This window comes from Petromyzon marinus, chromosome 21 (genome assembly GCF_048934315.1).
Source record: "Petromyzon marinus isolate PM22_M1 ecotype Great Lakes invasive population chromosome 21, UKy_Petmar_22M1.pri1.0, whole genome shotgun sequence".
In the NCBI taxonomy this organism is placed as follows: Eukaryota; Metazoa; Chordata; class Hyperoartia; order Petromyzontiformes; family Petromyzontidae; genus Petromyzon; species Petromyzon marinus.
Genome location: NC_133687.1, coordinates 9,558,790 through 9,702,968, shown reverse-complemented (window position 1 = coordinate 9,702,968; position 144,179 = coordinate 9,558,790). Strand labels below are relative to the sequence as shown.

Genomic DNA, 144,179 nt, shown 5'->3' with positions numbered 1-144,179 from the left:
TGTCCTTCCCTGCTTACACCGATCATCCCTAAGTGCTCTCAATCCAGGCTCAAGTGCTCTGTGGTGAGAGTCCCCTGTAGAAACCTCACGCACAGTTAAAGCGCACCGCGCGTGCCCTGTCAAAAGTCTGCCAGCAGTCGACTCAAAATATCCTGAGACCATCGGCTGATCAGCGTGAGACCAAGTCACGAGGGGAGCGTGGTACAATCGCGCGCCACCATTTACGATCGCACGACTGTTGTTGACGATTTGCAAAATTGAAATGACGCGCAGTGGCAGAGCGGGGTGGGAAAGTGCTGGCCCGCCCCTCCCCCCCGCCCCCCCCGCTTAACGTGTGGACCAGACGTCACTTGAAGCGATCTCAGAGGTAGCTCTGCGATATCCACTTCCGTGGGCCCATTCTCTTAACACCACGGGCTGCACTGCTCTGCGTGAGATCTATTACGCCAATAGCACAAAACCAGTATAAAACTAGGCGAAAACATTAAGTTAGAAAAACTTCCTTAAATAACGATTTTTTTAACGTGTTACGTCAACACCTGCGTGAAATATTAAAACTCTGTTACAACTGGTGGCTAGAAGGGGTCTTCCGCATACAATATTCCCTTTTATGCCAAGTTCAAAGATATGAGGACAAATATCTCGCCATGAAGAGTTTCATCGCCACCATCATCAGCTATGATCAGTCCGCTGCTAGATGAACGAAGGCCCGCCAGAAGCTTCCGCCATTACCTCTCACTCTTCACAACTTCGAATGAAGGGTTTAAAACTACATTAAAAAAATCTGCATGACGTTATTACATCTTGCGGTGACGAGATGTTAACTACCTCGCGTGGTATACAGAATGTCGTGGGTTCGATCCCAACCCTGATGACCAGCCACTTCGTTGAGATATCATTTGTGGCCAGGCCGCTCGTGAAAAAGAGAGCTATATAGCTCAGTGGGTTATACCTGGTAAAATTAAAATAGTTTTTAGTTTAGTTTATTATATTTTAAGAGATCATAAAAATTAGAGTCTATCCAGTTGCCACCACGGCCAAAGCCACCGATGCCACCCGAACCTCGCGAAACGCCATCAACCCTCTCCGCAAGATGCCACCGCTGCCACACAGGAGACACACAGTGACCTCTAAGGCCTGGCTTCAGCAGACTTAGGGCAGCCAAAGAGAGACGATAATGACTACTTATTCGACAATGTAAAGCTAGTGTATATAAGATATAAAAATAGATGGAATTTTTAAGTTGTAAAGATAATTTTGGACTGCTTACTGGTACTTTTGATGGAACCTTTTGGTACATGGTGGCGTCTTCGCATGTCGGCAGGGCAGGGACTATTAGGGAGAGGCCACAGCTTTGCCTCGAGGTGTCGTTACTAGTACAGCACACCGGTGTGTTAGAGAGTAAACTAAAAACCATTTACAATTCGAGTACGAAGTTTCGCCAGTAATTACAACCAGCATCATCAGGCGACAGCCAGAGTTGTGGAGAAATCCTCCTGTCTTGGTCTTAAAAAAAAAACTCTTTTTATGGACAATATTTGTCGCAAAAGCCTACGTGCTGAACTATTCCATATTGGCCAGATGTTTTGGAAGAGGTGAGAGTACCCACACTTCATCCCACCACATGCAAGCTATTGATCAACTAACTACGGTGCAACATTTATTTATACCGCTTGGTGGAGAGATGCCGGGGGATTTATGAGGTTGGATGATCAAAGCGGCGACCTCTGGATTGCAATTCCAGTGTGCCGATCGTTACACCGCTGTGGCCAGCTCTCTACGTTTCCCAGCGCAAAAGCTAAACACGTTATTTTTTATTTCTCGGGACAGCTCTGCATGTGCGGCAAACCAGTATGCGGTGTTTACTGGGTTTTTATCATTCGGTTTTTTACCGGAAACAGAAATACACCGATTGTTACCAACTCTGGGCTGGGTCGCTCACCCTGCTCGCGTGTTCAGCTTCAACACCACACGTCAGCAGATGGTACAGATGACCACAAGACACTCGCTCACCTCTCTCTGATAGCGCTAACAGTTCGGGACGAGCGTCATATTCAAGAAGTTGTAATTTTGTAAGGATAATTTCACATTTCATTATTTTCTTCAGACATTCGGATCATTCACATGACGCGATAATTTAACACTCATAGCTCAGTGGGCTTTACCTGGTAAATAAAATAGTAAATATAAAACCGCGACTTTGTGCTATTAAAGTGATGTCACTCGATGCCGCGTGGTGCCACCCTTGGCAGGGAGAGAGCCGCAAGCGGCGTCATTAAATGCGACGTCACTCCCCGCGACGTCTCGTATTTGTATCGATCCGAATATATTTTACTAGTCGGACCGGAAATTTGGTCTCGAGGTCAAATTTTTTGTATTTCTGGGACAGATCCAAAATGTGAACATTTCCAGAATTACATGCATTGCAAGAGTCGGACAATACCGTATTCTTCGGATAATAAGACACGCTTTTCAATCCCTGCATATTAAAGAAAAAGTTGGGGGTGCGTCACATCATCCGATAGATGTGTGTGTTGTGTTTGTTTAACTTTAGTGACACTGGGCGCAAGTTTTTGGGGGATACGTCTTATTTTCCAGAGCAGTCTTATATTCCCTAAAAAACGGTATAGCCGGTTGTTGTAACAGAGTCGCCTGTAACAGTAACGATATAACAAAATAACAAAACAACACTGAATGCACGCCCCCGCCCCCCCCCCCCCATGCTCCATGAACGAAGGTGGCGTGCTGGGCTAGGCCGGGGGTGGGCGAGACAAAATAAAATATTACATAACTTAACAAGAAGAGGCATTCTCCACGACGCATAGTTCCAAAGAAAGGAACCAAAAATATTCCAGGATACGATACAAACGGCTTAGGGAGAGGGGCAGGTGGCGGCCGTGGTGGCAGTGGTGGCGACTACGGCGCCGCGAGGATCCGGCGACGCGGAGGCCCCCTTGGGGGCCTTGCCCTGGTCCTCGATGCGTTTGATGGCGGCGGCGATCTCGGCCGTGTCGCCCAGGTAGCGGCGCTCGCCCACCGGCGCCAGCTCGTCGTCGAGCTGCAGCACGACAGGGACGCCCGTGGGGATGGTCAGGTGCAGGATGTCCGCGTCGCTGATGCCTGCGTCCGAGCAGCAACGGCAAGCGGCGATGGTGCGCCCGTTTTTTGTGACGCGCGCACAACTCACGACGGAGGGGGCGGGGTTCAGATGGCGGTGATGACGAGGTGAAGACTCGCGACGAGAGGCTCGTGACACGGTGGAGTGGACTTGTGACGAGGTGGAAACTGGGGCTCGCGATCACGTGGGAGTCATCCCAATTTGCATGCAGTCCCCCCTATTGTTCTGGTTCGCGTCCTGCAACCTTTGGGCAACGCTTTTTATCGATGTGGCCGGTCGTCCATTGGGCAACTCACTTAACAGCAACGTGACTCTGCACTAAAACTCCATGAACATCAGATCGACTCCGCAAAAGTTATGGTACCCCTCCCCCCACCACCCCTTCGGTGTTATTCACGAAGGGAATTGACGGCCAGAGCTCGTGCATGAACGCTCTCAGCTTTCGCTGCGAAGCGCTAAAACCCGAACACACGTAAGTGGGTCACATGGACACGGATGAAATTGCAGACGGCGATGAGCCAATGATTTACTCGAGGTCATGCGTGTTTTCACGGGAGGCAGCTGCCTGGCGCGAGCTTGAAATCGAATGCAAACAAATTTTGCCCGCACAATAGCCGCACATCTGCCAGGTTTCCAGTCAGTGCAGCTTGTCGACAGAAAAATCAGGGAAATGTGTGTCGCGGTAGGGAGCGGGAATTCTTCCCTAAGAGGGGAGATGGACAAGCGGTTAGGCTCATGGACAAGCGGTTAGGCACTTGTCCATGAGGGGAGGGAGGCAGGGAGGGGAGAAACGCGAGTGGAGAATGGTGGAAGTTAGGAAAATACAATTACTGTATTTTCCGGATTCTAATACGAAGGATATGGAAATACCTATTGGTGAGAAAAGCATGGAAGTGATGTCAAATCAGTGACTGCTAGTTTTCGGATCAATCTGAAGCAAAACATTTTTTCGGATCATCCAAAATGTCCGATCTAGGCCCGATATGCAGATTAATTTTGAAAAGTTGGGAGCAACCCCAAACGGCAGCCTACAGAGGGGTCCCCGGAAGCTCGAGGCAGAATCCCACGTGCGCGCCCCCCCCCCGACTCATCGAGCCAACAAAAACAACAGCCGCCATTCGCCACTAAGTGACGGTGATGTTTCCACGGCGCCTGTGCCAGGCCAGGCGCACTTTCACAAAAGCACGCACGCACAGGCCCATTGCGGGGCCCCTTTATCAGCGCGAGAACCGGAACAAACTGACGCACTACCAACCCCCCCAAAAAGCCGCCCATCGCCCCCCCCCCCGCCCCCCCCCCCCCCCCCACCTTCCAGGTGCTTGATGATGGCGCGGACGCTGTTGCCGTGCGCGGACACCAGCACGTTCTTGCCGGCGCGCAGCTCGGGCACGATGCTGCCCTCCCAGTAGGGCAGCAGGCGCTCGAGCACGTCGCGGAGCGACTCGCCGCGCGGGATCTTCCCCCGCGGCACGTCGCAGCTCGCGTAGCGCCGGTCGCCGTGGATCTCGTCGAAGTAGGGGTGCGCCTCGTCGATGGGCGGGGGCCGCACGTCGTAGGCGCGCCGCCACGCCTTCACCTGCTCCTCGCCGTGGTTCAGCGCCAGCTGCGCGCGGTTCAGGCCGACGAGGGCGCCGTAGTGGCGCTCGTTGAGGCGCCAGCTGTGCGCCAGCGGCACCCAGGCCTGGCCGACGCCCTCCAGGATGAGCCAGGCGGTCTTGATGGCGCGCGTCAGCAGCGAGGAGAAGGCGGCGTCGAAGCGGATCCCGGCGGCCGCGAGGAGGCGCGAACAGCGGCGCGCCTCCGCCTCGCCGTCGGCGCTCAGCGGCTGGTCGACCCAGCTGCAGAAGCGGTTCTCGCGCGTCCACGAGCCCTCGCCGTGGCGCACCAGCACGAGCGTGCGCGTCGCCATAGCGTCGCACGCCGCAGTCGCCGCCGCAGTCGCCGCAGTCGCCGCCGCAGTCGCCGCGGGAGCGTTCACGCCGTCACTCCGCGCTCCGCTCCCGTCGCCGCGGAATCGGACAGATGACGAGCTCGCGCCTCCTGCAACACGCACGCGACGGGACGATGAATCGATTACGTGCGTATGCATGTCGAACTTGAATAGTTTAGTTGTCTTTGTTTATTTTAAGCGATTTATCATTCCTATACTTTGCACTCATATCGTGCTTTTATATTGTTTGGTGTTATTCAGTTTGACCTGCCCCTACTGGACATCCTCCGGTATAAACGAATATTCCGATTCTGACTTCTGCGCCCGCCTGCACGGCGCAGCTTGATGTAGTATGGTCACAAGTAACCCCCCCTCCCTCCGCACGCCCACAAGATCAGTACGGTGCGGGGAGATAGTGAAATAAAAATAAATTAGTTTTCAATTAAAATACATTTTGCCGCTCGCGCATTACAAAAAATAGCCCCCAACAAAATGTAGCGTGCGGCTGCCATTGGCCAAAAAATGTCAACGCTGGAAATTGAACAGTGCCACGGCGTGACTCTACCGTGACGATGGCAACGTCGTCCCCTATAATGTGAGAAACGAGGCGAGGTGCAGACATCGTTTGCCTGTAAGTGACCTATTTCGTCTTCCTGTGCCTTGTCCGCACTACTCTTTTTTTTTGTAACGATGCTGTTTTTTACATCATTGGACAGCCTTTGCCAGTACCAAAATGTAAAAATAGGGTTTTCCGCTTTTTTCTGGCAACAAAACTGAAACCGTTTTACTAGGATTCATGTCTGCATTAACCACAATACCTGCAGTCAAAATGCGAACAAAAAAACATACTATGATAATATATGCATTGTCCTTGAAACTGATTGGTCCACACCAAGGGACGGCTTTCTTTTGAGCCTCGACCCAATTGTAAATCTTGTGGATTCACTCTTCAACACACCGGTGGGCTAAAGTAGTGAACTATTTGTCTTTTATCAACGTGACACTTTTTTGCTGATTGGCCGTGTCGGGTGGTGGAGGGTTACGACACATTTATAAATAACGTAATTTAAACCAAAAACCTTTATTATGAATAATATTGGTCGCGAAAGCCTACGTGTTAAACTGCATTTATATTTTTAAAAACATTATTGGAGATTTAAATGTATTGTTTCTTGGGAAGCGGTGTGTTTTACCACTGGCACTTATATGCCTAATCTTGCACTTTTTTCATTCCTTACTAAGCTCAAAACTTTTAAAAGATACATTTTATATTTAAAATTATATGCTTTCTTACTTTTTTACATTTATTAATTTAACTGTCACGGAAATGGTGTGATTTTATTGATGACACCAGACTTAAGAGCTTCTTAGCTCACAGGGTACTTCAAAATAAGCTGAAGCTGATAGGACCTTCCCAATACGAGTCTTGAGACTCAATGGAAGACTGTCTTGGATAAACAAATAATAACATCGACTGTAGACGTCAATGCAATAACGTAATCTGTGACAAGAATCGATTATTAACGATTTTTTTTTAACAAAAAACTTCACACGGTTGCCACAACGGGCCAGCGGGCCAGCAACAAACAGCACCGTGAGAAGTTGCAACAGATCGAGTGCAACGAGTTGCTTGAATTGAGCGAGGTCACGATGAGATTTTGGGGAAAAGAGACGATGGGGAGCAGTGGGAGCTACTTAACTAGACGAGCCGGTACAAATGACACACAACGGACAACAGACTGCACAAATGAAGTAAAAAAAATTATGATGGGTTCATCAAATTATGGCGCGGAGGGGAGAGGAGGGAATTACCGCATTCTACAGAATACAAGACGCTCCTGAAAGTAAGACCTCAACGCAAGCTTGTGCTCGGGTCAAATAAAGCATCACGAATTTGGTCTCGGCCACAGACACACACGCACGCGCATCTACTGGATCAAAAGACGCACCGTCAACTATTGCTTTAAATCACATGTGGTGAGGAAAGGGCATCTCATAATCCAAAGAATACGGTAAAATACAATTACCTTTGCATTGGATATTAACACAAAGACAGACTTTACTCACCGCCGTCAACCATAACGACCAGGTAAAACGACACCACGGCCCCTTAGAAACCACGTTGACGGGTGGCTAAGAGACCGCGACCAAGTCCGAACCAACACGCGCGCACGCAAAACGATCCTCCCCTGGGCGTTATAATTTTCCGAGTTAAAATTTTGTGTTTTTATCCTCCTCAGGACTTTGTATTCCTCTCGCTTTAACTACCGCCGCCGTCATCATCCACGTGCCTTCGCTCAGGCTTTTATCGGGGGGCAGGAGGGGGGTAACGGTGCAATGAACGTTCTAGCATGACGTGCTCTTCCGCCTGTTTTTTCCTCCTCCCTGAAATAAACGTACCCGCCGGGAGCGACGGTGACAGATGTCCCGCTGCAAATGCCGCGCGGAGACACGCAGACGCAAAGACGCACGCGCAACCACCCCCATGCGTTTTCCTCCCAATCGTCGTGAACTCCGCTCCCCCGTTCCTTGTTCCGGGTTTTTTTTTTTGGGGGGGGGTGGGGGGGGGCAGAAATGTTTTGTTGTTGAAATATATATTTTTTCTCTGCCCGGCTCTATTATTTTTGTTTGGAATTGGGCGTTTCGCGCGAACGCTATTAATCTCCCAACGTCTGGCACACGCGTTTGGATTTTTTTTGGCGCATCAGTTCACGTTTTTATTTATTTATTGTCGATTATAAACCACGGCAGCGCAGTGGTTGGTCGGTTGGCACGCCGCGCTAGGGAGCCTGGCAACCCGAGTTTGATGCCAGGCCACCAGCGAGCGGTTAACATCAGTGGCGAGTGATATCAAAACCGGTCCTTACCCTACCTGCCCCAACCTTCACCATCAATCCGGACTGACCAGCGTGGTGAAGTTCGGTAAAAAAAAAACTCATACGGCGACACGGCATGGAGAGGCCCTCATCCATTGGTGGATTGAGAAATGGCTTAATTTATATTTTAGACCTGATCACCTCTTTACTTCGGCTTTTTTAACACACATGACCCACTTACTAATTGGCTGTGTCGGGTGGTGGAGGGTTACAACACATACTTACGCGATCTAACCCAAAAACCTTTATTATGAATATTGGTCGCGAAAGCCTACATGTTAAACATGACCACGACTCATCGTGCAACCATTTAAGCTGCACAGTGTCGAAATGACACACACACACATCGTACAGACCGATGAAGTCATTCTAGGCATAAGATTAAGTATAATATGCTCGCACTTACTCAGCAGCCAGGTATGCCTCACGCAGTTGGGCTGAGTCAGAACAGCACTCCCAACGCGACACACCTAGAGGGCTTGGCCAGCTCACCAAGTTTTACGAAACTTGGGCAAAGGCGCAGCCCTGCAAATGCCCGCTCACGCCACTGCTGGCGTTAGGGCCTCCCACGAGAGGGAACTCCACACACGTCGATCTAGATGAGCGTATTTTGGGCCTGCTCTTACACGCCAGCCAGACGTCTTGGAAGAGCTTGGAGCACCGCACGCATTTTTCCCCACCACACGGCTGCCTTGCCGATCGACTAACTGTGGCCTATGGACGTCTTATACTGCTGGGTGGACAGAGGCGTTGGGCGACGATTTTTGAAACTCGCACCGTTGCTTCAACTGCCGCCGCTGGGAGATTGAATCGAACCGGCGGGTTTGCACACCCAGTGTGCCAAACCATTAAACCACCGCGGCATCATTAAACCCGCGGGGACGATGCCAATTTGCTTAATAAACGTCTCCTTTCTGACCTTTCTGTAACTACAAATTCGGTGCATCGGGAAATACGACCGTCAATTTGCTGCGATATATTGAAGAAAGAAAAACACACACTGAACCTCGATGGGTTCTGAATGTTTGTATTTTGGTCACGGGAACTTTCTGATGTGTCACCGAGTCGGCCAAAGGTATCTTGTATTACACTGCAGCGTGTCGGTCAAGAAGACGCGGCTTGGCTTGCGAGTCCTACCGCATGCAAGAGCCCCTGTGTCACTCCACTGCTAGATGGCAACGTGGGCCTCCTCCCCACACCTGTGTAGGCCGTGAAGGGTTATTGAACCATATTTCACCACCCTCCATGGGTTCGTGCGGGGAGCATATACATGTGTAAGCATAGAAGTATAACAATTGCACTGCCATCTGCAGCTCACCACCAACCCCACGGCACTCCCAGCACCACGCCCGACCGCCTTTATCTCCCAATTTCTGATGTTTACACACCACACCAGGTACTCAGTTGAGGCTGAGCCGACATAGGGGAGACCCAGCACCGGTTCAGATAAGCGTCACTGGCGTTGGTCATGAGCGGGAACCAAACTCGGGTCGCCGGGTTAGTAGGGCGGCGCGCCAAACCGCAGTGCCACCGCTCCATTGTGCTCGGGACATGGGGTGACATCATCCTAGGAAGAGCATAATGTGTTGTGTTGACTCATCTCCCGTGTCAGACAATGCTCTGTTGACTCTGGGGCCTGGACACAAGGCCAAGGGCCAACTCCATCACAACCGCGATTCAAAAGTCACAGTGATTTCTGCTCAAACGAGCATAGAGGCGGTGCTCATCTCCCATTGACAGCCCTGAGCTAGTGGTGGTAATTCCACATTCCTATGGCATAAGACAACAATTGTCGACGTCCCCCACGAAGTGGTACCAATTGCATCGACCCCCGGAGGGAGGATGGATGATGGAGAGACTCCCTCCCAAACAGGATTCAAATTCGCAACCTTCCGATCGTGAGCCGCTCGCTCTACTGCTCCGTTATTATTCTTGACCATCGCCCCTTTAGATTTGAGGCAGTGCTCACGAGGCAGGCGCCGCGGTGGCAAGATGTTAACTACTGCGTCCGGTATACAAGAGGCCATGGGTTCGATCCCGACACCGATGCCTGCTGTATATGTGGAGTTTGCGTCTCTCTCTCTCTCTCTGCTCGTGGTCGTATTGATTTTCCTTCGGGTCCTACGGTTTTCCCCTCCACGTTTAGAAACATGCGTTTAGAGTATTTGGCTGCTATCAATTTCCACATGATAAGCCACTTCATTGGGCTATCATCTGTGGCCCAGGTCGCTTCTGAATAAGAGCTATATAGCTAAGTGGCCCTGACGTGGAAAAATAATAATAGTTTACCTTAGTTTTGGTTTATATTTCTTAATAGATGATGTCATTAACCGGTGTATACTCAATCCATGTGTTCCTCTTTCTGTCTCCCAAAGTAATTCCCAGCATGCCTCACTCAACGCCTGTTTGCATACTCTTCTTCTATATTATTTATTATATATGTTTCATTCATGACCATGTTTCTGAGCCACAGGCCATAGGAGGTAGTAAGTACTACTTAAAACCCATTATCCTGTAGGCACACGGCCTCGTGACCATACCAATGCACGCAAAGACAAGTCTAGGAAATTCCCTTGGGATGGAACACATCAGTTGGACACCCTTGCAGATGAAACGTTCCATCTCGCAGTATAAGATATTTTCAGAAATAACAAAAACCATTCGGGTCTATTTGCTGTGACACCACAGCAAATACCTCCAGTGGCATGTACACAAGCGCGTTTGAGTCTACAACACACACACACACTGTATACGATTATACAACGTCAAATGCTTTATGTTTACGTATACACAGATGAGACCAGGCACAAGAGAGCCAAGGCAGAGCGCATGGACATCACCCCGCAGACTAACACACATGAACAACACACGGTTCACACGGCCGCTTGGCACAGAATGTTCTCGAAGCCGTGAAAAGTTGCAAATGTTGTGCAGGTGCGCTGCTCAAAATGATTCCCTGCGCAATCGAGCAAAGGGGCACCTCGCTACTCATCGCCCTGAGCCAGTGGCGGAAATTCCACGTTTCCGTGGCGGGGGCGAAGTGTCCTGTTGGCGAGCGCCCTATCAAAGGAGGGTCAAGTACCGGGAACGGCGTTCGTTTCGATGGAGAACTGCACCCCCAGCCACCATCAGCTGGGATGTTTGGTGTGCGACTGGACATCCATACTCTTTGGTTCTTTCGGTAAAGTCACGTAGGTAGAAAAATAAAACAAAATAAAAAAATAATATATCACGACGTTTCGATCGCAACACAAGCGGTCGTCCTCAGGCGGAAAAAAATTATCCAGCAGTGGAGCTGGGGTTTAGCAGCAGTGGAACTGCTTGTGTTGCGATCGAAACGTCGTGATATATTATTTTTATTTTGTTTTATTTTTCTACCTACATGACTCTTACCGAAAGAACCAAGGAGTATGGATTCCTGGAGTCACGAAAGCTTCAAATCAATACTGGACATATGTGAAAAAAAACAGCTTCATAGCTCATCGGATTCCTCCAGTATGAACAAATATTGTGATTCTTGCTACATACGGTGCGAAATCCTGAACTACGAGTCACTGCGGAGCAACAACAATAACAAGTGGACACTTAGCGATCATTTAAATCAACAGAGGAGCTGCTGAAACCTGCAGTTTTATTTTCTCTCGGAAACATTCGAAAAAAGATGCATCACCGTAGCAGGAACAAGAGCGATGCCAACAGTATACTGTACACACAAGACGGGAGTTGAGGGCGTAACAATGTGTTTAGGTTTTCCATATTTTGTTAACTTGAAAGGTCACCACGCTGACACGTACAACCTTGTCTGTGTTTACATAGGAGGGCAATAATGACCCCGAAATACAATTCGATGTTTCTGTAACTCAATTTTAACAACTATGAATGTGTTTTTTTTACGACAATTTAACATGGGCGGTGAGCGATACGCAAACCGGTCCCGGGCTTCTCACACTAACCAGGCTGGTGAAGTACGGTCAAACAACCCCCATGGTCAACACAGCACAGTTGTCAATCAGTTAGATAATCAGATAGTCCAGCTGTAAAACAACTCTCCTTTCTGAAGAACCATTGCCTGAAACTAGGGACCGAGCAATTAACTTCCCAAAGCTCACCACGATTTGATTGTCACAATTTAAATACAAACGTTTCGTCTCATCTGTGCTGTCTCGCTGTGCCCGTTTCATCTGTACTGCCTCGTTGGTACCAATGTCACATTTGTGCTGCGTTTCCTCACTCGATTCAAATTTCATTCAATTCAAGAACCGATTCTGTTCATTGCATCTTAACATAGTTCTGACTTCCTCATTCACATGGTTACTTGTTTTGAAAAATCTCTTCGTTTTTACAGTTGCATTCACTGCATGACGGAGATGTGCCGTGAGTGACTCACGTGCCAGCACTGTCAGTAAATGATTCATACACACACACATACACAATGCATTGGCATGTATTGTGAGCGAAAACATTGTATTCGAATAATAATGATTTAAACTTGGCGCACAGTATTCGCTCGCTCTCGAAGGGTGATAATGACTCGGAGGCGCGAGGAACCACAAAGTGGTAAGGCAGCAGCCAGCCGGCGAGTCAGCACCAATTTTCCACCAAGCTCTGAAATCCTCTATACAGAGACTCATCTGCTTACGAACATTCGACTTACAAACTTTCAGAGCTATGAACAAATCTGCCCGTATGTCCAGTTGCCTGTTCGGGCCGAGTTTTCAAGAGTAGAGAGGAAACACGAGCACCAAAGGGAATTAGCATCTACATCTGCAGAACGTGAAGAACCAGTGGCATCTACATCTGCAGAACATGAAGAACTAGTGGCATCTACATCTGCAGAACATGAAGAACTAGTGGCATCTACATCTGCAGAACATGAAGAACCAGTGGCATCTACACCTGCAGAACATGAAGAGCGAGTGACATCTACATCTGCAGAACATGAAGAACCAGTGGCATCTACATCTACAGGAGATTATAAAACTTTTAAAGCCATTCCTCGTGATTAGTGTACACGCCAAGGTTGGAATCGACAGGAGTAAAGTTAGACTTATGAACATATCTACTTAAGAACAGGCCTTTGGAACCTAACTCGTTCGTAAGTAGAGGAGTCCCTGTACATTAAAGAGCTATTGGCCAATTAATGAGAGTTCCCATGTCGGGGGGGGGGGGTTACCGGAGCACCTGAAGAAAACCCACGCGTGTGAGGGGGCAACGCGATATCCCACAGATGGAATAGGTGGAGTCCACAATTGCTCTTCTGCGTTCTCCTGACGAGCCAGGGTATGGCTTCTCATCGACGCCCACAGGAGGAGGGGAGTTTCACAACATTTGTGCAGCAATCCACCAACCCCCGCTGCCTCCACAGTGCTGGATTAGAGGCGTGCTCCACCAATGAACGCGTCGTCACATTCCCTGTCACCGCGCTTCTCTGAAGAGACGCGTTACCACGAACAGCCCGGGCAAAACCATGCCACAATGAAGACAGATGTATTACCATATTCCTCGGATTACAAAACACACCTTTTCTCCCTCCTCTGCATTGAAAAGAAAGCTCTTCGGGGGGTGCGTCTTATAAGCCGGTAGCTGTGTGTGTTTGTTTAAACCGGTCCTGGGCCTCCCCTAGGTTGACTCGACCTCAAATGAGTACCTGGTGTAAACATCGCCACTGGGGAGACAAAGGTGGTCGGGCGAGGTGCTGGCCAGCCACCCCCTTCGTGTGCCGTGCCAGCCTTCATGGGTGCTCACTAACAGCACTTGCCCCAGCAGTGTGTTAAGGCTACACGGGGGATCTTTGTCTTTCATGAAATTTTGTACGACTTCATTGCCACTGGGCACAACTTTGGGGTGTGTCTTACTTTCGAAGAATATAGTATCGTTCGATACGGCGCAAAAGTAAGGCAACCTACTAAGGATTCGAAGAGTGTCGGGAGAAGTGTTCCAAGCATGGCTGGGTGGCTGCCTTGTTATGTGTACAGTGCTTACAGGACATAATTTGTGCAGCACAAACACAGGATATTTCCATCAAACAAGCGGTTACATTCCATAAGTGGACGTTTAGGTTGATTTTAATGATTGATGAGCATGAAAGCACACGAGCATGTTCAGGTTAATAGGCAGTCAAACCAGGGTTCACGTTAACATGCAGTAACACCTGCGTGATTTTACGCTACTTTAATTAAAAAAAGGTGCAGCCCTGATATGTATTTCTCACACCACTGCTGGCAGAAGAGCCTTCACTGCAGCAAACTACAGTGCCCCTCTAGACAGCACTTTAGCCTACTCTTCCACAATGGCCAGACGTCTTGTATTCGGTGGGTGTATCCACATTTTACCCAACCACGCGCGACCTGCCGATTGACTAACCGCGGTGTTCCCCCTTTATACGGTGGTCGTAGACCTGGCACTTGAGAAACTCTCAGCAGCGCGACCACGAGGGAAAGCGGCGGCCTTGCGGAGGCCTTCGTCCAGCGGTGGATAGATTCTGGCTGACAATGAACGAGTCCGGAGAGGACGTCACATCGAGGAGACGGAGCTATGAAATTAGCTCGTGCGTTTCACGAGTGCCAGGTGGCGGCTTTTTTGGGTGGGCTTTCATCCGGCAGTGCATTGATCGTGGATGATAACCATTTCATCTCCGTGCCATCGCTCTTCATTAAAATTATATAACCAGAGTAAAAGAGACATAAAAAATTCCACCAGCCTGGGGAGAGACAGTTGGCTGCTAGGGAGGGACACCAGATGCATTTGCTTATGTTCATTTCCTCCCGAAAGGAGGCGATCAGATGTTCTGGAGCTGCGAGTCTGTGCACGTTATAAAACCAAACATTAAACTTTGCACGGGCTTATTTTGCTGTGAAGCACTGCGGATGAAAAAGGCAAACGTACGCAGAACTCTGTTCAGTCTGCACACAAATTATGTTTAGTCCGTAGGCCGACTGGCATTCCAGACTGACATTATCCAGCCAGTATTTGTTCAAGCAAGTCAACGCTGGGCCAGTTACAACTTTCTGGGTCTCAATCATTTTGGTAATTGCAGCCCCACAATTAAGACCAATGGTAATCATGTCACCCCCTGCTCTCCTCCCCCCTGGGCAATAACCAGGGCTGCCACGGGGTTCGAACCACCATCCTCTGTAAAAAGCGGCAGAGGTGCTACCGCTCAGCCATGCCACCATCCCAGCGACATCGCTGGGCCCTTTTTCCCCACAATCCGCAATGAATGAGGCTGTGTGCCCTGCCACTCTACTCCCTCCATACCCTCTTGAGAAAGAAATCCTGAAAAAAATATATTCAGAGCTCCATTCTGTCTTCACATTTAAATAAATAAAAAATATGCTTAGTCCATCAGCCTATTGGCTTTCCAGTCCAATATTGTCAAGGAAAATGTGTTTGATTGAGTAAATTTTGCACCGGTTTTGGCCTTCTGGGTCTCATCAGCAGTCAGGCTTGTTAAACAAATGCTGACTATATGATATTGGTAAGGGCAATCCATATAAACTATGTGACATCGTTCAAAGAAAAAAAGACAAGACCGTACACAAACTCATTATGCGTTTCCATGGAGCATTGTGGGTGTAGAAGCAAATACAGTTGAAGTTGTATATTTGTTTTTATTTTTAATAGGTGGCGGTTCAGAAAATGACTATTCTTTTCTGCTCATAGGCCAATTTCCTGTAACATTGCCGATTGAAAATGTATTTTTTTTTACTAGGGCAGTGTTGACGAACACGTTGGAGTTATCCGTGTTTGTTTACCAATGCCAGTGCAGTATTACCAAATCTCTTCTCCGTCAGACTAGCCGTTTTTCATGTTGTGAAATAAAAGTTCACGCGACTCTCCCAGAAGCTAATTTAAGCCCCGATGACCTTTGAGAGGTCATCAGATACGGACTGCTACTTGCCAAAAAAATGTATTGGGGGAGTTGTGGGGGGGTCGCTGTTACAGTTGCTGAGTGGGCCAAGCTCAACAGCATTGCTCCGTGCAGACACACGCGTACCAGGCACATGCAAGCAACCCTCACAGACACACAGGCATGCATGTGCTGACACCGGGAAGTCATGCGGATGTAAGTCCCTGTAAACGGAATGGGGGAAGTGAAGTTAATTTACATGAAGGTTCGAGGAGGAAAAAAAAAGACTAAAAATTAAAGATACAGCCCCGCAATGACTTTCTCGGGCCAGTGCTGGTGGAAGGGTCCCCCCACTAGAAGGTGGGGGCCCCTAAAGAGGGTATTTGGCCTACTCTTCCACGCTGGCCAGACGTCTTGGAAAAGGGCGTGAATATACACACTTTACACCACCAGAAGCGATCTGCCGATTTACTCACTGTGGTTGTAACCAGTTATACTGCTGGGTGGGCAGAGGCGGAGGAATTCTACGAATGGTATTAAACAATATTGACAATATCACGTTGGCTTTTACAAACTGCAAAATGCTCATGTAAATGCAGGCGTGAAGATTTCACAAAAACAAGGGGGTGGTTTATATTTTATTATTTAGCCTCACAACAGAACTAGGTGTCTACAAGCAACATTGCACTGCATACATGTAACCGAGTTTAGAAGCATCTTCCACGTGGGAGAAACTATAATAAGATGTCCCACAGACACACCCTTACTTACTGCCCTGACATACACACCATCAAGCTGTACACACACAAACACAGAGTTCAAATATATTTGTTTATAAATTAGCCGATCCCTTTAAAAAAACATTTAAACTGAACGTGCGCTACCCGCAGTTTATTATTTCAACGTGTATGTAATGTGCTGCACAGTATTAGGTCACCCTCGAATGGCGAACATCTTCACCACCCTTCAATGACCTGGGTGGTGAAGTACGAACCATATGACCCACACGGCATGGGGAGGCCCTCGTCCAGCAGTGGATGGACAAAGGGCCTGAATATGCGCATGTATAGAGACGGGTGACATACTACAGCACAGCATGCAGTCTTAGTACAGTATGCGGAACTAGTTTACACACAGGATCAGTATCTGTACGAACCAAAATTGGTGATGCTCATCTCCAGTCGTGGAAACTCCTATGGATGGGGGGGGGGGCAGTTTATCCTAATAAGTACGAGTGACTTGCAGTTTTTTTTATTGTAGTACTTGGGAGAAATGATGGGCTGAGTCAAGCCCCAAACGAGTCAAGAGCTGTTACCACACATCCAACCGGCTATTATTAGCCAGGGGGCGGTCCATTACAAATTAGGCAACCTCAGTTTGGGAGACAACGACCAAATCACCAAAATGTTCCTAATCTTCTCAAGAACTCAGAAGCCAAGCAGGGTTGACGTCGGACAGTGCTTGAGTAGGAGAACACCACGGTTAAAAACAGGTGTTATAGGTTGCTGCCGTGGGCCTACGCGGTCAGCAAAGGGCAGTGCAGCAAAATTAATTATTGTACTCTGCAACGAACTTAGATATAGAGAGCCTCGGTAACATGGAAGGTAGCACACGGGTGGCGCACGTTCAGTTTAAATGAAACGAAATGCAGCTTAATACAGGAAAATCGGGAGGTTCTACTGGTTGGCACTCGGGCTCAGGTGTAAAAATGTGTGGATTAGGTATGACGATCGTCGACTCCAGGATTCAGTTTTCAACTCAAGTCAAGAGTCTCGGCACCATTCTTGACCATAATGTCGTTTGATCACGTGCAAAATAAAGTCAGGTACTGCAATTTTCAGATCAGGGCTCTACGACACATTCGGCCACTATTGAGTCATGACATAGCCAACACGGTGGCGTGTAGCGCAGTATCGACAAGGCTCGATTATTGCAACTCACTACTCTACGGGACGTCTGGCAAAAACATTAGCAAGCTGCAGCGTGTACAAAATTATTAGGTACGTGTTGTGACGGGTACTGTAAGATCTGCCCATGTCTGTCAGGTGCTCACCGAGTTGTATTGACTTCCGGTTGCTGAACGTATATATTATAGGGTCGTGCTGATTACACACAATGTGCTTGCCACAAAGGAACCACAATACCTTGCTGATCTCGGCAAGGAGCATAAACAGTCACGCAAAATCCGGTCATCCTCAAAGTGGCTTTTGGCTAACCATCGAAAAATTATGGTCACCACATCGCGCGTTTTCCAATGCTCTTCCTTCCAATATTAGGAAGCCACTGGAGCTATGCTCTTTTAAATCTAAAATTAAAACTCATTTCTTGAAAACAGATTTGTGTTTAGTTTGTTGTCCATCTGCGATGAGCACGGTTGGCTACGTCCGGTGCGAAAGAAGTTCAGCATACATAACATACAATTACGACGATCCATCGCCTCCTCCACCAACCCATACGGACCACACTACACGTAGAGCAGCACCCTTTGTCAATCCACTGTAGCTCCCCGCACCGTACGGATTGTGTGGCTGTGTGGAGGGAGGGGGTCATTTGACCATATACTTCATTAAGCTGAGCAGTGGGGCCGAGTGTGACGGTGGGAAAGCACGGAAATCAGAATCTGAATATTTATTTATACTTGAGGAATCCAATGAGCTAGAAAGCTCTTTTTCACAGATGTCCAGTCGGGGCAGGTCAGAACGTTACAACATCGAACAATACAAAAACACGATCGGAATGCAACGTATAGGAATGGTAAACTACTCACTTAAAATATACAACTAAACTTATGTTTTATCTTACCAGGTAAACCCCACTGAGCTATATACAGTAGCTCTTTTTCAGAAACGACCTGGCCACATATGATAAGCTTAAAGAAGCGGCTTATCATGTGGACATTTATGGCACCAACAAAAATCTAAATGCTGGGGGGGAGGGGGGTAAAGCACAGCACCAAAAATGGAGTTCATACCCACTAACTTACGGCCGTTCCCCACCACGCCAAATTGCGCGGCATTATCATAAAACAAACACGCTTGGCAAAGCGTGCTCGATGATCCATCCAGGGGTGGGGGAACCTTTTTTTCTGCCAAGGGCCATTCGGATATTTATAACATCATTCGCGGCGCCATACAAAATTAGCCCGTTACATTCGGTCAAACATTTAATTAACTCACCCCTAATGCGATGGCGGGAACTGCTTCTCTTTGATGGAGGCGTGTGTTTCTGATCTTAGCCGGTATTGACGATGTTAGCTGGTGTTGATGATGCTAGCCGGTGTTGATTTTTAGCTGGTATTGATTATGTTAGCCGGTGTTGACGATGTTGTTGCTACTCGCAACTACTTTTCCAGGTTTGCTCTCCTAGAGTCATTGAATTTCGAGTCCCGCCTGCGGTTTGCCTTGGCAGGGCCAGCAGACCAAAATGATTTCGCGGGCCTCATACGGCCCGCGGGCCGGACGTTCCCCCACCCCTGACCCATCATCCCAACACAAGGCGCACTCTGCTTCTTGGACTTCAGAGAGATCTGACGAAACCGGGGGGAGAAGGGGGGCATTCGGGGTGACGACTTTGGTAGCAGGCAGTCGTCAGATAATGAATATAAAATTCTCGACAATAGTCTATAGAGAAACACCAACGCGGTAGCCTACAACTAACCACGACTGCAGTGTCTTCGTACTGTGAACACACCCGGCATTCAACAGCAGCGTCACGTTACAAACAGGTGCACTCACTGCGGTATGTAATACTTTTAAGAGGCGTACCGTCAAGTTAAGGTTCTTTCAAGACGCCTTGTCGGCGTGGAGGAGTAGGCCAAAGTACAAACGCTGTCCTTAAGCTCCGTGTGGTATCAAGGGCCCCCCCCCCCTCTTCGTGAGACAGTGGCTCGAGCCAAGCTATTGCAGTGCTGCGCCTTTACCCAACCACAGATTCACGCAATGTACACAGAATTTCCCCCAACGCCTCAAACATTTCCATGTTCATTAAAACTCAACGCGACGTTTTATAAATCAACCCTCTTTTTTATATATATCGCGAATACCCAACAAAGAAACTCTAACGCATTCGTCGTCCGCTATATAATGGACCCTCGCTAGAGTTATATTATTTAATACTTGGCCACCTTTTAGGCGAGCTACGGGCCCCCTTGCAAATGGCAGAGCGATGCATCTCTCTCTTTCGTCCGTGCGTGCGTGCACCACGGCCAAACGAACGCATCGTCGCGAACGAATGCACAGTCGTATGCACATTTCGTCGCGTAAATGTAAGGCGCACAAGAACAATAACAACGATCATCTTTTTTTTAAACCAAAAAAAAACACGCGCGGCGAGATTCTTAGGTTTCGCGGCAGTTGTCGGCGGTGATATTGTCCAACTTGTTAATTTCTCTCTCCCGCTTAAAACATTCGCGAATCATATCCTTGACAGTACTTTAGTCTTTGCGGCTCGCGGCTTGCCGGGTTACGATGTGTGGTTCACGTGTATTTTTGTTAGATATATCTAAAAACAAATGTGTTTAAATGTTATTCCGCGCGCCACGTACCTCTCGTTGCGTTAGAATTTAGATGCAGAGCGTGCGCAGTGACGTCATTACGCACGGTGTAACCCGTCTGACAATGCGTGCGTGATGACGTCGCTACGAGCGGCGCAGCGCCGTGCTTACATTTGTACGCACGGCGTAACCCGTCTGACAATGCGTGCGTGATGACGTCGATACGAGCGGCGCAGCGCCGTGCTTACATTTGTACGCACGGCGTAACCCGTCTGACAATGCGTGCGTGATGACGTCGCTACGAGCGGCGCAGCGCCGTGCTTGCATTTGTACGCACGGCGCGATGGCGTCATTACGAAAGGCGTTACCCGTCGTGTAATGCGCGCGTAAATACGTCATTACGCACGGCGTAAACAACGATGACGTCGCGCGCAACGGCGTACCCCGTCGTCATCAGGCGTACGCGATGACCTGCCGACGCGCCGCGAACCCCGTCACGTAAGCGTGCGTGATGACGCAATCACGCACGGAGACGGCTCCGGCGTGCGTGGTGATGTCATTACGCACTGCGCCAGCCTCTGTTGGCGGTGCCAGGGATATGTTCAATCTCGATTTGAAGCTTTCGTGGACTGCAGAGATCCATCCACTTTGGTTCTTTCGGTAAAGTCACGTCGGCAGAAATAAAAGAAAATAAAACAAATCACGACGTTTCGATCACAACACAAGCGATCTTCATCAGGTGGAACAACCACAGCAGGAAAATTCTGAAGTCGGCGAGAGAGCCTCCGCTGTCTCTCTCTCCACCTCCTTTTCTTTACCTATGTAGCGCCGTTGCCAGGGCGCTGTATGTGATTTTACTTGCCACCACACTCATTGACCGATAGGGGGCAGCCGGGAGGTTTAACGGGATGTGTTCAGTTCAGTTTATTTTGGTATAGCCATGTGAGCCATTCGGCTCTTGAGTCGGGTGCAACCACAACTAACAAAAAAAACACGAACAAGAAAACATCTTAAAGTGACTATGTGACTGTGCAAACAGAAAATCCATGGAAAAAACAGCAAAAAATATTCCTGAAAAAAAGCACCGTACACCAACGCTGTGTGCAAAAAATCCCAGTGGGATGCAAGTCAAACAACAACAACCACAAGAAAACTTAGATTGAGGCCATCAGTCTAACTCCGTACTACAACAAAACAAACATGTCCAAACCAAAAAACGTTTTCCAAATCACCAAAAAATAAAGCCATAATTGCAACGTAACAGTGATCACAAGGACTGTGACCGAATGTTTACAATAAACTACATAAATAACATGTAACACCAAATCCTAGAGCCATAGCTGGCTGCATGAGTTACTCCACAACAATAGAAGCATCGGTCGGAGTATCAAATTTTTCAATGCACCTTTAAGATCAGCACGCTAAATCAAAATACAGATAATACTTTGCAGCGTCATCCGGAGCAAAACATTTTATTTTATTTTACGCCAATGAATAGCAGTGGCAGCTAGGGGTGTACAACTCCTCTAGAGCAGTTTTGAGAGAAGATCTCATTGGTAGCGATTCAAGTTGCAGTTTATTGGCAATAGCATTCCAGACCCTGGGGGCATCAATAGCAAAGGCCCTTCCTCCAGTTTTTGTACGGCAATAGGGAATGTGAAGCTGGTAAATGAGCGAAGACCTGAGGTCAAATTTGTTCTTTGAAACAGAGAGGAGATCCAGCAGGTGGTCTGCGGATTTTTTTGTAAGTACATCGTGAATAAATAAGATCTGGTGCACAAGCCGTCGAACATTAAGAGATGTTAAGTTTGACCCAATGTAGAGATCACAGTGGTGAGTCCTATATGGGCAGTTCAATGAAAATCTTAAGGCCGAGTCATAGATGGAATCAAGCTTTTTCAGTACAGTACTTGGGGCTGATTTATACACGATGTCACAGTAGTCAAGTAGAGGCAGTATGGTAGCTTCTATCAATTCCAAACGGAACATTTGGGAGAAGCAGTGCTTGTGTCGATACAGAAAAACAATTTTTATGTTTGTCTTTTAACCAATATAATCAATGTGATCTGCAAAATTCAGTTTTGAATCCAGGATGACCCCAAGATACTTATAGATCTTGACTTGCTCTATTTGACAATTATTTAAGGAATGTAATTGGGGAAAAATAACTTCCTGCTTTAGTCCTGGTGAGAAGCATAGCACCTTGGTTTTGGAGGTATTCAGGACTAGTTTAAGAGCAACTAGCTGATGTAGTTTGTTGAAATCACCCTGTAGCTTAGCAATCACGTCATCCGGAGAGCGGCCAGCAGTAATCAGTATCGTGTCATCTGCGTGGCGGTTAACCGAAAGTAACCCCCCTGGGTATCTCGTGACCGGAGGTGGAGACCCCAGACCCCCAAGGGGTGGGGGCTGGGGGCTAACGGTTAATTCCGGACCCTTCCAGAACCATCTGGAAGGTTCGAGAGGGGAGGAGTGGCTAGGGGCGGGGTAAGCCCAAACTTGTGTATTAAAGCCGGTCCCCTCAACGGGACCGGCGGTGTTCGTCCACTCAAGACCCGAAGACACCTGAAGACTAGACCAGCAGCTATCTATACTAACACGAACCACCGGTCATGATCAATCCACTGCTGGTGGACGAATGTCTCCCCGAGATGCTCACCTGGCAGTGGGGAATGCGCGACTCACATTCAGATGACACCAACCACTTCAGATTTAGCCAGGCACACGGTTCACACTGCCAAGCACAGTTTACTTATATGTACGGTCGCAATATATGTCTATATAATGGTTAATGTATGTCCTCCAGACAGTCTCGTCCCTTCACCTGATGAAGGCCGCTTGTATTGTGGCCAAAACGTCGTGAGAATATTATTGTGTTATTTTATTTTATCAATTTATTATTTTATTCTCATTCTACGTGACTTTACCGAAAGAACCAAAGAAGATGAATCCTTGCAGTCACGAAAGCTTTAAATCGAAATTTAAATATAAAAACTGTTAATATTTTTTTCTGTTACTAAAGGTAACCGATTAAGATAAAGGTGTAGCGCTGCAATCTCGTGCTCACGCCACTGAGAGCTCAAGAGCCTCCACTAGAGGGCTCTAGAGGGGTCTCTGGGGGCGATTTCAAGTTCTGATACACACGTATACAACTAGATTTGAAGCTTTCGTGACTGCAAGGATTCCTACTCTTTGGGGTTTTTTCCGGTAAAGTCACGTGCTTTCGCTACGTTGTTTCCCACCTGAAGGACGCTTGTGTTGCGCACGAAACGTCGTGATTTAATTTAGTTTTCTAGTTTTCATTTATCTTATACCTATGTAAAAAAACCACAAAGAGTACGTATACAACTGCGTGGAACTACACGTCTCTGCCAGCTTTATATTTACAAATACACGCAAGTCACTCGAGACACGCATTGATGGATGGATAATTTATTCAACCAATTTACCAATCAGTAACCCAATAACATGAACAACACCAAGCACCATTTAGTTGGTTTCTTGTCAAATGTAGATTGAAAACGTCCCATGTTATAACTTTCAGACTAAAACATTTTGATTAATTGCATGCGTTTGAAATTTCGCGTTTTACATTTTACCCTTTCGCACCTAAAGAGAAGCGAAAACATCATTGTTGTATCCATAGTACCGCAAATGTCATTCTGGTGCTTTCATGCATAACGGTAATAGTTTTGTTCATGAACTAAATGCTAAAACTTTGGCACAGAGGTCAGGGAGGTCATGGAAACCACGAGTAAAGTCTGAACTAAAATAATGGAAATGGCCCGAAACACAATTGTTACAGCGCTTCCTTTATATGCAACACCAATGTCGTATTTGCATTTCCAGCACACGAAACGGAGCGGTACCAGCCAGCACCGCAGTGGCCGTGGTCGGGGCAAAGTGGAGGGGGTAGGAAGAGGACATGAGGTGCATCATAGGCTTTACCTATGCACGCCGGGTACCCCATATTGTATTAGTTTTTTTATCAATTTAAAATACCACAACTTATACTACTTGTATTATGCACCAAGTGTATGCTTTCAAAATGATTAACGGGTTGTTTTAGCAGGTTTTTTAAAATTTATGGGTTACTCCCCCCCCCCCCCACCTTTTTTCCCATGACATATCAGCGAGTTATTATTGGAATCGCTATTTGTATTCCTACACCTCTGCTTTTTTTTGTTTAAGTAGCAAAATCGTAGCCTTAACTATGTTCCAAACCCTGAATAATAATTTAATGTTATATACGGCCACATGCTAATATATAAGTACCAAATCCTATATGCCACTTACCAAGCAATAAACCCTCAGAAGATTAAAAACGGATAAACAATAAAGAAATGGCACAGCGTAGGTGCGCAAATTAAACATTTCTTTCTAAAAACTAAACATGCATCGGTTACACAGCACAGCAGCACTCTTCGTTTGAGGTTAGGTGGGAAGTGTTAACAGGAGGATCAATCATGTTATTTTAGATATTGTGGAATGGTGGTGGTTGTGGTAAAGTTGATTCTGAAAAAAGGGGAAATGTAAAGTACGAGAGTAAAGGGGAATCAAAACGGAGCAGTTAATGGGATTTGAGCAATAAGGCGGAACTACATGACAGAAGCTTAAAGATCGCCAATGATGAAAAGGGTCTGTCAGTTATGAAATTGAAAATGAGTATGAAACTACCTAGATAGTAACCATGTTGCGATGTTTCAGGCATTGTGTTTAAGGATAGATAGATATATATATTTCACAACGGTTATTTAAAAGTAAATATTTCTTGGTCAAAAGCGCATCTCACAAATTAGGCCAGCGTTCACCAAATTACAGCATCATTGCGCATCAGATATTGGAATGCCGTACTGTGCTCATACTTGGTCAGTCATGCAATAGCGCCTGAATAAGATATATTTATGCTGCAGTCTGTACTGCAGTTGTTTTCTTACCAAAGCAATCTGAAGTCTAGTAGTTAATAAAAAAATATGGATAATTAATCACCGTTGTAGCGATGGGTTATATGCTGTTGTATATGAAGGTTCAGTAGTAGCTGTTGCAGGTACGCTGTGTTCAACAACTCATGCTTAAGCAGCTGAATTGATCATTTTCAGTGTTTGAGAAACATCGCCGAAGGTCTGACCTTCACACACATTGCTCACAAACATCTCCACAAACGAGTATGTGACGTTTCCCAGTGATTTGATTCGATTCCAAATGGCACTCGCGATGCTTTTCAATGCACTGCCCAACAACACCACGGGGGTAGCGACCACCAAAAACAATGCGGAAATCCCGAGAGCTATAACGAAAGAGATGACATTGTACACAAAATAGAAGAACATGCGGCTCGTGAAATCAGCAAGGGTCATGAGAACCGAGAGCCCTTTTCCATGATAAATATCTTTAATAGCTTGGGAAATCAAAATGCCAACGGCTTTGAAGCTGCGTATTCCATTATTTTTCACGGATTCTGCGATGTTTCTTGCAACGTCTTTGACTTCAGCTTGAACTGCAAAGACAGGGGTGGGGGGGGGGGGATATTTTGGACAAAAGCACAAGTGCTGTGTTACGGTATCTTACAGCAGCAAAGACTCTACAACTTTAGCTATGTTTTACTGGTAGGAACCTCCTGGTTACACCAGCCCACAGGGGATTGTGTCCGTTCGTCTGTCGTGCACCCAAAAATGGGAGGGGTGGGGCTGGGTGGGGAGGGAGGGGCTGGGTGGGGAGGGAGGGGCTGGTCACCCCGTGGTGCCCTTATAAAACTCAACGTTTAACCTACTCACGCCGGCTTGTGCCCGCCCACAGTCGGGAATATTTGCGGAATACACCACGCCGCCGTTGACCCTGGCCATTGACCGAGCAACCCAACGTTCCTACCAGCTCCCACCACAGGAATGTGTTAGTTCAGTTAATATATGCGTTTATTGAAATACCCAATACACGTACGATACATTTTCATTAAAAAATAAGTGATGCTGTACAATATCGATGCTTACTTTCGTTGAACAATTTTCCCACTTGAATTTTTTTTATTTTTTCAATTTCACTTTCCAATTCTTGGTTTTTTTTCTGCATCTGAAAGCAAAACCAAAACAAATGCAAATAACGATTAATAGCTGTTAAGTGTCGAGATGCCGAGATGTTTTTTACGATACAATGCAATACAGGACTCAAAATAATCCACGACCCTACAATTCGCTAATCCCTGTAATTTGCCACTTACATACTATTTCACTTCAATTTCTATCACAATCAGTTCCCCACGACGTAATTGTATTTATCAATGTCATTGTCTTGTTTTTTTGTGCTGTTGCAATGACCCATGTGGGATGAGAAACTTACCTCGCGCGTTATATACATCAAAACATTTTTAAAACAAAACTCTACAAAGTCAGTCTCAACACACCGTGTAGTGTGGCTATTTCTTCAATTACAACTCTTTCACTGCAGAAATAATGTTAACAACAACCATTCTACGTGACTTTACCGAAAGAACCAAAGAAGATGAATCATTGCAGTCATGAAAGCTTTAAATCGAAGTGTGCCAACACTACACTCACACAAATGCAACCGTTCAAACGGCTATACACATACACACCAACCACAATGAAGACAAACACAACTAATGCTCAACACAACGACAACCACGGAGATATTTCCTTGTGTGCAGCCTTGTTAAAGTAATGGCCGACTTAAGACTTCTCAGGTACCACTCGTACATTCTTGAGGAAATTTACGCATTCCTCTTACGTAAATTCCGTGGGGAATTGGAAATTCGAAAAGTCGTGGCCGACGCAAAAAAATAATGACTGTGTAAAGCCATTCGTTACTCGGGAGACGTGGATTTCTGATCGATAATAACTTCTGATGTTGCCGCTGCCTATTTCCAGGCACCGTCTGACTCATGTAAGGTTACTGTATTATTTTTTGGTGCAAGGATGGCTCTTTAACACAGCCAGTTTAGCCAGTTATGATAGGTGGGATCCTAGAATTGATCGAGTATGTTGGAAAATAAACTTTAAGAAAAAGCTCTGCATAGGTCTTAACGACAGTGCCCCAATTGGCTGGAATTGTCACCGGTTTACTTTGAATTGGGTGATTTCCATTGCCAATTCGCAGCAAGCGGTCTGATAATTTTCCTGCATGAACATCTCCCTGCAGCCTCACACATTGGTTTGTGGTCAGACTCAATTTATGGACACTAGAACAGAGATACGATGTATTTGAACAGGCCTTTATATTTCATCTCCAGGGGTTACCCTTGGAACAATTGGCAGTATTTGCCTAAAATCTCCAGAGGACCAATGTGACTCCCCCCCGTACATCTGTTATTGTCCCTCAGATCCTGCAAGGTGAGATGCAGTGCTTCAAGAGCCGCTTTAATGGACATCTCGTCCATGCGTCCCAAACAATTAGTTTGCTGCTCTGCAGGATCCGAGCTAAACCTGTGCCCTTGATGATGCGACACACCAAATTCTTTTATCGTTGCAAATCTAAGGGCAACTTCAAAGCCGAGTGGGCTGTTCTTTCACCAGTCAGAAGAGTTGCAGCAATTCATGAAGGAGGCAAAAGCAATGGCGATGTGCTTTTCAGATCTAATCTTGGCAGTAAATTGATCAGAAATGTTTAGCAAATTCCGCCTGGAGCATCCAGGAAGATAATTCCACCAGTGTCTCTGTCAACCATGTTCACAATTATGTTGTAGGCCACCGTCTGATCCTGTGACAACAGAAGTACAGTTTTGGAAATCTCCTGTGCCAACTGGGTGGCAATGTAGAATGGTTCCTGAAAAAAATCGTTGCTGAGCCTGTTGGCATCACCTCTTTGTGGCAGAGGAAGTCCAAGCTGCAAATGCTGCAAATATTTCCCGACCATAGATATGACCTTGTCCTCAATCAAAATTAGTGTGTGATTGAGCATGTCATTATTGTACTGCAAATTTACATTAGAGCTGTCCTGTCTAACCCTTTGCAGAATGTCCTCAGCTATATAGTGTTTGTGAGTTTCCCACAACAGCCTGGAATTGGAGAGAGAGCAGGTTATGAAAGGAACAGCAATCAGATTTCTCAATTTGAAGGCAGATCTGGTAGCGTTCCAGTGGTCATCATTTTCAAGAAGCCCCCTTCTCTGGAATGTCTCATGAAATGTTCCACGCCTTAGTGCTGCATCAGAGAAGATTCCAGGATCAGGAACCGTTATACCACGTTTTCGTCTCTACCATGTTTTGTTTGGCTGCCAGTGTCCCGGCAAAGTAGACTTGTAGAGGAAGGATTTTGTGCTCTTTCTTGGGCATTGCCACCATTGAAGAAGACATGTTGACCTTTTTCCAAGTGGACACATAAGTGTGTAACTGCAGGGTACTGCTCGTGAATTGGAAACTCCAGAATACTCTGCAATTCTTTGCAAAGAATATTCACCTGCAGGAGTTCTCATATGCAATACATCCCAATTCTGGAATTCATTGCCAACTTTGAGAATTTCAACCTCATTTGCAGTCGGGACATTAAAGCGAGGCTCATGCACACCAGCAGGTGTCCTGTCTGCTCCGATGACAACTTTCTGCTCATCTGTGGTCATGTTTTCAATGGCTGTTTTGAACAGCTTGACGTAGGGATTCTTTTTCATGCAACATGTCCTGCAGAGCCATGCCCACATCAAAAATTTGATCTGGAATGTTGCTGTCGCTGTGTTTCCTATTCCTGTGTGCCTCCCATGCAAGTACATTTTCAGGCACTTGTGCTGCTCATTGGGAAGAGGCAGCAGGCAGGAAGACAATGTTGTGGTAGACCTGAACTTGAACCTTGAATTTGCCATACATATGTTTCAATGCCAATGTGATCTGCTCCACAGGATGTCATTTGGAAAGCAGAGTTGTATTTTCTGGAGGTGTCTAAGAAACCGTTTTGAGAATTGGAGTGAGTGCCCAACACCGATGACTTGGCCCCACATGTTACCTCGCCGTCTCTGCAGCGCGCGCCTTTCGTCTCCCCCGTTCCACTTTTTGGCCCCACATGTTATGCAGAATATTGCCGTTCCACCAATACTAACCAAGACACGTATTGAACGTCTGGGTCAGAGGAATGCTGCTTCCTTTACTTCTGCCAAATCATTGATCACATCGTAAAACACTCCGCTGCTGTTGCTGCTGCTGAACCATCGAACACATTGTAAAACACTCCCCGCGCTGGCTGCGGCCACGTCAAACCGGTCCTGAAAGGCCATCCAATCGCCGCCCACCGCGATGAATGGGCGTACGGGAGGTAGCCGACGGAGCTTCTGGCCACCGGACTCAATTACGGGCAAGGGGCGCACCCACCGGACTCGCGCATGGAGACGCCGGGTTGCCAATTCGCGTCGGTAATGACGGCCGGATAAGGAGTCCCAGATTTTGACATGGCGGCGAAAGCCGGACGCACTTCTGGCACCAGTTGTTGTGTGGTGCACGACGGCTCGGGGGCAGATTTCTAGCCAAGGGCTTACGCCCTTTATTTAAACACAAGGGATAACACTGTACACCAGAGGTAGGTAGGCGTCCCTTACACTCGGTCCTTCACGCGGGCCTCCGGCTCTGTCTGTCCCTAGCCTCGGCTATCATCTTGGGCTCTCTCACTCGAGCCGGTACGGGGGTTCAGCCAACACCGCCCGACCGAGGAGAGCAGCACGCCACGTAACGTAGCCGGCTCTTGCAGACTTCCTTGAGCCCTACCCCTGGCTATCTCTTCGGCTCTCCTACTCGTAGAACCCGGACGGGGGATCAGCCAGCACCGTCTGGTCGCGAGCAGGAGAGAGACCTTGTTCAGACGCTCACCATCCCGGGCTACCCCCCCCCCCCCCCCCCCTTAAGTAGCTGCCGTGACATGACGTCACGTCGTCACACTGCTCTACATATGTCAATAACGCAATTGCTCAATCAATCGTTCATTTTGCGTGTTAATATCGCCCTCAATGAAGTCGGCATCAGTGCACATTGCAACAGAACGGGAGTGGTAACGGAGCATTGAACAAGAAGACTAAAAACACCCGTCACGACCTCAGCGGCTAACACCGACTGAGCAAAATAGATTGCAACCGCACGCAACGAATATACAGCATAAAATATGTACGTGGTGAATAAACTTAATCAGTAAATAAACCGGTTTTTAAAACTTTTATGGTGTCAATTAGCCGTCATATTTTTCAACTGTCTTGCTTTTATCTCAGTCCAACTAAATGGGATACGCGACATTGTACTATAAAATATTGAGTAAAATCCCAAAACCCATATGTTTACAAAAAAAATCCAAAATCAGGCGTGACAGTCAGAAATTCAAAAACATGAACCGAGATCGGGCGCTTACCTCCATGTATTTTTTTTCATTCTCAGAACCGTCTGGAAATAAAACAAATGTCGATGGCTCAGGTCATTTTCTTTTGGGATGTATGCCGAACTTCTTTCACACCGTACCTTATACAAGGTAATGTTGGAGGTACCGCACCGTACCTTATACAAGGTACGGTGCGGTACCTCCAACATTGGAATCCAGTGTTCGGATAAAGGACTTCCCATGCTGTGTTAGTCATGGGGGCTTGTTTGAGCATACTTCACAATGTTGATCAGTGCGGGTTGGTATAAAGGAGGCTGCCATGACCGGTTCAGATATCATTTACCACCAATTTTTATACGTGGCCCAATAATCGAACTTAGGCCTTTGGCTTGTGCCACCGTTTTCCTTAAATCCGTGTCCTCTATACCTAAAATATTCGTGCCGAGAGGTCATTTTTTGGACACCGCATCGCGCGCTTTCAGATGCCCTTCTGCGGCCGTTCAGACAGCTCTTCCAAGATTAGGAAGCCACTGGGCCTAAGCACTTTGAAATCATCAAGATTGAAAACTCATTTCTTTCCAACTGCTCTTTGTGTTTAGTTTATTGTCCTTCCCCAGCCCCCTCTGATTAGCGCAGTTGGCTACGCATGGCGTGAAAGAAGTTCAACATACATACAGCAACATCAGCTATACTAAAAATAAGAATTCCATCTTGACCTTAGATCACAATAGAATTGTTTTACCGGGCGTTTACATTTTTTTGTATATCCAGCGTTGAGGTCAGCGTGTGTCTTTAAGCCAGGTTCATGACGTCCAATGCGGATATCTAATCGGCCGGTGGACCCGCAACAAGCGTTTACGAAATGTCCGTGAAGACGGCATGGAGTGCTGCCTTACATCTCTGCCTTTTACATCCCACGGGCGCTGCCGTCGCTACATACAAGTAAAGGCTATCTCATACATTATTCTTGCAAGACGTCTAGCCAGTGTAAAATAGTAAAATGCTCCCTTGGGCGGCTCTCTAGAGCTCCCGCTCGTGAGGACCTTCCAACAGCATGGGCACATGAGAGGTAAATGTTCTGCATCTTTCTCTCATGAATTTAAAGTTAAAGCAATGTCAGGGGCCAGCTTTTAAAAGAAATTAAACTTTAAAAAAAACGATAGCAGCAGAAAGAAAAATGCGGCCTTTTCCACAGTAACATATCTCTACGTAGAAGTAAGAATGCATATTGGGCTGGAAATATAACAAACCTGGAGATGCCCTCTTCCGACCATTGTTGGGAAACATCTGAAAAGTAAAATGAATTGCATCTTGGTTACACCTTTCATCAATACAAGGAATATAATTATTGTGTAATAAGGTAAACGTGGTGCAGCCCCTGCATTTACTTTCGAATGTTACTGCTTGGGGAAGGGTGGAGCCACAGGAGGGGCTGTGGGGGGCTCAGCCCCCCTTGAAATTTTGGGAAAGTCGGTAATCGGGATAACCGGATATCTGGCTGCTGCAAAATGCTGCAGGCTGCCACCTTGTGCTGCCCTGCAGGCTGCTTGAGCGGCAGCCTTTCGAACTTATCAAACTTATTAGCCACATCAGCGGCTCCGACCTATTCATAAACTCCGCGTTCAAATCCAATAAAATTTGTTTCATACATTTGTGGCGCCAATTGGAAAACACAAACACTGGATATCTCAGAATATTGAAGTCAGCCCCCCCAAAGTCAAAATCCTGGCTCCGCCCCTGCCTATACAGGCTGGGAGCACAAACTGGGATCTGTAGATTTAAATTCCATTATACTAAACAACATTATAGTAAACGACATTATATACTAAACAACAACAACTCTCCTGAAGCCCTCTCGGGGCTAGCAGATCGACGTTGGCATTTAGCTCCTGAAAATATTTCCACATGCAAGAATAGAATTATAATATAAAGACAACGTGCCCTCTTCTAAACGGTGTAGGGTGGAATTTATATCTTGAGTCATTGGTTGAATTTCCAAACATCTCTGGTGGAAATGTAATTTCTTAAATATTTACTCAGCCTTGAATGCTATTCAGTAAAATCGGCAGGTACACTTTTCATTAACAAAGGCTCAGAAACAAACCCACACATTTTTATTGCTATTGATACATTCCAATAATAATGCTAGAAACGGGGAAACTCAAGTAATAACTAAGTGGGTAAGTTGAAACTTAATTTTAACCTATATTTTGTTGTAATAAAAGTTATAAAATGTGAAGATAAATGTAGGTGGAAGTATTTTACCTTGTTGTGAAATTGTCGAGAAGCTTGGAAGATGAACAAATGCGGCTGTGATCTGGACCGTCCGTGTAAGCTCGAAGGCTATTTATACTCCCGGCATGGAAATTCCCCTGTAAGCGGAAACGTGCCATAGCCTCTATGATACTACCAACACTAAAGTCACCCACACCACTACTAAACTCGCCACACAAAACACCACTACTGCACTCACCTACACCAACACTAAACTAACCACAGCTCACCTACACCAACACTGCAAACCAACCGGCTACCATGAGAGATTCGTTCATGAGGCCATTCACATATACAAGCACAGACAATTTCAACCGAGAAGATGGATTCTGGCTTAGTAACCATTGGAAAGATGTTATAAACCATTTCGGTTCTTAATCGATTGTATTTTACGGTGACCTTCAGACCGCAGTCCATTCGCTGGCCTTGACTCTTAATACCTCTCACCACGGTTAATGGTATGGTTTACAATATGGAGTATAACAGCGCCTCGCAGCTGTCTCTCTCCCCCTCCTCCGTTCCGACCATGGATGAACTCGTCCGTCTGAACGGGGCTCGTAGCTATCCGTGGGCTAAAGTCGAGGGTAAGAATCCACCCATTTTTCGCCATATAGCATTGTGATATATAACGCCTTATTGTTGGTAGCTTAGCTGATTGGAGAATATATAGAGTTTATTGATAACATTGAGGTAATTTATATTTTAGTTTTTTTATTGGTTTACTATATAGTATTCATTATATAGTGTAGTGTATACTCAGTTACTGTGAATAGCTCAGATGTGTAGGCTTTGACTTTAACATAGCCATTTCTGTGACCAGTCACAAGCTAATCACTCAGCTATTTCAATGCTAAATTCTATGCCAATTCCTTTGTCAAGGCGCTTTGTTTCTTCTCACACAGCTTAAAGGTCGCGATCTGAGCGTGGCTTTGTTCGCTCCAGCGCTGTCCTCCAGACAGTCTCGTCCCTTCACCTGATGAAGGCCGCTTGTGTTGTCGCCAAAACGTCGTGAGAATTTTATTGTGTCATTTTAGTTGATCAATTTATTATTTTATTCTCATTCTACGCGACTTTACCGAAAGAACCAAAGAAAGTGTATTATATTTAACTTCTTGGTGAATATAATTATTTTTTTGTGGGAGGAGGCAGCTCTTTCTCATCTCAGAAATAATATCCAGAGAATCAATGCAACGGAAAGTAATTTAACATCACGGACACGGACAACACCCAGCTGGTGCTGTAAGGTGGTTTCCCCTAACAAAAGGGGAAGTTTCGAGGTTACTACATTAGGTTCGTTTTAAGACGTGGCAATATACATGGTGTCAATGACCTCTGTACCATGGCCAGGGGCGGAGCCAGGATTTTGACTTTTGGGGGGGGAGGGGGGCTGACTTCAATATTCTGAGATATCTAGTGCATGTTTTCCAATGGGCGTCACATGTATAAAACACATTTTATTGGATTTTAACGCAGAGTTTTTTAATAGGTTGGAGCTGCTGATGTGGCTAATAAGTTCGATAAGTTCTAAAGGCTGCCGCTCAAGCAGCCTGCAGGGCAGCACAAGGTGGCAGCCTGCAGCATTTTGCAGCTACTTATTTCTACCACGGGTCTTTTTTTGTTAGATCGCGTAAATGGCGTTAAACCTGCCACCACCCGACAAAGCCAATTAGCAAGGTTTGTCACGTCAACAGAACATTGTGGATTTGCTCTCCAACACACCGGTGTGCTGTACTAGAAACGAATTGGCATGTTCTGTTTACTTGACCAACCCTTACTAATTGGCTGTATCGGGTGGTGGTGGGTTTAATGACACATTTATATATTTATTAGCGATCTAACCTAAAAGAAACCCTGTATTACTGTTTTTTTCGGTGAAGTCACGTAGAAATAACAAAAGAATAAAATTATATAATAGCATACGACTTTTCGATCGCAACAAGCAATCATCATCAGGTAGAGGAAACACATAACCGCAGATATATATACAGACCTTAAGTAGGGGGAATTAACAGATATACCAGGGGATACAGAGAGAGGGAACATCACACCAAATCAAACAGGGTTTAGCAAATTTTGGAAACTATATAAAGCAACACAAACGGTCGGTTAAAACACAATTGACGCATGGTTTGGTTGAATACGCCGTTTCAAAGATTGTTAAATTGTAAGTTAAGTGTGAAATTTAAGATAGTGATAGAATACTTACCGTAGAGCGACCTTTGGTGGAGAGACACGCGCACAGTTAAGGAGTAAAGTAAATCTGTCCCGAGGCTTTAAGAAGGCCAGTGATGTAGGAGGGCTAAGGCTCATAGACAATGGGACACAAATTTGCATGATATAAGTTGTCAGGCACACAGTTGTCAGGCACACCCAGAGATCGGGTGCAGCAGCGCACACTTAGAGGTCCCCAGGCACACAACCATAGATAGAGACAACACAGCGACACAAATCTAACTCAAGACACAAAGGTAGACACACCAGCAGAGAAACAAAGACAACAGAATTCATACCTTCCCGTAGAGGCGGTTCGAACTTGATTAGGAGCTTTCGTGACTGCAGGAATTACTGTTTTTTTCGGTAAAGTCACGTAGAAATAATCAAAAAATAAAATTATATAATACCCTGTATTATGGATGATATTGGTCGCGCAAGCCTACGTGTTAAACTATTTGTTATTTATTGTCAAGTATGCTCGGGCGGCTTTACACCTCCGAGTGAGTTCCCCCCGCACACATTTTTCAAACATGTGTCCAACAAACATGTGTCCAACAAACGTGTCCAACAAACACGTGTGCACCTCACCGGGCACATGATACTGCTACTGCACAGCTTCGCATGTTATCACCGCCGCAGTTCGAGGCTGCGCGTTCCTTAGCTGGGCAAGATCTCCCCAGTGGGATGCCTTTGGCTCACCTACAGCCCTACTAAACTCACCACGTAGCTCACCACTACTAAACGCCCTACACAGAACACCAATATTAAAGTCACCCACACAGCGCATCACTACTACACTCACCAACACAGATAAACTCACCACTCAGCTCTCCAACAAATACTAAACTCGCCACACCGCTCTCCAACACCAATACTAAATTCACCACACAGCTCACCTAAACAACTTCGTATGCATATATTTATATTCATAGTATTGTTGTTACTTCCACAAACTTTGTAATTTCACTAAGTATAATAAGCACCTTTGGGATGTTTCACGTGAAATTTGCTTTAGAAAGAAATAGTTTATCATGGGCATTATTATTTTGTATTCACCGCTCAAGAACATCAATGGGAATAGAATCCAGACATTATGAACATCGCATTTTACGAGCAAATACGTTAAAGGTTAAAAACGTCGATAAGCGTATTGCATTACATTTTTAAAATATAATTGTTAGCTTGGGAGGAGGCAGATCGTTCCGAACTAAGAAATAATATACAGTCAGTGGAACGGAAAGTAATTTGAGATCGCCGACACAGACAACACCCAGCATGCGCTGTTAGGTGCTTTCCCTGAAACATGAGAAGTTTCATCGAGGTCAATGCATGAGATTCGTTTTGAGAAGTGAAAAACGTACCCATGGTGATAACTGCATACAATGGCTGGACTCTACATTCAAGTGTCATTCATAAAGGCAGGTCCTTATTAGTTGTCACGTATGCTATGGTGGGTTTACACCTCGGAATGGGCAGTCCTGGACACATTTTTTCAAAAACGTGTCCAGCAAAACACGTGTCCACCTCGCTCGGCACATGATAGGAGTTGTAAATAATTAGCTATTACCCATAAAAAAAACTGTGTACGATAGTGGTTTTCCTAAAGAGGAGCCCCCCCCCCCCCCCCTGTAGTCGAACGATCAAATCTTACAACCCGACGAAATTACCAATCAGAGATTTGCCCCCTCATATGCGATCGTTGTGGATCAGGAATCGCGGCTAATTGGGTATCGATTCCACTTAGTCGATCCGGCAGCACCCAAGCTCAAGTCGATCGGACAAGTCATATTGTATTTTTTTTATCTTCAATTAAAATCCACGATTCAGAGCATACAAAACGGTATGTCCGATTTTTATGAAACTTGTTATAGTAGTGTATCGGCGAGTCCTTTTGGGACATGTTTTAGCGGGTTTCGGTTTATACCCGCAACCCTAGCTAGCATCACGGTTATTTAAATTATGGTGGGGGCCCTCATTTCACGTGACGCCCCAAATGACCGTGTGCTGAATATAACCAAGATCACTGCCGGTATATTCAACATGTATAGGGTTTGCTAAGAATTCAATCTCTACACAAATCTTACATTGTCAAAAGGGCAACAGGCTCACTGCTTCCCCGGAGGAATGCACGCATCACAAGCCACTATACCAACCCAAATGACCTTCGCAACAACACAACAACCAACACCATCATACAACAACCCGATGACCACGGCTTAACAGACTTCCTCCACCACGAACGCTGCGAGGGGAAAAAACTGCCGAGCAAAACCCCGAAGGCACGCCCGAAGCATCACCCGGCTCTGAAACAGAACACTCTCAGTGGATCAGTGCCGGCCACCCCGGGCAGGATCGGTCCCGGCCACCCCGAGCAAGATCGGTCCCGGCCACCCCGTGCCGGATCGGTTCCGGCCACCCCAGGCAGGATCAGTCCCGGCCACCCCGGGCAGGATCGGTCCCGGCCGTCCCGAGCAAGATCGGTCCCGGCCGTCCCGAGCAAGATCGGTCCCGGCCGTACCGAGCAAGATCGGTCCCGGCCGTCCCGAGCAAGATCGGTCCCGGCCGTCCCGAGCAAGATCGGTCCCGGCCGTCCCGAGCAAGATCGGTCCCGGCCGTCCCGAGCAAGATCGGTCCCGGCCGTCCCGAGCAAGATCGGTCCCGGCCGTCCCGAGCAAGATCGGTCCCGGCCGTCCCGAGCAAGATTGGTCCCGGCCGTCCCGAGCAAGATCGGTCCCGGCCGTCCCGAGCAAGATCGGTCCCGGCCGTCCCGAGCAGGATCAGTCTCGGCCACCCCAAGCAAGATCAGTTCCGGCCACCCCGGGCAGGATCAGTGCCGGCCACCCCGGGCAGGATCAGTGCCAGCCACCCCGAGCAGACTCAGCAGGCTCAGCAGGCCACTTTGAGCAGGATCAGTAGTGGAATCAAATCCCGCCCAGCTCAGTCTCCAGCACAGCAGCCGCCTCGAACAAGCCGAGGGGCGAAATGAAATCCCCCCCCCCCCACTCCCTTCCCTTGGTTCCCCTCGACGGGGTCTTTTATTAAATCACACAATTTGGCCCTTCCCCCATTTGATTAGCACGGCGTGCCCACGGCGAGTCCAAACCCCCGTGCCCACGAGCTAATCCAATCCCACACACCTGCAACCAATTTCACACAAAGCCACCCCCCGCAAGTCACTCGCTTTTCCCCAGTCAAAAAAACACCCTGCCACCCATAGCTATCACTCTGACTGCCACAAGTAGCCTGTTCGTTTAGTCGATCAAAGTACTGTGTTAAATCGCTGTTTAAAAAATATGTTTTTATTCTTAGAAATCAATGTTATGCCAATGTAAGATTTTATCATAGCTGCGATTCAGTGTATTCCGGTGTCCTATTCCATCTTTAACTTGACTGTGTCAATACTTAAGAATTTACCCCAGGCCAATAGAAATGGGCTAACATACATGACGCCATGCACTTAATCCCCATGTGACATGCCATGACAGAGTCTGACGCCACTGTGATCACTTGGTCTCTGAGCTGTGGACCTGTCAGTTGTTTCGTTTCGCACTCTCCTCCACATTTGGATATTTAAATTCCTGGTACAAGTGGCCCTTATGGATTACTATTCTGGCTGTTGTACCTTTGCCGGATATCCATGAGTTTTCCTTTTTGACATCCCAACGCTATTTTAAACTAGGGTTATTCCTTTGCATGGTGGCGAGATGTTAACTACCTCGCCTGGTATGGAGGTCGTGGAATCCATACCGCCTGTATATTTGGAGTTTCCATGTTCTCCACATTTAGAAACGTACGTTTAGAGTATTTGGCTGCTATAAATCTCCACGTGATAAGCCACTTCGTTGAGCTATCATTTGTGGCCAGGTCTCGTCTGAAAAAGAGCCACAGTAGATCATCAATTATCCGGTGATTTCGGGGGGGGGGGAGGGGGCGCCGGGATTTTTGAAAACGGCGGATAAGCACGCCATTATTTAAAATAGCTTATTTTTGCACATTCTTGCAAAGAATATGAATAGAATCTTGTAGGTGTTGTATATATTTGTTTGAAAATTTGTTTACAAGGTGAAATTAGCATAAAAGTGCAAATAGACGTAAATAAATATCCTGTAAAATATACTGTTTACTGTACCGTACTTACCACTGCAATCTTGCAGACTGCATGGACTGATGTACATACGCTCTTGTTTCAACAACATGTTTTTTTTCATACATATGGTGCTGATCTTCGGATTGGTACAGCTTTTGGAGCGGTTTTCTGTCCCGGCGACTATTTTCGCCAGAGAATGTTGGAAGCCAGATAATCGTGCCGCTTCCATGTTTTGAGATTCCAGGGACGCACGGGACCCACCATGCAATTGTAGACATATCGGAAGGGGAAAGGGTTAACCTCTGCGCGTGTAGTTACTGCTTGTGCAATGTCTACATTACTCCAGCCATCCTGTCTCCAATTTGGATTGGGATTTCCAGTTGCTCTCGTGCACCCTATATTATGAGGCCAACCGTCATTAGTATGGATACGAGCTGCTAGAAATTGCTCAGCCAGAATAATGATGGCACCAATATCCTCGGAGGTCCTTTCTTTTTAAAAAAACACCACAAGGTCTCATGGACTGATTTGAAGGGCCTACTTATGTGGCGCCAGGTCACATAACCCCTCTATCGTTCCAGGTAGTGTCGTGTTAGCATGATGAATTGACCAAATTTCTCACCTCTCTCTGGTTTTGCAGACCTATACATTTTGCAGAAACCTTCATTCAAGTAATACCTTGCCATCAGGGCTGCTTCACTTTGTCATAAACCACTACACTGCATCTACACTACTTAGCCGTTGATACACCAATAGTGCCTGCCCTCCAAGCAATTTACTCAGGTTCACTGCCCAGTCTTGCACTGGTCACTTATGGCACTTGTTGTTTATGCCGGGTTGTGAAAAATTAGTAAAAAGTAATAAAATTTAGATAAAAATAAAAAAATTGCTTAATTATCCGAATTTATGCTAATCAGAGCGTGGAGTGTTTGCTCCAGCCTTCTTGATTACTCTATCCGAGGGATTGTGTGGGACAATCACTACACAAGTATTAAAGCATGAAACATGCAGACCTGATTCTTTGCAAAAGGTATCTATTTGGTGTTTGGAAATCTTAACACCTGTAATATTGCCAGAAAGGGTAAAACCTATCCTTAATTTTCAACTTATCTCATATTTATAGCCAAGGCGTTTTACAAGGCTTATGATTGGTACAATTAGGGTAACTAAAAGTGATATGGTGAATAGGGATGGGGTATAGGGAGGGTGGTTAGTAGGTACCGGAATTACGGGGGTGTCGAGGGATGGAGGGAAGGATGGGCCAGGGAGAAGAGGTGGGGGGTCTTGAGGGAGGAGCGTAAACTCGACAGGCGGAGGGTGCTTTTCGCTGATTAATGTGTGTTGTTCCAGTGCAAGGGGGCAAGTAGCGAAAAGGAGCGGAAATGGTGGATTGTGCACAAGGAGACGGCGGGGGGGGGGGGGGGCACGGTGAGGAGCTACTTCGAGCGATGATAGAAATGGCCAGAGTAGGGAGAGGTAACTGGAGAGGGGAGAGAGGGGGAGGGATGAGCTCTCCGTGTACGCTCTGAATTGCGCAGAGAGCGACGGCTCGATTGGATGGAGGGGGTTAGCCAGGGCTGGGGGGGGGGGGGCTTTGGATGGTGGGAGCGGGAGCGCAGGGAAGCACGGAGGCTGAGTGATGTGCTGATGGTGGAGTGTAAGATGGCAGAGGCAGCGTCTGTTCGTGGAGGGAGGAAAAAGAGGGCAAGGAAGGGAGAGAAGAGGAGATCTGAGAGATCAGGGATGCGGAGTCTCTAGTGAGCGGAGATTGCGGGAAATAAAGTGGTGGGGTAGGATGAGGCTGGGAAGGGGTGGGCTGGGTAAGGTGATGGTTAGGGAGAGGAGGAAGTGGTCCGATGGAGGGCGGGGGTCGGTTACAATGGGGGAAGCCTCACAATCTGATATAAAGATGATGTTGAGGGTGCTGCCCGAGGAGTAGAGGGCGAGGGAAGGAGCCGAAGGTTGAAGGAGTTAGTGAGGGGAAGGAGGGTCGAGGCATTGGAGGGAAGCCTAAGATCCAGAGTGCAGTCACCTAGAAGAATGAAAGGGTGCGGGAGAGGGAGGACAGTGGAACGAAGACAGTCTACATGGTCGAGGAAGATGATAGAGGGACTGAAAGGAATGATAGATGAGGAAGGTGATACAGTGGGGGGAGTAGAAGGAGGATAGTTGGTGTTCTAAGGAGGGGAAGGATGGGGTGGAGGGGAGTGTAGGCGCAGGGTTCCAGGATGGAGGATTGAGCAAGCCTATGCCTCCACCTTTGCCCACCCGACGATGGGTGTGGGAAAAGGAGGAGGAGGCGGGGGATGAAAGGGCGGCGGTGTTAAAGGGGCCGATCCAGGTTTCTGTGATAGCGAGGGCGGTGAATTTAAGGGAGAGAAAAGCGTCCAAGGTGGAGGCAGATTTATTGCACACGGAACGAGAGTTCCAGAGGCCTAATGTGGGGGGAATATCAGTGGATGGCGGGGTCGGAGGGAGTCCCATGATAAAATGGAAGTCGTTTAAAGAAGGCATAGAAATGATAGAGGACACGTGATGTAACAATGTTGCAAATATTTCTGATTGTGACAACCTGTTGCAGCTTTGCGACTGACGACGAGTGTGGTTTCAGTGATCTAGCTCAATAACATACCCCACGACTAAAAAAGTGGAAGTCCGAGACCATAGCATTAGTTTCATTTTGAGACAGATGGAAATTCCCAAGGCTGAACGAGCTATAAAAGCACCTGCACCTCTGCACGTTCACCACGCTCTTTTTCTTCAACGCCGAAAGCACTCTCAGCTTGCAAGCAACGAGAAAACGTCAAAAAATGTGCGTTACTTTTAAATCGATATTCAGTTTGGCGATAATAGAAGGGGATATGTGGCCATACACACGACTTTTTTTAGTTTAGTACTTCAATTATATTGAACATTAACAATTAAAAGATAAAGTTCACACAATGTGGTACAGAATTTTCTTGCACTTTCATTTGAAAACCTATTCACACTACCCAGACGCTGAGTGCCTCAATCCAACATGCTTAGAGGACATCTAATGCTTTTTATTTATTCATTGTATTGCATAAAACACTTTGGTTAGATCACATAAAAAAATGTCACTTTTTATGCACCGGTAATTTAAGCCATGTGATCGATCCTTGTCCACATCCGGCGTACAAACTCCCATTAATGTTCTTGTTAATGTTCTTGATAACTTCGCGTCGAGGACTGTGATGTATTATTCATGCGAACATTGTAACATTGATGGTAATACTCTTTGGTTTCATTCGGTAAAGTCACGTAGATAAAATAAAACAAAATAAAAGAAAAAAATTAAATCACGACGTTTCGGAGGCAACACAAGTCTCCTTCATCAGGTGGAACAGACGTGGCGGAACATCAGTGTCAAGTAGACAGCTCAGAGACCGGGTCTATATACAGGTCAAGGGAGGGGGGAGGAGTCAGACCGGGATGTGGGTGGGGGGGGGGCTGAGCCAAACCGCTCCTTGTCACGCCACAGGGGGCTCGGGAGAGCGGTGGTGCAACAATTGCAGCAATGGAAGAAAGCGCGCTGCAAGGGTGCCAGTACAGCTTCATTTTTTGGAAAGCATTAGAAATGGCTGTATAGTTATAAGGTAGCTAAAGTTTGACATACAACCACTGGGAGATGGAAATGGCTGTACAATTAAAAGGGGCAGCTAATGTTTGACTTGATTTATAACGTCTTTCCAGTGGTTACTCAATTTGAAACCATCTTCTCGGTTGAAGTTGTGTCTGTGTTTGTTAATCTGGATGGCCTCGTGGACAAATCTCTGATAATAACCGGTAGGTTTTCAGAGCACCTTGGTATCGGAGAAAACAATATCATGATCACCCACAGCGTTGTAACAATGATCAGCCACGGCAGAAGAATTCGTTCTGCCGTGTTTAAAATCTGATTTGTGCTCGCGAATTCGGTCAGAGATATGTCGCTTCGTCTCCCCGATATAGCAGTCCCCGCAGGTACAACTCAATTTGTAAACACCGAGGTGCTGTAAGTCAGGAATAACATCGTTCACGGATGGGATCAGATCACGAATTTTGTGCACTGTATTGAACCGGACCTGGATCTTGTGTTTGTTTAGAATTTTGGAAATATTTTTAGTAACGCCTGCTATGTATGGTAACGTGATGATTTTGATCGGAGTGTCAAGTGGTTGTTTCTGTATGGTGGGAGAAACAGCTTGGCGGATGGTACGGTCAGAGTAACCGTTCATCTTGAGGGCCAAATGTACATGTTTTTATTCACTGGTCAGGTGGTGTTTGTCAGAAATGCAATGTGCCCTATGGATTAACGTTTTGATGAGAGAATTCTTCTGAGTCGGGTGGTGGTGGGAATCAGGTTTCAAGTAGAAGTCTGTGTGGGTGGGCTTCCTGTAAACAGAATGTCCCAAAGAGCTATCAGGCCTTCTCTCAAACAGGACATCCAAGAATGGTAGCTTGCTATCTTTCTCCACTTCCATGGTGAATTTGATGGAAGAGTGTCTGGAATTGATGTGGTCCAGGAAAAGGTTCAAAGCCTGGAGGCCATGTGGCCAAATGATGAACGTGTCATCCACATATCTCTTCCACAGGGAAGGGCTGAGGGTGGATGTCTGGATGGCGTCTGATTCAAATTTCTCCATGCAAACATTGGCTATCACTGGTGAAAAATGGGGAACCCATGGGGGTACCCTCATTTTGTTTGTAGAAGGTGCCATTCCAAGTAAAGTAGGTGTTGGTGAGGCAGTGCTTAACCAACGCCGGTACATCGGGGTCAAGTCCATGTTGGACCAAATCTTCGATTATTGTGATGGTATCAGGTACTGGGACCTTGGTGAACAGAGAGACCACATCAAAGCTACGTGACTTTACCGAATAAAACCAAAGAGTATGAATCCTTGCAGTCACGAAAGCTTCAAATCTAGAATTTATGGTAATGTTTGAATTGCATTATTATATTGTGCACCCTAGTAATCTGCAACACAACAGACGTTTCCCTGACTAAAACCTCACAGCAGTCTGGCTTCTCTCTCTCTTGCAAGTGTAGTAGTCGTGTATGGAGAAGGAGTCGTTGTAGGAAGCAACACGTTTATTTTATAACTCTAACAGCAACACACTAGGTCCTTAACACGAAGGGGTAATGGCCCCTTCTACCCACAACCTGTGGAGGTACAGCCTCCGGGCTATCGTACCCTAGCCACTGGCCTGACTACTACTACTATAGCCCTCCGGCTGGCTGGACCTAGGGGAGGCTGACCCACCGCTGGCACCGGTGGGTCTCTGACCACTGGCCCGTCCAGACCCGGCCCTGAGAAGGACGTCGGGCTGAGGGAACCTCATGGTCCTAGCCTACCGACCACTGGCACCGCACTGAGCCCCGGCCTCTGATGCTGCATTTGCCGAAGTACTGTGACTGCGAATTGCCCGATGATGCTGGATGTATTTACCAGCGAAACGTCGTACTCAAAGTGTAAATGTGGATTCACTCTTCAACACACCGGTGGGCTAAAGTAGTGAATTATTTGTCTTTTGTCAACGTGACACTTTTTTTGCTGATTGGCCGTGTCGGGTGGTGGAGGGTTATGACACATTTATAAATAAACGCGATCTAACCCAAAAACCTTTATTATGAATAATATTGGTCGCGAAAGCCTACGTGTTAAACTGTATTAATTACAATTAACTAATTCATTAATTAAACAAAAACTAAAATAATCACAGATTAATACCTGCAACACATCAGAGGGGTTTCCCCTACAAAGACTTCTCAGCAATCTGGCCTCCCTACGGAGTAAAATGTAAGTCATAACACTGATTAATATTCGGAAAGATCCATAACTTACATATGATGATATAAGTTTTCATTTGAAGACAAATCGTGACAAACTTAGTCTAGAAACGCTTATAAAGCTCTCAAATAACAAGTACAGTTGTTTGAAAGTAAAGTAAGAATATTTCATTATACTGTATTAATATTGTTTCCCATGTTATTGACAGAGCCTCTCCGTTAACAGAAACAATCCTAAGAAGGGGGAGGGGCTACGAACATCCAGATCAAATGGGCTATGAAGGGTCATTGCCCGAAACGTCACCTATATACTTTTTTCTTTAAAAGGCAGTGTTATCGACAAATGTCTTAACTGTTTTGGAAGCGGATGTATCACGAAGCCATGGCCATGGGTGGTACAGCAACTCGGATTAGTACTGATGGCTATGTACGGTGCGAAAGAAGTTCACAACACACATATACAGCATAACTTCCGATATATGGTACTGACAAATAATATACACCCAGTGCCAGTTCACCTACTCAATAAATAATTGAGTAATGTATGGTTCAATTAATATTCTTCATCGCGAGTAACAGTGAAAGCGGTGTATAATATTTTTATATTTGCTATTGCACTTAAGTTAAGCAAAAGTAAATGGATGAAAGTGAAATGTTACGTTTAATTTATTTTAGATGGGCCTGTCGAAAAATGAATTCCCGGAGAAAACATCAACAGGTTTGTAATGGCGATGCTTCCTAAGAGACATCGACAAATTGTCAAGTTCATTTTACTTTTGTTCACACACGTGGTGCTTTTCTGGCACAAATCTACCACTCAAAGCGCCATTATCACATTAACACTCAACGTAAAATTACTAAATTGTAAACAATGAAAATATATATAATCACATACTATCTACAGTTGTTTAAAATATAATAAACTAGCTGTACTACTCGGCTTCGCCTGGGACTTGGATTCACCACACCCAGCCGCCTTTGTCTCCCCAGTGGCGATGTTAACACACCACACCAGTTACTCGTTTGAGGCGGAGTCGTGAGCGGGAATCGAACTCGGGTCGCCGGGTTCGTAGCGCGGCGCGCTAACCACTACACTACAATGCGTTACGCTTCCACGTGCGCGGGTCACGTGACAGTTTTGACGTCACAGCTCACTTGCCGTGCAAAAAATAAATGCATTATTGAGCTCCCCCCCCCCCCCCCCCCCCCAAAAAAAGTGTATTTTCATAATTTTTGCTTGGTGTACAGTCTGGAAGGTACTCACATGGCAAATTTCAAGTTTGTTGCATGTCGGGAAGTACGCTAAACATTTTGAACAGACGCACATAATCACAACTTTGCCTTTTTTATATATATGGAGATAAAATCCAGTTGTGGATGAGGTAGTTGTATGCAAGTGCGACCAGGTGTATTGTTGAGTTGTGACTGTGAATGTAGTGTTGATGGAGTCGTGGCCTCATTGCACCTAGCCTGGCACAGGGGCCACGGTGACGTCAACGTAACTTCGTGGCGAATGGCGGGTATTGTATTGGTATTGATGGAGTCGAGTGTGCGGATTGCTTTGGGGAGGTTGGTCCAGAGGTTGTGGTGCTGCAATTGAGAAGATCTGTCCAACCACGTGGTTTGTGTGTTGCTTGTTGGTGATTGGAGGAGTGTTTGGTTTGAGGAATGATCTGTTGTTTTGCTCGATCTGTTTGAGGTTTCTGATGGAATGTGGAGCTTGGATGTGTATTGTGTTAATGTTAATAAGATGCTTTTGAAGTGTATTCTGAATTTGATTGATAAACAATGTAGGTGTTTTTTGAGTTTGTGTGATGTGGGATTATTCTGGACGATTTTAAGGCATTGTAGTCGTGTTTAAGGTATTCCGCAAATTCGTAAGTTGCTGTAATCTAACCGAGATGTTATGAATGCATGTATGAGAGATGACCTGTTCTTAATGGAGATGTATGGGGCTATCCGTTTGATGTTGTGCAGATGGTAGTATGTGGTTTTTGTGATTTCAGATATGTTCTGAGAAATGTAACCTGGTGTCTGTGATTTACAGGCTTGTTGCTGTGTTGGTTGGTTGTATCGGCAAGTGGTCTGCTGTAATATTGATGTTTACCTTGTATGTTTGTTGCGAGTTATGAGGAGTTCATGTTTAATCATGGGTTGCTGAACACAGACCCAATGACCCAAAATACTAAGCGGCCAACAACATACAATGCTAGTAACGTAATAGATACGAGTTAAAGCAATACAATTTTTTTTATGAAGCAAGGTTATAATAAATTGCTAAAAAGAAACGATGGGAGGGAATTCAAAAGTTCAGAATCCTAATGTGTATTTAGACTAGAGGAGTCTGATGGGCTAAAAGAAAACCTGATAGGAGTGCAAAAATAGAGAAAAACGTGAGCAAGTTACTAAATATAAATAAATACAATTACATGACGTATATGTCCGATTTTTCAACACTAAATTCAAGCTTAAGCAAAGCAGCAAAACAACAGCAAAACAGTCCCAGACCACACTAAGACACAGTCGATACACAGGTCACGATCAAAGTTGCAAATGACATTTGCAAATTTGGTTGTATCCAGCAAAAATCTTCTGCTTCAGGATACTTTTTTTTAAAGGAAGATTTACAATTTTGATTGAAAGCTTTCGTGACTGCAGGGATTCATATTCTTGGTTCTGTTGGTAAAGTCACGTAGAAGGGAAACAATGAAATAATAAAAATATAAAACAATAAAATTATCACGACGTTTCGACTGCAACACAAGCAATCATCATCAGGTGTGAAAACCACAGCAGGAAAATTTTAAAAAGGTTTCTTGCTGTGGTTTTCACACCTGATGATGATTGCTTGTGTTGCAGTCGAAACGTCGTGAGAATTTTATGTTGTATTTTTATCATTGTTTTATTGTTTCCCTTGTATGTGACTTTACCGAAAGAACCAAGAATAAGATTTACAATATTAAGGGATAAAAAAGGTTCCAAATAGTTGGTGCTGCATCGGCAAAGCCCTTGTCTCCCATTTTAAGTCTTGTTCTTGCGATAGTTAAAAGGCAAGTAGATGGATGTTGTAGGGTTCTTGGGATTGGTAAGGATAATTAATTAGATAAGTTTAGCGCAGATTTGCCAATGAGGATTTTGTGTATGAACAGGGCCCAATGTAGATGTCTTCTTGATTCAAGTGATGTGAGATGTGATTTTAAGGAGAAGGCACAATTGTGGGTCCTGTATGGTACATCCAGTGCAAATCGAACAGCAGAATGATAAAGCGGGAATAGTCGCCTTTTGGCGTCATCTGGTCGAACACCATGAGACCAGGCTCTAAGGAAAGCTGTCTCAGGTGTGAACCAATCAATTTCAAGGACAATGCATACATTATCAGTGTGTTTTTTGTTTGCATTCTGACTGCAGGTATTGTGGTTAATACAAACATGATTCCTTGTAAAAAGGTTTCTGTTTTGTTGCCAGAAAAAAGGGCTAAAACTTATTATTATGGGAATATTTTGTTTAATGATTCATTAGTAGCTGGTCTGTAAGCGGTGTCACAGCAGTCAAAAAGTGGTAGAATGGTAGTTTCAACAATTAGCAGGAGCAATTGAACGGGAATACAAAGTTCGTTTCTGAATAAGAACCCTACTTTTTTTAAATTAGATTTTCTTTTGAGATGTGATCAATATGAGGTTGGAACGTAGGTTCTGAATATGAGAGAAGAAGGAATTGAATTATTTGGCCTGCAGTGTGGTGAGCGAGTGGGTGAGTGAATTTGTGACTGAGTAGGTGGGCGAGTGTGTTTGCTCTGACCTGCGGTGTGGTGGTTGAACAAAACGGTGTGGTGGATGAGATGAAACAGTCAGTGCTGGTCGACCGAGTCCTCATTAGTGTAGTGGGTTCACGGGACACGAAGACGGTGGAGTAGAGGCAGCACTATTTATTCAAAGCTTGGCAGGTTTACACTGAGAAGGGGTAACGACCCCTTCACCCGTACACACACTGGGACACCCCCTAGGCTATCAAGCCTAACTCCTGTGCTTCCAGTTCCTCCAGCTACAGGCGCTAGAGGAGGCTATCTGACCTGGCCCTGGTCATGGCACAGGTCACGGCACCCCACCAGACAGACCGACCCTTAAAAGGACTTCGGCTCTGAGGCTCTGGGGCCGCACCACCGGCTTGCCCTGCCGGCCCTGCAAAGGGCAGCGGTCAGGGTAGTCCCAGGGTCTATCCTAGCCGGCCTTCCTTCTTCACTGGTTCTTCACTCTTGGCCCCAACACACTGCCCCGAGCTCTCTGGCTATACCCATACACTACTGAGGGCCGGGGCTGTAGCGGACGTGTTTGCGGCCACCGCTACGTGGCCGTGTGTCCCCTTCCCGCAACACCCCTGCATTAGCATGGGTGGAGGAATCACCGAGTGAAGTTCATGGGAACAGTAATCATGGCAGTAACCACAGAAGTTGAGTCTACCAAGTGCAGCGAGTAGGAACTCGGGTGCTGAACTCCAAATAGGAACGACAGTATGCCAGTATGTGTTACAATATAATATATACCCTCTAAATATTACGCTTTCTTTTTAATTTACAGAAACTTATAGACATGGAGGTGAATTAACCTATGAGGTATGTGCTCTTAAAATGTTTTTTTTTTCTGTTACCATAAAGCATTGTACTGTATTTAATATGAAGTACTGTATATACAATTGCTCCTGATTTGAAGCTTTCGTGACTGCAGGAATCCATACTCTTTGGTTCTTTCGGTAAAGTCACCTAGGGCTACACTCATTTCAAACCTTTTAAAACAGTCTGCCTCAGCAGCAGACCCATGCTTTCCCACCTGATGATGGACGCTTGTGTTGCGCCCGAAACGTCGCGATTTATTTTAAAAAAAAACGTCGTCTGTAGATGTGCAAGCACATCAACGCTGTTTCCCCACATTCCATGCCGAATTATGGGCACGGAACAAAGAACACTTTTATGTGGACTACACAATTCTAAAACACGGGAACGTTAGTTTAACACGTAGGCTTTCGCAACCGATATAATCATCATCAATATAATAATTCGCAGAGTTTTGTCAGTCCACTGTTAAACTAATGCCTTCCAACACCTTGTTCATCTGTGGGGTTGTTTGATCATCCCTCATCACGATGGTCATTGTGGGTTGGTGGGACTGGGGGCCGTCCATAAATGACGTCACGCACCTAGGGGGGGGGGGTGGGGTCAGACATTTGTGACGATGTGTGACGAGGGGGGGGGGGGGGGGTTTGAGAAATGTGACGTCACATCAAAATGCGCAACTTTAAATAAATATAGGCAACACGTTCTACTTAATTAAATAGACTTTTTAATAAATGTTTTCTCCGACAATATCAGAGTGCAGCACCACATTAATTACGCACTACAATGACAATAGTTTAAAGCGATTTGAAGCATGGTTTATTTTTTTTGGGGGGGGGGGCAGAGCTTTGTGACGTCATATTTGAGGGTCTGACTTTTTGTGACGCCGTGTGATGAGGGGGGGGTGGGGGGAGAAATCGCCCAAAATCGCGTGACGTCATTTATGGACGGCCCCCTGGTTCAGATATCACTCACCACTGAAGTTAGCCGTGGTCACGAACCGAACTCAGGTTGTCAAATTCATAACGCAGTCCACTGTCATGTTCTGTGCAGTGGTCGAAATATGCCGGTGTGCCAGATCACCAAACCTGTGTAATGACAACTTGACACACTTCTCTTGAGATGGAACTTTGTTGAAGACGCGTTCACTTGACATCAGGCGGAGACCCCCACCGCAACAGCCCCGAGTCTCCCGCGCATCTCCCATTAGATACCAACACGAGGCCACGCCCCCCCCTTCTCGAACCTTCTCGCTGACTCTGGACGCTCGCTCCTCCGGCAGACTCCACCGTCCTCTTCCGTCACCTGACCACGCTCCCTTCTCGATCATTCCCATAGCCACCAGTCCCTTCACACTCACAGTTGATACCCCTGTCATTACCTCCCGTGGCCACCAGTCCCTTCACACTCACAGCTGATACCCCTGTCATTACCTCCCGTGGCCACCAGTCCCTTCACACTCACAGCTGATACCCCCGTCATTACCTCCCGTGGCCACCAGTCCCTTCACACTCACAGCTGATACCCCTGTCATTACCTCCCTTGGCCATCAGTCCTGTCGCACTCACAGCTGATACCCCCGTCATTACCTCCCGTGGCCACCAGTCCCTTCGCACTCACAGCTGATACCCCTGTCATTACCTCCCGTGGCCACTAGTGCATTCACACCGCATGTAGACTCTACTGTCATTACACGTGTAAACCATTACTCTACAGAATGGTTCATCATTGAATACCACGATGTTTCTCCAGCGGGGAATTGGCAGTGCGTGTGTGTGAGTATGTGTACATGCTTGTCAGTGAACATGAGTTGCAGCACGAACAGGTTTCACATCGGGACTCGTGCATTTACATTTTGACCATGACATATTTTTTTCCCAAGTGAAAAAATGCTCATAACTTGCAGATTTGTTTTGTGATCATTTTAATCAAGCATTTACTCTTTTTTTTATAATCATCGCAGGAGGAATTTCGACGCTTAAAAGAAGACAACGAGATATTGAGAAGCATAAAAGCAGGGGAAATATGTGCCATGAGTAAGTATTGCATTTCAGTACATTTTATTTTTAAAGACTTGAAAACAAATTATGTAATGCTTTTTGAATGTACACAATTATCATCATTTAATTGTCACGTTTCCCAAATTGTAGGTCATGAAGATTTAGACTGGCACAAGGGGGTACGTTGGGCAGACTTCTCCTAAAAGGCGAGAGTTCCAAAACTACTGTGGATCAGGTACAATGTGATGTGGTTTGTAATGTGTTCATTTTTTTTAAAATTGTTTTTCAGTGAAGGCTGGCGCTGAAAAAATTGCAGAAGAATTCACTAACTACGATGAACAAGATAACCCATTCATCAATAGCAATCCAAATGCGCGACGAAGAATTTCTCCTCTGGATATTGAGGCAGGAGGTAATGAGGGTGCCAACACAAACCCAGGAGATGAAGATCAGACAGAACAGCCTGATGGTCAATCTTGTATTCCGTCTATCAAAGATGCAATCTACAAACACCTTTTCACGATATACAACACTTGCAATTTGGCAGCCTTAATGTCATTTGCAGACTATGCGAAGCAAGGCTTTGTCTACTTTACTTGCAATGTTGTGGTGTCTTTTGCAAAACGAGGTGTAACAGCAATCACTTCACTTTTTAAAAATGTTGCAGAATTCGCAGGCAGTGTATTCAAGACGGTTACAAATGCACTTTGGGATATGATAAAGGGATTTGTGAAAATATCACAAACTGTTTTTAATAAAATGATGAGTGCTCTTTGCGACAAAGATCATTTTCAGCATGCCCACGTGGGATCTATCAGGGCTTAGTTACTTAGTCGATGTCATCTTGATGTGACAAGTCTGCATGGGAAGCATTAAGTCACATTTAAATTTTCATGTCAATCTTCTTACATGTGCACAATCATTTTACGTTTATCTTTTTGTAAAATGTATTATGCATAAACATAATTGCTTTTACAAAATATGTACGAACTTATATAAAAATTGGCAACCATTACAAAATGCATAGACTTATATTCAACCTAAAACACAATACAGGCAGACCTGGAAAATTCCGTGCTGGGCAAAGCCGTATTCGAAAAATAGTAGACCTTATGGGAAAAATAAAGTTGCTTTCCTGGGTCCAAAATGATCACCTCCTTCCTCTTTAACTAATTCTACATGTTTTGATTTTAAGCTTTCATGACTGCAGGGATTCATATTCTTGGTTCTTTCGGCAAAGTCACGTAGAAGGGAAACAATAAAATAACCAAGAATATAATTATACATGATTAACGCCCTTGTTATTGTACTCAAGGATGCTGAGTCAATCTCCGTTCCTTGTGTGTGTGTGTGTACACTTTTTAGTTTTCAATTTCACTTCAACACAAAACTCCCATCTCCAATCCTTCCCACACCTCTGCACTCATGCCCAATGCTCGCCCCTCACACTGAAGTCCCAGCCCCACGGTTACCCATAACACTTGAACGTGAATGATTTACCGTGTAGGCGTCCACATGACTAACGTCAAATGCTGGACGGCTAGATGCATGCATAATGTGTTAACATTGGCCTCGTGCTGTTGTGTGAGTTGGTGCACCGCGTATAGCTGAAACACGCGTTCAATAGTGGTAGAGCTGCGAAAGGTTTTCCTGTCCTGTAAAGCAGACACGATGGAATGTTGAGTTTAAATAAACACCAACAAGGCTTTGGCCACATCAACAATGGTCGTCATTTAGAGAGACTGGCCACTTGGCTAGGGAAAGTGGAACTTCCATCATTCCACCGCTGGTTCAGGGCTGCCAATGCAGATTACAGCCGCTCCACATTTTCAGTTGGGAGACACGTTGTGTTACACTTAATGGCAACAAGCCTATGGTGCGACTAGAGGCAAATGTTGAGCGCCAAAACAAAAACGAGTAACTCATGTGATCTGCATTTGTCTGGCATGCATTCTGCTCGAGCTCACGGCCACCGTGTTTATGAAGAGAGGCTGAGATGGCCACCGCTTAATTGAATTCATTTTTGTGTTTTGCCCAACCGCCTCCAATACATTTAGTTTTTACTTAGCCCCCCCTCGCCTAAATGAAATGGTGTTCTCATTGCAGAATACATACAAATTCTGACATAACGTCGACGTGGAATTTAGTACTCATCTGAGCTTGTAGCATTCATGAACGTTGTAATAATTTGATGAATAATGTGAACTTATCCTATTTGTAAAACAAAAATTGTACCTAATTTTGCAATATTGACTTGTGATACAACATAAACCCCCCTGAGGCTTTTTTTTGTTGTGACAAAAAAATCTCAAGTTTTACCTCCTGTTATGCTGGCGGCATTATGTTACGAGACGAAAAATCCACTGATATATTTTGCAGACCAGTGCAATCTGTCACGTGAGGTTACGGCCCACAGAAGCAGATATCAAATAACTGCTCCTGAGATCCCTTCAAGTGACCTCTAAGTTCACTTTTCCACCTTCCCTGCTGTTTGTTGCATGATTCTAGATTTGCATGATGTTTGTTGCGTAGCAGCAAAAACAAGAACGAATTTCAGCCAAATTAACCGCAAAACCAAATTTCTGTTTTGTGGTTTTTATTGTGCTGTCAGTGATGACTCGACACCTTAGAATCCGGTTTAATAATGGGTGTCTACAAATGTGAATACTGCATCACAGTTGTGCTGGCTCAGTGCTTTGCACTCTGAGCCATTTGACTGGCCACCTCCAACTACCATTGATGTACTTAAATAATTTTGCTTATTAATCATTCTGCTTTGATCTCAATGAGTAAAAATGGGACAAGGATGAACCCACGTGTACGTGACAGTTTTCTCGTGTACGCATCCACAGTAAGGGCATAGGTAGTTTTGGAAGAACGTGTTCAGTTTGAGAACATAACTTGCATTGTGTTTGATGAATCGTTTTCAATTTAAGTTGCACTTCTCAGCAAGATTTCAGAATGGATCCTTTGTGTTGGAAAAGAAAACAGTTTTAGCCATAAACCATTGTGCCATCAATGATCTCTACAGGGTTGCTAAACCTCTGGTTTTTAACTAGCTCGTCTGTTTTTAAACTTTGCTGTACAATGTTTGTTCCACGTCTTCAAGCAAACGTGAAAAGTCTATTATTGTGCACATTTGCACTGCATAAGGTGCACACACCGCATTATAGAATGGATATGGGAAAGTTAATTGGTAAAATAAAATTGATTGGTAAAATTGCTTAATGTTATTTTCAAGAAAGAGGGTATGTTACATTTTGATTTAAAGCTTTCGTGACTGCAGTAATTCATATTCTTAGCTCTTTCGGTAAAGTCACGTTGAAGGGAAACAATAAAATAATAAAAAAATATATAAAATGATTATTGTTTTATATATAATATATTTTATTTTATTTATTGTTTCCCTTCAACGTGACTTTACCGAAAGAGCTAAGAATAGGGTATGTTACATTTTAAAATGCAAAATAATGGAATTATTTGAACATTGTACAATGCACCATATATAATTGTTCAATATGTTCACTTTGTAATGGGAACTTACTTTTTGTTTTTAAAGCTTTGGTTTTGACTGTGAAGCATGCTATATATGGATAACGATATATACTGTCCTTAAAATAAATGGAATTTTGGTTGCAGAATTCTCACACACGTGTTTAATTATGTGTATGGATGCAAGCACATATGGAATCCGATGATAATTTCACTGGTTACATATCAGATATTCGTGACTTTAATAACTCTCCATTCAAATGATTGTCTCAAGTTGGTAATCCAGTGGACTTTTGTCACATTTCTCTGTGCTGCACCGAGGCTTTCGAGCACACCACGAACTTCACAAAGAGGCCCACAATACTGCAACTCCTTTCCACTGGCACATCTGAGCCAAGCCAGCACGGGGCCCTCATGGTACAGGTGGTTTTCCAATGGCTAGCTGCCATGCTGAGATGCAACCAAACGGTATTATTCTGGCCTCGCAAGACATCTGAATCTGCTTCAGGCCAAGCAGGGCCAATTACGGGTTCGTTGCATGGGTTGTCTAATTGGTAGACTGAGGACACAGCATCACAGCGTCATCTTACATGTGTAGTGACACCCGACATGGTAATCTTCGACAATAGGAGTCTTCATTTCCCTGGCACAGAACATGGTCTTCAAGGATTCCCTTTCTCTCCAACTTCCCCTTGACATATGAATCATTTGGCGGGGTCCCGCAAAAATCAGGTCAATAATTATTATTTTTCAGTCCGCCCACAGCAACGCGCCGCCCGCCCAGACTTGCGTCAACAAGCGCCAGCAGCAGCAGGCGGCGATCAACACGATGGGCGCCACCCCACCGGCCAAACGCAAGCCCGGGGGGCGTCCGCCGCAGTCGCGCGCGGCGACGACGCCCTCCAGTCAGCCGTCAATCCTCAGCTTCTTTGCCAAGGCGAGCCCGCCCCCGCAGTGAATTTAACGTGTTCATGTAATTTTTCAACTTTTTACGAAACTTAGTGCCCCGAGTAGCTCTCGACGAGGCCAATCGATTGACACTAGTTTTGTTGTCGGTAAGGCAAGACTCGTGTCGCTACGCGGGTTTTCCCACCCCGGGGCAGTGATTGAGCAAGGCGATACGTATAACGCGTTCAATTGTCGCATTTGCGTTCATTTAGTACCGTAGCGTATTGAAGACGGCAAGGCGCACATAGACTGCCATGCGATAAGAATGCGCGCGTATGCATCGCGGCAGCGTATTTAACGTGCACAGATGTTGCACTTTAATTTAAAGCATTCATATCAACGTTAATAATGTGAACATTTTGCCAGTTGAAAAAAACGGTAGGGCACTTTAATTCAAAATCATGATCACGGTTCTCGCCTTCTCGCTCAGCTGACAGCACTGCCACGTTGCCCTCAGCGCGTCGAAGCAAATGCTAACGCGAATTACTATCATAGCTATGCAATTATGCTACCAACAGCAATTGTGCTAATTATTATGATCATTAATAGTGTAATTGTTGCTCTCGCGCGCTGATATCATAGTTTTTTTTCATAATTTTCATTTATTTTGGTATAGCCCTGTGAGCCATTCGGCGCTTGAATCGGGTGCAACCGCAACAAACCAAAAAAAACCTAGAACACGAACAAGAAAAACATCTTAAAGTGACTTTGTGTGCATGCGCAAACAGAAAATCCAGGAGATCCAAGTAAGATCAATCACAGTGGGCTGCTCCGGCGCCATAACGAGCGGCGCCTCCCATTGGTTGAGAGGCCGCCAAGCAACAGCCGCTCTGATTGGACGAGACGTTTGCCCCCGTGGTTGGGCGCGACAATTCGAGATTTCTAAAGGCGGTGACGGGGGGGTGGGGGTAGAACGTTCGATTAATTATTAAACTATTAAAATTTAAGGTATGCAACATTTAAGAATAGGTTTTACCCCTTTATGGCAATAAAACATGTGTTAAGATTCTTAAAACTTTTTGCATGTTCACTACAAGAACTGCGTGTGGTTAATGCAGACATCATTTCCTTGCAAAAGGAATCTATTTGGTGTTTGAACATCTTAACACCTGTTTTATTGCCAAAAAGGGTAGAACCTATTCTTTATTTTTTCACAAGTTAAAAATTTAGTAAAAAAAACACACGAATAGGCCCAGGATCGCCGGGACCTGGACCGTTTTAAAAAATAAATATAATGAAATCTTGAATTGTCACGCGAGTCTGTGTAGAAATTTTCAGTTCGTTCGGCTTCGTCGATCCGAAGATATTAAGCGTCAAAGATTTGAAAAATCTAAACAGACAACCCGGCACGTTCAATAAAAGTGTGTAACAATAAAAGCGTGGCAAAAATAAAAGTGTGGCATAATAAGTGTGTAATAATAAAAGTGCGTAAAAATAAAAGTGTAATAATACAAGTGTGTAAAAATAAGTGTGGAAAAATACAAGTGTGTAATAATAAAAGTGTGTAAAAACTAAAAGTGTGAAATAATAAAAGTGCGTAAATTAAAAAAAAGACGTGTTGTGTTTCCTGAGCCGTGCCGACCGATTTTCACGACATCGTGTAAAGCCAGACACACATTTTAAATAAAAAATACCTCTATAGACAAAGATCCCCCGTGTAGCCTGCAACAGACTGTAGGGGCAAGTGCTATTAGCGGGTGCTCATTTGAGGCTGAGTCTACCTAAAGGGAGACCCTTCCAGGACCGGTTTAGAAAATTCGTTGAATTTCCAATAAACTGGGGTCGCCGGTAGCGCAGCGCGCTGACCGCTACACTACCGCTCCCCGCTACACCTTCACACACACACACGCACTCGCTTTTCCAGTTGTCATATTCCTACAAGTGGACGTCAAGTAATTACATTACTGTACTTTGTGAATTCCTCTGCTTGGAACGAAGGGTCTCTTCACATTCTAGATTTGAAGCTTTCGTGACTGCAAGGATCCATAACTCTTTGGTTCTATTCAGGTAAAGTCACGTAGGTGGCTTTGCCGAAGATGGTTTCAATTTAAGCAATCATTGGAAAGATGTTCTAAATCATACCAAACATTAAACTAATTTTCAATGGTACAGTATATTTATCCATGTATTGATATAGCAAACTTTCACAGCAGCTTATTTCCATTCAAAACAACGTTTGTAAACTCCCCCTCCCCGTTTAGGTGCTCTATCAGCATTTTATGATAATTCCTTTGTCAAAGCGTTTTGTTTCCTCCCACACAGCTTAAAGGACGCGACCTGGTTTGACTTTCTTCATTTCAACGTTGTCCTCGTGACAGTGCCTTCACCTGATGAAGGCCACTTGTGTTGTGGCCGAAACGTCGTGATTTTTGTTTTATTTTATTTTTTACCTACGTGACTTTACCGAATAGAACCGAAGAGTATGGCCTATTCACACTTCACCGCATTGATCAATGCCGGTGGGGCCACGAGTTCAGATATCACCACAACGACATCTCGTGGTCGTGATGAGGATGATGATGTTGCAGTACGTGTGGGGAGGGTGGGGAGGGGCTGGGTGGGGAGAAGAGGGTGGGGCTGGGTGGGGAGGGGCTGGGTGGAGGGTGGGAGGGGTGGGGCTGGGTGGGGAGGGGCTGGTCACCCCGTGGTGCCCTTATAAAACTCAACGTTTAACCTACTCACGCCGGCTTGTGCCCGCCCTCACAGCCGGCCATATTGTGCGGAATACACCACGTGGTGCCGTTGACCCTGGCCCATTGACCGAGCAACCCGACGTTCCTACCAGCTCCCTCCGCAGGAGAATGTGTAACCGGCCACCAACCGGCGCAGCCAACTAGTAACGGGTTATAGTAATAGATTTTAACCCTTTTACTATATCTTTCTACTGGCAAAGGAGGTCTCAGTGTAAATCCTTACCCCGAGCTCTCAATACTCTGATAGTGCGCTGTTTTTGAGTTGTGCGCCTTTTTGGCGTCTTCTGGTCCAACACCATGTGAGACTAGGCTCTAAGAAAAGCCGTCTCGGGTGTGGACCAATCAAATTCAAGGACAGTGCCAATATCATTATCAGAGTTGTCTCTTTTTGTTTGCATTTTGACTGCTTGTGTTGTGGTTATTGCAAACATGATCCCTTGTATAAAGGTGTCAGTTTTTGTGCCAGATAAAAGGGTAAAAACCTATTACTGGCAAAGGAGGTCTCATAGTAGTAAGGGGTTGTCACGTAAACAGAACGTGGCCAATTCGTCACGAGTACAGCACACCGGTGTGTTGGAGAGCCAAGCCACAACATTTACATTCTGAGTACGACGTTTCGCCAGTAATGATACTTTTATAGTCACGAGATGTAACTCAAAACAAATATGATGGATATTGGTCGCGAAAGCACTATGTGTTAAACCTGAGTACTGTATGAGGTTCACCGCGAATCAGCGTGCCACCGCTCTTCCATAACATTAATTAAAGTGCTTAATCATATTTTTGGTTCTTTCGGTAAAGTCACGTGGAAGGGAAATAATAAAATAATAAAAAAATTGTAACGAATTTTTATTGTTTTATTTGTCTTTTTATTACTTTATTATTTCCCTTCTACGTGACTTTACCGAAAGAACCAAGCATATGAATCTCTGCAGTCACGAAAGCTTTAAATTGCTTAATCATCGTAAAATAAGTGGAGCTAAAACCGTAAGGATTTCGAATCGCAAGGATTTATCAAGCCTAACGTAATCGGAAGCGCGAATCGACATTTAGATTCCATTGAATCTATCGTTTTGAATCGATGCGCTTGAATCACGATTTCGATCCAATTGTCAAGAGATGAGGTTGACATTGTTTAGAATCGATTCTGCTTGAATCGCTTTTTCATTTACATCCGATTCCGGAAGTGTCTGCTGGGCGGAGAAGGGCATGGCCAAGGTACGGAGTTGAGCTGTCCCAGAACCCTGCTGCCCCCCCCTTACCAGAACCCTGCTGCCCCCTGCTGCCCTCCCCTACCAGAACCCTGCTGCCCTCCCCTACCAGAACCCTGTTGCCCTCCCCTACCAGAACCCTGTTGCCCTGCCCTACTAGAACCCTGTTGCCCTCCCCTACCAGAACCCTGCTGCCCTCCCCTAACCAGAACCCTGCTGCCCTCCCCTACCAGAACCTTGTTGCCCTCCCCTACCAGAACCCTGTTGCCCTGCCCTACTAGAACCCTGTTGCCCTCCCCTACCAGAACCCTGTTGCCCTGCCCTACCAGAACCCTGTTGCCCTCCCCTACCAGAACCCTGTTGCCCTGCCCTACTAGAACCCTGTTGCCCTCCCCTACCAGAACCCTGCTGCCCTCCCCTAACCAGAACCCTGCTGCCCTCCCCTACCAGAACCTTGTTGCCCTCCCCTACCAGAACCCTGTTGCCCTGCCCTACTAGAACCCTGTTGCCCTCCCCTACCAGAACCCTGTTGCCCTGCCCTACTAGAACCCTGCTGCCCTCCCCTAACCAGAACCCTGCTGCCCTCCCCTACCAGAACCTTGTTGCCCTCCCCTACCAGAACCCTGTTGCCCTCCCCTACCAGAACCCTGTTGCCCTGCCCTACTAGAACCCTGTTGCCCTCCCCTACCAGAACCCTGTTGCCCTCCCCTAACCAGAACCCTGCTGCCCTCCCCTAACCAGAACCCTGCTGCCCTCCCCTACCAGAACCCTGCTGCCCTCCCCTACCAGAACCTTGTTGCCCTCCCCTACCAGAACCCTGTTGCCCTGCCCTACTAGAACCCTGTTGCCCTCCCCTACCAGAACCCTGTTGCTCTCCCCTACCAGAACCCTGCTGCCCTCCCCTAACCAGAACCCTGCTGCCCCCTGCTGCTCTCCCCTAACCAGTACACTGCTGCCCCGTGCTGCCCTCTCTTATCCAGAACCCTCCTGTCCTGTGTTGCCCTCTTATCGGGAACCCTACCCCGTGATTCCCTCTCTGATCCAGTACACTGCTGCCCTGTGCTGCCCTCTTCTAACCAGAACCCTGCCCGTGCTGCCCCCTGTAATCCAGAACCCTGCTCAATACTGCCCCCTCTGAACAAACACTATCCTGTGCTACCCCGTCGTAACTAGAACCCTGTGTTGTCCGATATTATTATTCAGAGCTCTCCACGATTTCTCTCTCTCAGTCAAGGCCCTGCTGACTGCGGCCTTTTTAAAAAATAAACTCCCTCTTCTGCACTGCCCTGTCTTCATCGTAGTGTCGTGGGCTCAAATGGAGACTCAGACGTACTCTTGGAGACAACACGTTTATTAACATTAGGGGCCGTCCATATATGACGTCACGCACCTGGGGGGAGGGGGTGTTTGAGAAATGTGACGTCACATCAAAATGCGCAACTTTAAATAAATATAGACAACACGTTCTACTTAATTAAATAGACTTTTTAATAAATGTTTTCTCCTACAACATCAGAGTGCGGCGCCACATTAAATACGCACTACAATGACAATAGTTTAAAGCGATTTGAAGCATGGTTTATATATATTTTTTTGTGGGGGGGGGTGGGGGGCAGAGCTTTATGACGTCATATTTGTAGGGGGGGTCTGACTTTTTGTGACGCCGTGTGACGAGGGGGGGGGGGGGTCAAAAATCGTCCAAAATCGCGTGACGTCATTCATGGACGGGCCCTTAACACGTTAACACAAGGGGTAACTGCCCCTTCGCCACATAGTTCGCTACGGTGGTGGACCACCAGGTCATCTAACCTAACCACACGTAGCTAGCTACAATGGACCGGACCCCAGCTCGGCTCCGGGTCCTCGTGTTGGAGACTCTGTAGAACTTGGAACGTGGACGTGGGGTCTTCAGGATGAACAACAGCAGCCCGGCTTATATTCTGTGTGGCTGGGCTCGCTCCTCCCCTCGCTACGACCCCCTTCTGGAATCCTCGATGAGGATCTCCAACTCCACACGTGATCCCCCCAGCCCCCCTTTGGGGGTCCCCGGGTATGTACCTCCGGTCACGTGTCCTCCGGGATCAACCAGAGTGCCATGGTCCCTTTGAAACCCCGTCTCGTCGCCGGCACCCTCGGACCCCATCCTCTAGGGCAGGGGTGGGGAACCTTTTTTTTTGCCAAGGGCCATTTGGATATTTATAACATCATTCGCGGGCCATACAAAATGATCAACTTAAAAATTATCCTTGTTATATTTGGTCAAACATTTAATTAACTCGCCGCTAATGCAATGGGCTGGAACTGCTTCTCTTTGGCGAGGCATGTGATGATCTTAGCCGGTGTTGACGATGTTGCTGCTACTCTCGCAACTACTTTTCCAGGTTTGCTCTCCTAGATTTATTGAATTTCGAGTCCCGCCTGCGGTTGCCTTGGCAGGGCCAGAGACCCAAACGATTTCGCGGGCCTCATACGAGGCCCGCGTGCCGGACGTTCCCCCACCCCTGCTCTGAGGGCTGGAGCTGCACGCAGCGCGTGGTGCCATCCATGGCTGTCAATCAGCGCTCCCCGAGCCCCGCTTAGGGCCGGTAATGCATCCACATTCCGGTGGTGTCAGTGATGTCATTACATCGCACGCCGTGCCTCTCCCGGCGCGGCTTCACGCAGTGACATCCCGCGACGTCACGACAGGAGTACTGGCCAATTCTGCGCTATCTTATGCAGAACCCTTCCCTGCGCCGCCCTCTATTAGCGAGACGCTTACTCCGCACTGCTCTGTGTGCTCCCTGCCCCCTCCGCAGCAGGGTCTGTCTTGGGACGCAAGTCTCGCTGCCGCTGCCCCAATGCTGCCCAGTGCTGCCCTCTGACGCCGCAGGATCCGGGTTGGGAGGAAGATGAGGCGGGTGACCGTCTTCCCCAATGGCTGCAGGAGGAACGGAAAGGTGGCATCATTATCAATCAACGTTCTCACCGCCATCATCATCATCGCCATCGTCATCGCCACCGTTGCCAGGGCCCAAATCAAAGACGCTCAACTCCTCCGAGCGACTGCGGCTACGGAAAGTTGCAAACCATGGACAACGTAGCTTTGCGCAGCCCCCAATAAACACTCCAAGGCGCTGGGAGCATCTGCACTTCGCCAACTCTCAGACAAAGCAACGGAATTAATTAATCACCCAGACCTGCATCTCTAATAGTTGCTCTTCATAGGCTTTGTTAAAAAAAGTAGAATCCTAAAATGTCACGGTGGAAGAGTAGGCCCAAAATACCCTCTAGAGGGGCACCCCTCTCGAGCTCCCTCGAGTGAAAGCTTCTTATCCAGCAGTGGCATGAGCAGGGCATTTCAGGGCTGCACCTCACCTGTACAGTATCGTTATCTATACCACATAGACTTGTTAAAGAGCGCTATGAACTCCGTGACCTCTTGAGTTCACGTGTGTTTTGGATTATCCGTGGGGTTTTTTTTGTTGGTTCATCGCCAGGTGGTGGCTGTCTATGGCTCGCTGTCTGATCTGCTGTCCCTCGCCGGAACGAAGCTGGGATTTAAGGCCTCGGCGATCTACAATGCCCACGGCGGGCTGATTGATGACGTCTGCCTGATCAGGTGAGTCAATGCCAGCGTCGTCAACGCCTCTCTTCCAGAGGCCAAACCAAAGACATTTCTCGGTCGGCCTGGGTGTGTCGAATCCATGCCACTGACAGATATCGGCACAAACCAATTCCTGCCACCAGGACACGGATCACGAGCAGTGTATTAAACTGGATGCCAGGACAGGTGGCAATCTGGGTCAAAGCATTAAAGTTTAACTCTATCTCAAGTAAGCGGTGACATTATTTAAACGCGCAGCTCTGCAATTGGTCGCCCAACGCCACTGTTGGCAGAAGGGCATCCCCTAGAGCAGTGGTTCTTAACCTTTATTGCAGCCTTGCACCCCTTTAGTTCTCAATCGTGAAAACAATGATGTCGATAAATACACAGGGTGTGATGAAACAAAGAAGCTGTTACTTACGTGCCCGAGATTCATTTGCGTTTCTATTATTTGCCTTCAAAAAAAAAAATCTTTTGCCATGTCTTGCACCCCCAGAAAGGGCATCTCGCACCCCCAGGGGGTGGCGTTTACCCCCTGGTTAAGGAGAACCACTGCCCTCGAAAGACCCTCTAAGAGGGGCATTGTTATCCTACCCTTCCTAATATGTTTGGTGTTTTTTTTCTATTGTGCTTAGGGAAGACGATGTGCTGTTTGTTTCTGCAGGCGAATCGTTTGTAGGTAAGCCCTCTGTCCGTCTGTCTGTCGTTAAGGGGGAGGGGGGCGCGGGGGGAGGTGGTTAGATCACTCTCGTACAAAGCAGGCTTCTGGGTAATGAAGGGGGCAGCATAAGGCAGGGTTCTGGTGAAGACAGGGTAGCACAGGATAGTGATTTGTCGAACACAAACAAAACAAAGCACTTCGCTATGAACCCGGCGACGTGAATTTGATTTCCGCTTATAGCAACATTGGGAAATAATATTTGAATCGCTCTAGGTCCACTCAGCCTTAAATTAGTACTTTGTACTGTGTGTAAACTTGAGCACTTGCGATAATAATGGCGGCCGGGTGTGGTGCTGGCCACCCATCGCCTCGTGTGCCGTGTCAGCCTTAATAGGTGCTCGCTAATGATCTAAAGGGGGGATCTTTGCTTTGTAAGTGTGTATGTGTGTGTGTGTACGTGCACTCCTCAAAATAGTAGTGTAACGGTTTGCGCGTTGCGCTTCGAACCCAATGACCCGAGTTCGATTCCTACTCAAGGCAAACACCAGTGACGATTATGCGAACCGGTCCTGGGCCTCGAATGAGAACCTGGTGCGATGCGTAAACATTGTTACTCGGGAGACAAAGGTGGCCCAGGCATGGTGCTGGCCACTCACCCACCCTCTTGTGTGCCGTGCCGGCCGCCATAGGTGCGACTCGCTCTAACACCACTCGCCTCAACAGTATATTAAGGCTACACGGGGGAACTTTGTCTTTACACTCCTCAGATCCTCAGTTTGCCGCCATCTCGGAGGAACCAGGCCAGAACTCCTTCGCCGATTGGTTGACTCTCAATGTTGGAGGTCGTCACTTCACTACGACCAGGTACCGCGCGCGGGGAAACTAAAACGACACCCACGCCACGGGCAGCAAGGGCAAGGTCAAGAGGTCATCTTGGCCAGTGCCACACGTGTTTGCCGCCGCAGTTGCTCCACTGAGTTTGCGAGCGTTCAAAGGACTGAGCTTTGTCAGCGAAGATTGAGAGATTGCTTCTCATAAATCACCCGAACCCAACCAATGTTGCTCGTGTGTGTGTGTGGTCTGACAGAGGTACGCTGGTGAACAAAGACCCGAACTGCATGCTCGCAAAGATGTTCGACAGACGCGGTGAGTAACGTTTCCAGGGATGGATTCACTTCGTCGTGACGGCGCTGTCAGGATTTTCCCGCGCCACTGTCAGTCGGGACGTTGGCGCAACTTTCGCCGAAATTTACAAAAGGCGAGAAGAAACTCGCGCCAAGACGCGCTCCAACGTTCAACGTTCGTCTCCACAGCTGACGAAAGTGTCTGCAGCGTCTGCGAGTGTGTGTGTGTGTGTGCGTGCGTGTGTGTGCGTGCGTGCGTGCGTGTGCACGCAGCGGCGGTTATCACACCGCGTTTCGAACCCGGTGACCCCGAGTTCGACCCCCGCTCACCGTCAAACCGACGCCGGCGATGATTGTCTGAACCGGGTAGTGGGAGCCCCCTCCCCTAGGTCGACTCGGCCTCAAAAATTAATACGTGGTGCGTTTTTTTATTTATTTGCGCACAGAGGGCTGGAGCAACACGCGGGACCCGAGCGGAGCGTACCTCATCGACAGGAGCCCCGAGTACTTTGAGCCGGTCATCAACTTCCTCCGCCACGGCACGGTCATCGTGAACGAGGGGCTCAACCTGCAGGGTACGTTGGACTCCATTCGCACCACCCGTACGTGGCCAACCGCGCTAATCGGAGGTGCGGGGGAAGGACGGCAAACCAACACACAAAAATACGTTTTTTGCGTTTAGGGTTTGCCTCCCGCACCACCGTGGGACAAACGAACGGCTGCGGCGCAGCACACGACGGGGAAAACCATTGGAATCGGATCCCTTTTATTTGTTTAGACTGGAGGAAGCACGCCCGCGCCTGGTAATGCAGGAGGTCGTGGGTTCCATCCCGACGCCTGACGCCTGCTGTATATTTGGAGTTTGCGTGTCTCTCTGAATGTGCAAACCGGTCCAGAGATTGCTCAATGAGGTTGCGCACTCCCAGGGTGCCGACGGGGATACGTTAAAAAGTGGAGCTCATAGTCAGTCACTTGCCGCCCGTCCGGAACATTGAACGGCGACACCAAAGTGATTCACCGGCCTGCAGCCAATGCCGTTGAACGGCTAAAATCCCAGACGTTCCTGTCTCCATGTAAAAAAATATATCCAAGTCCAATCACACGTACATACGTACGTGCATATTTGTTCGCATCGTTGCAAATTGAGACGTTGGGACATTTTTTTTTTATCGAATCCGGACTAAGAAAAAAAACAGCTTTGCCAAAACGCACCGAAACGTTGACGCCGAATCATCACAGCTGCGGTTTTCATCCAGCAGTGGGTAGATCATGGCCCGACGGTGATGGTGTCCCCTCACCCTGTCTTGTTAACAGGGGTCCTTGAGGAGGCGAGGTTTTTCGGGATCTCCCCGCTCATCGAGCAAATGGAGCAGCTGATGAAGGTGGGAAGTGGCTGCCATCACTCGCAACCACTACAACAACAACAATAACGACAATTGAGTACAGAGACTGTGGGTGTAATCCTACCTCAGGACACTGTTCAGATATGAGCTGCCATTATCGTGGTTCATTTGTTTGCCACCAATGAACCACAACACCTTGCTGACCTCATCAAGGAGCATAAACCATCACGAGGTCATCCTCGCAGCAGCGGCTTTTGGCTAAACATCGAACAGAGACGCTCACCGCATCGCGGGCTTTCGGATGCGCTTCTGCGGCCGTCTGGAACGCTCTTCTTTCCAATGTTAGGAAGCCACCGGAGCTATGACTTTTTAAATGATCCAGATTGAAAAAACTCATTTCTTCCGAACTGCTTTTTGCTTTTAGTTTGTTGTCCTTCCCCCGCACCTCCGATTAGCACGGTTGTCTGCAGTCTAAGTGCCGGTTGTATTTATAAGTGCAACTTGCCGGCCTCACTGACAGCACACGTTGGGATCTTCTCCGCTGCAGTGTGTTTGTGCGGTTTTATTTCAGAGTAAATTTGGACCGTGGCCTCACCGCACGATGGCCCCACTCCGTTGGGAATAGCGACGCGGGCTGCGTTACGTCCGCTGTGAAGCAGGAGGCTTGCAGTGTTTAATGGTTAATACACCCGCAGCGCTTCCCGATTTTAATTGAGGTTCGTAGGTACGTGTGTGTGTGGGGAGCGGTAGTGTGTTGGTTAGCGCGCTGCCCTACGAATGTGGTGACAATGACATTTGATTCCCGCCAACACCCAGTGACGATTATGTGAACCGGGCCTGGGCCTCCCCTAGGTTGACTCAGCCTCAAATGAGTACCTGTTGCGGTGCGTAAACTTCGCAACTAAGAAGACGAAGGCGGTCGGACGTGGTGCTGGCCACCCACCCCCTCGTGTGCCGTGCCGGCCTTCATAGGTGCTCGCTAAAAGCACTTGCCCCAACAGTCTGTTAAAGGCTAACCGGGGAATGCTTGTTTTTTGTCTTTGGAGTACCAGACGGCTAAAAATGAAGCGATCCTTCAACACTTCACGTGGCCTCAGTGCGCCTGGCCTGGCACAAGCGCCGTGGTGACGTCACCGCCACTTAGCGGCAAATGGCGGCTGTTGTTGTTGGAGCGGTGGTGCAGCGGATAACGTGCTGCGCTACAAGCCCGACGACCCCAGTTCGATTCCCGGCCGATGGCCAATAACAGTGACGAATATCTGAACCGGTTCCAGGCCTCTCCACTAGGTCTACTCGGCCTTAAACGAGTACCTGGCACAGTATGTAAAAAAAAACAGCACTGAGGAGACAAAGGCGGCCGGGCGTGGTGAAGGCCACCCACCCCCTCGTTTGCTGTCGGCGCTCGCTAACAGCACTTGCCCCAACAGCCTTTTAGAGGCCGTACGGGAGATCTTTGCGTTCGTGCAGAATGAAAGCCGTCCTGATGTTTTGGCCCTGGCGTCGTTGAAGATAACTTGTCGACGGCGACGCCTGGTGCCGTTGTTTGTATTTTGAAGAACACGCAACCTGCCGAGGACCACACGCCAATCTCCCGAAAAGAGTTCATCCGCTTCCTCCTGGCCACGCCCACCAGCTGTGAACTGCGCTGCCAGGTGCCGTCAGCTCACTTGGCTGCTCGCCCAGATATTGGCCGAATCACTTGTAAAGTCACTCGCTCGATCAATGACTTAATCGCCCAATCGCTTTCCCACATGCTCACCCGCCTTCTCCAACACTCCCTCTTTGACCAGCTCACTCGCCCGCTCATCCACTCACTCACTCGGTTACTCGCTCATTCTCTCGTTTACTCGCCGATGCACTTAATCGCTTAGACTCACCCATTTCATCACTTGCACACGCACACCCTCGTACTCTCACTCATACACCACTTGGTCAGACTTACTCATTTGCCCACCCACTCACCCACACTCTCACTCACTTTCCCACCCACTCACGTACCCCACGCACTCACTCGCACACCCACTCACTCGCACACCCACTCACTCACTCCTTATAACCCACTGCTTACTTGCTCACTGACGCCTCACTTTTTCGCTCGCCCACCCACACATTCAACAGTGTAGGCACTCTGACTGTTTAAAAATGACCACCCACCAAGCCAAACCCAACCACACCCACCCATCCAGCGAAAGAAGTTCAACATCCATCCATGATAAACGTCATACTCGAATAGTAAATGTTGTCGGTTTATTCTCCAACACACCGATGTGCTGAAGTAGTAACTAATAGGCACGTTTTGTTTACGTGACAAAACTTACTAATTGGTTGTGTTGGGTGGTGGCGGGTTTAACGACACATTTATATTCATAAGGCATATGTGTTATACATACATATATACATCCGTACAAACCCACTCACCACCGACTCACCCAGCCAAACTCACCCACCCAGAATCCCACCCCACGACTCTGTGAACACGCCTCACCCCACTCCTCCCGCGGCAGGGCCTCAACTTCAGCGGCGCCGACCTCTCCCGCCTGGACCTCCGCTACATCAACTTCAAAATGGCCGCGCTCAGCAGGTGCAACCTCTCGCAGGCGAACCTGTCCAGCGCAAACCTGGAGCGCGCCGACCTCTCCGGAGCCGTGCTGGACGTGAGTGCGGGCAGCCGGATCCGCGGGTGGGCCGAGAGGGGAGCCACGGGGATCGGGGCAGCGCACGTCCGTTCGCCAGAAGGGGTGGTGGTATCTCTTCCTCCAGACCTGGGCCTTTCCTAGGTTGGCTCGGCCTTGAAAGTGGGTAGCTAGCGCGATGTGTGTAAAGATCAGGAACGGAGAGGCAGAGGAGGCCGGGCGTGACGATGGACGCACCGCCTCGCCGTGTGCCGTGCCGGCTTTCATGGGCCCTCGCTAACTGCGGTCTCTTGTGGGGGGGGAACTTTTGTGTGGTGGTGGTGGTGGTGGTGGTGTTGGCGTTATGTAATGCATGTTGAACTTCTTTCGCACCATACGTAGCCAACCGTGCTTATCGGAGGTGCGGGGGAAGGACAACAAACTCAACACAAAAAGGGATTCTAAAGAGATTTGTTTTCAATCTAGATTTTAAAACGAAGATGAGATATCTCACGGTGATGATGTTGGCGGCGGCGGTGGTGTTGTTGGTGATGCAGGGAGCCAACCTGCAGGGAGTGAAGATGCTTTGCGCCAACATGGAGGGCGCGTCGCTCAGAGGGTGCAACTTTGAGGAGCCCACGGGACTGAAGGCGAACTTGGAAGGTACGTATGTATGTTTAACTTCTTCCGCGCCGTACGTAGCCAACCGTGCGAATTGGAGGTGCGGGGAGAGGACAACAAAACTAATCGCAAAAAAACATTTCTAAAGAAATACATTTTTAGTCTAGATTTAAAAGTGCGTAGCTCCAGTGGCTTCCGAATAATCACAAGGAAGGGGGCGTTGCAGATGGCCGCAGAAGTGCATCTGAAAGTGCGCGATGCGGTGTACATCTTCAGGTGTGACTTGACGAGTTTGCGTACGCGTGTTAATGCGTGCATTTGTTTAAACACAAAACTTATTTGGCGTACTGCGTTGGCGGTGGTGCACAAGCGTGAATAACAAATAAGTTTGTCAATAACACAAATAAACAACGTTTCGGGGTTGTGGCCCTCCTTCATTGTTCCGAGAGAAACCAGAGAGATGGAGTGGATAAAAGTTTGACACTACACTCGGGCGGCGACGTGGCTCAGCGGGGGGAGCACGTTCTCACTGCTTATTGCAGAGGTTTGCAGTTCGAATCTCACAGGCCGCCCTGGTTATTACTGCGGTGTGTGTATTAACGGTGTCATTGATGCTGTCTGTTGCACAGTGGATGTTAAAGATCCGCTGGCGTAATGCGAAAAAGATGAGGGCCGTTGTGTGCCGCTGTCGTGGTGGTACAAATTTGTCAAATTCGAAGGAAACTTGAAATTTTGTTTAGTTAGTTGCCCTTCCCGCGCACCTCAGATTTAACACGGCTACGTATCGTGCGAAAGAAGTTGAACATACACACACTCACACACACGTTCAAACTGCAAGTTACTCAATTCTGATTTCACACAGCATCGTCGCCCCCTACTGTGAGACCACTGCAGGCCGCGTCTGCGAAACACAGCAGCGCTTTCCTTCGCGACGGTCGCCCTGGCGCGCGATAAGAATATCCGCGAATACCAAGCGTCCCAGGTTGATCGTGTTATTACGTACCATGGGGTCCTTGATATTTTGCTCACACCACCCCCCGCCCCGCCTCCCCGATTCCCCCTCCTATCTTTTCTGCCGCCGCCGCCGCGCGGGGGGCACCTGGCGCAGGAGCGAACCTGAAGGGCGTGGACATGGAGGGCAGCCAGATGACGGGCGTGAACCTGCGCGTGGCCACGCTCAAGAACGCCAAGCTCAAGAACTGCAACCTGCGAGGGGCCACGCTCGCGGGCACCGACCTCGAGGTGCGAGCCACGCGGGGTTGAGGGGTGTGGCGGCGGGGCGGGGGGGGTGGGCGGAGGTTTTCATGGCGGGAAGACACTCGGCGCTGCTCCACCACTCGCTCGCTCACCCACGGACGCGTTCACCCCCTCGCTCTGTTTCATAATGATAAATAAGTGAATGAGGCTTCGTATAGTGCTCTTCGCCCGTGGATCGCAGGGCGCTCTGCACAAATGGCATTGAGAAAAGAGAGCAAGCATGGAAACCTATCAGTGAAAATGTATAATAATAATAGTTAAAGGAGGGCACGAGCCTGAAGGTGAAATTGGGTGAATTCCTTCTTAATGAGGAATGTTTTAAGTTTGTCACTCACCCACCGCCTGATGCTTCGAGTCTATTGTTTGCTCACTCGCCATCTCACTGACTCAATCACTTGCTCTGACTTGCCCTATCACTGACTGACTTGTTCACTCCCCTACCCTTCCTCCCTTCACTCCCTCACTCTCCTCCCACCTTCCTCCCTTCTTCCCTCTCCCATCCCTCCCTCCCCCTCCCATCCCTCCCATCCCTCCCTCCCTCCCTCCCATCCCTCCCATCCCTCCCATCCCTCCCTCCCATCCCTCCCTCCCTCCCTCCCATCCCTCCCATCCCTCCCTTCCCTCCCCTCCCTCCCTTCCCCTCCCTTCCCATCCCTCCCTTCCCCTCCCTCCCTCCCCTCCCTCCCATCCCTCCCTTCCCATCCCTCCCTTCCCATCCCTCCCTCCCATCCCTCCCTTCCCATCCCTCCCATCCCTCCCTCCCATCCCTCCCTTCCCATCCCTCCCATCCCTCCCATCCCTCCCTCCCTCCCCTCCCTCCCCTCCCTCCCATCCCTCCCTTCCCCTCCCTCCCATTCCTCCCTCCCTCCCATCCCTCCCTTCCCCTCCCTCCCATCCCTCCCTTCCATCCCTCCCATCCCTCCCTTCCCTCCCTTCCCATCCCTCCCTTCCCATCCCTCCCATCCCTCCCATCCCTCCCTTCCCATCCCTCCCATCCCTCCCATCCCTCCCTCCCATCCCTCCCTTCCCCTCCCTCCCATCCCTCCCCATCCCTTCCCCTCCCTCCTCCCATCCCTCCCTTCCCATCGCTCCCATCCCTCCCTTCCCTCCCCTCCCTTCCCATCCCTCCCTCCCTTCCCATCCCTCCCATCCCTCCCTTCCCTCCCTCCCATCCCTCCCTTCCCTCCCTCCCTTCCTTCCCATCCCTCCCTCCCTTCCCATCCCTCCCATCCCTCCCATCCCTCCCTCCCATCCCTCCCTTCCCTCCCTCCCTTCCCATCCCTCCCTCCCTTCCCATCCCTCCCATCCCTCCCATCCCTCCCTTCCCATCCCTCCCATCCCTCCCTCCCTTCCCATCCCTCCCATCCCTCCCATCCCTCCCTCCCATCCCTCCCTTCCCATCCCTCCCATCCCTCCCTTCCCTCCCTCCTTCCCATCCCTCCCTCCCATCCCTCCCTCCCTCCCTCCCTCCCTCCCATCCCTCCCTCCCATCCCTCCCTCCCTTCCCATCCCTCCCTCCCTCCCATCCCTCCCATCCCTCCCTCCCTTCCCATCCCTCCCTTCCCATCCCTCCCTCCCATCCCTCCCATCCCTCCTTCCCATCCCTCTCTCCCATCCCTCCCATCCCTCCCTCCCATCCCTCCCATCCCTCCCATCCCTCCCTCCCGTCCCTCCCTCCCATCCCTCCCATCCCTCCTTTCCCTCCCATCCCTCCCATCCCTCCCTCCCATCCCTCCCTCCCATCCCTCCCATCCCTCCTTCCCATCCCTCCCTCCCATCCCTCCCATCCCTCCCTCCCATCCCTCCCATCCCTCCCTCCCGTCCCTCCCTCCCATCCCTCCCATCCCTCCTTTCCCTCCCATCCCTCCCATCCCTCCCTTCCCATCCCTCCCTCCCATCCCTCCCATCCCTCCTTTCCCTCCCATCCCTCCCATCCCTCCCTCCCATCCCTCCCTCCCATCCCTCCCATCCCTCCTTCCCATCCCTCCCTCCCATCCCTCCCATCCCTCCCTCCCATCCCTCCCATCCCTCCCATCCCTCCCGTCCCGTCCCTCCCTCCCCTGCCTCCCACACCACAGAACTGCGACCTGTCGGGCTGCGACCTGCAGGAAGCGAATCTCCGCGGCTCCAACGTGAAGGGCGCCATCTTCGAGGAGATGCTCACGCCGCTGCACATGTCGCAGAGTGTCAGGTGACCGCCTCGCGACCGAGCGGCGCGGTCAGCCACGCCGGGCCCCCGCGAGCTCTCGCCTGCCGCCCGAGGGGGACGGGGTTGAGGGGGCGGGGGGGCGGGAGGGGGGCAGGGGTCGAACCCGGCGGCGACAACAACTCGGCAGACGAGTGGCGGCCCAGCGTGGCCGCCGGGCCGAAGCCTGGAGGGCCCCTACGAGGGGACCCTGCTCGCGAGTGACGGAGACACGTACGCGGGGGGGGGGGGGGGCAGAAGATAACAATGAGCTGATCGTAGTGGCCAGTGCCGCTGAACCCAAGCGTCGCTTCCTTCCTTATGCCAGATCCAGCAGCTGTTGTTTGTTTGAATGGCACCCTCAAGGTCTGCTTTTGTGATACTTCTATCACGCCTAGATACAAAAAAAAATGTTTCCCTTGTTACGCAGTCATCATCGCCGCGATCTGGCTTCAGGTCTCTCCACTTGTGCCGCCAAGCTCTGGGTAAACCTGCCGTCTGCCTCCCTGCACACCTGTCCCGCCCATCGCAGCCTCTTCTTCCCAATTACAGCGACAACGCTTTCCCGCCATGTTCTATTCCACATTTCCAAGTGGATTGCCAATTTAAATGTTATTCCACAGTGCTTCCTGGAGGCCTGGGGTAAATTTCGCCTTTGGCCTGCCTCCCCCCTCTAAAAGCTCCACTTCTTGATTAGCATCCACAATGGTTTTCCCCCACGTTATACGTATGTTGAACTTCTATTGCAAGGTACGTAGCCAACGGTGGTAATCGGAGGTGCGGGGAAAGACAGTTTATATCATTATCCTGCCGTAAAAAAACTCACGGCGTTTTACCCGCAGGAACCGAATTGTGCGTTTTTTGACCGGTCCGTGCGTGTTGTATACAATCTAGCCACGAGAGGACACTACGTTCGCTGCAAGTCTTGAATGGACTCATGACCCGAGCAGTTGGTGGTGCGTACTCAAGTGGGCTGGATTTGGCAGAGGAGTGGGCTGGGCCTGTGAGCAGTATGCCTTCTCGATTTCAGTGTGCAGGGGCTATTGAGCGAGTGGGCGTGGCTTTGTAAAGTGGGTGGGGCCACATAAGGATGGAGCAGCTGCCAGGTCACCCATGTGACCCGGTTGAGCCTCCCAGATATTTTATAGCCTTATATATTCACAGTGTGTATTATACAATATTTATGTATGCACACGTATACTTGTAATCAAGCAACTGTTTACAGCATCACACTTTTATATATGAAGTGATGAAGGATACATTTTAATTGTCAATGTTCTGCATGTTGTTTGCAAGTGCAAAAAGCACGTGAGAAAGGGCTTTAGTTCGAAAAATATTTTGTAATGGAAGTGAAAATATCAGTCCTGCATCAAATGAAAACACAATTACACATTGGTGGGTGGAGTGGCGGTACAGTGGTTTGCACGCTGTGCTTCGAAAAACGGTAAACCTGAATTCGGTCCTCAGCCAGGGTGATATCTAAACCGGTGTAGGTGGGCCTCCACACGAACTCTACCAACCCACGTTGACCAGCATGGTGAAGTATGGTCGTACAGCACATTGACTGGCATGCCCTAGGGATACCTTAATTCAACAGTGTATTGACATTGGCTGTAAGTTATTATCAATGCGTGTTGATAATCTTTGTATATTTTTTTGATAATTGGCCGTTAAACACTACATGGTTGTATGTCTTAGCACCTTTTTGCCGTCTCAAAATGTAATGATTAAAAACGTGAAATGGTTAGCTCTGATGCGTTTCCGGTTTGTACCGCGTGTTGTTTGGCACGATGTCCGACGTTTCGCTCCACGTGCCTAAAGTTGAACTTGCTGAAGCTCCCAGAAATATGGGGCGCAACGTCAGACATCGGAAACGCATCGGAGGGAGCTGTACAGCAATAGTGGTAACTTTCAACTGCAAGACTGTTAACACTAATGTAACAGGGACACTTGGGTGTGTAACGCAGCAACTTGATATTTTCTTTTAGTATAACTTTAGGTCTCTGTTCAACTCCCCTCACCCCCCCACCCCCACATTTTATTCCAATTCTGCCATCGGCGTCATCTCACGAGATGAAGCGTCCGTCTGGAACTGTCACGGAAGCGATGCATCCCACCCCCTGTTAAAGAACGGCCCACAGAAGGAGTTATCGCAGCAGAACTGCTTCTGAGATCCCCTTCGAGTGACTTCTTATCCACGCTAGAGGGTGCTACACTCTTCCCACAAGCCGTGCTGTAAAGGTGCTCTCATTGCAGTGGAACCGAAATATTTATTTGGTCATTCTCAGAGCTGGAATTATTTGTGAATTACGTGGAAAACCAAATGTCACTTGGTGACCAGGCTGAGACCATCAACTCACTACAGTTGAGGATTCTATTTAATCGCAGGTGGCTGGACCTGGATTTGAACCCAGGTTCTCGCCAGTGCTGGTTATTTGTCTCCGACGCAGACGTTAGGATCGAGACATCTGAACTATCCAGCCACCTCGGGATGAAAACATTTCGATCAGAAGTGGAATTTATTATCAAGACAATCTGAAACAAGGTGGTTTCAAATGAAGGGTGGTTAATATATGTAAAAAAAACATGTTAGTGAATCTTGCAATTGTAAAGAATTAAAAAATGACTTTAAAACTGTGTGTGTTTCGATTTAAAGCTTTCGTGACTGCAGGGATTCATCTTCTTGGTTCTTTCGGTAAAGTCACGTAGAATGGAAATAAAATAATAAAAATAAAACGTAAAATAAAATTCTCATGACGTTTCGGCCACAACAAAAGTGGCCTTCTTCAGGTGAAGAAACAGGTCTGTCCAGAAGACAGAGCTTGAGTGAACACTGTCAAGCAAGGACCGCGTCTTTTAAGCTGTGTGGGCGGAGTTAACATGAATTAGCATGTTACCAGCCCCACCTCCGGAGCAGAGGAGGGGGGCTGGGAACACAGAAAAAGAAGAGAAACAGCCAAGGTGCGCTGCTGTGTCCTGTGTTGCATTATGACTATGCTATAAACTGGACTACTATACAATACAATATTATACCTTCCAATCTAAACTACATGGTATAACATCATATCCATAGACAAAATGCGTTACTTTACACTTCCCTATACTTTAGACTATAAATTATTAGAATTGTAACATTACACTGTTTTATTCTATGAACCCAACTATATACCACACTGCTGTATATTCACTATGCAATTACGATGCTATATATTGCCTTATGAATTATGTTAAACATTACAATGTTATACTATTTATTAGTATACCACATGTTATAAACCATACCATTAACCGTGGTGTGAGAGGTATTAAGAGGCAATGCCAGCGAATGGACTGCGGTCTGAAGGTCACCGTAAAATACAATCAATTAAGAACCGAAATGGTTTATAACATCTTTCCAATGGTTACTAAGCCAGAATCCATCTTCTCGGTTGAAATTGTCTCTGTGTTTGTATATGTGGATAGCCTCATGAACGAATCTCTCATGGTAGCCGGATGGCTTCCAGAGAACCTCCATCTTGGAGAAGTCAATGTCATGTGAGCCCACTGAATTATAACAGTGATCTGCCACGGCTGAGGAGTTCGTCCTACCGTGTTTCAAATCTGCTTTATGTTCACGGATGCGGTCCGAGATATGTCGTTTGGTTTCTCCAATGTAGCTGCTACCACAGAGGCACTTTAGTTTGTAAACGCCCGGGTACTGTATGTCTGGAACCACATCTTTTACAGATGGAACCAGATCACGGATTTTATGTACTGTGTTGAATCGGACCTGGATCTTGTGTTTATTCAGGATTTTGGAGATCTTTTTTGTGATCCCGCAATGTAGGGTAAAGTGATGGTTTTGAATGGCTCCTCAAGAGGATCCTTCTTCATGACTGGAGTGATGGCTTTGCGGATTGTGTAGTCGGAGTAACCATTAGCCTTGAGAGCTTGGTGTACGTGTTTGAGTTCACTGGCAAGTGTTCCTGGTCGGAAATGCATTGGGCTCTATGGTATAGAGTCTTGATGAGGGAGTTCTTCTGGGATGGATGGTGGTGGGAATCCGGTTTTAAGTAAGCATCCGTATGGGTAGCTTTCCTGTAGACAGAGTAGCTCATTGAACCATCAGGTCTCCTTTTAATTAAGACATCCAAAAAGGGTAGCTTGCCTTCTTTTTCGACCTCCATGGTAAATCTGTATGGAATTGATGTGGTCGAGGAATTGGTCTAGAGCAGGCCGGCCATGTGGCCAGATGACAAAGGTGTCATCCACGTACCTCTTCCATAAGGTCGGGCGTAGAGTGGCAGTCTGGATGGCGTCAGTTTCAAAATTTTACATGAACACGTTGGCTACAACCGGAGATAGGGGGGAGCCCATTGGGGTGCCCTCAGTCTGTTTGTAGCAAGTTCCATTCCAGGTGAAGTATGTGTTGGTTAAGCAATGACTCACCAGGGGGGTACATCCGTATGCAGTCCTTGATTAACCAAGTCTTCAATGATTGCGATGGTGTCAGGTACCGGAACTTTGGTGAATAAGGAAATCACATCAAAACTGACAAGCAGGTCGTCTGGGGACAGGGAAATACCCTTTATTGTTGATACCAGGTGAGTAGAGTTTAGTACCGCAGAGGTGGTTTTTCCAGTGAAAGGTCGCAGGATATCAGACAGAAAACGAGCCAGTTTGTAGGTGGGGGAGTTGATAGTGGAGACGATGGGACGAAGGGGTCTATCTTCTTTGTGTATCTTTGGAAGGCCATATAATATTGGTGGTCTGGCCGCAGGTTTCAACGAGAATGATTTGGTCTGATCAATTAATGCTGTTGAATCAGAGATAATTTTGTTGGTTTTGCTAACCAGGCTGTTGGTGGGGTCTCTTCTTATTTTTGTATAGCTGCCATCGTTGAGTAGTTCCTAAATTTTGTTATATTCTATTGTGTCCATGATGACAGTGGCATTGCCCTTGTCGGCTGAGAGGATGACAATGTCATCTCTCTTTTTTAATTGAGATAATTCAAAGCGCTCATCTTTGCTGATGTTGCTAGGTGGCATCTTAGCGTTTTTGAGGGTTGCAGCGATTTCAGATCGTGCGTAGGTGAGTGGGCGGGTGAGTGAGTGGGTGGGTATGTGAGTCGGTGGGTGAGTGGATGGGTGAGTAGGTGGGTGAGTGGGCTGGGTTGACACGGTGCTGTGGGTCATCCAGAGCAAAACGACGCAACCGTGCCACCCGATCCGCAAGCACCAAGGGTGACATCGCAGCGATGACGCCGCCGCCTCCGCTCCCGACGTGGCTGTACCGCCTGAACAAGAGGAGACAAGAGTTGGGGGGGGGGTGTTGGGTGGTGTGGGGGGTGCCGTGCGGGTGAGGTGCACCGGATGAATGAACTCCCAACGAGGAAGAGTCGCGCATCTCCGAATCGTTGACAGAATCTCTCCCCCGCGCGCCGATTGGCCAGCGACCTCTCGGCGTCACTTCCGCGTCGCCGGCGACCTATCAGCGACGTCGTCGCGTCACTTCCGCATCGCCGGCGACCTATCAGCGACGTCGCCGCGTCACTTCCGCGTCGCCGTCCCGTCATGGCGCCTGTGTGTTGTCGCTCGTACCGGGCAGCCGCTTCTCGCTCGGGCTCCCTTCGCTCTCCGAGCACGCAGCGGCTGCCCTTGTTGTTGCTGCTGCCCGCGCTGCTGCTGCTGTTGCTGCTGCCCGCGAGCAACGCTCTGGGCGCTGGCGAGGACACGACGCGGGAGCAGTTGCTGCTGAAGCCGCTGAGCCCGGGCCTCGTGTCCGCCTTGTTCCACGTGGAGACGAGGGCAGCGCGGGGCAGCGCGAGAGGTGAGGGGGCAGCGCGGGGCAGTGCGGGGATGAGGGACGGTTGGGGGGAGGTGAGGGGCAGCCGTGGAGGTGAGGGGCAGCTGTGGAGGTGAGGGGCAGCATGGTGACGTTGGGGGAGGTGAGGGGCAGTTGTGGGTGTGAGGGGCAGCACGGGGCTGTTGGGGGAGGTGAGGGGCAGCATGGTGACGTTGGGGGAGGTGAGGGGCAGTTGTGGGTGTGAGGGGCAGCACGGGGCAATGAGGAGCAGCACGGGGAAGTTGAGGTGAGGGCAGTTTGGGAGGTGAGGGGCAGTTGGGGGAGGCGAGGGGCAGCACGGGACATTGGGGGAGGTGAGGGCAGTTGGGGAACTGAGGGGCAACACGGGACAACAATGGAAATCCCCGAGCAGTCGGGAAGGTGAAGGGCAACGGAAGGAGGTGAGGAGCAGCACGAGCCCAGTTAAGCGTTGCAGAAGGGCAGCGGTGAAGCGAGGGCATCATGGGGTTGAGGACGTCCACGGCGGAGATGGCGCGATGATATCAGCTTGGGTGGATTGTGGCATCGCAGAATTGTGAGAGATGGTGACGGCTTGGGCGTGGGGGGGGGCTACATCCAGCAGTGGATTGACCATGACCGACGGAGATGATACGGAATGACCTGTGTGTGAGTGGGGAGCGGTAGCGTAGCAGGTTAGCGCAGCTACGAGCCCGGCGACCCGAGTTCGATTCCCGCTCACGGCCAACACCAGTGACGATTATCAGAGCCGGTCCTGAGCCTCCCCTAGGTTGACTGGGCCTCAAATGAGTACCTGCTGTGTAAACATCACCACTGGGGAGACAAAGGCGGCCGGGCGTGATGTTGGACACCCACCCCCCTCGTGTGCCTAGTCGGCCTTCATAGGTGCTCGCGAACAGCACTTGCCCCAACAGTCTGTGAAAGGCTGCACGGGGGATCTTTGTACTTGTGTGGTGTGTGTACAATGGGGAGCGGTGGCGCAGTGCTCGGTTCACTGTGCTACAGATCCGCCTACCCGAGTTCGATTCCCGCTCATGGCCAACATCAGTGACAATCGGAACCAGTCCTGGGCTAATGAGCACTTGCCCCAACAGTCCGTTAAGGCTATAACGTGGGGGGGGATCTGTGTTGTGTGTTGTGTGCGCGGACACAGAGCAGCACTATCGGCTGTTCCCCCGCCCGCTGGGCTCCGTGCTCTCACGCTACTGGGTGCGGGAGCTGCACCTCTCGCTCACCGTGGGGGCCTGGCGAGGGGATTCCTGGGGGACCTCTCCGGCGCCCGCGCCGCATGGGGCCCAGCTGTGGGTCTGGTTCCAGAACGACGTTCCAGAGTACGTTCACCCACCGCCAACACCCGCTGAGCCATATAGCTCTCTCGCTTTTTTTTTAAATATATATCGGCGACCTGGCCACAAATGACAGCTCGACGAAGCGGCTCATCGTGCAGAAATGTACTGTAAATGTGTGTCGCTAAATGTGGAGGGAAAAACCGGAGCACTGGGAGCAAAATTTACGCGACCACGGGGAGAGAGACAAGCAAACTCCAAATGTACAGCAGGCGTCGGGGGTCGGGATCGAAGCCACCACCTCCTGTATACCAGGCGAGGTAGTTGACATCTCGCCACCGCAGCGCCCCTGTTCCGGAGTCGGGTCGCTCACCACCACCCGTTCTAGAGTCAGGCACTACTACATCCTGGCCTTAGAATAATACACAAACGGAGAAGTCATAATATTCAATGTCTATTGATGACTAGTTGTATCCCGAATATTGCGTGTAAAAATTTACAATATTTGTCACCATCAACAGCCATGGTCAGTCCACTGTTGGATGAAGGCCTTCCCCGCAAGCTGTCGCCATCTGTCAAGATCCTGCTGTGTCACAATCTATCCAATACCCGCACACGAGTTGATTTCTGTTGTCTTTCCCCGCCCGCCGCACCCCCGATTAGCACAGTTGGCTGCGTACGGCGCGAAAGAAAGTTCAACACACACGCACAATCGCATTTCATCGCGGTTAACGCCAAACCTCCAGCCCTCATCCCTGCCATGGACGCGTCCTGCCCATGCCCGCTTACTCTCTGCGCTGTCGGGCACGAGGACATCAGCCCGTACACACGCTAGGCTGATTGTAACGTCGCAGGATCTCGAGATGACGGTCACCACACTTGGTGGGTGGGGTCCTAATCCAGCAGTGGATTGATCACGTCCGTTGCTATGCGTGTCACAGCGTTGACGCCGCCTGGCAGGATCTCGTGAACGTCCTCTCGGGGATGTTCTGCGCCTCTTTAAACTTCATCGACGCCTCCAACACCGCCTCTCCGGAGGTCTCCTTCCGGCCTTCGGGACCTGCGAACAGTAAGCCGCACCCGCACGGAGACAAAGATCCCCCGTGTAGCCTCCACAGATGGTTGGGGCAAGTGCTGTCAGCAGGCTTCTATTAAATATGGCCAGCACCGTGCCCGGCCGTCTGTGTTGATGGTTATAAACTGCACCAGATACCAATTTAGGCACAGGACCGCTTCAAATAATTGCCACTGGTGGGAGCTGTGACCCGGACTCGCACTCGGGTTACGGTGGTGGCTACGTTGCACGCGGCTGCCTGTCATCCAGCACTGTCGAGGCAGCAGCGAGGGTTGATGGTACAGCAAATGTGGACTCTTGCTTGTTCCAACCGTACGGGAGAGAGTCTTGGCCCCCCTCGCTTCGCGTGGATTTTCTCCGCGTGCCTCCCGTTTCCTCCCACTGTGTAAACGCTCATTAATTGGCCGATAACACCGTAAAATATGTCGAGGACCGCAGAACTCGGGCGATTGTTGTTGGTGCCGGCCCGTCGCGTGGCTGCCCTCCCCCGCTCGTCTGCGGTTCCTCCTCGCGCCTCCGCGTCGTCTTCTCTCTACGAGAGCGCGCGAGTGCATTGCGGTGGCGCGTTGCGAGAGCCGACATTTACGAGGGTGGCCATTGGAGGGAGCGGGGTTGGGGGGGGGGGGTGGTCGCGTGTCGCCCGTGCCACCGCTCTGAGATTTGGCGGAAGGAAGTGACGGCGAGGGCGCGGCGACGCTAACCGGAACGCGTGGCCCCCTGCAGTCACGCAGCGGAGGCTGTTGAGGTACGCGGCCCTTCCCAGGGAGGTCGTGTGCACGGAGAACCTCACGCCATGGAAGAAGCTACTCCCCTGTGGATCCAAGGTATCCCTCCCCCCCCCCCCCCACCCACTCTCATCACATGTCACCCCCTGCCCCACTGACGCTCCGAGCGATACGACCCATCTCATGATGGTGCAAGGCCATCTCTCTTGCGTTTTCACGATGGTTCTCTGAGGGTTTAATGCAGTAAGGAATTTTATTTTGGTGTAAAGTTGCGTTGCTATTTGGGCTATTACCCGATGAAAGGCTTACTCGAAACTTTTTTTGGCAAAGGCGATGATGTCACCCTTTCCCCACAACGCCATTCATCTTGACGTCATCTCAGTTGGTGCTCCAAAGTTAGTGTTATTGTTACCAATTGTATGTAATTACATGCTTTCCAACAAGCATGTAATTACATGCTTGCTGGAAAGCGTGAAAAGAATGCATGCGTGTGCATGATTTTTCTTCTTTGCTGTTTAATGTTTGTAGCTTTCCCAGTAGGAAGATTTACCTTTTCAGCTGCGCTTCCCATTTCTCTGCCGTATCTTATCCTCACTTGAGAGTAAAGCTGGGACGATTCGTCGATTAATCAACCAACAGAGAATTGTGGTCGACCACTCTTTGTCAAATCGATCACTCGGGTCCCTTGAAAAATAACGATCACTCCGGGATCCTGCCTTCTGAAGGCAGGAAACCGCCCTACAATGACATCGCCAAGCTCTGCCCTTCACCTCCCGTCCAGCGGAAAACGTGGAAACGGAGGCGAGGCTATTTCCCCCCCCCCCCCCAACTACTGTGGTGACCATCCGATTAGTCGAGTAATTGGAACCGACGATCGGTCGAGTCACCGATTACTTAAGTAATCGCAGCCCCCGGCTCTACCCGAGTCGTCACTTTGCCCCGAACTCTCTGTTGCGTCGTCGTCGTCGTTGTTTCAGGCCGGGCTGGCTACGCTGCTCAACGGAGGGAAGCTCTACAACTCCAACTTCCACTCGCTGGCGGTGCACGTGCAGCCCACGCCCACCGTGAGTGGTTCCCACGTTCCCCGCAAACAACGGTGGCGACGCGGCCCGAGCGCTCGCGCGTTTGCGGTTCGAGCCCCCCGCGGTCGTCCCGGTTAAATAACCAACTGCGACCACAGGGAGAACGTGCAAATTCAGGGATCGAACGCACGACCTCCTATATACCAGGCGAGGGTAGTTAACATCTCTCCACCGCGGCTGCCCGTAATACTGCGGCGTGCTTATTAACCGTAAATACTTCCCGCTAAATTCCAGCTATGAGAATTGCAACTATTGGTTATCGACCATCTTGTGATGAATATAATTTTTTGGAAAGTGCTGCCCCTAACTGTGAACCAAAGGTCACTTGAAAAGATCTCGGAGTCCAGCTCTGCGATGTCCGCTACCGTGGGCTGTTCTCTGACACGGAGGGTCACACTGCTCTGTGCGGGATGCGAATTGTCTCGTACAGAGCACCGATAGCACGATTTTGGGGGTAAAACCGATGTTCGGAATATATTTGTCAATTCAAATCGCGTAACTGTGTGTGTTGTGGTTTCAGGATCCGCATTGTAACGGGGAGTGCTGGGAGCTCACTCAGTCCCTCCTGGTCGTCTTCGACGTCTTTCCTGCCAAAAACAGGAAGCCAGGTCATACAACGCTCACGTGCCTCTACACTCGTCGTGCTGTCGGCCTACACAACACTGCGGGTGTATTCACCGCAAAGTATACGCGCCGTCCGATTCGCATGGGACGTTGAGGATGATGCCGTGACGTCAGTCGCGAGAGTAGGCCGTCGTGCGCCGGCATCGGGGTCCAAATGCGAACGAAATTATCCGCAATAATTAAAGGTTTTCTTTTTTTGGGTTAGGTCAGGTAAACATGAATGTGTGGTTAAACCCGGCCACCACCCCACACAGCCAATCAGTGAGGTTTGTCGCGTAAACAAAACGTGCCACTCGGTTACTGCTTCAGCCCACCGGTGTGTTGGAGAGTAAACCCACAACACTTACAATTCAAGTACCGTGACGTTTCGCTGATCACAAAAACAGCTTCATCAGGCGACAGCCAGAATTGTGAATGAGTCCTCCTGTTTTGGTCTTAAACGGAGGAGCCCAAAATTACCCGCAAATTACTCACTTTAAAATCTACATGGCAATCATCGCCCCCCCTCAACTGTGAAAGCTTGGCAGGACCCTCCTGAAAAAGAGTCCCGAGTCTCTATGAGGCTTTCCGGAGTAAATAATCGTAGATCGTAGAGTAGCAGTCGTAGCAATGTACAATCACCATACTCTTAGCGTAAAATCTACAATATTCGTGCAATTCATGTGTGTGCGAGGTGCATTATACGGTTTGTAATGTAAGATAATTTCAAATTCATTGTACGATGAATAAGCATTGTACAATTCGTGTCCACTACAAAACTGCGGATATTTGTCGAAGTTTGTATGTGCGTGTGCGTGTTTATGTGCCGAGCTTAGCCCGCTGCGCGACGAACCCGGCGGCGATTCTCTGAACCGGTTTTGACCGTCCCCTAGGTCGAATTAGCCTCAAATGAGTACCTGGTGCGGTGTGTATAAACATCGCCACTGGGGAGACAAAGGTGGCCGCGTGTGGTGCTGGCCACCCACCCACCCGTGTGCCGTGCCAGCCGATATGTGCTCGCTAACAGCACTTGCCTCAACAGTCTGTGAAAGCTAATCTGGGGATCTTTGTTAATGCGTGTGTGCGCACGCAGATTGGTCCCTGTCCTCCCTGTTTGGACGGGGTCTCACCGAGCCTTGTCCCCTCGCCTCCAACAGCACCTTGGTCCTGGATCTAACCCGACTCTCCACGGTGGGGCAAAAACGTGGGCTTCTCCCACAGTGCGGTCACATCATAATACTTTGCTGAACCACAATACCCTGCTGACCTCGTCAAATGAGCATAGACCATCGCGCAAACTCCGGTGGATAGCGCGAATGACTGCGGCCACACCCTCGCTATGCACTTTGAAATCACCGCGATTGAAGACTGATTTCTTTAGAGCTGCTTGTTATATTTAGTTTGTTATCCTTCCCCCGCACCTCCGATTAGCACGGTTGGCTACGTACGAAGCGAAAGAAGTTGAACATAAATGCCTGTCAACCCCTTATCAGTGCCTACTTTATTACAGACCATTCAGACCTTATTGGTCACCCCGTGCCCCTTATGAATCTCAACGTTCATCCTACAATTTACCGTCACAAGGGAGAAACACAAATAAACAACATTATGAGACCTCCTTTGCCAGTAACAAGATATAGCAATAGGTTTTTACCCTTTTATCTGGCACAAAAACTGGCACCTTTATACAAGGGATCATGTTTGCGATAACCACAACACAAGTAGTCAAAATGCAAACAAAAAAGACAACTCTGATAATATGCACTGTCCTTGAATTTGATTGGTCCACACCTGAGACAGCTTTTCTTAGAGCACAGTCTCCACTGGTGTTGGACCAGAAGACGCCAAAAGGGCCTTTTTTGTGCCAGATAAAAGGGGTAAAAACATATTACTACAAATAAACAAACAAAAATTGCCCGTATTGAAACGGATGTACGCCATATGGGCCTGAGAACTCGGTTTCCCTGTACAAGAATACGGGGTAAACCGTATGAGTTGACACGGTATGAACATACATACATACATCAGTGGGGGGTACAACAACCCCCCCCACCTCCCCCCCGACGCCTAAACCAGTAAACCAGAATTATAACAGCTGACACCGTGACGTCGAAGCGCAGGGGTGGGGCCCCCCAAAGCGCGGGGCCCCCCGGGGCGGCCGCCCCGATTCGCTGTCTCACCCCTAGGGACGGCTCTGACAGCACCGTCCTGTAAGCGGGCGATAAGTCTGCCGGTAGGCGGGGGGGTGGGTGGGGGGCGGTGTTCATGAATGGCTTTCCCCAGTGAAGTAATTTCACGGCGCTTGTTCATCGGCGGCGTATGGGTCGTGCGTCCCAGGAACGTGCCCCGCCTAGTCGGGTTTTCTCAGAAGCTAAGCAGGGTGGTGCTGGGCACGAGACCTGGGGATAGTGCTTGGATGGGCAACCGCCATGCAAAGACGTTCACCACATGAGCTTCTCTTCTTCTTCCCCCCCCCCCCCACCCCCACCGCCTCTCCTTCTCACTTCCCCAGGCCGAGGGGAAGTTCCACGTGTCCCCTTTGCCCCCCGGGGTGAAGGCCGAGGACCCCCGGGGCGCCGGGGTCCTCGTTTACGACCTCAAGGACCCCGCCACCTTCGCGGCCAGCTCGCGTGTCAACGTGGCGCTTAAGTGGAGCGCGCCACCCGTGTGGGGTACGCGGCCGCTGCGCGACGGGTGCCGACGACGACGACGACGATGACGACGATGACGACGACGATGACGACGACGATGATGATGATGATGCAATCACAACGTGACAGTGCACCTGGCCTGGCCAGGCGTCTCAGAGTGGAGAAACACACAGATGGATACGGGGGGGGGGGCGGAGGGCATGGGAGCGAGCAATTGCACGACGACAACGGCTGTCATCACAGCGCTCGTGCCAGGCTATGTGCACTTGGAGGCCACATAAAGTGTCGAAGGCTCCCTGGCAGGAGGTCATGGACAAGAACCAGTTGCCTGATTGTGATGACTAGCAAATGCATCACCAATTATACACCCACTGACTTGCATGCTCAACTTACACACCTTACACATCCACTCGCCCACCCACCCAATCACTCGCTCACCCACTGCTCACCTACACATCCATCGACCCACTCACCCACCTACTCACTGAACCGCTCGCTCTCTCACTCACCGACCCATTCTCCCACCCAGCCACTCACTCTTGACAGCAACCAATTACGCTAATGCTCATTTGGCTAAAACCACAAACCAATCCTGATTACTCTAGCACTAACCTGGCCTTACCTTGCTCGTACGCTTGCGTGTACGTGTGAATATTCTGTGTGTGTATGTGCGTGGGGAGCGGTAATGTAGTGGTTAGCCTCTACGCTACGAACCCAGCAAACCCAAGTTCGATTGCCGCTCATGGCCAACACCACCAACGATTATAGAAACTGGTCCTCGGTCTCTCTTAGGTCGACTCAAATGAGTACCTGAGTACCTGGTGGGGTGTGTAAACATCGCTGCTAGGGAGACAAAGGCGGCCGGGCGTGGTGTTAGCCACCCACCCCCTCGTGTGCCGCGCCGGCCTTTGTAGGTGCTCGCTAACAGCACTTGCCCCAACAGTCTGTTAAGGCTATACGGGGGACCTTTTTCTTTGTGCGCGAAGGAGGGGGCGAGGGGCAGGTGGTGCATGTGGAGCGATTTCTCACCGGGTACGGGCTGCAGACGGGCGGAATCGCCACGCTCGTACACAACACTCACAGCAGGTACGTACACACAAACCACACGCTCATTTACAGCACACACGGGAGATGTACACACTCGTTCACAACACACTCGTTCACAACACACACGCACTCGTTCACAATACACACGGGAGGTACACACACTTGATCACAACACGCACGGGAGCTACACACATCCACATTGGTTAAAGGCTCGGTGTCCCACCACCCCTGCTGTAAGGGAGGCTCCATGCGGGATGTCTGTTGTGGTGCGTGTGCTCAGCCAGGGCGTGACCGCTCTACTCATGCTCACCGTGCCCTGGTACCTGAGGCTCTACGTACACACCTTGAGCGTCAGCACGCGCGGCAGGGACGTCGTGCCCAGTGAGTGAGCGAGTGTGGGTGAGCGAATGAGCGAGCGATAGGGTGAGTGAAATGAATAAGCTAGAAAGTGAGCAGGTGAGCAAGCGAGCGAGTGGGCACACGAACGAGTGAATGAATGAGCTAAAAAGTGAGCGGGTCAGCAAATGGGTGGCCGAGTGAATGAATGAGCTAAAAAGTGAGCGGGTCAGCAAATGGGTGGCCGAGCGGGTGAGCGAGTGGGTGAGTCACAGAGAGAGTTGGCTCGCGAGCGATAGAGCAAATGAGACATGTCTTTATGCATTGGGGAGTAGCGGTTAACTCGCTGCGCTTCGAACCCAGCGACCCGAGTTTGAATTTCTGCTCATGGCCAACAATTATCATGAACCGATCCTGGGCTCCCCACCCATCCTTTTTGAACAACCATAGACAGTTGTTGCAAACGTCGCTACTCGGGAGACAAAGGCGGTCGGGCGTCGTGCTGGTCACCTACCCCCCCTCTATGTGCCATGCCGACCTTCATAGGTGCTGCTCGCTTAACAGCACTTGCCCCAACAGTCTGTTAAAGGCTACGCGGGGGGGTATCCTTGTTTTTTGTGCGTGCGTGCTCCAGGCTACGTTGGCTACGTTCCGGCCCAGGGCCGCCGTCCCCACCTCCTGGAGCTGCTGCTGCAGCTTCCGCCACGCTCGACGACGCGCGTGACGCTGAGCTTCGAGCGCGCACTGCTCACGTGGACCGACTACCCCCCCGACCCCAACCACGGCTTCTACATCGCGTGAGTGTGGGGTCCGCAACCTGGCCCTAGCCCAGAGTCGAACCCGGTCTCCCCAACTCCCCAGTCTAACCCCTAACCTACCCCACTGACCCCAACCACGGCTTCTACATCGCGTGAGTGCGGGGTAAGCAACCTGGCCCTAGCCCGGAGTCGAACCCGGTCTCCCCAACTCCCCAGTCTAACCCCTAACCTACGCCACTGACCCCAACCACGGCTTCTACATCGCGTGAGTGCGGGGTAAGCAACCTGGCCCTAGCCCGGAGTCGAACCCGGTCTCCCCAACTCCCCAGTCTAACCCCTAACCTATATCGCCACTGGGGAGACAAAGGCGGCCGGGCGCGGTGCTGTCCACCCAACCCCCGTCGTGTGCCGTGTCGGCCTTCATAGGTGCTCGCTAACAGCACTTGCCCCAGCAGTCTCTGAAAGGCTACACGGGGGATCTTCGTCTTTGTATACGTGTGCGAGTGCATGCCTGTGCGCAGGTCCGCGAACTCTACTTGACCCAACAGTCCGTTAAAAGCTATATGGGGGGGTCTTGGTCTGTGCAGGTCTGCTGTGGTCACAGCGATGATGCCTATTGATGTCAGTGCCGGAGAGCAGAGCTCCGTGTCTTTGATCGAAGGATCTGGTGGACTGGAACACTCCTACAGGTAAACTCGGGGCGAGGTTGGGGATGATCGCGTTGGTCTGGTTTTGTTGGCGTGGTGGTGTCGGGGGGGGGGGGTGGTGGTGTAGGTAGATGTGTGTTGTGGTTGACTCGACGACCGTAGGAACACGAGCCATTGTGTCGGTATGCTCTCACCTCTTGATTAGCACAGGTGACTACGCACGGTGCGAAAGAAGTTCGGCATACACAAATGAAGACGTAACCCAAAACGAGAACGTCTGTTGGAAATTAATAATAATAATATACAGCCCTTTGTCATTACATTGCTGGATGAAGGCCTCCCCAACATCCCGTCAGTCACGTTTGTCAGTGGCCGTCAATCAAACTCTGGTCGTTGGATTCGCAACGCAGTTCGCTAACCGCTCCGGTTTTTGTTTAGTTGTCCACCTCCAATTATCACAGTTGGCTACGTATGGTGCGAACGAAGTTCAACGCACATACACATTTGCTTTTACTTGTGCACACATGCATGCTTGCCTCTACATAGATATCTGCATGCTTGGGTGTGTGTGTTTGTGTGATCGGGTACGTGTACATGTATGTGCGTGTGATTGTGCCCATGGGCATATACCTACGTGCTTGTATGCGCGTATGTGCGTACTAGTTTGGACATGTGTGTGTACGTACATACAGAAATAGGAATCCTGCTCATGGCTAACACCAGTGATGATAATCTGAACCAGTCCTGGGCTTCCCCGAGATCAACTCAACCTGAAATGAATACCTTAGTGTGATGTGTAAACATCGCCACTGGGGAGACAAAGGCGGCCAAGGCGTGGTGCTGATCACCCACCCCATCGTGTGCTGTGCCGGCTTGAATAGGTGCTACTCACTGACAGCACTGGCCCCAACAGTCTGTAAAGGCTATACGTATACCCTTTGAAGCTAGTTGTAATTACTGGCGAAATGTCGTACTCCGATTGTAAATTTTGTGGCTTGGCTTTCCAACACACCGGTGTGCTGTACTAGTGACGAATTGACATGTTTGTTTACGTGACAAACCTTTCTAGTTCGTTGTGTCGGGTGGTGGCGGCTTTATCGACACATTAATATTTACGTGATATAACCCCAAAAAAACCTGCATTATGGATGACATTGGTCGCGAAAGCCTACGTGTTAAACTATACACATGTACATTGAACTTCTTTCACCATAGTCAACCGTGCAAATCGGAGGTGCGGGGTAATTGGGGGTTCTTTGTCTTTACCTTGTTCAAACGTACTTTACGCGGTGGCTTATCCGTACGTACGTCGTGTGTCGGTGCCACCCGCTCGCAGGCCTCTGTCGCTGGAGCGGGGTGTGTCGCGGGTCTACACTCCCCCGCTGCTCATCTCCCTGCCCACGCCCGACTTCAGCATGCCCTACAACGTCATTTGCCTGACCTGCACTGTGCTCGCCGTCGGCTTTGGCTCGCTGCACAACCTGCTGACGCGACGCTTCACTGTCGCGCAGCCGGCTCCCGCGTCCCGGCTTGTCACGTGCCTCGCCAACATCCTGCGCCGGATGCGTGGGGTGCCGCCGCTGCAGTGAAACTCCGGCGGCGCTGGCGCAAGCGAGGGAGGCCGCGACCTGGCCGCAAATGATAGCTCGATGGAGTGGCTTATCGCGTGGGGATTTATACAGCGGACAGATTACTCTGAAACTCGCCGTCGATTCTCGGTGTGGAGGGAAACACCGGAGGACCCGGAGGAAAATCCGCGTGACCACGGGGAAAGAGAGACACGCAAACTCCAAATGTACAGCAGCAGACGTCGGGGCCGGAATCGAACCCACGACCTCCTGTATACCAGGCGAGGGAGATAACATCTCACCGCCGCAGCGCCCCCAGTTAACTTGCATTGTGCGTGTGTTGTTTCGCCTTACGCGATGCTAGGACCTGCTTCTTCAGGAATTGACGTTGTTGTGCGTGCCGGGAGCGTCTCGTCGTCATTGCTAAGGCGGAGGTCATAATTCGGTTTTTTTGCAGGCTTTCTGCACACGTGAATGGAATTCATATTTCAACTCTATTCGGCTGTGATCGTGCATGTCGTTCCCGAACAGAGTTGAAGTTTGAGCGAGATTGTTAGGTCCCTGAAGATGCTGCCAGCATGTGCAGCGAAACGTCAGACATCGTCCCAAGTGACACGTGGTACGACCCGAAAAACTGACCGATGGCCTTGGCTGTGGCAAAGCGATCCGTACCGGACACATTGCGGCATGGTACCGAATAACAAAATTGGAAATGGGGTGAAAAAGAAAATCGTAAACAAAATTTTTTGCACGTGTGGTTCACGTGTTGTAGTTATTTATGTTTTTTTTTTAACTTTACAAAACCGAATGTAGTCTGTCACTGTACCGTCACCTCTCGGTTATCCGTGGGTGGATTATGCGGGTTGCAGATTAACCACGCTTGCGGATAAAAATTGTGTAAACCTCTTTAAACGTCCTTTGTTACGAACAAACGCGTCGGCAGGTGAACGATGAAGAAGCATTCAAAGAGTCGACATTCTACGTCCGTACCTCCACTCGACGTATGCCTGTTTTGATTGTCCGGTTTACATGTTTTGTAGGTTTGTTGATGCCCGGATTGATGGCGTTGGAGGAATTGCAGATTATAAGTAATCTGCCAGGAACCCACAACGATCACACTTCCTCGTGGCTGAAGACTGCAGGAGCTGTAAGCAGCTGATGAGTTGAGCACCAATACTGAATCAGAATTTTGATTTATCTTGGAGCATATCCAATGAGCTATGAAGCTCTTTTTCACAGATGTCCAGTAGGGGCGGCTCATGAAGTTACAACAACAAACAATACGGAAACACGATAGGATTGCAAAGTGTAGGAAAAGTAAGCAAATCACTCCAGTCCTTGGGCAAGGCAGCAAAAAGAGCATCAAAATCAGTCCCAGACCACACCGAGACAACATGCGGGTCCCTTGATAAAATTGCACATTAAAATTGTGCATTAAAAACTAACCGTACTGCACGGGTATACTGGCCATGCGCAGGCCTGATGGACGTGAAATTATTCTTTACATGTTTTGCTCTTAATTAAATGTATTACACGCTCCATTAACCCGAGATAATCGAGAGATATTGTCGAGTTTGAATTGTTGCATGTGAAATAATTGGGCTCAGTCCATGAATGAATTTCAATAATGTGTGCATGTGGGTTTATGGTGAAGGTGTGTGTGTGTTAGGATGAATAATTATTTGTGACTTTACAGAAAGAACCAAAGAGTAATTCCTGCAGTCACGGAAGCTTCGAATCTAGTTTGGGGTGAATAATGTTTGAATCAATATTGAGCAGTGAATTGAAATAAAATGTTAAGAGTGGTGCACGTCATTGTGGTTTTGTAAGAATGGGATGCACTGAGAACAGCAACATCTACATTGCAAAAGGATGATAAATTTCTGCACACATCAGTTTAGAACAGCATACCTGTCAACCCCTTAACAGTGCCCTACCTTATTACAGACCAATTCAGACCTTATTGGTCACCCCCCGTGCCCCTTATAAATCTCAACGTCCATCCTACAAAGTCCCATCAAGGGAGAAACACGAACAAATAGACATAAAAAAATACTTTTTTGTGTTGCCTGTAGTGAAACGGCTGTACGTTGTATCGACCTAAAATCTCAAATTCCCTGTACAAGAATACGCGTACACCGTATTGGGTTGACGGTTATGCTACATATTCTTTGGGTCTTTCGGTAAAGTCACGTAGATAGGTTCAAAGAATAGGAATTCCTGCAGTCACGAAAGCTTTCAGTCAAGGTATGCAACAGCCAGTGTATTAGTTTAACCAAGGCAGAACTCGGATAACAGGTTGGTCTCATTCGCAAGGGTCACTACATTGAAAAATAAAATAGGGCCAAAATATATTTTTTCAACGTTTTTATTTTACCACGTAAGGCCCACTGAGCTCCCTCCATAGCTCGTTTTCAGAAAGCCTCTTAGACAAAATAAAAAATATCACGACGTTTCGATCGGAAGCAATAGAATATGTATTCCTGCAGTCACGAAAGCTTTAAGTCGCAATGAACATGTTCACATTTACCCAGCACACTCGATGGACACATCCGTGGAGAGACAATTTTCAGTAATGGAAGTGCAAAATGTAATTATACAGGAACTATATTGATTTAATTAAGATGCGTATTCATTTTTATTTCTCCTGCAACATTTTTATTTGGCTGCTATTCATTTCTTCAGTCTGCAGACGATTGCTTGCGGTCGAAATTGTGATATTTTTTTTACTATGATTATTTTTCTATCTACGTGGCTTTACGGAAAGATCCATTGAAATATGTTCATTTGCGCTGCACTCCACCGCCCTCTGCTTGTACCAAGCCCAGGGTCATAACCGCGCTGAAACGCGCCCGTTCTGCACTTTCTTCCGCACAGCTCTTTCGCAGACCCCAAGATTCGTACTGACCCCGTTCTGCACCAGAATCAGAATCTCTCTCTATATGTGTCCCGAAGGAATTCCCGATGATCCATCAAGCCCTTTTTCGCAGATGTCCAATAGCAAGCGGGTCAGAACGTTAGAACAACAAACAATAACAACAACACCACGATAGGAGTGCAAAGTATAGGAAAGGTAAACAAATTACTGGGGGGAAAAAAAACATACGAATACAAATAAACTATTTTGTTTTTATATTCTTAGCTGTTTCGGTAAAGTCACGTTGAAGGGAAACAATAAAATAATAAAATATATATAAAACAAAAATTCTCACGACGTTTCGACCATAACACAAATGGTCATCATCAGGTGTGAAAACCCAACGGCAAGAAACATTTTATAGAAGTGGCGGTTCGCATTTATTTATTTTTAAACGGTGTTCTTATTTATTGAAAAATATATTTTATTATTTTATTGTTTCCCTTCAACGTGACTTGACCGAAAGAGCTAAGAATATGAATTGCTGCAGTCGCGAAAGCTTTAAATCAAAATTTATTTTGTTTTTATTTTACCAGGTAAGGCCCGCTGAGCTTATTAGCTTCTGTTGTAAGAAGCGACCTGGCCACAAATGATAGCTATAACGAAAGTGGCTCATCACGTGGAAATATATATCAGCAATACAATGTGTTACGCGCGACCCGAATATATACTGCTGGACATCTGTGGAAAAGAGCTTTATAGCTCATCGGATTCATCTAGTTTCAATAAATATTCTGATGCCGACCCCGTTCTACACCGACCCCACTCTGCACCGACCCCACTCTGCACCGACCCAGCAACGCAACTTAGACTCGGAATTAATTCTACACCGACGACCCCACTCTGCAACGCCCGGAACTGCACCGAGATCCCCGCTGTACCGACCCCGCTCTGCACCGACTTCATCCCCACACCGACGCCGACCTACACCTACACCACTCTACACCTACGCCTACACCACTCTACACCCACCCCGACCTACACCACTCTACACCTACCCCGACCTACACCACTCTACACCCACCCCGACCTACACCACTCTACACCTACCCCGACCTACACCACTCTACACCTACCCCGACCTACACCACTCTACACCTACCCCGACCTACACCACTCTACACCTACCCCGACCTACACCACTCTACACCTACCCCGACCTACACCACTCTACACCTACGCCTACACCACTCTACACCCACCCCGACCTACACCACTCTACACCCACCCCGACCTACACCACTCTACACCCACCCCGACCTACACCACTCTACACCTACCCCGACCTACACCACTCTACACCTACCCCGACCTACACCACTCTACACCTACCCCGACCTACACCACTCTACACCCACCCCGACCTACACCACTCTACACCTACCCCGACCTACACTACTCTACACCTACCCCGACCTACACCACTCTACACCTATCTACACCGACACCTATCTGCACCGACTCCCCTCTGCACCGACTCCCCTCTGCACCGACTCCCTCTCGACTCCGACTCCCCTCTGCACCGACATCCCTCTCGACTCCGACTCCCCTCTACACCGACTCCCTCTCGACTCCCGAGTGAGCACCGCAGCGCCCTCAACTCGGCCGCGCGGTGGCCGCCGGGATCGCGCGCAAATGGCGGACGGAGGCGACCACATCGACATCTACGCCGACGTGGGCGAGGAGTTCGGGCAGGTGCGGGTACCCCCATCCCCTTCTCTCTCTCTCTCCTGTCGCTCGATCCCCTTCGGAGAATCCCCTGCGATGCGAGGAGCGGGAAGATGCCGGGGTTGTTGTTGGTGTACGGGAGGAAGGGCCGCAGCGGGTGGGGGTGTCAGGCCTTTCCTAGCGGCTTAGGCCAAAGGCATGCCTCACGGTTCCGGTTCTTAAATGATCGCGCGAAGACTTTTACCAGTCGCCGTGGGGTTTTGTTGTTGTTGTGTACCTGAGTGAATTGTGCGTGCGTGCGTGGTGTGGGAACAGTGTTTTTTTTGTTGGCGGCGGGAGGGAGGGAGGGGGTCGTTGTTAGGCGTGGTGGCCTTGCTGCGGCTGCTGAGCTTATGAATGAGACCCCCCGCGACCAAAGCGTAAAGAGGCTGCGACGTTGTACCACCACCACAATGTAAATAACCGCACTACAAGTTGACACAATAATTGGCGATAACCATACCGCGTCACAACCCATACGGTTTTACCGCGTATTCTTGTACATGGGAAATATAAGTTTTCAGGCCCGTGCGGATTACAGCCGTTTCAATGCGGGCAACAACAACAACAACAACGTTTTTGTCTTTTGTGTTTCTCCCTTGTGATGGGACTTTGTAGGATGAACGTTAAGACTTATATGGGAACGGGGTGACCAATGAGGTCTGAATTGGTCTGTAATAAGGTCGGGTCGCGGCTTGTGTTGTGGCCGAAACGTCGTGATTTTTGTTGTTTTATTTTTTACCTACGTGACTTTACCGAATAGAACCAAAGAGTAAAGAGCACTGATAAGGGGTTGACAGGTTTGGATACCTGTCGTATAGGGCCACAATTAGAAGAAACCCGCCCCCCCCCCCCCAAAGTGTACTACAAGATGCGCCTTCGGAAAACTGCGTCTATTTACGAAAAGCAACAGCAACGCGCGCTTATCAAAGGCGCTTAATCGACGCGCGCTGCGATCTGCTGTGACAACGTCGGGAGTGAGGCTATTAACGGGGGAAAACGACCCTCGCCATATACATCGTCATGCTCCCCCTCCCCCGTAGGCTTGGGTGGTGGCATTGACCCCGATTCTTCCCCCTTCATAGGGTCCTGTCGCGTCGACATTCTGTCGCGCCAAAATCGGGTTTGCTGTTTGCGGAGTTTCCGTCCGCCTCTGCTCCCCTTCCTCGTTCTGCGATCGGGGTATTGCACCGAACCTCGCGTTGAGTTACAATATTTGTGTGTTTTTTTAAAACAACGGAGAAAACCGAAACGTTTATCCGGGAGTTGCGTGAGTGAAGCATTCGCAGGGGCTGGCACCTTACATTTTGTGTGTGTTGTTTTTTTAAAATCTCCGGCTCCATTGCCGCTCCCTTCCCCCCCCCCCCGCAGGAGCAGGACTACAACCGCGATGATGATCTCTACAACGACGTCCTCGCAACGTCCACCAACAACGGCGACACGCTGGAGTCGCGCCGCGCATCGCTCGACGGGCCGAGGGGGGGCGGGGAGCGCGACGATCTCGACTTCCCCGACTCCATGGGTGGGGGGCCCCCCTCCTCCTCGGCGGCCCCCGAGGGCTCCCCCAAGCCCGGCTCGGGGCCCAACATCGTCTACACGTACAGCAAGCGCGTGCCGATCTACGTGGGCAACCTCACTTGGGTGCGTGCGTGCGTGCATCCGCTAACCCCCGTTCCATAGCAAGCCGTCGTTCTACGTCGGATTGTACCGCCATGGGAATGTGGAATTTCCATCGCCGTTGACTCATCGCTTTCAATGGAGACGAGCGCTGTCGCCTCAGTGCTCGTTTCGGCTCGAAGGCTGCCTCTTTCGTGCACGTTTGCATTCGTACGGAGTGTAACCACCTCTTTTTTTTTCAAGGAAGACGTGGATCTAATGAAGCGGTGCCATAAACACACGTGACGAGAGGTCAACAGCAGATATTTACATGTCCATCTACTGCCCTATTATCAATCCACTGCTGGATAAGGGCCTCTGAATGCCATGCAGATCGTGGGGTTTATTTGACCATCCCTGCAACGATCAGTGAAGGTTTATTTTAAAAATATGATTTCCTAATCTTTAATTATCCTGGAGGAATCCGATGCGCTATGAAGCTCTTTTTCACAGATGTCCTATAGGGGGTGGGTTAAGGTGAGGAGCCTAGACTTGGCAGCATTGTAGAATACAGCAATTTGCTATCCTGCACTGCCCCACTGCAGCCATTATGTAACATCACAGCCCTATGACAAACCTGTTTGGCATTGTGGTCACCCGTCCAAGTACAATCCATGTGCAGCTCTGCTTAGCTTCTGCAATCTGTAGGGATCAGGTGCATTACAGGGTTGTTTGAAGTTGGGCAATAAAGGTGGACAGAACCTTAACATGATCAGTATGCAATAATAAACAACATTGGAATTTATATTTCGGGATATGCAATAATAAACAACATTGGAATTTATATTTCGGGAAGTACTGAAAAAAATGCATACGGTTCTAGTTGGAAAGCAACTTGTGTATCCTTAACCACCCCTCCCTCCACAGTGGACCACCGATCAGGACCTGATTGAAGCTTTCCAGGCTGTGGGGGTCAGCGATGTCCTAGGAATCAAGTTTTATGAAAACCGTGCCAATGGGCAGTCTAAAGGGTGAGTCTCTTCCGCGATTGTGGACTGCCAACTTTAAATTAGCGAACGCTTTTGTATTCGTGTTCAATTCGCAATTAATGTATTGTTAACGCCGTCAAACGCTTAAGCAGAAAATCATTATTTCAGTGTCTGGTGGAATCACGGATGGCTAAAACCAGGAACTCGATTGTGCTGGTTTGGCACGCTTGACTCCCTGAACCACATCTAAGCTTTAACTTTCATATTTTTTCCAACTACATTTGAACGCATTTTAGCATTAGCTGTGTTCATCCGTAATATAAAGTTTTGTAATGAGGGACAGACCAAATTTATCAAAACGTTGTTTAAAAGACCAAAAAGCACTTTTTGCAAATATGCAATCAAATTTGGCCCTGACTGCTACTCTGTTGGTTCCCATTATTGCGAATTAAATACTTGTGAGGACAAGCGCATGTTGGACAGTGTTGCGTAAAGCATGCATAGTCATGATTTGTCTTGGTTTTAATCCTTTCTGCAGTCACACTTTGTGAGTTATGGGCTTGCTGTTTTCACATGCAAAGTGGCTGTCCTCTTTCTACACCAACTCCACTTCCTACACGTCTTCCTCCTACACCGAACTCGCGCTGACCCTGCCACTCTTCCCTCTTCCTGCTTGTCCCTTCGTCAGGTTCGCCATCGTGAACCTGGGCTCGGATGTGGCAGCACGTAAGCTGATGGACCTGCTTCCGAAACATGAGATTCATGGTCAGGATCCCATCGTGACTCCTTGTAACCACCAGACGCTGAGCCAGTTTGAGACTCAGTCCCGAAAGAGTAAGTGTTTCTCGCCCTCTATCGTTTGTGGACCAGTTGGGCGATTGGTTGGTTGAATTTTGTTTAAATCAGAAAAAAGCTCATATAGACCAACGGGCCTCTCTTTCATGTTTAGAGCTGTGTTTCCATGACGAGAGTGAAATAGCTAATAGTCACACATTTACAGAGGTTTTTGTCGAGTCCACTACTGGATGAGGGCCTCCCTACATCACACGGGTCGTGGTTTATTTAATCGTACTCCACAACACTGGTCAATGTGGGTTGTTGAAGGTGGGGACAGTGAATAATGCAGTACAGCAATATATATTTTTGCTCTGTCCTTTGCTGGCAATGCAGTTCCACAGCAGGTTACGATGTATGTGTGTATGAATGTTGAAATTATTTTACGCTACTACGTAACCAACCGTGCTAATCGGAGGTGCGGAAAGTGTGTGATTCCTGTTTTGTGCATGGGAAGTTACCCTTCCAAGCACTATCTCGGCTAAACCCTGCTTAGGTTCTGAGCTCTGATGAGATGCAGTGCATTCTCAGATGGTTTGGTATACTATTGATTTATTTATGTGTCTTAACACGTAGGCTTTAGTGACAAATGTTATCCATAATAGAGGTTTTTGAGTTAGATTGTGTGGATATGAATGTGTCGCTAAACCCGCCACCACCCTACAGCTGAACCTTACATTAAACCTTACCACCTGACAAACCTTACTAATTGGCTGTGTCGGGTTTAACGACATTTATATTTTCGCAATCTGACCCGAAAACCTCTTACGGATATTTATGTTTTTTGTCACTGCAAAAAGTAGTACAACAATGAAAATTTCTTCAAAAAATCTGCACACAATTTAGGTTTGTGTTTTTAGAGGTCGGGACCTGGCCTGGTGGGCGGGAATGACCATTTAATGGAGAGAACTACTGGCTCGGTGACCTCCCGTGCATGGGTGGTGCAAAGGGAATGATCCATGTCTTTGTTGACTGAGGTGAAACGGGGAGCAGGGAGGTGGCTGTGGAGATTAAATCCGCATGGAGATTTTAAATTCTCCTGAGGATTACGGATTAAGGCGTGAGTTAATAACAACTGCTACTGAGTGCAATGACTTACATTCACTCTGTAGGAGCTGTCATTGGCTCCAAGACAGATTTTTTTTTTCTAAGAGAACTTAAGCCGACGTTTGACGTCTGGTTATTTATTTTCCCCTCCCCCTTGTCCATCTCCAGATTTCGGCCAGGTGGACCCTGCTCCGTGCAACTGGAGCAAGGGGGGCAGGGTGGGCCAGTCTCCTCCACCGCATGGCCCCTCGCGCGGGGGTCCTCCCTCCGGCGGCCCACCCCACCACCCCGGCCCCCTGGGTGCCCCCGGCCCCCACGGGCCCCCCTTGATGTCCCGGGGAGTGCCGTTGTCCCTACAGGGCCCCCCGATGATGGTGGCGGCGCTGCCCCCTCCGCCGGCCGCTCGCTTGGAGCGTCCTCCGCCGGGGCAGCCGTTCCCGGGACAGCCGTTCCCGGGGCAGCAGCCTCCGCCGCACTTTAACGACCTGCCCCCTCCTCGGCCGGGATTGCTGCCCCCTCACCACCACCCTCACCCCCACGCTCACCCCCATCCTCACCAGATGCCCCTGCCACCGCATTCGATAGGTCACCACCCTCACCAGCAGCAACAGCAGCAGCAGCAGCTCCCTCCTCACCACCCCCACCACCACCCTCACCATCCTCAGCACCACCCGGGGGCGGCACAACTGCCGCACGGCCCCCACGGCCCCCACGGCCCTCACGGCCCTCACGGCCCTCACGGCCCCCACGGCCCCCACGGCCCGAACGGCCCGCACGGCCCCCACGGCCCCCACGGCCCCCACGGTCCCCACGGCCCGCACGGTCCTCACGGCCCCATGGGATTCGTGCCGCCCCACCACGTAGGCCAGCAGGGGGGGCCGCCCCCTCCTCCGCCTCCGCCGCCCCCCCACGGGGCCTTCCAGCAGCGGCCCGGCCTTCCTATGCCGCCCCTCTCCTCCTCTCTGCCCCCGCCCCCACAGCAAGTGCGGATGCTGCCCCCACACCACGGGGGCCCCGGGCCGCAGGGCCCCCCAATGATGGGGGGCGGAGGAGGACCCCCCATGGGCCACCCCGGGCCAATGCCGACGCCACACGTCAACCCGGCGTTCTTCCCTCCACCTGGGGGAGCCGGAGGAGGGGGGGGAGGAGCAGGAGGTGGGGGGGGCAGCGGCGGGGGGGGGCAGCTGCCCCAAATGCCGCCGCCTAACGCGGGAGGAGGGGGAGGTCAGCAGCGTCCGGATGGTGGAAGAGGGGGTGGCCCCCCGGGCCCTCCAGGTCCGCCGGAGCAGTTTGTGAGGCCCCCGCCGGGATACGAGAGGGGAGAGTACCGACCCCCCCCGCAGGAGAGGTGAGCGTGTGCCGACCACGCCGTGCATTGTTGTCAGAGGTGGGGATTGGTTGGGGCAACAGCTGTTTGGGAGCGATTGTTGAAGGCTGTGGCCATGTCCATGCCTGGCCGCATTAGCCCCTCTTCCCACTTATTCTTCGACCATTTGTCTTTTTTTCCTTCTCTCTCTCTGCCCCCCCCCCCCTTCATCCCTCTCATGAACCTTCCCATTTATTCTCTTAGATTGCGGCTGGGGAAGACGGTGGAATATGTTTAATTGCTCGTCAACCAATCCTCCCCCTTCATCTCAATTTTTTTGGTCGTGTAACGTCGTAAAGCCTAAATAATGTATCTGTTTTTTTTTTAATGACGCGATATAAACCAAATGTGCTCATAAATTGGAACGTGTGAATCCCACACTGCCCCACCACGCCTGACCCCGTTCGCTCTGTGCCACCCCAGCCACCGCGAGGCCGAGGGGCCCCAGCTGTCAGAGACGGAGTTCGAGGACATGATGACGCGGAACCGCGCCGTTTCGAGCAGCGCCATCTCGCGCGCCGTCTCGGACGCGAGTGCCGGCGACTACGGCAGCGCCATCGAGACGCTCGTGACGGCCATCTCCCTCATCAAGCAGTCCAAGGTGTCGGGGGACGAGCGTTGCCACGTGCTCGTCGGCTCCCTGCAGGACTGCCTGCACGGCATTGAGGCCAAGTCCTACGGCTCGGGGTCCAGGTGAGGGGGACCGAGCGGGGTGAGCGACGGGCGGAGGGGCGCGGCGGTGATAACGAGGAGTGAAAGAGGCTGAAGGCAGCGATGGGCAACCCGGACGAGTGGGGTGGGCCACATGAGCACGGCCCTCCTTCACCTCGGTGGGCCGCAAGCCTGACATCGTACTTGTGCACCAATCGCGACCCCATGGATGTATGCGCGTACGTTGAACGTCTTTCGCACCGTACGTAGCCAACCGTGCTAATCAGAGCTGCATTGATAGTGCTTTGGTCGCCTGGTCACAGTGCAAGGATGCGCTTCTGCGGCCGTCTGGAACGCACTTCCTTTCGATATTATGAAGCCACTGGAGCTATGCACTTTTAAATCTAGATTGGAACTAATTTCTTTAAAACCTTCGATTAGCACGGTTGGCTATGTACAGTGGGAAAGACGTTCAACGTAAATACATACAAGGCATTCCTGGGTTATTTGGGTGGTGACATTGCCCGGCGGAAGCACGTTTCGCTGCTTGTTGCAGAGGTTCGGAGTTCGAATCGTGCAGCCACCCTGATTAATGCTGCGGGTGTATTAACCGGATAAAATAATACATGCCGTCTGCGGCCAAGTTAGAAAAATCATCCTCGAATTGCTCTTATGGAGCATTAATAGCAATCGTCTCACCCCTACCGTGAAAACTTGGTAGGCCCTTCCTGAAAAACTATCATAATACACATTCCAGATGTGCCATTTTAGCAGAACGCGGTGGGCATTGTAAAAATGGTTACCATTTAATATTGTTTTTAAAATGTCAAAATGGCACGTATTTAATGGTCATATTAATATCAGGTGTTTGTGTGTGATAATTGTGGGAAACTTGTACCATCAGACGAGATACCTGGGTGCGTATGGGTTCATGTGTACAATCAAAATCACCCTAGACACACTTAGACCGGGCCACCATGAGGGGCTCTGTGGGAAGCTTGTGACTCATGAGCCGCAGCTTGTCCACCTCCTGGGCTGGGGCACGGGGTCGGCAACCCACGACTTGATTTCATACGGCCCGTGGCCACGTAAGGCCCATCGCTCGGACTGGCAAAGAGTTGAAGGGGCTCGATGGAAGGTGACATGAAGGGTTAGATTGGGGTGAAGAGCGTTGGGCGAGAATTGACTTAGGGGTGAGTGTCAGCTTGAGACTCGAGGGGTGAAGAGTGTAAGGTGGGAGGGGTGACAGGTTAAAGGGGTCCTTGGGTGTGTGGCTGAAGCTTTAAGTTAAGAGGTGATGGGTTGACGGTGGGAGGTGGAAGGGTTCGGGTGTAGGGGTGAAGGGATGGTGGATTGGGATCACAGGGATTGAGGGCTTAAAGTTCCAGATGAGCAGTGCCCCTTATAGTGGCTGAAGGTTTAAGTTAAGAGGTGATGGGATGATGGTGGGAGGTGGAAGGGTTCCGGTGTAGGGGTGAAGGGATGGTGGATTGGGATCACAGGGATTGAGGGCTTAAAGTTCCAGATGAGCAGTGCCCCTGATAGTGGCTGAAGGTTTAAGTTAAGAGGTGATGGGTTGACGGTGGGAGGTGGAAGGGTTCCGGTGTAGGGGCGAAGGGATGGTGGATTGGGATCACAGGGATTGAGGGCTTAAAGTTCCAGATGAGCAGCGCCCCCTGATAGTTACGCGAGCAGAGGCCGCAATCGATTTTTCTTCACAGTCAACCGCCAGCCCTCAAAACGTTTCCGCCTTCTCCTCCCCGCCCCGCACTCTCAGGAAACGCGAGCACTCCCGCGATCGCGAACGCGACCGGGACCGCGACCGCGACCGGGACCGCGACCGCGACGGGGAGTCGGGGCGCTCGCGCGAGAAGTCTCGGCGCCACAAGGGCAGCGGCAGCCAGCGCTCGCACAGCCGCGAGAAGTACGACGACTACTACCGCGAGGGGGGGGGCGGCGGCCGCGAGCGAAGCCGCGAGCGCCGGGACAAGGAGCGCGACCGCGACAGGGAGTACCGCCACCACTAGAGACGAGGTTTGTGAACCGCAGCCGCCGCCGCACATGCATTACACACGCACACAGAACGCGCGCGCGCGCGATGCCCCCTTTTGTATCAGACGGGGGGTTAAGTGAGTCGCGGCTTGCAAAAATCGCATGTCGGGAAGGTGCAGGGGAAAGGTGCGTGGCCTCCTACGTGCCCAATGTGGGCGGAGTGACGCCACTAAAAGGCGAGGTTTGTGAGAATCGCATCGGCGGTCGCTGGAGAGCAGCGTGCGTGCGGGGGGGGGGGGGGGGGCGTGAGTTGTACAGCGACGACGTCGCGTGTGAATATCGCGAGGGCGTGAGCGCCGCCACTTGGACAAGGTTTGTGAAACGCGGTCGGAAAATTATTGTTCACACGTTTGCACTGCACGCACACACACACACAAAATGCGCGGGTGCGTGTCTCTCTGGGTGTAGCGATGATATCAAGCGGGAGTAGTGACACCACGAGACAGGTTTGTGAAGCGCACAGACCACATGTCCACACGCAAGCTCACCTGCGGGCGCACGCACATGCACACACTCCACGCGTGTGTGCACACGCACGCGCGTTGGCTCGCCGAGAGAAGGTAACGTCACTTCTGTGTAGTCTGCCAGGTGAGCAGCTGTGCAGCTTACACACTGCCCTTTACACACACACACAGCTGCATCTGTTGCTTAGACACAAACGGTCACCCAGCAAGTCTTTGTGGTAATTACCGTGCTCTCTGGATTGTTAAGATGCTGCGGAAAGTTAAGACGCACCCAAAACCTTATTTTCGGGTGAAAATGAAGTTTTGCCAATCTGGTCACACACAGAAACCCACTGAATGATAAGACGCACGCCCGCCTCTTACTTAAAAATACAGGGGGCAAGAGTGCATCTTGTAATCCGAAGAATACGGTAATTCATTATTGTACTGCTGGTGCAGTGCATGTGATGGTTTGCATATTACATACGATACGACTTCAAGGGTAAGGACGCTACCAGCGTACTTGACAAGCAACTTTAATCTTCACGATATCTGCCACCGGACGGTAAGTTTATTTTCTTTGGTTGTTGTTGCCAATTCCATTTGTGGCTTGTTGGTGTCACCTCACGAGATGAAGAGTTAATGTTCGGAACTCTTGGAGCAAGCGGCGAAACCACCTCATGTCAGAGAATGACCCCGGAAGATGATGTCACTGAGCAACTCCTGAAGTCACTTCAAACGGGGGCCCCTCGCTGCGCACACTTAAGAGAAAGCGTTTCAGTACGCCTCGAGTGTTTCGCCGCTTGACAGATTGAACCAACGATCGTTAGTCAACAGAGCTGGAATAAGCCAAGTTTTTTAATTAAAACCAAAGAGCGTTGTTTTTTTTTTGGTGAAATCTAATAGCCAGGCTGAAACCATCAAACACGCTGCGTTCGAGAGAACTCGGTTTAAGCAACGGCAGATGAAACTCTTGATTCAAACACAGGATCTTTGGCAGAGCTGTCTCAGCCTCTGACTCCAAATTCACCATTTGAGGCCACCTGGCCACCTCAAGGTTTTTAAAGCTGTCAACTGCCTGGCGGCTTTATCGTTCGTGGCGATGTTGTCCCTTCGGCGCTGATCGCTCATGGTGAGGGCAAGCGTTTGATGAGGAGGGTTACAGCCCGAGAGCGACAATCGCTGTTTGTGCTTGGGGTTTCACTCCCTTGGTGTGCAAGTGGAGTGAAGAAAGACAGGGAGAGAGGGAGGGTGTTTGGAAGGGGGGGGCTCATGTATAATAATACCTTACAGTTTTCCTAAAATATACGTTTATTGCAAGGTAGTAGTTATCGTAATAACACGGGCGATGTGTTTTTATTTTGTACGGTCACTTTGTTTACCTTTTATAGATAGGTACAGCGAAAATAAGGTTTTTTTTTAGTAAAAAAAAAACAATTGTAACTTACATCTAAGCATCATTTTAACACTTGCCTGTAAGGAAGTGTCGAGCACCATGCGGTTATTTTCAAGCGGTGCGGAATGTTTTTCATTGGTTGTTTAGGTTCACCTATAAATTTTGATTTAAAGCTTTCGTGACTGCAGTAATTCATATTCTTAGTTCTTTCGGTAAAGTCACGTTGAAGGGAAACAACAAAATAAGAAAATATGTCTTATATATTATATATTTTATTATTTTGTTGTTTCCCTTCAACGTGACTTTACCGAAAGAACTAAGAATATAGGTTCACCTATACTTAAATAATATAATTTATGAATAATATTTATATCCCCCCCCCCCCACCACCATAAAGTAACTAAACGCCCTCGGAGCACTGTTTTTTTGCCTTTAGGGACCTGTTGATTAATGGCAGCTGTTTGTGTGGCAGAAGGTGAACTCAGCACCTGGTTTGCACGTGGGCATTCAAGTCAGATTAGGGGGTTGACGATTGCTGTGTAATCCCAGTTGAGCAATTCGCGCGTTACTTTCAGAACGCGTCAAATTTTGGAGGATGACGGCAACGCGCAACGGGGGTGGGGCTGCTGCTGCGCATGACGTCGGGGGACGCGGATGGGGCGCGTTTATTTTTTTCCGGTTTATAAACCCGCGGTGTTAATCAGGGGTGGCCTGCCGAATTCGAACCGTGAACCCGCTGCAACAAGCGGCGAACGCGCCACCGCTGGGGCCACGTCACTGCCCCGCTTATAAAAGTCAACCAACTCGGGGGTGGGGACAATTAAATGGTCGTGAGGTCCGCGCACGTGTTTACAATGTGTGTGCGTAATGTTGAGACGTCTTTCGCACCGTACCTAGCCAACCGTGCTCATCGGAGCTTCAACGATGGTGCTTGGTCAACATGATCACAATGCAAAGGAGGATGCGCTCCTGCGGCCGTCTGGAACGCACCTCTGATAGAAAACGAATTTATTTGAAACCTCCGATTGGCACGGTTTGACCGCGTACAGTGCGAAAGAAGTTAAACATAAATACATACAAGGGATTCCTGGGTTATTTGGGTGGTGCATGGCGGTAGCACGTTTTGCTGCTTGTTGCAGAGGTTCGCGGTTTGAGTTGTGCGGCCACCCTGATTAATGCTGTGGGTGTATTAACCGTAAAAATACTACGCGTCGTCTGCTTGCAAGTTAGAAAAATCATCTTCGGATTACTTTTTTGGAACGTAAATAGCAATGGTCGCACCCCTACCGTGAAAACTTATTAGGCCCTTTTTGAAAAACTATCATAATAATTCACATTCCAGATGTGCCATTTTAGCAAAACGTGGTGGGCATCATCGTAAAAAAATGGTTACCGTTTAATATTATTTTGAAAATGTAAAAACCGGCACTTATTTTATGTACATATTAATATCAGGTGTGTGTGTGTGTGTAAAAGGCTAGTTATCTGTGTGGGGGATATAATTTGTGTAAAAATGTGACGTGTCTTGATCTGTAGGGCACTTGTACAATCAGATTAGAAATCTGGGTGTGCGCGTCTGGGATGATTGTGGGAAACTTGTACAATCAGACGAGATACCTGGGTTACGTATGGGTTCACGTGTACAGTCATAACAGATATCGGAGTGTGGGATAATTGTGGGAAACTTGTACAATCAGACGAGATATCTTGAGTGTGTGAAAAATTGGTGCAGAGGTAGATGTTTGGATGTTGGACACTCCCATAATCGTCCGAGTCCAATCAGGCTGGATGTCTGGTGTATGTGGGATGCTTGTACAGCATAGCTGGGCTTTTACGATCAGACTTGATATCTTTGAGTGCACGTGACGCTTGTGCAATCAGCATAGATATCTGTGGGACACCTGTACTGGATAGATTGTCGGGCTTGGGAACACTTGTACAATCGGACTGGACATTTGCGCTACGTTTCAAAACTTTTGTTGACTCGGACGAGTACAATCAGAATATATATGTGGGTGTGTGTGGGACGCTTGTACAATCGTGAATAGATATTTGGAGTGTGGTGGGATAATTGTGGGTCATTTTTTTATAATCATACTTTATGTCCTGAGCAGATAAGTTGTGCTCAGTTTAGATGTCTGTGTGCATGCTAGACGTTTATTAAATGGGAGTGGATACCTTGATTGTGGGACACCTGTACAATAAGGTCACGTAATGCGGGGACACTGGTATGATAAGGTTTGCAGATTTTGGATTTCAGCCGGGTGTTTGTTCAGGAGACTTGAGTTCATAGCAAGTGTCTAATGTGTGTGGTCTGCATGGTACCTAAATAATGTTTTTTAAAATATCAGTTGTATGTACGTTCGTAGTTTAAGTAGTGTACAAGGTTTAACTTTGAATGTAGCAGTCGTTCTGCGTGTCTGTGGGTCAAATCCAGCACATTCTGCAAATGATGAGAAAACTCATCATTTCTAGATTTGAAGCTTTCGTGACTGCAAGGATTCATACTTTTTGGGGTTTTTTCGGTAAAGTCACGTAGGTAAAATAAAATAGAACAATTAAATCACGACGTATCGGAGGCAGCACAAGCTTCCATCTTCAGGTGGAACAGTCGCAGCAGAATTTCTGTGTCAAGTGCATAGTTCCGAGACGACTTGGATTATATATAGGTCAGGGGGAGCCAGAAAGGGACGTGGGTGGGTGGGAGGGCTGAGTTAAGCTGCCTTTTGTTAAACGGCACAAACGTGGGTAAACACCCACTGAGAGGTGGAAATGGCTGTACAATTAAAAGGCAGCTAACGTTTGACTTGATTTATAACATCTTTCCAGTGGTTGCTCAATTTGAAACCGAATCCGCGAGCACAAATCAGATTTGAAACACGGCAGAACGAATTCTTCGGCCGTAGCTGATCATTGTCTCAACACAGCGGGTTCTCATGAGATTGTCTTCTCTGATACCAAAGTTCTCTGCAAACCTCCTCCCGGTTATCACCAAAGATTTGTCCATGAGGCGATCCAGATATACAAACATAGACACAACTTCAACCGAGAGGATGGTTTCAAATTGAGCAACCACTGGAAAGATGTTATAAATCAAGTCAAACGTTAGCTGCCTTTTAATTGTACAGCCATTTCCATCTCTCAGTGGTTGTATGTCAAACTTTAGCTACCTTATAATCTTACAGCCATTTACTTAGTTTCCATTTTAGGTTTCAAAAATTGGTCTGTACTTGATGTCTTGCATCGCCTCCCCCCCCCGGAAAAACTCCGCCTCCAGAAAACCAAAAGGGTTGTTTAGCCACGTTTGTGCTGTTCAACAAAAGGCGGCTTAACTCAGCCCTCCCACCCACGTCCCTTTCTGGCTCCCCCCCCCCTGACCTATATATAATCCAAGTCGTCTCGGAACTGTGCGCTTGACACAGAAATTCTGCTGTGACTGTTCCACCTGAAGACGGAAGCTTGTGTTGCCTCCGAAACGTCGTGATTTAATTGTTCTATTTTATTTTACCTACGTGACTTTACCGAAAAACAAAAGTATAAAACTCATCATGACAGAAATGCGTTCGGGCTGGATACGAATTGGCTAATCGCATGAAATGCGATGCCTGATGGGAGTTGTGCCTTCCTGCTGTTTGTGAGCGCACCTTTGTGTGTTGTTAATTCGACGCATGCGGGTGCGTATTAATAGTTAAGTAATAGCGCGTTTACTTATTAATGCACACGCGTTGCTGTTTTGGTCATTAGGGTGTTTTGACCATACTTTACTACGCTGCTCCATGTTGGTTGTTGAAGAGGGGCGGGTGGGGAGCCCATGACCGCTTCAGATATCAATCGCCACTGATGTTAGCTGTGGTCGAAAATCGAACTCGGGTCACCGGGTTCCCATAGTGCAGTGTGCTAACCACTGCTGTCCCCGAGTGTGTATGTGTAACATTTCAACTTGGGCGACATTTGTGCAATAAACCTTAATGTGTAGGACGCTCATGCCAGTCGACTTCCGAGTATGTGTAGGACACTTGGTGCTATTAGATAAGTACATATATATATTTTTTTTAAACTTGTGTGTTAAGCCAATCTCAGGATTTTGTAAATTTTACCAGCAGTTTTTCGAAGCATATATTTATCATAATAATAAAAGCGTTCCCCCGCGGGTATGTTTCGACAGGGTTCGTTCGAAGCGAGGTGACGCTTGAGTTTGCGTCAAAGCAAAACAAATAAACGACTCCAAATGACTTGAGACAATCCCTGGCCTCAGTCGTCGTACGTGTGTTTTTGTGGCACAGCAGATTCCAGCAGTGCAGAAACCCCCTCCTCCCCCTCCTGGCTCGCTTTGCTTCGCTCTTCTCTCGCGTATCTTTGCAAGCGTCTGCTACAGTCGGGTGCACGGCGGCACCACGGGAATGTTGACCCCAGTTTACAACCAACGACTCGCAGCGCCCTCCTCGGTGGACCAGGGTACAGAAATCGTGACGACATCGAAGCAAATTTTTAGTGAGGTTTACGGTAAGAGTTCTCGCAACTGCAATGCAACGGCATTGGGTGTCGTAAATTTATGAGAGATCTTAACGAGTCGGGACCGCTCACAGGTCGATCGTAACCGATTCTAATTCGTAACATTTTACGACAATGTCAAGAACATTTACTGTATAATATTTCCATACTTAGGCACAGGCCTGGTTAAACGCATGGAGTGGTGACATCATGCCCAGCGTGTTGACTAGGGTACTTTTGTGAGAGTTAGGATCACACTACGATTCCCCCCCCACTTTGACTTGTGATGATTTCTCTTTAGACTTGATCATACCACAATCGTAGCCTGCTTGTTCATGGGGAACATTGAGAGCACTATATCTGTACTCTACCCCCAGGTGTACTGGTGCCATTGTGGCTGTAGTTTCGGACGCACAAAAGGAGTCCTGTGGTTTGGGACTCGCCAGCTGTCGGACAAATTATTGTCGCGCCCAAAAGGCACGACAGTAAATGACAGATTACGAAACTTACACCTGTAAACTACGCGCTTAACGAGTACCTGGAGGAAACCCGCAAATGCATTCAAGGGGCATAACACTCAAAGATCCACACAGATGGGTTGACAAATCATTGCTTCTTTACTGCTACCTCCTGGGCCACTTCTGCGCCCCCAAATCTGCATCCTGATTCCGTGAAAACTGCAAACCTCAAGCCGGGTACAAGTGCTTGTCCATTGTCCATAGCTTCTGATGCTTTGTGTGCGTGCGTGTGTTCAGTTGTACAACCGATTGAGCATTTGAATCTGACTTTCTTTAGTCGATGACTTAGGCCCCTTGAAAAATTATTCCGGTCACCCGGAAAGGTTCTGCCTCCCGAAGGCAGGAACTTCCCCCACCCCCCTCACCTTGCAAGTCACACGCAATGGGATGTAGCTGGTGAGATCACGGCACCAAACACCACCATCACCTCCCGTCCAGCGGTACATCTCAGATAAAAAAAAGATAAGCATTGATTTTTTCTGTTGCTCACCGCCGAGAGGGGAAACCTAATATGCAAAAATGAGAGAAGAAAATCCTCCGCACAACTGTAAACGTTAAATAAAGAGAACTGCAAGTATTGGGAGCATACATGTCTCAAACGCAAAGGGCCTCACATCACAGCTCATCTCAACCCTGCAGCAATCGAGCCTTGGGGGGTGTGGGGAGGCGGGGGTTCAGGGGGGACCCGCAGTGGTCCCTACAGGGCACGGGGTGTAGGCTGCATGGGCTTGCCGTGAATGGGTGCAGTCTGCTATCAGGGGGCAATGTTACGCCTTGGGTTTTTGAACTTGGCCTGAACACCAGCGGGTTGTGTTACGTTTACGTGAAGCGGGGGTTTCACTGCACCTTGGTGTGAGTGGTGGGGACCGTGTGACGATGTGTGCGGGTCGTGGACGGCTGGATAACTTTTTCACCAATGCAGAATGATAGCGATCGTATTTACTCGGTGTACGTATGTTTAACTTCTTTCGCACCGTTGGTAGCCAACTGTGCTAACCGGAGGTGTGGTGCTGTGAGGTGGCATAAAAACACCTACACTCGTGCCGGGTTAAGGGATGGGTAAAGAGGACGTTCAGGTCTCAATGTTAACGGTGGGAGGGGAGGGTGGGGGCTCTGTTATTATTTATGAGGTACGTGGATTGATGGGTCACTTCTGTACCATGGCGGGAATGGCTGAATTTGTTTTACACTGATAGTCGTTGCTGTGAACTTGTTTAAACACCTTCGCTCCGTGCGTATTTGAGATACATGTGTATTTGAGATGCGTAAGGAGGAGATTCATTTGCAATGTGTGAGCGGTGTGGACTATTGATGTACACTATGGGGTTTTTGGATGTGAGTCACTTCTGTACCATGGTGGAATGATAGGGATTGTATTTACACCAGCAGGCTGTGTTGTGAAATTGCTTCAGCACTTTGGCTGGGTGTGTTAGGCTTATCTAAAGAGGTGGGGAGGGGGGGGGTCACTTTTTATTGGCGTTAACGGTGGGGACCGTGTATCGACATGGGGTTTATACGATTGCGCTTATCACACACAAAGTGCCTGCCACAAATGAACCACAATACCTCGCTGATCTCGTCAAGGAGCATAAGCCATCACGCGAACTCGGGGTCATCCTTGTAGCGGCTTTTGCCGAACCATTGAACAAAGACGGTCACTGCATCGCGCGCTTTCAGATGCGCTTCTGCGGCCGTCTGGAAATGCTCTGGATATTAGGAAGCCACTGGAGCTATGCACTTTATAATCATCTAGTTGAAAACTCATATCTTTAGAACTGTTTTTTTTTGTGTTTCCCCCACACCTCCAATTATCACGATTGGCTAGGTAGGGTGCGAAAGAAGTTCAACATACATATAAACCCCGACTGACATCGAGTTTTGCTCAGCATTGTCATTTAAACCTGCAAGCAAAAGTTAACGTTCATCGCGGTCAAATCAGTCGAATTGAAGTCCAGATTACAAGCCACGTGTGCGATCACTGCTCACGTGCAACCAAAATAGAGTAATAAATCAATTGCCCCCCTACTCCAACGTCGTGCTCCGTGAACTTCATTCGCACCCCCTCCTCCTCCCACTTTGCTGCGTGAATCGCTTCGGCGCTTGGTGAGCGGTGAGGTCGTGGAGGTGGTGGAGGTTAGGGAGAGAGAGAGAGATGAGGAGATTGAACGTGCGCTCTCCCAGGGCGCTCGTTGAGCTGCCTGCCGCATCGACAAAGTTGCCGCGGTGAAACTGTTCACGTTTGAAGCCGAAACGCGAATGCGGGGACCGTGGTTGATTTGTGGTCATGTGTGATCGATGCTGTTCAAGTAGCGTTCGTCGCTCAAAGAAAATTTGAATCCATTGCGATCCGTCATTTTATGCACACCCAACCGATGGTGTAAAAGTAAAAAAGACATATCCTAAACATTAAAAGTTATTCGGATTTAACAGTTAATTTTTCACATGTGTACCATCTTCATCAATTATCTGCCGGATGAAGGCCTCCTCCATTCCGTGCGAGTTCTAAGGTTTTGGCCATACTTCACCACGCTGGTCAGTGCGGTATGGTGAATGAGGGTGCAGGCGGGGGCGCAGGACCGGCTCAGATCAAAGTTCTTGCCGCTGATGTCGGCCGCGGCGGGGAGTCGAACTCGGGTTCCACCCGCTATCGATGTGAGCGAGCGTAAGTGGTCATCGGGTCCCGTCCGGGTTTTAAAATGATTGCGGTTCGGTCTCCCTGCTTGTGTGTTAATGACAAGGAGAGGGAGAAAAAAACCCAACCCATTGCCGTGTGACTGAAATGAAATTCCTCTGTTTGTACCGTAGGTGGCACAGAGCACAGACAGGCTAGCACTCGCTGCTTGGCGTTTGTGCCTCCCCCACCCACCCTTCCCACTTCCCCTCCCTGCCCAGCCCTGCCCAGCCCTGCCCATGTATTCGTTGTGAACCCTACCCAGCACACTCAGATTATCATTGCACTGCGGCTGCCCACGTTCACGCGAATGCAGACAAACAAACAAACAAAAACGGACTTGCGGTCGATGCGATGACCACACGAGGCGACCACCAATCGCCTCTTCGCAAAGTCGCCCACCAGCCGTCCCGTCGTCCACCATTCGTCCCGTCGTCCGCCAGCCCAGCCCTGCTCAACGCGAGGACCTCATCCCTCCCACGCTCTCTCCACGTACGTGATGTCTGTGCGCTCGCAAATGTCCCGTGTTTTCGCTTGGAATCGTTACGTCGGTTTTTGCAACGCTTCTGGCCTCCCCATGCTGCCCCGTCTTGCCAGCCTTCTCGCCTCGCCGATGTAGACCCGGGAGTGGGTCAAACTTTCCCGGTGGGCCCACACCCATTACAACGAGAGAGGCGGATGCGGTGTGTGGCCCGGGAGCAGAAAAAATGTCCGGGGTCGTCAAACCCGGATAGGCCCGGCTAAAGTTAAGCCCCGCAAACGCGTTTCTGACTCTCCGTGTGTTCGCCATTTAGGCGGAATGGAGCGACGGGCCGCCCTGTGCCGTTAAGAGATTTTCGTTTGGGTGTGGAGGCGGAAAAGTCAGGAACCAATCAGGCCGTGGGAGCGGGGGGGGGAGCGAGGGCTCGAGCTGAGGAAGAGCTCGCTCGCCCGCTCGCGGCTGGTTCTCTTTTTTCTGCCTGGAATTAAACGACGTTGCAAGCCCAACGGTGGAGAATCACTCGATATATAGCAAAATGATACCGAATCGCATCGGCGCGGGAGAGATGATATTGATTGGATCGAGTGGAAATTGGGCAGTTCCCGGCTGCAATGTTGTGTGCTGCGGTCGTCATGGGCTTCAAATCGCCCTCCTTGCTGCGCTGGACTCCGTAGGCCCACGGCGCGGAGGTGGCTCCCACAATGTGCAAGGACGACGTCGCCACGCGGTTGTAGGCCCCACCCATTCGCGAGCAGAGACGAGGGGAGGCTTTCAGTGTGGCTGCCAAGCCCCTTAGAGGGCGCTGGAGTTACACCTAACGGTGCGCAGGTGGCTGCGACTTTTTTTTTTGTATTTGTCTCGCGTACCGAAGCTTCAAGCCTCTTGTGGAAACAGCCCTAAGGACGCCGCAGGGGTTTCTTGGCGCACCTACAAATGCAGCAGCCGTTTTGATTTTATTTGTAGAGCCGGCACGTCTCCCTTTTACGGTTGGGCGATGCCCGGCATTTGCCGGTGATGACCGTGGTGAACACGGCGATGTTTTGCTGAAAAGTTGTAAAGTTGTCGCGAGCTTTGCTTTTTTTTTAAATCTTAATAATAGTGACGTGCGCGTTGTTTTGGTTTGTTGCTACGCCGGAGTGTTAAAATTGTGTTTCGTACAATAGAACCTCTTGCAGATTTAAGGCTTCAAAGTTACGATACATTGTAAACCGTGATAAAGTTAGCTTGATAAGAATCGGGTGGCGTAGCCTAGGGCGTGGTGTGGATTGCACAACCGTGCTTTTAAGCCCCGCCACCCGGGCTCGATTCCTGACCGCGGCTGACATCGGTGGCGAGTGTTATCCCCGACCGATCGTGCATATCCATCCCCATCACCAAACGCACAATGACCAGCTTGGTGAAGTATGGCAAAGCACACCCCCATGGCCGACGCGGCATGAGGGAGTCCTTCATCCCGAAGTGGATTGACAAGGGCCTGTGACTTATTATTATGAACGTAAATAGTCGACCCTTAACTAAATGCGAGCGGCCGTGCGACATGAATAGACAAGTCGAATTATTTACCTGCTCGCACACGAGAGCGTGGTGGAAATTCCACATTCCCGTGGCTATTTTCACGATTATTTCTGTTGATGATCGTCACTTAAGATGGCGATGAGATGAGTTGGACCACGATTTGAACCTTTACGACCTTCCGATTGCGAGTTAAGCTCTCAAACTCTCTCACGGTCGTGCTGCCGGCCTGGCTTGATCAGAATACGCACGACCTGTAGGCGTACCAAGAGAGAGTTTGAGGTTTGTTTCAGCCATGTGTTGTTGTGCATGTGATGTTTGAAATAAAGTCTTCTGAACGGAGGAAGAGGAATTTACAGTCACAACAAACAAAACAAGTTGACACGCGTCAATAACACTGCGCCAAAGTATATCATAGGTGACGTTTTATGCAAATGGATTTCCTTCATAGCACGTGTTATTGATAAACGTGTTGTTATTATGCACCACTGCCATCACAGCAGCTGCATGACCAAATCACCAGATCATGTGTTTGAAGGCTGCTTGAATAATGTTGTTTGCTAAAATGTTAAATCCAGTTCGGTTTATTTTTGACAATTTTTTTTTTCATTTTGTTGTTCATGTACAATACAATACGTACAACAGCTACATAATGTTTTAATAATCATTTTGATTGTCAGTCCACCGATCGATAGAGGCGTCTCCTCCATGCCACGTCGGCCATCGGCGGTTGTTTGACCATACTTCGCCACGCTGGTCAGTGCGGGTCGGCGAAGAGTGGGGATAGGAGGCCGAGGAGCGGCTCGGATGCCACCTGTTGTTGGCCGTGGACAGGAATCGAACTTGGGTCGCCCAGTTCACAGCGGGGGGGAGTGTGCCAATCACCGCGCTAACCCCGCACCCACACAACAAAATGCTCGCGTAGGTATGAAGAAATAATTTTCACCATCGCAGCTGATTAAAAGTGCAAATTTGAGGGGGTTGTGTGAGAGTTGAATCGCAGAAAATGGAGATAAACGGCTTTGAGTAACAGCCACGATGACGTGACGTCATCTCCCTCGCCTACGCCTGTACATTTGGAGTTTGCGTGTCTCCCCGTGGTCGCGTGGATTTCCCTCTGGCTCCTCCAGGTTTTTACCTCCACCTTCAGAAATATGCCTTTAGAATATTTGGCTGCAATGTCCACGTGATAACCCACACTCCATTGAGCTTTCCATTTGTGGCCAAGTCGCTTCTGAAAAAGAGCTCTATTTCGCTCAGTGGACCTTGCCTGGTTAAATAAACATTTTCTACGTGTCTCTCTCCATGACGGAGCCATCCCGATGTTCATTTCTGCGTGTTGCATAAAAAACAAAAAAATTACGTGCATTTGTAAAACGAGTTGGATTTTGAAATGGGTGAAAAAATAAAATGTAGTTGTGTTCGCAAGCTGTTACGAATGTTGGCGTTGGATTTGTGACCGTTTCGTCGATCCTGGCGACAATGTTGACAACAGCTTCACTCGAATGTTGGCAAAATTAAAAGACTGTTTTGTGAAAACCGTACCGAGTTGCATTCAAATTATTGCCCAGCGTGTGTCGTTGAAGAGTCCGCGTTGATGGCCAGCTCCCTCGCGGCACAATGTCACGTGTCCAACTCTGGCGACTTGAGGTGTGTGAAAAGGTCCGGGATGTGTGAAAACGTAATTTCCTTTTTGAAAACTAATTTCTTTAGAACTGCTTTGGTCTTCTTTGGTTCTTTCGGTAAAGTCACAACACAAGCGGCCTTCATGAAGGCCGAAACGTCGTGAGAATTTTATTGTATTTTTTTTATCAATTTATTATTTTATTCTCATTCTACGTGACTTTACCGAAAGAACCAAATAAGATGAATCCTTGCAGTCACGAAAGCTTTAAATCGAAATGTAACTGCTTTTTGTGTTTGGTTTGTTGGCCTTTCACCCCCCCCACCTCCGATTATCACGGTTGGCTACGTACGGTGCGAAAGAAGTGGAACAAATCCGTACGTGTGTGTGAACGGTGAACACTTCAGAGCAAATGAAAGCTGTGTACCACGCCCAGATACTGCACTGGGTGTGGGCGGGTTAATTGGTCGCGTCGGATACGTGACGGCTGGATACGAGACGTTCTACTACTGTGTTAAATATATCGTTGCGCACGAATGGCCGGTTGAGAAAGATCTTTAAGCAAAACAAAAGAATACAACTTAAAGGGAAGACTTTTTTCCCCCCCCCCACCACGTGTACTGTGCCTCGAAACCCACGAATTATTGCCCACTTCGATGAAACCAAGCGAACAAGCGACCGAGAACCACTGCCCATGGATTAAATTGACCGGTGATTGACAATTTACATGCTTTTTGTCGTGCGCAACTCCCCAAAATCAACCGTCTCGCTCGGAATTGGAATATTAACACTGCAGGAGGAATCCGATTAGCCACGAAGCTCTTTTTTGCACAGGTGTCCACTGGTGCTCCTGAACCAGTTGTGGAAATTCCACCTTCCCTTGGGGTGGGTGGGAGACCATTGCCTCCATTGACCACCCTCCGTCGCGACTTTTCAAAAAAGTGATGCGCGTCAAACCCACAGATTCGCACACACAACACACAGCTGAGTCTCTTCCTGTCACCGCAAGGGGCTACAATGTAGCAAGTGGGAGAATTAGGAACGCAACAGTTGTTTGCCGGATTAAACATCCCCCTAGTAGTACCCGTTCGGCGTGGTGGCTGAGACGCATGCAGTGACGGGGAATGCGTCCTCGAATTGTAAATGGTTGTGGGTTTACTCTCCAACACACGTGTGTGCTGTTCCAGTAAATAATTGGCATGTTTTGTTTACCTGACACAACCTTGCTAATTGTCTGTGGCGGGTTCAACGACGCAGTTATATTTACGCGATCTCACCCATAACACCTATTGTGGACTTAATATCCTTTGGGTCTTTCGGTAAAGCCACGTAGAGACAAAAAAATAATATCACGACGTTTCGATCGCAACACAAGCAATCGTCATCTTTTTTCGTCTGATGATGATTGCTTGTGTTGCGATCGAAACGTGATATTATTTTTCTATTTACGTGGCTTTACCGAAAGACCCAAAGAATATGAATTCCTGCAGTCACGAACACTTTAAGTCACTTATGGACTGTCACGACTTTCCACAAAGTGGTGCTCGTCAACAACAACAACCGCCATTCGCCACTAAGTGTCGGTAACGTCACCGCAGCGCCTGTGCCAGGCTACGTGCACGTTGAGGCCACGTGACGTGTCGAACGCCCGGTGGCAGGAGTTCAAGGGGCAGTACCCAGGTGCCACGGCTCGACCGACTGAGATGACTGGCCGATGCACCATCTGTTCCCCCTTACTGTGCACGTCAAACCCACGGATTCACACACACAGCTGAGTCTCCTCCTGTCACTGCAAGAGGCTACAACGTAGCAAGCGGGAAACATTAGAAACGCAGCAGTTGTTTTTGTTTGCCGGGTCAAAAACATCGCCCCTCTAGGACCCGATCAGAGTGTGGTGGCTCAGACGCACGCGGTGGCGGAGGATGCGATGCGTATCGGCCCTCCTGGGCAGGTCCTCGTGTCGTCACGAGTGCTTTGTTCGTCGGCCTCTTAAAACACGCACGATTCGAGGGTCAATCTGAAAATATTTTTTTATTGTTGTTCAAAACACATGCGATTACGTATTTATTAGCCGATTCTCCGTTTTCCGGACAGTTTTTAAGATTCGTAATTTCCCGCCATCGCAGTCAACGTATATGCAGAGTAAATACAGTACCCATGTTTTAAAACAAGTGTTCACCCTCTTTTGTTTGTAATTATTGTAGAGATTAAAAAAAAACATTTACTTTGTCTTTTTTACCCAGTTTCATCCCGATCGTGCCATGGTATGAATAATTAATTAGGAGCTCTGGCAGAGGGGTGCAACCCTGTGTGTTAATAGAACAGTCCGTGGAAGCGGATACCACAGAGCTACCTCTGAGATCTCTTCTTCAAGCGACCTCTGGCCCGCACAAAGTAGGGGGCAGCACTTTTCCCACCCGCCCTGCCGCATGAGAGTAATTGTCATCGCGTGCAAGTTAACCCGATATATATATATATTTTTTAAAATTCTCAGAGCTGGTATTTAAACAATTTAAATACATTAGTAGATTTAACGTGGTGGAGTCTTTTTTTTGTGTGCGCCGTCATTGGTGACCGAGCTGAGACCACCAAGCTCGCTGCACTCGAGGACCCAGGTAAGTTAGCGGGTGGCTGAAACCTGGATGCAAACCTAGGCCCTTGGAGCCACCCGTGCCACCTCGGGACAGACATCAAATCACGGAGATTCACTCGTGGGGAGAACACATCGAGAGACGGGATGACGGAGTGGTAGTGACGGAATGGAATGCGTTTGAGAGCACGTCCATCGAGGGAGATGGAGCGACGAAATCGGTTCACGTGCAGGTGCTGAGCGGGGGAGGGGATTGTTAAACCGCGGGACCGTGAGAGATTGTGGCTTCTTGAGGAGGCCCCCCCATCCAGCAGCTTGGCTGGCCGATGACGACAGTTAAGATGCCTGCACCTGTGCGGTGGATGGACATGCCATCCCACGGAGCGATGGAATGGGTCCGCTGGTGCAAGCTTCTGAGGCTCGCAGGGTCGTGAGCCGGTGGCGGCGGGGGGCTGGGTGCCGGCCACTCGCCGACCGTCGCTCGAGACTCGCGGCCGGGCGAGCCACATCGGGCCGCCGAGACGGAGCGATGGGATCGTGCACGCGGCGCAAGGAGGGGCGGCATGGATCACTGCCTCGTCGCAAGACCGTGGGATGGGGGGCGAGGCGCGGCGGCGGTGACGGATTGGGAAGACCCTCTATCCAGCGGTGGATCGAGTGTGGCTGATGATATCGACGATGACGATCGTGCGCGTGTCGGGATTCTTTTGCGCCGTGCTAATCGGAGGTGCGGCGGGAGGAGGAGGAGGAGGAGGGCGGGGGCGGGGGGCGGCAACAAAGACGCGCAAAGACACAGTTTGGTTCGCGCCGCCCGTGCGAACGTCGCTCACTGAACGAGCCGCGACAGCGCCCACAGAGCGAGCCAAACGGGCACGAGGAGGCCTGCGTCTCGGAGGGGCGCCGACGCCTCGCCCCTCAATTCGATGTCGGTTCTGCACCCGGTTTCAAGCAGTTCCTCTTGCGGAATCCGGCTGTCGTCCGGCGGTTGGCTCTTCTGAGAATCCCTCACCTTGCAGGGCGGAGAGCACCGAAGACGTTGCTCAAGACACGGCGCAGACGAACACCAAGCAACAACCACGGCCGCCATTCGTCACCAAGTGGGGCAGGTGGCAATCGCCACACGGGCGCACTTGTGACATGCCAGGTGGCACACAGCCGGTGCATCTGCCGGTCATCTCACTCGGTCAGCCCATTAACACCTAGGTCTTTCCTGTGACATCCTGCAGCTAGCCTGGCACTGTGGGGAGCACAGGGGGTGCATCTCGCATTATCTAACCAGAGGAATGTGGAATTTCCACCACCGGCTCTGGGGCTGTGAACTGGAGATGCGCACCGCCTCCTCGGTGCTAATTGGGTGCCACGGTGGCGAGGAGATGTTAACTACCTCGCCTGGTATACAGGAGGTCGTGGCTTCGATCCCGACCCTGACACCTGCTGCTGTATATTTTGAGTTTGCGTGTCTCCTCTCCCCGTGGAAGCGTGGGGTTTTCTCCTGGTCACGTTTAAAATAAATATCGCGCGTTTATGGAGTGTTTGGCTGCTGCACATTTCCACACGACAATGATAAGCCACTTCGTTGAGCTATCATTTATGACTGGGTCGCGTCTGAAAAAGAGCTCTTCAGCTCAGTGGGCCTTGCCTGGTAAGATAAAAAAAAAACGTCGAGTTTATTCAGCATCAGCCCTGCTTAGATTCTGAGATCGGATCAGATCGGAGGCGTTCCTGGGTGATTGTATCTCGCATCGCTGGGATCTATTACTTGGTCCGTTCATCGTGTCTCCAGTCCGAGGATGCTCAGACAAAAGGACGCAAGATCGTGGGTTGATGGCGGGATTGTGGAAGATTTAATCCAGCAGTGGAACAGCGCATGGCTGCTGATGATGACGATGAGTGCAATGGACATTGCTTATTTAGGCCTAATTCAGGTGTAAGTCATGAACATGAGAATCGAGGTGATACGGCGCCCCTTCGGCTCGGAGGGGCGATGATTGTTGTGTGGTCTAGCCTAGGGGACCCCCACCCGCCCCAGTGGCAGCTGCCCCTGTGTGGTAGAAGGCGACTTAGCAGCACCTGGCCTGCAAGTGGGCATTAGTCTGTCAGTAGGTCAAATTTCGACTTTAAACTTTCGTGACTGCAGGAATTCATATTCTTTGGTTCTTTCGTTAAAGTCACGTAGATAGAAAAATAATACAAAAATAAAGTGAATAAAAATAAAATAAGCAAAAAATATGAATATATTTATTTCATAATTTGAATTCACTTTATTTGATTATTATTCTTTTTCTATCTTCGTGACTTTACCGAAAGAACCAAAGAATATTACTCTGTCAGTCGGGGGGGGCTATTATTGCTTTGAGGTCTAGCCTAGGGGACCTAGGTGACTCAGCACCTGGCTTGCGAGCAGTAGGGGGCCGTGATTGCCGCTGCTGCTGCTGTGTCACTAACCTGCTCCACGGCTTTCATGACTCGCAGCAGATTTCCACCCAGTGCCAACTTCACCTCCGCCTCGGTCCAGTTCCTGTTCAGGAGCTCGGCCACCAGGTGTGGATATTTGGAAACGTCCTCCAGTCCCGTGGGCACCCTGACAAAGACAAGGATCCCCCCCCCCCCGGCCCCCGTATAGACTTCAACAGACCGTTGGGGAAAGTGCTGTTAGCGAGGAGCATCTTATGAAGGCCAGCATGTGTGAGAGTGGTGAGTCCGCGCATGGCCCGCCCCCATTATTTTATTATTTACCACTTCCGTCCGCGCCTCTTTCCCGCACTGCGCACTCAGTCTCAGTCACGGTTTTGGTATAAAGCCCACAAGAGCTAACCCCTAGTAGCCAGAATGGGTAAAAAAAAGCTTCTTTGAAAAGGAGGAAAGACCCAATGATGACCACCCCCCCTCCTCCTCCTCCTCCGCCTCTGATCTCTGCACCTAATTGGGTTCAGTGATGACTTCATCCGGCTTCACGCTTCTGGCAAATTGCCCAATGATGCTGCTTGATGTAATTGCCAGCGAAACGTCGTACTACTCAGATTGTAAATGTTGTGGATTCACTCTTCAACACACCGGTGGGCTGAATTCGTAACGAGTTGGCGTTTTGTTTACGTGACAAATCCCGTACTGATTGGCCGTGTCGGGTGGCGGAGGGTTTCAACACATTTACACTTATGCTATCTAACCCAAAAACTTTTATTATGAACCTTAACAGACTGTAGGGGCAAGTGCTGTTAGCGAGCACCTATGAAGGCCGCCACGGCGCGCGAGGGGGTGGGAGGCCAACACCACGCCCGGCCGCCTTTGTCTCCCCAGTGGCGATGTTTACACACCGCACCAGGTACTCATTTGAGGCTGAGTCGACCCAGGGGAGGCCCCAGGACCGGTTCAGATAATGCAGAACAGGCGTCAGCACTTGCCCCAACAGTCTGTCACAGGCTATACGGGGGAACTTTGTCTTTAATTGTGGTGCAGTGGTTAGCGACGTCACGCGATTTTGAACGATTTTTGACCCCCCCCCCCGTCACACGGCGTCACAAAAAGTCAGATCCCCCCCCCCCCTCAAATATGACGTCACAAAGCTCTGCTCCCCCAAAATGAAACATGCTTAAAATCGCTTTAAACTATATTGTCATTGTAGTGCGTATTTGACGTGGCGCTGCACTCTGATGTTGCAGGAGAAAACATTTATTTAAAAAAGTCTATTTAAATTTTGATTTAAAGCTTTCGTGACTGCAGTAATTCATATTCTTAGTTTTTTCGGTAAAGTCACGTTGAAGAGAAACAACAAAATATATATAAAACAATAAAAAATTCTCACGACGTTTCGACCATAACTCAAACGGTCATCATCAGGTGTGTCGGTTTGCATAAATTTATTTTGAAAACGGCATATTTATTTATATATATATAAATAACGTTTGCGTCACGCGCAACGATGGCAGTTTGCCAGGACTAGTCCATCTATTTTTTGAAAAGAGGAGGGGGGAGACGAAATTTGTTTTTATGTAAGCTGTCTGAAAGGCACTGTAAGCGTGAACAATCAATCAAGAACTGAAATGATTTATCAAATCTTTCCAATGATTGCTAAGATAGAATCCATCTTCTCGGTTGAAATTGTCTCTGTGTTTGTATATGTGGATAGCCTCATGAACGAATCTCTCATGGAAGCCAGATGGCTTACAAAGAACCTCCGTCTTGGAAAAGTCAATGGCATGTGAGCCTACTGAATTAGAACAATGATCTGCTACGGCCGAGGTGTTGGTCCTACCGTGTTTAAGGTCTGCTTTATGTTCACGAATGCGGTCCGAGATATGGCGTTTGGTTTCTCCAATGTAACTACTACCACAGAGGCAACTTAGTTTGTAGACACCAGGGTATTGTATGTCCGGAATCACATCTTTTACAGACGGAACCAGATCACGGATTTTATGTAATGTGTTGAAACGGACCTGGATCTTGTGTTTATTCAAGATTTTGGAGATCTTTTTTGTGATCCCAGCAATGTAGGGTAAAGTGATGGTTTTGAAAGGCTCCTCAAGAGGGTTCTTCTTCATGGTTTGAGTGATAGCTTTGCGGATTGTATAGTCGGAGTAACCATTAGCCCTAAGAGCTTGGTGTACGTGCTTGAGTTCACTGCTTATGTGTTCCTGGTCGGATATGCATTGGGCTCTATGATACAGAGTCTTGATGAGAGAATTCTTCTGTGATGGATGGTGGTGGGAATCCGGTTTCAGATAAGCATCCGTATGGGTAGCTTTCCTGTAGACAGAGTGGCTCATTGAACCATCAGGTCTCTTTTTAATTAGGACATCCAAAAAAGGTATCTTGCCATCTATTTCGACTTCCATGGTAAATCTGATGGCTGGGTGTATGGAATTGATGTGGTCGAAGAATTTGTCTAGAGCAGGCCGGCCATGTGGCCAGATGACAAAAGTGTCATCCACGTACCTCTTCCATAAGGTTGGGCGCAGAGTGGCAGTCTGGATGGCGTCAGTCTCAAATTTCTCCATGAAAATGTTAGCTATAACTGGAGAAAGGGGGGAGCCCATTGGGGTGCCCTCAGTTTGTTTGTAGAAAGTTCCATTCCAAGTGAAGTATGTATTGGTTAAACAGTGTCTCACCAGGGGGGGTACCTCAGTGTTTAGTCCTTGATGAACCAAGTCTTCAATGATTGCAATGGTGTCAGGTACAGGAACCTTGGTGAATAAGGAAACTACATCAAAACTGACAAGCAGGTCGTCTGGGGACAGGGAAATACCCTTGATTGTTGATACCAGGTGAGTAGAATTTTGTACCGCAGAGGTGGTCTTTCCAGTGAAAGGACGCAGGATTTCAGACAAAAAACGAGCTAGTTTGTAGGTGGGGGAGCTGATAGTAGAGACTATGGGACGAAGAGGTGTATCAACTTTATGTATTTTTGGTAAGCCGTATAATCTTGGTGGCCTGGCAGCAGAAGGTTTCAACGAAAACTGTTTAGATTGATCAATTAATGTGGTTGAATCAGAAATTATTTTGTTGGTTTGTGTGACGAGGCTGTTGGTGGGATCTCTTTTTATTTTTGTATAACTACCATCGTCGAGTAATTCTTTAATTTTGTTGTTGTATTCTATTTTATCCATGATAACAGTAGCATTGCCTTTGTCAGCTGAGAGAACTACAATATCATTCCTCTTTTTTAATTTATATAATTCAAAACGCTCATCTTTGCTGAGGTTGCTAGCTGGCATCTTAGCGTTTTTGAGGGTTGCAGCGATTTCAGATCTTGCTACGTCTGCAGCGATGTGACCCAGGCCCCTGAGAGCAACGTCTACTTGGGCAATTATATCATTAACTGGTATGTGTTTAGGTGTGACTGCAAAGTTTAGACCTTTAGCTAAAACGGATTTCAGACCATCGGAAATAGAACTGTTACTGCGATTAATTACGACTTTATTAACGTCTAACTTTTTGGTGTGTGGGTCCGGTCTTTTGTTTAAGAGGAGGTTAAATTTGGAAATCAGGTTTTCCTTACATTTGGTCGACATCGTAGCAGCTGAAGAGGCAGTCATATTGTCTACATGTTCCCAATCCGATGTGGACATTATTGCCGTCAATGATAAGTGTGATTTGTAGAGTGTCTTGTCTAACTGATCTAGTTCTGTGCGTATAAGTCTGATTTTTTCTGAGATAAGAGCTAAGCTAGTTTTGAAAAGAATTCGTTTCGCATTAGAAGAAGTTACAGTAACAGAGGTGAGTGTAAATGCGATTGGTATTACCCCAGAGTCGCGGCATCTCTTCAGGAAGGTGAGAGACTCGATCAGCTGAGCTTTCTTATCCCGGAGTTTGTTGAAAGATCTTAAAGTTATGTGAAAAACCCTCCCCGTAGAGGCGATTAAATTTTGATTTAAAGCTTTCGTGACTGCAGTAATTCATATTCTTAGTTTTTTCGGTAAAGTCACGTTGAAGAGAAACAACAAAATAACAAAATATATATAAAACAATAAAAAATTCTCACGACGTTTCGACCATAACTCAAACGGTCATCATCAGGTGTGTCGGTTTGCATAAATTTATTTTGAAAACGGCATATTTATTTATATATATAAAAATAACGTTTGCGTCACGCGCAACGATGGCAGTTTGCCAGGACTAGTCCATCTATTTTTTGAAAAGAGGAGGGGGGAGACGAAATTTGTTTTTATGTAAGCTGTCTGAAAGGCACTGTAAGCGTGAACAATCAATCAAGAACTGAAATGATTTATCAAATCTTTCCAATGATTGCTAAGATAGAATCCATCTTCTCGGTTGAAATTGTCTCTACGGGGAGGGTTTTCACATAACTTTAAGATCTTTCAACAAACTCCGGGATAAGAAAGCTCAGCTGATCGAGTCTCTCACCTTCCTGAAGAGATGCCGCGACTCTGGGGTAATACCAATCGCATTTACACTCACCTCTGTTACTGTAACTTCTTCTAATGCGAAACGAATTCTTTTCAAAACTAGCTTAGCTCTTATCTCAGAAAAAATCAGACTTATACGCACAGAACTAGATCAGTTAGACAAGACACTCTACAAATCACACTTATCATTGACGGCAATAATGTCCACATCGGATTGGGAACATGTAGACAATATGACTGCCTCTTCAGCTGCTACGATGTCGACCAAATGTAAGGAAAACCTGATTTCCAAATTTAACCTCCTCTTAAACAAAAGACCGGACCCACACACCAAAAAGTTAGACGTTAATAAAGTCGTAATTAATCGCAGTAACAGTTCTATTTCCGATGGTCTGAAATCCGTTTTAGCTAAAGGTCTAAACTTTGCAGTCACACCTAAACACATACCAGTTAATGATATAATTGCCCAAGTAGACGTTGCTCTCAGGGGCCTGGGTCACATCGCTGCAGACGTAGCAAGATCTGAAATCGCTGCAACCCTCAAAAACGCTAAGATGCCAGCTAGCAACCTCAGCAAAGATGAGCGTTTTGAATTATATAAATTAAAAAAGAGGAATGATATTGTAGTTCTCTCAGCTGACAAAGGCAATGCTACTGTTATCATGGATAAAATAGAATACAACAACAAAATTAAAGAATTACTCGACGATGGTAGTTATACAAAAATAAAAAGAGATCCCACCAACAGCCTCGTCACACAAACCAACAAAATAATTTCTGATTCAACCACATTAATTGATCAATCTAAACAGTTTTCGTTGAAACCTTCTGCTGCCAGGCCACCAAGATTATACGGCTTACCAAAAATACATAAAGTTGATACACCTCTTCGTCCCATAGTCTCTACTATCAGCTCCCCCACCTACAAACTAGCTCGTTTTTTGTCTGAAATCCTGCGTCCTTTCACTGGAAAGACCACCTCTGCGGTACAAAATTCTACTCACCTGGTATCAACAATCAAGGGTATTTCCCTGTCCCCAGACGACCTGCTTGTCAGTTTTGATGTAGTTTCCTTATTCACCAAGGTTCCTGTACCTGACACCATTGCAATCATTGAAGACTTGGTTCATCAAGGACTAAACACTGAGGTACCCCCCCTGGTGAGACACTGTTTAACCAATACATACTTCACTTGGAATGGAACTTTCTACAAACAAACTGAGGGCACCCCAATGGGCTCCCCCCTTTCTCCAGTTATAGCTAACATTTTCATGGAGAAATTTGAGACTGACGCCATCCAGACTGCCACTCTGCGCCCAACCTTATGGAAGAGGTACGTGGATGACACTTTTGTCATCTGGCCACATGGCCGGCCTGCTCTAGACAAATTCTTCGACCACATCAATTCCATACACCCAGCCATCAGATTTACCATGGAAGTCGAAATAGATGGCAAGATACCTTTTTTGGATGTCCTAATTAAAAAGAGACCTGATGGTTCAATGAGCCACTCTGTCTACAGGAAAGCTACCCATACGGATGCTTATCTGAAACCGGATTCCCACCACCATCCATCACAGAAGAATTCTCTCATCAAGACTCTGTATCATAGAGCCCAATGCATATCCGACCAGGAACACATAAGCAGTGAACTCAAGCACGTACACCAAGCTCTTAGGGCTAATGGTTACTCCGACTATACAATCCGCAAAGCTATCACTCAAACCATGAAGAAGAACCCTCTTGAGGAGCCTTTCAAAACCATCACTTTACCCTACATTGCTGGGATCACAAAAAAGATCTCCAAAATCTTGAATAAACACAAGATCCAGGTCCGTTTCAACACATTACATAAAATCCGTGATCTGGTTCCGTCTGTAAAAGATGTGATTCCGGACATACAATACCCTGGTGTCTACAAACTAAGTTGCCTCTGTGGTAGTAGTTACATTGGAGAAACCAAACGCCATATCTCGGACCGCATTCGTGAACATAAAGCAGACCTTAAACACGGTAGGACCAACACCTCGGCCGTAGCAGATCATTGTTCTAATTCAGTAGGCTCACATGCCATTGACTTTTCCAAGACGGAGGTTCTTTGTAAGCCATCTGGCTTCCATGAGAGATTCGTTCATGAGGCTATCCACATATACAAACACAGAGACAATTTCAACCGAGAAGATGGATTCTATCTTAGCAATCATTGGAAAGATTTGATAAATCATTTCAGTTCTTGATTGATTGTTCACGCTTACAGTGCCTTTCAGACAGCTTACATAAAAACAAATTTCGTCTCCCCCCTCCTCTTTTCAAAAAATAGATGGACTAGTCCTGGCAAACTGCCATCGTTGCGCGTGACGCAAACGTTATTTTTATATATATAAATAAATATGCCGTTTTCAAAATAAATTTATGCAAACCGACACACCTGATGATGACCGTTTGAGTTATGGTCGAAACGTCGTGAGAATTTTTTATTGTTTTATATATATTTTGTTATTTTGTTGTTTCTCTTCAACGTGACTTTACCGAAAAAACTAAGAATATGAAAGTCTATTTAATTAAGTAGAACGTGTTGTCTATATTTATTCAAAGTTGCGCATTCTGATGTGACGTCACATTTCTCAAACCCCCCCCCCACCCTCGTCACCTCGTCACACATCGTCACAAATGTCTGACCCCCCCCCCCGCCCCCTAGGTGCGTGACGTCATTTATGGACGGCCCCTTACCTCGGCACTCCGTCGTAATCCCCTCCGAAGCCCACCGACTCGTTGCCAGCGATTTTCTTGATGTGGTCAAAGTGGTCTAAGAGCAAACACAAGGGACACACATTGTGTTCAATCGCGATGCATGGGCCCTTTGTTAATCCACTGCTGGATGACGACAGCCTCCCCACCCTCACCTCCCCCCCGCGCCGTTTCATATCGCGTTGCGGTGGTTTGACCATACTTCACCACGCTCGTCAGCGCGACTATTGTATGTAGGGTGTGTAGGTATATATAGTCAGTAAATACTACTGATTATTGTAGATACATCATACTACTGACTGAATTATATGTAGGGTGTGTAGGCATATATGCCTACAATACAACATAATTTCTTAAGGGTGGGGGGGGGGGGTTCAACAAATGTTGGAACCCTGTTGGATCAACTTTTTACCCCCACATCTTGGGGGCGGGGGTCCACTTTCTATAACTTTTTGGATTCAGGCCTTCTGAAGGCTCTCGTAATTTAGTTGACGGACAAACGGAACGCCGGGCTTTTATAATCAATATATTTTTTTATTTTATAATCAATATATATTTTTTATTTTATAATCAATATATTTTTTTATTTTATAATCAATATATATTTTTATTTTATAATCAATATATATTTGTATTTTATAATCAATATATATTTTTATTTTATAATCAATATATTTTTTATTTTATAATAAATATATATGTTTATTTTACCAGGTAAGGGCCCACCGAGCTATGAAGCTCTTTTTTTTTCAGAAGTGACCTGGCCATCACAAATGATAGCTCAACGAAAGTGGCTCATCATCATCATCACGTGGAAATGTATAGCAGCAGGCGAATACTCTAAACGCATGGCGATGTTGATTCGAAATGTGGAGGGGGAAAACTCCGGAGGACGCGGATAAAAAAATCCACGCGACTACGGGGAGAGAGAGAGAGAGACACGCAAGCTCCAAATGTAGAACAGACATTAGGGTCGTGGTTTGAACCCACGACCTCGTTGCACACCAGGCAAGGTAGTTAACATCTCGCCACCGTGGCGCCCCACGCTACCCAGAGCGTGTCCCGATGGAACTCACTCCTCGAACTGTTCTGTGACTGTGGCTCTCTCTCTCTCTGTGCGTGAGATGATGCGCGTCTTGCTGGTGCTCTCGTCCCAGGCTCGGAGTTCGCAGCGAACATCACGTGTTAGCACGAACGTGAAGCACCAACGAAAGGACCGTGCCTGGAGGGCCTACTTTTAACAGGTTATGCTTAATATTCTTAGTTTTTTCGGTAAAGTCACGTTGAAGAGAAACAACAAAATAACAAAATATATATAAAACAATAAAAAATTCTCACGACGTTTCGACCATAACTCAAACGGTCATCATCAGGTGTGTCGGTTTGCATAAATTTATTTTGAAAACGGCATATTTATTTATATATATAAAAATAACGTTTGCGTCACGCGCAACGATGGCAGTTTGCCAGGACTAGTCCATCTATTTTTTGAAAAGAGGAGGGGGGAGACGAACTGCCATCGTTGCGCGTGACGCAAACGTTATTTTTATATATATAAATAAATATGCCGTTTTCAAAATAAATTTATGCAAACCGACACACCTGATGATGACCGTTTGAGTTATGGTCGAAACGTCGTGAGAATTTTTTATTGTTTTATATATATTTTGTTATTTTGTTGTTTCTCTTCAACGTGACTTTACCGAAAAAACTAAGAATATGAATTACTGCAGTCACGAAAGCTTTAAATCAAAAGGTTATGCTTAAGTTTATTTATTTTGTTAACCGGGTAGAGAACTAAAAAAAAGAACATCAACAGACCAGGATGAGTCTCATTTGCAAGAGTGACCTGGGACCAGTAAGTCTGACCAACAGGGGCATGGTTGATCGATGCAATGTGTAGGGGTGCTATGGGGAATAAACACATGACACGGGGAGGTGTGGTTCACCCACACCTTGGTGGCTACAACAACGTCCGCTAAGGCTCCAGTGGGTATAAAGTGCGGGGAGCCAGGGAGCTCGGGGCAGAGTGTGGGGCCCGAGGCTGAAGCAACCAGTGAAGAAAGAAGGCCAGCTAGGTGAGACCCTGGGACTCCTGTGACCGCTGCCCTTTTCAGGGCCGGCACAGCAAGCCAGTGGTGCGGCCCCAGAGCTCCAGAGTCAGAGTCCTTCTAAGGGCCGGTCTGGTCTGCGGGGTGCCGAGATCTGTGCCTAACCAGGGCCGGATCTAATAGCCTCCCTTAGAGCCCTACCAGGAGGAACTGGGAGCCTAGAGCTTAGGCTAGAGAGCCTGGGGTGTGTTCCTGAGTTATACGGGTGGAGGGGCCGCTGCCCCTTCTAGTGTAACCCTTGTTAAGGTTTAAATAAATAGTGCTGCTTCTATTCTGCCGTCTCCGTGTCCTGGAACCCACTACAAATGTATCATCCAAACTGAGTCACTCTCTTTGTCAGCCTGGATTAACGGTGATGGTGAGGAGGTGTCTCGGACCGGCTCAGATATCGCTCACTCCTGGCCTTTAGGCGTGGCCGGGGATATAAAACTTCGGTCGCCGGGTTTCATAGGGCAGTGCGCTAACCGTTGCGCCGCCGCTCCAGGCGCACGCAGAATGTGGTTGTGAGCAACGTCTCAACACGAGTGACGTCTTCGCTTTAAAATGCGTCAACGTACCTGCGACGTTTGACAGCGTGGCAGTCATTGAACAGGTGACGTAGTCATTAAAGAAGTTCACCATCACCAAACTTTTCGTCTCTTTCTGGAATAAAGGACACAAAATAAAGACTTTTTTGAATGGCAGGGTTTGTAAAAAAAAATACATTTTCTGCCGTAAAGGCAAAGGAACACTTAACACGTGGGGTTTGACGCAGCCAATATTACAATTGGTAATGAACGATTGGGTGAGGCCACGTAACGATCTGACCAAATTTGTGTCGCGCTGAATTTCTCCTGGAATAGTCCAGAACGCCGTCCGTTTAGACTATTTAGATTATTTTTCTGCTATAAATTTCAAAATGACGAGCCACTTTGTTGAGCTACGATTTGTGGCCAGGTCGCTTTTGAACAATAAGTTAATAACCTCAGTGGATTTTTTTCTGGTATGATGGTTATTGTGTAGTTTTATTTGAATCTGTTTGGGTGATTTGTTTAACATCTCTTGTACTTTGCACTCCGATTGCGTGTTGTGTATTGTTTGTTTATTGTAACGTGTTTACCCGCCCCGACTGGAAATCCGTGAAAAATATCTTAATAGCTCACCGGGTTCCTCCATTTTAAATAAAGACTCTAATTCTGACACCCATCTCAGTCGATGTTGTCCTCGCCACGCCGCGATTGTGTGACGTTTGCTTTTGTGGTTCGTTTATTGTCCTTTCACCCAGACCTCCGATTAGCATGGTTGGCTGTTTACATTGCGAAAGACGTTCAAAATACATTCGAACTCCTGCATGCCAGTGTTTCTGATCCTTATAGCGTCGCAGATAAAATTATACACTGATTAAAATATTTTTTTTCCAGTCGGTGCATTGCTGTGTTTGTTTTTCATGATCAAGTTCAGTTTTCAGAAAATCATTTCGGGTTGCCCCTCTTTCTTCTGTCGTTCTGATCCTGGTCCTAGGCTTCAACGACTTCAAAATGTGAATATTGATTGTATACTGGAGGAATCCGATGAGCTAGAAAGCTCTTTTTCACAGACGTCCAGTCGGGACGGGTAAGAACGTTACAACAAACAAATAAACTACATATACACGATAGGAGTGCAACGTACAAGAAAGTTGAAAACAAATCACCCAAACACATACAAGTAAAACTAAACCATCCCCATTCCACCAGACAAAGCGCACACTTCCCTAGGCACACACGTTCTCAAGATGTGTCATACAAAGACAAGGATCCCCCGTATAGCCTTAACAGGCTGTAGGGGCAAGTGCTGTGAAGGCCCGAACGGTACACGAGGGGGTGGGTGGCCAAAACCACGCCCGACCGCCTTTGGCGATGCTCCCAGCACCTGAATCGACCTAGGGGAACCCCAGGACCGGTTCAGATAATCTTCACCGGTGTTGGCTGTGAGCAGGAATCGAATCCGGGTCGCCGGGTTCATAGCGCAGCGCGCTAATCACTACACTACCGCTCCCCACACACACACACACAGGTACACACACACACACACAGGTACACACACACACAGGTACACACACACACAGGTACACACACACACAGGTACACACACACAGGTACACACACGTACACACACACAGGTACACACACACACACAGGTACACACACAGGTACACACACAGGTACACACACACAGGTACACACACACACACAGGTACACACACACACACAGGTACACACACAGGTACACACACACACAGGTACACACACACACAGGTACACACACAGGTACACACACACACAGGTACACACACACACACAGGTACACACACACACAGGTACACACACACACACAGGTACACACGTACACACACACAGGTACACACACACAGGTACACACAGGTACACACACAGGTACACACACACACAGGTACACACACACACACAGGTACACACACAGGTACACACACACACAGGTACACACACACACACAGGTACACACACACACAGGTACACACACACACACAGGTACACACGTACACACACACAGGTACACACACACAGGTACACACAGGTACACACACACAGGTACACACACACAGGTACACACACACACACAGGTACACACACACACAGGTACACACACAGGTACACACACACACAGGTACACACACACACAGGTACACACACAGGTACACACACACACACACACAGGTACACACACACACAGGTACACACACACACACAGGTACACACACACAGGTACACACACACAGGTACACACACACAGGTATACACACGTACACACACACAGGTACACACACACACACAGGTACACACACAGGTACACACACAGGTACACACACACACAGGTACACACACACAGGTACACACACACACAGGTACGTACACACACACACAGGTACACACACACACACAGGTACACACACACACAGGTACACACACACAGGTACACACACACACACAGGTACACACACACACAGGTACACACACACACACAGGTACACACACACACAGGTACACACACACACAGGTACACACACACACAGGTACACACACACACAGAGGTACACACACACAGGTACACACACACACAGGTACACACACGTACACACACACAGGTACACACAGGTACACACACACAGGTACACACACACAGGTACACACACACACACAGGTACACACACACACAGGTACACACACAGGTACACACACACACAGGTACACACACACACAGGTACACACACAGGTACACACACACACACACAGGTACACACACACACAGGTACACACACACACACAGGTACACACACACAGGTACACACACACAGGTACACACACACAGGTATACACACGTACACACACACAGGTACACACACACACACAGGTACACACACAGGTACACACACAGGTACACACACACACAGGTACACACACACAGGTACACACACACACAGGTACGTACACACACACACAGGTACACACACACACACAGGTACACACACACACAGGTACACACACACAGGTACACACACACACACAGGTACACACACACACAGGTACACACACACACACACAGGTACACACACACACAGGTACACACACACACAGGTACACACACACACACAGGTACACACACACACAGAGGTACACACACACAGGTACACACACACACAGGTACACACACACACAGGTACACACACACACACACAGGTACACACACACACACAGGTACACACACACACACACAGGTACACACACACACAGGTACACACACACACAGGTACACACACACAGGTACACACACACAGGTACACACACACACACAGGTACACACACAGGTACACACACACACAGGTACACACACAGGTACACACACACAGGTACACACACACACAGGTACACACACACACAGGTACACACACAGGTACACACACACACACAGGTACACACACACAGGTACACACACACACACACAGGTACACACACACACACACAGGTACACACACACACACACACAGGTACACACACACACACAGGTACACACACACACACAGGTACACACACACAGGTACACACAGGTACACACACACAGGTACACACACACAGGTACACACACACACACAGGTACACACACACACAGGTACACACACAGGTACACACACACACAGGTACACACACACACAGGTACACACACAGGTACACACACACACACAGGTACACACACACACACAGGTACACACACACACACAGGTACACACACACAGGTACACACACACAGGTACACACGTACACACACACAGGTACACACACACACACAGGTACACACACAGGTACACACACAGGTACACACACACACAGGTACACACACACACACAGGTACACACACACACAGGTACACACACAGGTACACACACAGGTATACACACACACACAGGTACACACACAGGTACACACACACAGGTACACACACACACAGGTACGTACACACACACACAGGTACACACACACACACAGGTACACACACACACACAGGTACACACACACACAGGTACACACACACACACAGGTACACACACACACAGGTACACACACACAGGTACACACACACACACAGGTACACACACACACAGAGGTACACACACACAGGTACACACACACACACAGGTACACACACACACAGGTACACACACACACACAGGTACACACACACACACAGGTACACACACACACACACACAGGTACACACACACACAGGTACACACACACACAGGTACACACACACACACACAGGTACACACACACACACACAGGTACACACACACACACACAGGTACACACACAGGTACACACACACACAGGTACACACACAGGTACACACACAGGTACACACACACAGGTACACACACACACAGGTACACACACACACACACAGGTACACACACAGGTACACACACACACACAGGTACACACACACAGGTACACACACACACACACAGGTACACACACACACACACAGGTACACACACACACAGGTACACACACACACACACAGGTACACACACACAGGTACACACACACAGGTACACACACAGGTACACACGGCACACACAGGTACACACACACACAGGTACACACACACAGGTACACACACAGGTACACACACAGGTACACACACAGGTACACACACAGGTACACACACACACACACAGGTACACACACAGGTACACACACACACACAGGTACACACACACACACACACAGGTACACACACACAGGTACACACACACACAGGTACACACACACAGGTACACACACACAGGTACACACACAGGTACACACACACACACAGGTACACACACACAGGTACACACACACAGGTACACACACAGGTACACACACAGGTACACACACACACAGGTACACACACACAGGTATACACACACACACACAGGTACACACACACACACAGGTACACACACAGGTACACACGGCACACACACACAGGTACACACGGCACACACACATGCTGCGATGTTTTTTTTTTGTGTGAATCCTGCTACAGGTGACCAGATGTTACCGAAGGAGCGGATTTGAATTCAACTTCCTTTTTTGGTTTCCTTTACGACGAAACCGTCCTTCAACGAGGATGCGGGGCCTCCCGTGACGCCAAAAATCGCCCGACAGGCGATGCGACGTCGTGTCAGCCGATAGCGGCATGGTGGTGGGGGGGGGGGGGTGTTGATTAAACGAGTTGAGAAAAATTCAGGTTTGGTGCCAGCGCTTATCACCACTTTGAGCAGGAGGTCATCCGGCAGGTTGCGGTAGTGCTTGCAGATTTCGAAGGCCGAGGAGTGGCTGAAAATGATGGGGGCCTTGGAAACTTCGAGGGCGTCCCGAGTCGCCTTCAGGGAGACGTGGGATGCGTCCACCATCATCCCCAGGCGATTCATCTCCAGCACCACACTCTGTGGACGGCAATCGCCGCACGCAGCGCGGTCGGTCACGTGCGGTAAGGGGCCGCCCATAAATGACGTCACGCGATTTTTTACCCCACCCCTTCGTCACGCGGCGTCACAAAAAGTCAGACACCCCTCCCCCCTCAAAATATGACGTCACAAAGCTCTGCCCCCCGCCTCCCCCCCAAAAATAAAATAAAACAAGCTTAAAATCGCTTTAAACTATTGTTATTGTAGCGCTGCACTCTGATGTTGTGGGAGAAAACATTTATTAAAAAAGTCTATTTAATTAAGTAGAACGTGTTGTCTATATTTATTTAAAGTTGCGCATTTTGACGTGACGTCACATTTCTCACCACCCCCCCCCCCCCATCGTCACACATCGTCACAAATGTCTGACCCCCCCCCCCGCCCCCCCCCCAGGTGCGTGACGTCATTTATGGACGCCCCCTAACTAAGGAAATCGATAACAAGAAAACGAGCGGGTCACAGCGTCCCGTCTCACACGGAGAGACGGGACGCTGGGTGTACGGAGGCGATGGCAGATGATGCTCCAGTCACCGATGTGCGCCAACTTACTTTTCCGAAAGGAGAAAGTCCGTTGGAGTGTGGCGAATCGTCGCCACTGTCGACACGCCAGTTGTCCACCCTGCGCCAAGAATGCAACATTTTATAGTCGGTGAATAAAAAAAAAATAGAAACTACTAACTATTTTTTAAAATTTATTTTACCAAGGTAAAATCCCCCCCACCGAGCTATTAGGTCTTCTTAAGAAGCGACATGGCCACAAACGTTAGCCCGACGGAAGTGGCTCATCGTCACGTGGACATTTACAGCAGCAGACGATTTCTCTGAACGGACGTTGATTCTAAACGTGGAGGGAAAACCCGGACGATCCAGAGAAAAGTCCACGCGACCACGGTGAGAGAGCAAGAGAGATAGAGAGAGAAACAGAACACGCAAACTCCAAATATATGACAGGTGTCAGGATCCGGATCGAACCCACGACCTCCTGCACAGCAGGTGAGGGAGATGACATCGCGTCACCGTGGGTGGCGCCTCGTTTTGACTTTTTTATCTCCCCGACTCTGAATCCGCCGACTCCATTAATTACCAGGTGAGACAGCCCCACTCTCACCCCCCCCCCCCCCGCCCCCCACAACGCCTCCACCAAAGACAAAGATCAGCCAGTTAAATGTGTGTCGTACACCCTCCGCCACTCGACACAGCCAATTAATAAAGTTGTTCAAGTGACAACTTTATTGATTGCCTGCGTCAGGTGGCAAAAAAATAAAAATAAAATAAAGATACCCCCGTATCATCTTAACAGACTGTTGGGGGCAAGTGCTGTTAGCGAGAAGCACCTATGAAGGCCGGCAAGGCGCACAAGGCCAACACCACGCCCGGCCGCGTTTATCTCCCCAGTGGTGATATTTACACACCGCACCAGGTACTCATTTGAGAGCTGAGTCGACCCAGGGGAGGCCCAGGGCCGGTTCAGATAATCGCCACCGGGTGACTGCAGCCAGTGCCAACCATCTCGAGCTGTCGGCCGTCTTCATCGCACGGCTGCTCAGCTCAATGAGGCCTCCTCCTCGCCAGCTGAGCAAGAAACGGCCCGAGTCGTCTGATGGGTCGAGCCTGCGACTCACCAGGGCGTGTTACAGCTGTGAGTCAGGGTCATGTATCGCACCCCCAGGTGGTAGAAGAGGCGCAGAGTCGCCAGGCTGCTGTCGATGGAGTGACCGCCCTCCACTCCGATGAGCGAAGCGATTTTCCCAGCACCGTGGGCATCTTGGATCTCTGCAACGAGAAGACGAAAACAAAAATCAGGAAAATAATGACCGCGGCGCCCTTTCGACGGGAAGATCTCAGGGCTTCGTCTTGCGCGAAGCTCACGGTCCACCCTCAACCGCGCATGTCCGCTGCACAGACCGTGGCGGCAGCAGATGCGGATACCTGATGATGCACAAATGTAACGTAAAAAAACCCTCCAGTAGCGGTGCGCGACCGTGGTCATCCAAGACACAGAGACCGTAACGACGTAGTCAATTGGTCCCGGTACACAGATACGAAGGAGTCATCGCAGCGACGATGATGCTTACTCCGCTGTCTCCTTGACGAGGTTGTCTGGCTTGGACCACCGTGAATGCGAAATCGTAGTTTGTTTCTTGATTTGAAGCTTTCACGGTAATGCGGAAGGCGCGTCCCCCGTTATAACGCGGTTTCTCAGTGGTCGCCGGCGAACTACTTTCGCGAGCTGAGCCGCTGAGCGGATTGATACGGTACTCGGAAGCACCCCCTCAGTTCTCTGTCCCGCCAACTCGCCATGTGGTGGTGGTGGTGGTAGTGGTGGTGGTTACAGAGTATCTCGCCAAACATCATCGGGAAGCTGACGTTTTCGCTCAACGCGTTTTTTTTTTTACGCTCGGCACTCTCCAGGAGCGCCGATCTGCGGCGCCTCGCTCACCTTGGGCCGTGGTGGCGAAGGAGAAGGCCTCGGGATATTTGTGGCACATCCTCTGGATGACGTCGATCTGCTCCAGCGTTTGCTGCACGGAGTCCTTGTACTGAGAGTCGCACGGCACGTAGGCTGCCCAGAACTGCACAGGCACAGGCAAAGATCCCCGACCCCAACCGTCGTGTAGCCTCAACAAGACTGTTGGGGCGAGCGCTGTTAGCGAGTAGCACCTGTGGAGGCCGGCATGGCACGGCACGCGAGGGGGTAGGGTGCCCAACACTACACACCGCACCGTGTACTCATTTGAGGGCTGAGTCGACCCAGGGGAGGCCCTAGAGCCGGTTCAGATATTCGTCGCTGGTGTCGGCCGTGGGCCGTGAGCGGGAATCGAACTCGAGTGGCCGGGTTCGGAGCGCAGTGCGCTAACCACCACACTACCGCACACACACACACACAAAGATACATATTTCCCCCTATAGCCTGAACAGACTGTTGGGGCAAGTGCTGTTAGCGAGTAGCACCTAAGAAGGCCGGCACGGCACACACGAGTGGGTGGGTGGCCAGCACCACGCCCGGCCACCTTCGATGATGTTTACACACCAGGTACTCATTTGAAGGTGGGTTGACCGAGCACAGACACGTGCACACACGGACACAGATTCCTAGGAGTCTCGGGCTATCGGGAAAAGTTCTGTTAATAAATGAAAATCATCAACTTGATGTAAGCTAGACCAGGCGGACTGTAAGGGGGGTGCCTCGGGACACACATCACTCGCGCCACTGATGTTAGCCGTGGCCGAGAATTGAACTCGGCGGGTTCGTAGCATAGCGCGCTAACCGCTGCGCCACCGCTCCACAATGATAAGCACAAATACAAAGATCCCCCGTGTAGCCTTAACAGACTGTTGGGGCAAGCGCTGTTAGCGAGTAGCACTCTATGAATGCCTGAACGGCATACGGGGGGGGAGGGGGGGGGTGGGTGGCCAGCACCACGCCCGGCCGCCTTTGTCTCCCCAGTGGCGATGTTTACACACCGCACCAGGTACTCATATCAGGCTGAGTCGACCTAGGGGAGGCCCAGGACCGGTTCAGATAATCGTCACTGGTGTTGGTCGTGAGCGGGAATTGAACCCGGGTCGCCAGGTTCATAGTGCAGCGCGCTAACCGCTACACTACCGCACACACAGACACACACAGGTAGACACACACAGACACACACACTCACACACAGGTACACACACACACACACGCGTGCGCGCGCACGCGCTCACGCAGTGAGGGTTTGTGGCTGTGGCCGTCTCACACCTGGGCCCCGACGTGTCCGCTGCGGAGTTTGTCGATGTTGGTGTGGGTGGTGTTGATCGTGACGAGGTCGATCTGTCCCAGCTGGTTTTTGACTTTTGCCCGAATCTGCCAAGGGAGGTCGTTGTGCCTGGTGGGCAAAAAAAAACGATCCGTCATCAGTGTCGCATCGAGCCCGACGCTGACGATGCCTGCTGTTTGCGTGTCTCTCTTCATCATTATCATCACGGTGGCGAGATGTTAACTATCTCGTGTGGATTGCAGGAGGTCGTCGACTCGATCCCGACCCTGACGCCCGCTGTATAAGTCTAGAATTTAATCTAGATTTGAAGTTTTCGTGACTGCAGGGGTCCATACTCTTTGGTTCTTTCGGTAAAGTCACGTAGGTTTTTTTCAGTTTTATTTTTTCGTTTATTTATTTTGGTATAGCCCTGTGAGCCATTCGGCTCTTGAATCGGGTGCAACCACAGCAAACAAAAAAACTAAAACACGAACAAGAAACATCTTAAAGTGACCATGTGACTGTGCAAACAGAAAATTCATGAAAAAAACAGCAAAATATTCCTGAAAAGAGCACCGTACACCAATGCTGTGTGCAAAAAAATCCCAGTGGGATGCAAGTCAAACAACAACAACAACAACCACCACCACAAGAAAACTTAGATTAAGGCCATCAGTCTAACTCCGTACTACAACAAAACAAAACATGTCCAAACCAAAAAACGTTTTCGAAATCACCAAAAAATAAAGCCATAATTGCAACGTAACTGTGATCATAGGGACTGTGACCGATTTTTTTTTTTACAATAAACTACATAAATAACATGAAACACCAAATCCTAGGTATAAAATAAAATAAATTAAATCACGACGTTTCGATTTCAACACAAGCAATCATCATCAGGTGGGAAAACCACAGCAAGAAAACCAAGATCGTAACCTACCCGTCGATGAGCGGAACTTCCTCCATGAGCTGCACGGCTCTCTGCAAGTTCGTCAGCGCGTTTGTCGCGCAGCAAAAGAGAAGCAGCGTCGTCAGCAGCGTCTCGAAGCCGGCCGCAGACATCGCGGCCTAAGGTGTCCGAATCCTCTAAAATTGAGCGAAACAAATTGAACCAAGACTACCCACGAGATTCGTGTCGGTTATGAGCCCTTCCGCACAGATGTCTCCCCTCTATACAAAGACAAAAAAACACGAAGATTTCCCCCCCCCGCGTATAGCCTGTAATAGACTGTTGGTGCAAGCGTTGTCAGCGAGCACCTATGAAGTTCGGAACGGCACACGTGGGGGTGGGTGGCCAGCACCACGCCCGACCGCCTTTGTCTCGCCAGTGGTGTTTCACACACCGCACCAGGTACTCATCTGAGGCTGAGTCGACCTAGGGGAGGCCCAGGACCGGTTCAAATAATCGTCACTGGTGTTGGCCGTGAGTGGGAATCGAACTCGTGTCGCCGGGTTCATAGCGCAGCGCGCTAACCACTCTACACGCACACACATTATATAGGCGGTGGTGCTGTTTCACCTCTAAGGCTGCGTGGTAAAAGATTATCTTTCTCCGTTAATGTGTTATCCATTTATATACATCGCACGGGTTGTGGATTGTCCATCGATTGCAAATTTAAGTGCATGGACGGACGGACGGGTGAATGTACCACAGGTTCCCGTGCGGAGGGAGGGCTTCTTTTTGTTCTTTCTTATGGATTCAGGGCAGCAGATTAAATATGTAATTGTAGACGTTGTTCACAATACAGGTGTTTTGGGTTAGATCGCGTAAATGTATAAATGTGTCGTTAAACCCGCCACCACCCGACACAGCCAATTAGTGAGGTTTGTCACGTGAACAGAACGTGTCATATTCGTTACTAGCACAGCACACCGCTGTGTTGGAGAGCAAAGCCACAACAACGTTTACAATCTTGAGTACGACGTTTCGCCGGCAATTACAACCAGCTTCTTCAGGCAACAGCCAGATGTTGTTACCCACTCACTTGTCCTGGTTCAGACGCCGAGTGGACCTCGTCCGTTCTCCCGTTAGAGGAGTGAATGCGGCAGTGGCTGTTTACGATTCGGGTCGATCGTTTGGGATTGTTGAAATTCCACATTCCTATGGATGGAGAAAGGTCGTTTTTTTGTCTCTCTCTCTCTCTCTGCCATATGTGGTTTTGGGGCGCAAACCCCAGAACCACATTGGAGAGCCGTACAGTAGCGCAACTGTGCTCACCTGCTGCGCATGAGTCTAGGACAGGTTAAACGTTCCGTAAATGCCACGATGCAGTGCAGAACACACCCATTTAGGACTCCCAGTTTCTGAAATAAAATCACTTTTACGGTGTCCGCTATTGCGCCATCAAAGGTAAGACATTTAACGCTGTTTGGGAAGGGTGTCATTTAGCGTGACCTTGAAAAGTGCAAAAAAAAAGTTCCAACTGTTTAAAGCGCACGGATGCGTGCATTCAGATGCGTGGGAAACCACGGGCGAGTGGCAGCCCGAACCAGCGCCGACAATCGACCAAGCTCTCTGGTCCTATATTAGGACGTTTGACTAACTCCATGAATGTGTGAGGAAATCCGAGTGACCAGGTGAAACCCCACGGGGATATGAAAGCGGGAACCCCCCCCCCACCCCTCTCCTTTGTCTCGTACAGCTTGAACAGATGGAGATTAGTCCACTTTCACCTGGTAAGCTGCCAGGGTGGGTATGGCCAGGGGAGAAAGGAGAGTTTCACGAGAATCTGTGCGATGATCCACCAACCCTAGCTGTCGCATCCACAGTGCTGGATTACAGACAGCCACGTGCAGCGTATGCCACCACCACGACCACCACCACCACCACTGCCACCGCCACCACCACCGCCGTATTATTCGATAAGCCACAGTAGACACTGTGCCTAGGGTCTACGAAAACCGAAAGGGACTACGAAAAAAACATTTTTTGTTGTTGTTCGTGAGATGATTTTTTTAACCAGGATATCTTCTTGAATAA

General features: G+C 48.7%; 5 protein-coding genes and 2 long non-coding RNA genes across 16 annotated transcripts in view; 4 read left to right on the top strand and 3 right to left on the bottom strand.

Moving 5' to 3' along the window:
• The window catches only part of LOC116944455 (bisphosphoglycerate mutase-like), a 22,410-nt gene extending 1,916 nt beyond the window's left edge, over positions 1–20,494 (bottom strand). Inside the window, exons 1-3 of one of the 5 annotated variants that reach the window (XM_076068538.1) lie at positions 19,538–20,494; positions 4,427–5,158; positions 1–3,058 (exon numbers count right to left, since the gene is read on the bottom strand). The exon at positions 1–3,058 is cut by the window's left edge and continues 1,916 nt beyond it. In XM_076068538.1, coding sequence (XP_075924653.1) covers positions 2,793–3,058; positions 4,427–5,027 — 867 coding nt within the window. In that variant the 5' untranslated portion in view covers positions 5,028–5,158; positions 19,538–20,494 and the 3' untranslated portion in view covers positions 1–2,792. The other 4 variants (XM_076068537.1, XM_076068539.1, XM_076068535.1 and 1 more) reach the window with 4 other exon arrangements.
• A 3,187-nt stretch (positions 20,495–23,681) lies between these two features.
• Positions 23,682–38,055, bottom strand: LOC116944470 (uncharacterized). Of its 3 annotated transcripts, none has more exons than XR_012942526.1 (6): positions 37,567–38,055; positions 32,826–32,932; positions 31,811–31,847; positions 30,594–30,625; positions 26,253–26,331; positions 23,682–25,762 (listed from the first exon to the last, which is right to left on the bottom strand). It is a non-coding gene; the product is annotated as an uncharacterized LOC116944470 (long non-coding RNA). The 3 variants fall into 3 exon arrangements; XR_012942527.1 differs by lacking the exon at positions 37,567–38,055 and adding an exon at positions 35,345–37,559; XR_012942525.1 differs by lacking the exon at positions 37,567–38,055 and adding an exon at positions 35,041–35,313.
• Positions 38,056–41,351: 3,296 nt separating this feature from the next.
• On the top strand, positions 41,352–55,173 carry LOC116944471 (uncharacterized). The gene is made up of 5 exons (XR_004403103.2): positions 41,352–41,947; positions 45,602–45,644; positions 49,501–49,535; positions 51,496–51,568; positions 51,822–55,173. It is a non-coding gene; the product is annotated as an uncharacterized LOC116944471 (long non-coding RNA).
• A 4,614-nt stretch (positions 55,174–59,787) lies between these two features.
• On the top strand, positions 59,788–73,371 carry KCTD9 (potassium channel tetramerization domain containing 9). 2 transcript variants are annotated; one of them, XM_032958065.2, is made up of 13 exons: positions 59,788–59,883; positions 62,675–62,815; positions 63,356–63,477; positions 64,098–64,141; positions 64,891–64,987; positions 65,211–65,269; positions 65,694–65,822; positions 66,562–66,629; positions 68,147–68,242; positions 69,095–69,244; positions 69,760–69,865; positions 70,932–71,065; positions 73,159–73,371. In XM_032958065.2, the coding sequence occupies exons 2-13, from the start codon at positions 62,768–62,770 to the stop codon at positions 73,273–73,275; spliced, it is 1,170 nt and encodes a 389-aa protein (XP_032813956.1). In that variant the 5' UTR covers positions 59,788–59,883; positions 62,675–62,767; the 3' UTR covers positions 73,276–73,371. The 2 variants fall into 2 exon arrangements, with proteins under 2 accessions (XP_032813956.1, XP_032813957.1); XM_032958066.2 differs by having other exon boundaries at positions 59,803–59,883; positions 62,678–62,815.
• A 5,408-nt stretch (positions 73,372–78,779) lies between these two features.
• PIGT (phosphatidylinositol glycan anchor biosynthesis class T) lies at positions 78,780–92,650 on the top strand. Its single transcript, XM_032958039.2, has 13 exons — positions 78,780–79,073; positions 80,221–80,398; positions 81,295–81,422; positions 82,152–82,252; positions 83,131–83,217; positions 83,756–83,843; positions 84,932–85,029; positions 86,351–86,510; positions 87,476–87,575; positions 87,817–87,917; positions 88,507–88,669; positions 89,218–89,319; positions 90,614–92,650. The coding sequence occupies exons 1-13, from the start codon at positions 78,818–78,820 to the stop codon at positions 90,864–90,866; spliced, it is 1,815 nt and encodes a 604-aa protein (XP_032813930.2). The 5' UTR covers positions 78,780–78,817; the 3' UTR covers positions 90,867–92,650.
• Positions 92,651–95,277: 2,627 nt separating this feature from the next.
• On the top strand, positions 95,278–117,055 carry LOC116944427 (cleavage and polyadenylation specificity factor subunit 6-like). Of its 3 annotated transcripts, none has more exons than XM_032958028.2 (8): positions 95,278–95,457; positions 96,841–97,110; positions 97,993–98,096; positions 98,743–98,888; positions 100,104–101,283; positions 101,725–101,994; positions 103,730–103,986; positions 113,840–117,055. In XM_032958028.2, the coding sequence occupies exons 1-7, from the start codon at positions 95,398–95,400 to the stop codon at positions 103,977–103,979; spliced, it is 2,280 nt and encodes a 759-aa protein (XP_032813919.1). In that variant the 5' UTR covers positions 95,278–95,397; the 3' UTR covers positions 103,980–103,986; positions 113,840–117,055. The 3 variants fall into 3 exon arrangements, with proteins under 3 accessions (XP_032813919.1, XP_032813920.1, XP_032813918.1); XM_032958029.2 differs by having other exon boundaries at positions 95,279–95,457; positions 113,658–117,055; XM_032958027.2 differs by lacking the exon at positions 113,840–117,055 and adding an exon at positions 110,009–110,075 and having other exon boundaries at positions 95,279–95,457.
• Positions 117,056–119,152: 2,097 nt separating this feature from the next.
• On the bottom strand, positions 119,153–142,675 carry LOC116944445 (dipeptidase 1-like). The gene is made up of 10 exons (XM_032958063.2): positions 142,140–142,675; positions 141,199–141,325; positions 139,903–140,035; positions 139,085–139,235; positions 138,012–138,081; positions 137,265–137,441; positions 132,010–132,094; positions 129,324–129,399; positions 122,176–122,311; positions 119,153–120,739 (listed from the first exon to the last, which is right to left on the bottom strand). The coding sequence occupies exons 1-10, from the start codon at positions 142,259–142,261 to the stop codon at positions 120,557–120,559; spliced, it is 1,260 nt and encodes a 419-aa protein (XP_032813954.2). The 5' UTR covers positions 142,262–142,675; the 3' UTR covers positions 119,153–120,556.
• Between the last annotated feature and the right edge of the window lie 1,504 nt (positions 142,676–144,179).

What these genes read in the sequence shown, in the direction of transcription:
- KCTD9 (XM_032958065.2), top strand. Translation starts at nt 62,768, where the DNA reads ATGAGGCGGGTGACCGTCTTCCCCAATGGCTGCAGGAGGAACGGAAAG. An exon ending in CGTCACTTCACTACGACCAG is followed by an intron (nt 64,988 to 65,210) that starts GTACCGCGCGCG and finishes GTGGTCTGACAG; the next exon opens with AGGTACGCTGGTGAACAAAG. An exon ending in TCGCGGGCACCGACCTCGAG is followed by an intron (nt 71,066 to 73,158) that starts GTGCGAGCCACG and finishes CCCACACCACAG; the next exon opens with AACTGCGACCTGTCGGGCTG.
- LOC116944427 (XM_032958028.2), top strand. Translation starts at nt 95,398, where the DNA reads ATGGCGGACGGAGGCGACCACATCGACATCTACGCCGACGTGGGCGAG. An exon ending in GCCAATGGGCAGTCTAAAGG is followed by an intron (nt 98,097 to 98,742) that starts GTGAGTCTCTTC and finishes TCCCTTCGTCAG; the next exon opens with GTTCGCCATCGTGAACCTGG. An exon ending in CGACCCCCCCCGCAGGAGAG is followed by an intron (nt 101,284 to 101,724) that starts GTGAGCGTGTGC and finishes GTGCCACCCCAG; the next exon opens with CCACCGCGAGGCCGAGGGGC.
- LOC116944445 (XM_032958063.2), bottom strand. Translation starts at nt 142,261, where the DNA reads ATGTCTGCGGCCGGCTTCGAGACGCTGCTGACGACGCTGCTTCTCTTT. An exon ending in CACAGCTGTAACACGCCCTG is followed by an intron (nt 138,082 to 139,084) that starts GTGAGTCGCAGG and finishes TTCTTGGCGCAG; the next exon opens with GGTGGACAACTGGCGTGTCG. An exon ending in TCATGAAAGCCGTGGAGCAG is followed by an intron (nt 120,740 to 122,175) that starts GTTAGTGACACA and finishes CCGCCCTGCAAG; the next exon opens with GTGAGGGATTCTCAGAAGAG.
- PIGT (XM_032958039.2), top strand. Translation starts at nt 78,818, where the DNA reads ATGGCGCCTGTGTGTTGTCGCTCGTACCGGGCAGCCGCTTCTCGCTCG. An exon ending in GCCTTCGGGACCTGCGAACA is followed by an intron (nt 81,423 to 82,151) that starts GTAAGCCGCACC and finishes GGCCCCCTGCAG; the next exon opens with TCACGCAGCGGAGGCTGTTG. An exon ending in ATCTAACCCGACTCTCCACG is followed by an intron (nt 85,030 to 86,350) that starts GTGGGGCAAAAA and finishes TCACTTCCCCAG; the next exon opens with GCCGAGGGGAAGTTCCACGT.